The 144,179-nt window shown below is 39.3% G+C and overlaps 1 protein-coding gene across 1 annotated transcript; it reads left to right on the top strand.

The window, feature by feature from the left end:
* The first annotated feature begins 32,351 nt into the window (after positions 1-32,351).
* Positions 32,352-107,525, top strand: TRPC7 (transient receptor potential cation channel subfamily C member 7). The gene is made up of 12 exons (XM_062002493.1): positions 32,352-33,122; positions 55,117-55,299; positions 73,607-73,771; positions 79,507-79,723; positions 85,025-85,258; positions 87,085-87,349; positions 95,196-95,391; positions 98,222-98,443; positions 101,310-101,390; positions 105,186-105,239; positions 106,557-106,632; positions 107,383-107,525. The coding sequence occupies exons 1-12, from the start codon at positions 32,370-32,372 to the stop codon at positions 107,523-107,525; spliced, it is 2,589 nt and encodes an 862-aa protein (XP_061858477.1). The 5' UTR covers positions 32,352-32,369.
* Positions 107,526-144,179: the final 36,654 nt, after the last annotated feature.

A 144,179-nucleotide genomic window follows, 5' to 3' on the forward strand; every position in this document is an offset into this window, starting at 1 on the left:
ATACAGGATCAACTTTTTGCTTGCTACTGTTCTCATTTGAATGCGGTGTACTGCCTTGATGATAAGGAAAATGCATTTCTAGTCACTGTTTTAAAAACAGTTTGTTTTAATTTACAGTAACTGACTTTAATTTGTCTATGTAAAAGGCAAACATACGGATAGCTTTTATTTCCTCATTCTTTCATTCTTCCCTTCTGTTCTGCTTAAATTCCATGGACTTCTCTGTTCTTACTTTTTCTTGTGAAGATTTTGCAAAACTGTTCAATTTATCTGGGACATACGACGCTATGGTTTACATGAAAAGAGAGAAATCATTGGAATGTCTTGTAAACAAATGTGTTTATGTGTCTCCATCCCAAAAAAAAACCCATCAAGATTTGCAGCACGGATCTCATTGTGGGACAGAAGTGGTGAGCAATGCATAGTAACTTAATATCATCTTAATTCTACACAAAATTCTGTGGTGTTCTCAGATTTGTTGTGTAGAGCTGTTCTTCATACATACATACTTATGGAATAGTTTGGATTAGTCAATTTTACATTTATCTCAAAGTACATGGATATTTTTTTATCTGGATAGTTCAGTTCAGCTATATATTTTTATAGTGAGGGTTTCTATTTCTATTTGAAGTCAGTATTAATTTTCTTCTTGGATATATTTAAAGGGAATCTATTACTACAATCCATTTCCCCAGAGTAACTTGATGGATATAACTTTTGTAATATTGCTTAAATTAGAAATATTTTCTCTTTATTACTTTGGGTAGCTGTTCCATATATTAACTTGTGTTGGAGAGGAAAAAAAAGTTTGGATCTGATTCTTTCACTAGCGAGTAATTTACTGTGAGTTGTTTTTCTTCATTGGATTCAGAGTTAGCTTCCAATATGGCAAGGGAGAGAAATAACAATTTAAGGAAAAACATGTATTTTGGCATTTCATAAATATATTTATGTTTTTACTTGGCTCCTAATTTCAGTTTCAGCTCTTGCTGTTGTATGACAACTAGAAGACTTTTCAGAATTTCTGCTGTATTAAAAGTCTTGGCAGGGTTAAATGAATGCTGGTGCATTTCTAAAGTGTATTTCTAAACCAACTCCTTGTTGGGTTGTTGAGTCTCCTTCTCTAGAGATATTCAAAATCTACCTGGATGAGTTCCTGTGTGACCTACTCTAGGTGGTCCTGCTCTGGCAAAGGGGGTTGGACTGGATGATCTTTTGAGGTCCCTTCCGACCGTTAAGACTCTGCAATTCTTACAAAGGATAATAACGCTAGCCTTATCTAATAAAAATACTAGCAGTGCACTTGTAGCATATCTCTGAGGTCATTTGAGATGCCTTGAGAAAACGTGAGAGATTCCCTGTGCTTTTGCTACCTCTGATTCCTAGCACTGTATCAGGAGAACAGAAAACAACACATGTCCCTACGCTTTACATCAGATCAACTGACTTCGCACAGGGGCCAAGTTCTTCTGAAAATAAGAGCAATAATACTGAAGTTGTTTATCTTATTCAAAGGTCTTAAAATATCTGCATGTCTAAGAGATCTTATTTCTCTTTTCTTGCCTGGAGTCTCAGCAGCGGGCTGGCAGAGGTAGCCAGCAAGAGCTCCCTTCTTTCATCACTCTGCCGTTGTTTCCATCAGACCTTGGCTCTTCCAGGCTCCTCCTGCACAATTTGCAGAACATTTTACTGAGTCAAATATTGAGAACAGATACTTGGAACGGGATCTTCTGGATTACCAAGGTCTGAAGTCACAAGACCCTACTTTTCCACAGGCCTAACCAAATACATTGCTTTGGCCAAAGCCCTCCAGCTCCCAAATAGATGTCTCTCTTTCCACATTGCAAGGACCTGGCCCGGTGTGTAGTGCCAACTCTCCAGGGCCTTCATCCCAAAGAACAATAGAGCTCCAGAGTCCTCTGCTCTCTAGTGAAGAACCTTTGGCTTCCTGCATGCTGCTACTTTCCCTGGGCAGCAGATGGTGTTTATGGGAAACACAAATCCTCACTGCCATCTGCTTCTTCAGCTTTCTTGCAATGTTGGACCTTGAAGTGAAATCCAAAGTGAAGCCTGACTTCATTAAATCAAGCAGGGTCTGTTGCTGACTTGACTAGAGCTTGGGCTTAATTTCTTCATATGGAGTTAACAGAAAACTGACTGCACAACACAGGCTAACAACTTGAAGTCTTTTTCTTTTTTGAAAAAACTGTTGCAAGATTGGTTAACTTGCAATTTGAGAACATTAGGTTGCAAAGTCAAGCAACTTGTTTAGTAAATGCCTTAAGGCAGTGCCATATTCTGTAGAAGCCCTATAATCCAGCCTGGTATTGGACAAGGACCTTTGAACAAGGTCATTGTCTCCTTTCATATGCAGGTTGAAGAGTAATTAAAGCAGAATTTTTTATTTAAAAAGAAAACCAAAGTCTTCTCTCAGGGTTTAGTGATTGGGAGTGAAGCCTCAAAAGAGTATTTCTATTGCTGACTGTGTCACTGTGTCTCTCTGATGCCACAAGGAATAAGGAAATGTCTGTGCCTGAGGAGGTTGAAGTGAGATTGCAGCAACAACTTCATTAAACTGCTTTGTAAGTCTGTCTTTAAATATAGTTTTTCTATATGCAAATTCCTATATTAGTTTATAATAAGGAACAGTTTTCATGTCTGCTGCACTATAAACTCCTCCGTCTATCAGTGACTCATCTGGCTGTGCAGCACAAAGAATCAGCCTGGATTTAAAATGCTTTCATATGTGGAGATGACAGAGATTTGTCAATGTTTGAAACTTTCTCATCCTGAAAGATTTGGGATTATCATTCCTAATCTTTAAGACAGAAAAAGATAAAGAAGGAAATGAAAGCTTTTTCTAGCATAGGAGGAATGAAGCAAAGTTTCTTCATGGTCTGTTGCATGGTCTGTTCTTACATGGCTGCTGGTTTTCCCTGCCCTCTGTGAACACCCTGGACTATACTCAGAGTTAGTTTGATTCATTTCCATAGGCTCGTTTGTGACTGTTATCTGTCTCACAAGGAAAAGCCATAAATTCTGACACCATTTAATTTACTTTTATAGGACTACAATAGTAGAAATGGATGCTTATGTGTGGATTTGATTACACAGAAAATTAATCTTTTTTATGCTTTCAATAAATACGAATGATTGCCCAATGCTTCTCATTTTAATGCTGCTTCTTTCAGGCTCAGTCAGACACCCTTTGAAATTAGTTGAATTTTGCTATGTATCTCCAAGTGATAGGTAAGCATGAAAGCCCTTTGATTTTTTTTTGTTCATTTACTTTAGGACAAGTATTTAGCACAGAAACCACAATCCTGCAGATAATTTCTTACACAGGTAAGACCTTATTTCCATGAAAATCAAACCACTGTTGCCAGAACCTTTCACAGTTCACTTTTTAAACTTAAAATAATGTAATTGGGTTGTATGAACTCTTGCTCCTCAAGTGTGATTAAGTTATCTCTTTAAAACTTCTTTCCACTGATGGCGAGGTTAAGACACATATAAATAATAGCAAATGATCAGTAAATAATATTATTAAAGTGGAAAGTAACTGGCCGCTCTGCAACGAACCTTTTAAACTTCCCACTAAGTGACAGTAATTATAGAGCATATCTTGAAGAATATCCCCCACTACACAGAGAACATTAAAAAGTGTCCCATTGTATCATATTTGGACGTTTCTATTTGTGAGAGGATGGCTGCCACTTTGCTCTAGTCTAATGAAAGCATGACCAGAAAATCTAAATTGCTAAGTGGCTAATGTAGTTAAAAGGAAACAAAATATGCTTAGAGGTCATGAACAATTGTTATTTTTATTCTGTAGTTGGTCTGTAAAGGATAAGCCAAGGTTATACAATGACTTTCTGGAAACTTACTCCTAGCACAGGAAATAGCACTCATTTTTGCATTGTAACAGATTTCAGTTATTGTGACACTATGAGGATCCTGTAGTTCCACTGCATGGCAATGTAATTCTGGCAAGATTTAAATGCCACCATTACAGATTCTAAATCCACAGATTGCTTTTCTTGGTATGTTTACCTTCAAGGCTAGACTGACACACGCCAGACACTGTGTTTGGGGCATTCTCCTGCTGTCACTGAACAGCGAAATGAATATTCCTCATATTTTGCAGAAAATGTGTGGGAGGCAAGAACAGCATAGATGACACATCAGGTCTATTAAAGCAGAGGATAATGTCTGCTTTACTTGTAGTTAAATATTGTCAGGGAGAAGCTTTGTAAATTATTATGCCAGATGTTGATCTCTCTTGCCGTGATGAGAAATTCTGTGGATCGTGAATTTTGGGCTAGGATTCAGCTGAAATCAGCGTGCTTGATTTTTAGTATCCTCAGAGAGCCCTCTGGGATTCAAGAGAGCACCATAATGATCACGTAGCCTTGTGATATGAAGGTGTTATCTTCTGTCTGTCATCCAGCTAGAATCTGGATCTTGGCTCTCAGAGCAAAGGGGTCAATAGGGAAGCTGTGAGAAAACCTCTTGCAAACACCCAAGCTTCTTATGGACATACATAATTTTGACATGACTTCCCTTGGAAAGTTACTCAAACACAACTTGGGGATGTATTTGTGTCCTGCTGGACTTCTGGTGCTCAGCCCTCCTCAGCAGCCCACTCAAATACCAGTACCTGACAAAGATCTAACAGGAGATTCATCTCCCCTTTTGTACACCTCAGAAGCTCACTGGGAGTGTGTTTGGGCCTGCTCTATGTATGCAGCAAGGAGCTGCAACAATGGAAAATCAGGCCCAGTCATTTGTGTAACACCAAGGGAAATTCTTGGTCTCAAAAAACTTCCCTTCTGCAAGAAAAGTTTTAATAAGGTAACTTTTTAAGTCTGTGAGAGACACCAGAAATAACACCAGAAAACGTGTAGGATTCAACATTTCCTAAAGCATTAGGTATACTACCTGATATTAACTCAGTAAAACATCATTGTACAAAAAAAACCCAACAAACCCAAAGAATAAAACAAAACAAAACAAAAAATTCTAAACCCACAAAAAACCTTAGTTCAGCAGTTACTACAATCTTTTTTACAAAATATCGTAAAGCTGCAATGGAGAATTCTTTTGAATGTTCCCTGTGCCCTGGTGGCACTCAACATGATGGAGAAATATGTGAAAAGAAATGAAATGCTAATTATACCAAAGAATGGAGGCATCTATTCTGTGTGCATAGCCCAACTTGTATGGCTGTCACTAAAGTATCAAACTTCTAAACAGGCAAGTCTAGTATTTATGAAAATAAATTTGCCTCAAAATTGTAAATAGGGAAAAACTCTCTTATTTCAGAACAATAATTGTATCTTGGAGCAGCTGATCCATTTGTTGGGAACCAGGAGAGCAGTGGGGCAGGCACTCCTTAAATGAGACTGGGAAAGAAAAAATTTTCTTAATCTCTAGGGAGTAGATATTGCACTGGAAACTGTTACAGACTTTTCTAACTTCATCACACATAATGGCTATTGGCAATTATAGAAAATCCATGGTAATTAATTATTGTTTTGCTTATGTATGGCAGCAGGGAAAAAAAAATGTTCCCATGTAGCTGCTCCTGTTCAGTTTATCATTTTAAAAGACAGTCTGTCTTACTAACACTCATTCCATGTTGGTAGGTTAGATGCAACTCCTTGTGCGTCAGCTGTACCTCTTCAGCTGTAAATGTAGGTCAGCTACCTGCCATGGCATGTGTTCCTTATCTGTAAAAGCACAAGCAATTTCAGAGCATATGCATTTGTCTGTCTTGTAAGAAAGTATGCTTTTCTGGAGCAAAGTGTAGTCCGGCTACTCTCGTGATATTAGCACTCGTAGCAGCCTTTTTTAAAACTATTCTGGCCCATTTATATTACTAGTCTCCCAGGGACACAGTCACTGCCAACTTTGTGCCTGGTATGACATAGCCATGACATCACCAGGGCTGGAGCCCATCATTAGTGCTGCATCTTGGATTTGTGGCTGTGATCTTCCACCACTCAACAGAGAAGAAACAATTAAATAATAAGAAGAATTAAAAAAATAACTCCTGAAAGAAAAGACAAAACACAAACAAAAGTAAATCCCACCAACTTGTGCTGAGGAGGGAAATTAAGTGGCTGTGGCAGCAGTTTAAAGAATAGCAGCTAAAGAATAGCAAAGGTTAAAACAGGATTCAAAACTGTAAGTCCTACCCACTGCCCAATTTTAAAGGTGTATGTGAAACTCACTGTTGAGATTTGCAGGTTTGAAGACTAAATTCTGGCAGAAAACTGCTTGTCAAGTTGACTGAAGGTACTATCTCACACCCTTGGAATTAAAGATGTCTCCAATGTCAAAACTTCATCCAGAAGTGACTGGTAATGCATGAGGAAATGCTTTTTCACTCTGAGATTGACAGAGCACTGGCACAGGCTGCCCTGTTGGAGTCTCCGTCTTTGGAAATACTGAAAAACCATCTGAACGTGATCCTGGGCAACTGAGTTCTGGGTACCCCACTTGAGCAGAGGACTTGGACCATATGACCTCCAAAGGTCCCTTTCAACTTCAATCGGTCGGTTTATTCTGTGAATTCAAAATGTGCAACCTAAAATGAATACAGTAATCCTTGTAAAAATTTCTGTCATTAACTGCATAGTTTTTGTGACTAGTCTTATGTTTTTGTGTCTTGCCTCTTGTTCTTATTCAGCCAATGCATTCGTTTACTTTTCATCCAGGCTGTTGTTGAGCTGTTTATGTGAGATTTTTGCCCTATATACCGACTTCTTCTGACTGCTTTCCTCTGTTCCAGTCATTTTAAATAGACAGAAGTTCCCTAGCAGCACCTAAATTCAAAACAAAATAAGCTCTAGAAGGGAACAGTGTTCTTTTTCTTAGGCAACATATAATTATCCACTTTTCCCTTAGTATGAAATTTGTTTCCCCATTAGTCTTACAAGGGGTTGCAGCTGTATCCTTCCTTTTAACCTCACAAAAATATTTCTGGATTGGATTTGCTTTCTGGTCATTTTAGCAAACAAATTTAAAGCAACAAATCACCAAGATGACGTATCTGGAAACTGCATCCATATGTTTATCTACCAACACATGGATGGCTAATCTACTGGCATAGACTCTTATTTTTACTTACTATAGTTGAAAAGCTGGTTTCCATATCCAACACAACAGATACTGAAGTACATTGATTTTGGCCTCAGGAAGTAGCCAGGTTGTAGTAGTGGTGCTTTGGATTTCCCTTGCTGGGTAAGAAGATGAAGTAGTAGACAAGCTGTTAGGGAGGCTGCATGTTTACTCAGAATTTCTCCTTGAAGATAGGAATGGGCTTTACAGCTACCTTTACATTAACAGACTCAAATTTGATATAAAAAAGATTTTGCCAATGCTGCAAAGAACCATTACCATTCAAATCCTGGTTTTGGTTTTGATATACCGAAACAAAATTTCTGCATTTGTATAAGGAAAAATTACTCTTTCGTTATTTCTTTCTGCAGCCTAAACAGAATTATTTGAAAGACTTACTTTGAACAAAACCATTAAATCTTCCTTGTTCAATTCAGTATTCGAAGTGAGCAGAGCCAAAAGATTCTCACTTTCTCAATACTGAAATAAATGTGAAAGTATAAAATGGCCACAGTGACCTCTGTCTGTACAAATTGCTCAGGTTTGGTTTAGTAGAAGTACTTGCTCTTCCTGAAAGAAAACCATTTTGAAAAGGTGGCTTGTTCCCTCAAAGTGAACCTGAGCAGGACCCTCAGTGCTGCCTTCTAAGGCTTTCTGTGTAAGCCTGTTAGCAGAGGAACAATTAGATTCTTTGACAATGGTTAGCCTCTTTCAAATTACAATTGAAAAAGAGAAATGTGCACTGGTCAAAAATGTGAATCAAAATAAATAGATATGTCTCCAGCTATCAACTCAGCATCTTTGCCTAGACATGTTCCTGTGTAACTTGACCAAGGTGAATCTGCTTTAGCAAGGGGGTTGGACTAGATCTCTGGAGGTCCCTTCCAGTCCTCACCATTATTTGATTCTTTGATTCTCTGATTCGTTGATTTATGAGAAGATGGACAGAAAAACTTCAGAGGACCATCATTTACACTGTCTTGAGGTGGTGTGGATAATTGGCCTCGGGGAAAGCCCTGTAAACTCAGTGGTCTTTCTACCTACTGTGTTTAGGTTTATTGTAGACCTTCAATCACGTCCTGGTACTGTGGAGACAGAGATACTACTAAATAGTCCCCAAGGCTTATTATATAGTGTATGTAATGCAGTAGATGGACAAACATTATGTCTTCAGTAATCTCTTAAAATTGTGAACTGGTAGAGGAAATAATGTTAGATTTTCTTTAGAACTTTGAAAAAGAAAAACTTCTCTCCCATTATCACCTTGATAAATCTCTTTAAGATGTACCTTCTTGCCCTTCCAAGTGTCTCAGAACAGTATAAGACAAATGGCTTTCATGAATCATCTCTTATTGACAGGACTGTCTATCCATGTTTTGGGGAGATAAGGCCTTATCTGACTTCCAAAATTGGTTGTGGACTGAATGCATATGGCAAAAATGCTTTAAGATGCACATACACACACAAAACCCCTAAATATGGAAAGATTATTATACTTAATGCTATAGTTCATGAGTCTTGGTCACAGACTTTTTCTTAATACCATGAAACCTCTCCTAAAGACTGGGATGAGTCCCAGTTGTCTCATCCAAATTGCACCACTAATGAAATTAAGTGCTGACTTGCTGACTTGTTTGACATTGTTTTCCAAAGGATGGTTCATTCCTTCAGGTCTATGAAGATGACACCAAAAACAGACAGACAGGTCCACTTTGTTTCCTCCAGGAAGTACTGGCTATTGTTTGCATACCGTTAAAGTGTGCTAAAACCAAAAGCTGTGTTACACCACCAGGTTAATTTGTGCCACCTTCTGTTTATGAGAAGATTAAAACCCCCTAATCTAGTTTCATTTCAAACTTTAGCGATTCTCAGGGACTTTTATCACAAAATTTCTACTGATTCCAGAGAAAGGACAAACAAACCTTGTAAAGACCAGGAAAACCTGACCAACCTGTTTGTTTAAATGATCATTGGAAAGAAGATTCCCATTTAATAATCTTTATTCCAGTCACCATCGTGAAACCATAATAGATAAAACATTAGCAGCCATGTGTTATTCATTAAGCAATGCAGATCCATAGTCTACTGCTAACTGCAAGTGCAGAATCCACAGTGATTAGTTTTTGCATATTTGTTTTCTGGGATTACTTTTGCACAGCAGAGATCTACCAAGGCAGTCACTTTGCAAAATACTGACTTCTAACTGGTTGGAATAAAAAGAGTGTTAGTGTACTAAGGTTTCCTCCTCATACAGTCAGTTGTGTCTCACTTTTCTAGAACTAAGACAGCAATTTTTCTGGCTTGGCTTGAAAAAGAAACTTGATGGGTCATTGTTGGCTATAACAAGAAGGACTGAAAGCAGCAGTTAGAGGTGTAAAAGTCAGTATCAGCAGAAAGAAAGATTTAGGGTGAGACTATGATTACTGAATTTCAAGAAAAGGCTTCTAAACAGATCTAAAATTCTGGAAAAAAAACAAGGCAAAAAGAAGCTGTCAGGCTTGATTCAAGTCAAGAAGACAATAGGATGGGTAGACTGTGACTTACCTGGTGCTTTTCTGGAAATAAACTTGGAAATGATCCAAACACCTTAAATACTGGCTTTTGGAGTTATGGAAGATGAGAGTCGTGTCTACATTTGGTGAATAAATTTATTTCTAATGTAAGGCATTTGTTTACTCTCCACATTCAGGAACATTTTTTCTGGATGGATCCATGCAGAACAGTCATCTTGTGGCAAGTGTTCAGGCTGAGAATCATCTATTAGATAATTTATGAGTAGTAGCTTGAGTCTCTAAAAGTGGGATTTGTCATTTCAGACTCAGATGTCTATAACTATACCTGAAATAATTGTCTACATTAATTTCTTGTGAGGAGGAGAACAAGTATGCTGAGAACAAATTTGAGCAATATAACCACAACGTATCTAACCCCAGGAGTGCTTGCTTCTTTTCTTTGACTGCAAATAGAGACTGTATATCCAATCAAAATGGTCATTATGTCTTCCTCTCTGTAAACCTCTAAACTTAGGTAAAATGAATCCCACCCCTAGATGGCATAGAAAGGAGGTAGAGATTTGCTCCAGTTGAAAGAAGCGGTGGAAAGACAAAGCTCAAGCTTAGTTGTGAGGGATTAATGGAATATCTTTTCATTCACCTTTCACTAGGTGAAAAAGACGGAAGGCTGACCTGCTGTGGGTGAATGAGTGCTGAATAAGTCCTGAAGGATGTCAGTTAATGAGTTGCAGCTTAATTAAACCTCATGATTCATAACTTGTCTTGAAGATTAAATAGAGGAGGGAGGCACATAGTACAGACTCTGACAGGGAAGTGGCCTATTCACATTAGTGAGTGTAAAGTGTGCCGTAAAGCAGTCAGCAGTGGGATCAGACTATGGAAGAAAGAGGGATTCTTACCATGGCTCTTCTCCCCAAGGGATAGTAATACAATGGTCAGGAGATCATTCATTTGTAAGCATAAAGGGCCAAAACCTGCTTAAAATGTGATCTGAAGGTTTTTGGAATAAAACATAGGGCATAAGGATGCTCCCAGGCTATGGCATACTGAGGCAGGTTTGGGTAGAGCACTGTGAGTATGGGGTACTTGTCATGCTGTAAATTTCAGTCTTTGGGCTCATTGCTTTAATGTGGTGAGAAATTAAAACCTGGGATCTACTGAGAAGGCTCACACATAGGCAAAATTAATCAGGTTAGAGGAGCATGAACCTAACTGACTAGGAACCGTAATGGAAATTTTTTAAATCAATGTTTAGAAAGCTTGCACCAGAAAGCCAATGCAGACATTGCGAGACTGGCATCTGCCTGACCTATGAGTAAAAGGAATCTCATTTTTTTTCCCTGCTCTTGCCATGTATGTATCAGTCTGCTAACCTACTTGTGTAATTCTGGAAATGTTTGAAGAACAAATAGTTATTGTATCTCTGAGACAGAGTTAAATGACAGAAGAAAGGAAAATTAGTAGAGACACAAAGAACCTGCTTTTTACCACTGTTTCAATGAATCATAGGATTATAGAATGGTAGGGTCTCCTCTTTTCTAGACTAAACAGCCTCAGTTCCTGCAGCTTTTCCTCATATGAAAGATGTTCCAGTCCCCTGATTATCTTGACGGCCAGTGCTGGACTCTCTCCAGAAGTTCTCTGTCTCAAAAAAAAAAAAAAAGTCTAGTTCAAGAAGAAGCGAGTCTTCTATCTGTGTCCTTTGATTGATACTGTCGCTTCCTGAAGGGCAGGGAAAGCTGTATGTAGCAGAGGTATTAAATAACCATAGATGTGTTTTGGAAAAAAATTCCTGCCTGAGCTCAGTGTATGTTTGATATTGCTTTATACTTGGCATGAAATACACTTTAGTAATGATGTTTGATTTTTTGTGTGTGTCATAGTCAATCCTCTTTTGCTCAGAATATTTGCATTTTGTTAACTTCTCAACAATGGAGACAAAGTCACTCAAAGCTCACTCACCTTATGCAGGATTCTTAAATGTCATAGTTGAGTATTACATAGACTAAAGCTCTGGTATAAGCATGAAGTATTTATCATACCAGTTGGGTTCACAAAGGATGTGACACGAAAAGCCCGAGAGATTTCCAAATCTTATAGTATCATTTGAAATATATGTAATGTTTGTACCATTTTCTTGTGATAATGTAGCATGAACAGTCTGTTTATCTCATTCATGAAATTTTATTTTCTTGTATCTTGCATTGCAAAATAGGAGAATAGGAGCATTCCAAGAGTAACTTCAAGTGAATTACAGTTGTACTTGATATGGTGGAATGAAAGGCCTGTTTTCCCTGACTCTCAAGGGTGACAGTATTGACCTTTTTTTTTTTTCAATCATGAAACAAAGCTTGCAGTTTCCAGGGTACTCAAATGATTTTGTCTTTCAAATAAGATGCATTTCAAATGCTCTAAGGGGGTCATTCAAAAAGCTCATTTTCAGGAATAGTAAACAGCAAGAAATATATGCTCTAGGCACATGAAGACAACAAAGTGCATCAGATGTAGTTTAATGCAATGGATTAGAAACTTATTTGAAGTCAAATGGTATGCATGCTGATTTACTACAAAGCATGCCCTGCTCTAGCAATATTACTTGGATTACATTGGTCCCCTGTGGAACTGATGTTGAAAGAAATTGCACAATATTTAACCCCTTAATCCCCAGGTTGCTAAATAGATGCTAGAAGGCTGTTTTGTCTTTGATTTGATCAGGCACTAAGAAAAAACCCCAGTGATAGTGATCGCGACTTTTTAGAATTGTAAAATGTCACACCCACTATTCCTGAATAAAGATGTGCAGCCTCACAGTTCAGTTTCTGAACTGTTCTATTATGCTAGAGTTAAATATGTCCCTTTGCCAAATTTGATGCTTCTCATCTCACACGGTATCCTGTGTAATATGTGTCCCAAGTTCATCCTGCACATTGCCTATCCTGAATTCATGATGAAGCCATGAATGATGAGAGAGAAATAGAGATGACAGTATCAATACTATAGGGCATAGCACTGATGGGTGCAGTCCTGGACTGCAACGGGTAACCTCTGATTAAGGTTGCAGCTTCTTAATCCAGATATCAGAACTGATTGTGAGCTTAAAACTCCTATCGCTGAACTCACTTCATTTAGCAGGGACTGCACCGAGCGTGATAAGAGACCTTATATAATTTAAGTATTGATGTACAGTACAAAAGGTGAGGTAAAGGAAAAAAAAGCTCTATTCCTTTTTTGAATTTCTCTTATCCAAGACCTAGGAAGCAAAAGCAGTAGCCAAATTAGAAACAGGTGTTTAAGAAAGGCATGTAATTCACTGCCAGCTTTCAAAAAAAGATCTGATGTGAATTTAGTATCTGTAGTGTTTCACTTACAGCATATAATAGAATTTAATGTTGGAGGACAGTTATCATGTATCTAACACTGATAACTATTTAAATTACTCTCCAGATTGATGTTTATGTAATACCTTCATTGTGTGAGTGTTCTTCAAGCAGATTCGAGGTTACTTTACTGGACAAATAAGCTTGTCCTTGGAAGGAAAAGAGACTTTGCTGAATTAGGAAGTACACCCAGAAAGATATCTATTATTGTAAAGTGTCTCTCAGGCTGATTTTTTTTATCACTGAAGGAAGGACTTTATTAGACACATCTGAAGCTCAAAATCTAGCTGTTGTGACGTGGATATTCTTTGTAAAAGTACTTCAGAAGGCCTAGCAATTGTCTATTTTCTGCAAACAATTTCTGACGATTGACAAAAGAAGATACCAGAGCACTCACCCTTTAGAGGATAACTGCTGCATGAAATAAATCCTCAGCCTTTAAGTCACCCCAAATGCATTTCAACATATCTGATTCTTTCCTCACACTGCCACATTTTACTTAAGCATTTCAGATGTTTTGAAACTGCTTTTCAACAGAAGACTGAGATCCTCAGCTCTTCTCTACCCATCCGCTTGATACACTCACAAATGAAGGTTTTCAGAAGGAAACGCTCTGTGCACTTCTTAGTAACACAGATTAATCTGGATTTTCTCAAGTTTTGGAAACTATTTTATTCACTCAGTTTGCCATTGGGTTTGTTTCAGGTTCCACCCTCAGTACCACACAAAGACTATTAGTTCCTTTTTAGTACTAACGTGTGGGCAAGCTGGTACTTTGGGGAACAAAGCAAACTGCCCTCCTTGCAATGAAGATACTTGGAGGACTTGGGGTCTTGCCCAGATTTCCCTTTTGTATTTACCAGAAGCAGCTCTGCTGAGTTTCAACCACAGGCAGGTTCCACTTTGGCATATATGTTTACTATAATTATGTTTGTTTTATTTAAGTGTCAAATTGAGGAACATTTTAAAATACTGGTGAGAGATGGGTTTTTTTTATGGTTTTGATATTCTAGTACACCTGTCACATTTCACAGCACAACAATGATGACATTAATACAAATTTTGTTCGAACGAGCTAAGCCACATGGAAAAAGAGTCTATTTTTTGGTTTTGAGCTAAAAAATCTGGAGAAAGATGTTGTTGAGAAACTCTGTTATAACTTCTGGGGGAAGCTGAAGGAGCTACTGCAGGCTAGTAATGCTTTTCTTGTCTACTGTTCTCATGGTATTCATGTGCGAAGTTGACAAAGCCAACCTGGAAGGTCATTGGCAGAGTCTCACCAGAAGGACTGTGTTGATTCATATTTTCTTTCTTCACATTTTTTCCTGTGCTGAAAATGAGAATAAAACAAGAGATCCACTAACCTAAACTGCATGCTGAATATAACACTTATGTGAAATAGCCCTCCTTTTGTGGGTTTTATATTAAGAAAAAATATTCAAGATTATAATTATTCAGATTAAATAAATACAGTGCCTGAAGCCTGTTGACTTCATTCAACATACTGTGAGCAAGGACTTTACTGGTGATTTTGTGAAATGAGCTGGCATCTTTGCTAATTTTCTCTTTTATTCAATCAATGAGTTGATATATTATGTCAAACACTTTGGAAAATGCATGGGATTTTTCCAGGCTAAATTTGGTGCACTTAATAAATCTTTCTGTCATCAGCTTTCAGTGGTGGGTCTATCTATCCAAGATCTGAATCTTTTAACTCCTCTTGTTGAAGTTAGAGGCTGCTGAAGGGGACTTTAGTCTCCTATATGAAACTGTTAGTCATTTCAGGACTTGTTTATTTCAGATAGAGAGATTGATGTGTGTACAAGTCAACCTTCATCGTTGTCACTGTCTTAAAGCTGAAGAAGGCCATTGTATGGCCTTGCTCTCAAATATTGCTGATCACACCGTGCTATTTCCAGGTTATTAACAGTCCTGGAAAAGTTTCTAACAACTTTATTCTTTCTGAAATATCTTAAATGTCTATTTCTAATTTTTTTTTGAGATTATAAGTTTTTTAAGTATTGCTGAAAAGTTCACCTTCAAGCCAGCTTGCTTCAGTTGATAACTCTGAGAGCACTGGCATCACATCAGCATCCATAAATGGCTGTGCTCTGAACAAGCTTGGTCTGATGATAACACTGTTTACAATAATACTTCAAAGCGGAAGAAAGGCCAAAACCAAGTCAGAATCAGAACAAAATTTTCAGATGTTGTCTTTCAGGTCCAGAACACAAAACAGGATGCTTTAGGAAAGACAGACTGCCAACTACAAAAGTACACAATATTGGTGCTATATTGTACCAATTCAGCTGTCACCAATGCAGTCTGAATCCTCTATGTTTGCAGGTACTGAAGTGAAAAATTAATGGAAACTCTGATTTCAAGGACTAAGCTTTTTATTTTTGTAGCTTGGGATATTACCTAAGGCTCTTTTGAATTAGAATAAAGTTAAATGAAGCAGGTCATCATCTGCCCTACATTGTGGATGGTTTCCAGAGCACCAATGTTTAGGTAGAAAAATCTTCTTTTAGACCAATGCAGTTTGTCATGTTTTTTTGTTTCTTCTCTTCTTCAAATGCTTGAAGAAATTGAAAAGTTATTCCAAGGTACTCTCTAAATTTCTCTGTGAAATGTTATTGGAGTCTCTTGGCTCTTGCGAACTTTTCTCTGTATGAGAGGCTCCTCAGGACCACACTGGTGATAAGGAGGGCTTGTGCTTTGGCCTTCGTGATGGTCCTTGTGGGAGTTCAGAGCTACTCTTAATTACCCTATAGCATTAAGCTTTTCCAAATTACCCCTGAAAAAATCTGAGCAAAGAGAAAACCAGCTTTGATATCATGTCTGTTTAGCCTCTGCTTGTTTCAGATACCTAGTGGATAAGCGTGGCACAACTGAGGGTTTAAATTGTCATTGGTAGAGTTTGTGTTCATCCCCAAAGAGGCACAGTGTTTTGGAAGGGCAAGGAACAGTCCATATTTATGGGGGGGTTGAAAAGTCAAAGAATAGTTTCGTGCTCAAAATTTGAACCAGAAAAGAAAATTTCATTTTGACATAATATTTTCTATAGAGTGGCCATTTCTTTTAAATTTACTTAAATATTTTTTAAGAAAACATGTTATAATGTTGATATTTTGTGTTTTTCACTTAAAAATTATGCCATATTTACAGATTACACTCTAGAATCAGATAGTGAAAGTAGAGATGAAGTACCTTACAGTCACAGAAGAAAAAATGCCTCTTTTGACCTGTGTTCTGATTCTTACATGGAATATTGTGCTGATATCAGTTGGGATAGAATTAATTTTCTGTTGATAGGAAGTGATGAATCAATTCCTTTTTTTAATTTTTTTTTATTTTTGCTTTGCTTGCATACATACCTTTTGCTTTACCTATCAAACTGTCTTTATCTGATCCTCAAAGTTTTCTCACTTTGACCCTTCCCATTCTCTCCCTTATCCCACTGTGAGAGGAGGACGAGTGGTTGAGTGCTGCGTAGTTTCTGACTGGAGTTAAACCTTCATAAATAACTTAGTTTATTGTATGTCTTTTTCGTCCTCTCATATGTTCAGTGTATAAAGAGTTTTTTCTCCAAACAACAAACAAAACTATATTCTTCTTCAGGGCTCCTATTTCAGCTGTTCATCATGTGCAGTGATTTATTAGTCTTACGCTAATTTTTCTGTATGTACAATGTTTTAGAGAAGAGCCTTGTCAACTAACATGCATGGGAATACTCATAAGGAAATAAAAATATGGGAAAACATGATTACTGTGAATTGTCTCTGTAGTAATCACATGGTCGTAGGCAATTTTGTACCCCATGAAATTCTTTTCTCGTAGTAGAGTAGAGGAAGATTTGGCATTAACAGATGTAAAAGTTCTTGACAACGCAATAAGAACAAAATTGTTTTTCCTTGGAATTATGCCAATTTATGGTACTGGGAACAGAGAAATGAAAAAATGAACAGAATGCTATTTTAAAATAAAAAGAGAAGGTCTGAGAGGGAAATAAAGTAATGGAACACATAACTAGCTGTACCTGGACACAAAAGAATAATTATTTTTTAATATTGGAGACAAATATTATCCTAATGCTCCTCTATATTCTCCTTCCTCAGGAAACACTTCACTTGACTACATTGTTCCAGATCTGTCCTGTCACATGATACTTCCAGAGGGAGTAATACTTAATTGACATAGGAGTAATTCAGGATTCATCAGTAGAAGAGTTAAGGTTGGACATCATTGTGAGAGTAACAGATATGCTCTGACTTTTAAATGCAATCAGAGCATGATTGAGAAAGAAAAGGTGTCATGGGGAAAATTTGCCATGGGGTTTGTAACCAAACATATTAGGGAAGTATGCAGCAAGTGTTGCATTAAATCTGATTAGAAAAGACAGCTGAGGGAATGGATTCCAAAGGGAAATAGGAAGAGCTCAAGGCTAAATTAATATATGCCCAAGTGTAAGAGTGGCCATCTGGCAACTCATCCCTAACTTGTACCCTTAGGAGAAAGGAAGCAATGGTTTAGATGCAGAAAAGATGAGCAAAAATAATCAAACAGTTGAAAAGTAGAAATAGGACAAAGAAAATTAGAAAGGCAAGGCTCCAGAAAGCTTTGGAAAAGATTGTGAAGGAGTCGGAGGGGAACAGGATGGAACTCGTAAAGTGTAAGGGTTGATAAAGTGTTTGTAAGCATGTAGCCTTTCACAGGCTATTGTTCAGAAATCTTTAACAAAGCTGGATAACCATCTCTCCAGCTGCTATTGTATGAAAAGAAAATGAAGAAAATTGTGTTGTACACTGTGGCTTCCAGACCTCAATGTGTTCCTGAACTGCAGAATCAGTACGAAGTATAAAGAATTGGTGTGAGTGCAAAGCAAAGCTCTGTTCTTCATATTTCTGATAGACACATGCAGATATCTGTGTGGCTTTGAACATGAGCTCCAAGTAGCACAGAGTATGTATGGGTTTGAGCAGATGCTTGAACTTAAACATTTGTTCAGTTGTGGTATTGAATGAGAATCTAAGCTAACATAGAGAGGTACTGTTTGAGGTCTGCAGAGGTTCAACATCAAACTGTTGGGTGGGAAACAGCAGCAAAACCTCAAATTATGTTCATATGTACTTCTATAAGCAGCAAAGAATATACAGCCAGTATTTCTCACATAGAGAATAAAGGACAGTTGCTGCTGTTAAAATGAGTGTCACAAAATATAGGTACAGATTCTCTGCAGCCATATCTATTGAGATATGTACAGAAATATCACTGTCTGGGTTATAACCTTGACAAAACCTAGTCATAACTTTTAGAAGGAAATGAGTCCTTCTCATACAAGGAATGGCACAGGTTATGTTTATTTGAAAAAAAGAAATATAATTTCTGTATTTCCAGTTTAAATTTTCCTAGGTTTTAAACTTGCAAATATTTTTTTGTAATATTTAGATCTTTGTAATTAGAATGAGATCCTATAAGAAATTTAACATATCTATTTGTATTCCAGAGTTTATTCTGATTAAATTTTTAACTGACCAATTTTTTAACAATAATCTACTATTTTGACATGTAAGGACAATTTATTTTAATGGGGAAAAAAATAGCACCAGATCTGATTATCATATTTATTGTTCTTGAAATAAAATAGGTTAAGAGAAACAGACACTTGTCAGACCAATTCTATTGCTGGTGGCATCCTAAAACAACTTATCACTTTTATTTCCCTGCTGTTCTCTTATCTGAGAGATATAACTTACTTATGGTTAGTTTTATCTTTGTTGAGAGTAGACTGTTGCTAGTATTATGAAGTTATATTGAAGTAGTTAGTTCAGTAAAATAAATGGTTAAAAGAGAAAAAAATATCAATGAAGTGAATAAAACTGTCTTAAAGACAAGAGCTCACAGCTAGACAGAGAGTGAGTAATCAAAATATATTCTGCTTATTATGTTTTCTAATATGAGGACACTTTTGCATTTATTTCACTTTTCTTTCATATGAAAGGATATTAGATGAAATTGTACAGCCAAGGGGGTTACTATTCATAGATACCCTTGCAAGCTGCCACTACCAATAGCTCTGGAGAATGGAAAATTCATGAGACAGTAAACGTAATACAAAGATGTAAAATAGTATTTAGCCTTTTGTCCCTGGCTCAAAAATACCTCAGGTAGGTAATATTTCAGAAATAATTGGTACATACATGTATGCTATATGTGCTGTTGTTATCTTCTTGAATTTTCAAAGATTATACAAAGTAGATACTACTATCTAGTTATAAGCATTAGAACATTGGTACATTTAGTTCTATGCAGGCTTCGTAGAAAATGATATATGCTTTTGGTTGCCCGTGTCTTTCAGTAGCTATAAGTGCTGGCTAGTTTCAGCTCTTCTTCCTTCCCCACCTTTCTTGTGTTGGCTTCTCCAAAAGCATAGCAGAACTCTGCTTCTTATTCCTACTTCTTTTTCCTGATCCTTTGCTTGTCATGTCAGGTTTGGGTACAAAAAGCAGGGAGCAGTGCAAGATGGGCAAAAAAATTTGAGCTCTACCAAGCTTGCTTGTAATGTTAACACCTTTGCTTTATTCTTTGTATTTTAGCTGAGATGGTTAGCTCAAAAAGTTAGTGCTTAACACTACCATGTTTGAAGAAAGGATCAAGTCAAGATTATCAGAGACTAAATTTAGTATAAAGTAGACTCTGCACAAAATGGTTCTGTAATAAAAATATTTATCAATAGAAGCAAAAATTCTTCTGACAAATCATTGCTGAACTTCCACTTGTATTCTGATTTATTCTGGTTGTGGCAGCAGTAAACAGGTTGAACAGTAGAAATGCTGAAGAGTCAGCAGCAAGGACTCTGCTGAGTAACTAGAGGACTACTCTGACAAAGAATTAGAAGTTTATTTGCATGATTTCCAAGTCTTTTTTTTTTGCATTTCATTTAAGCCTTTACCCCAGAAAATCTGTCTTCAGAATTTTTTGATGACATATGGATAACTGTCTGAAACATCAGACCTGAGCAAACAGAAGTAGAATTTTACACTCATTCCAAGGCCTTCTCATCCAATCCTTTTTCCACAGAACGTCTGGGAATAAAATAATATTTGAGGATAAAGGACACTGAGCTCAATAAGAACTCAAAAGATTTCAAAACTACAAACCCAGGAAGGAACTTGAAGTCTCCATATTTCATTCATTCAATGTCAAGAAATAACTATACAATTCCATGACTTCTAAAATTGTTTACTTGTTTCTACATTTTTGTTCCTGCAGAGGAATGTGTGCTTGCTTGGTTTGGTAGGATGCAACATTTACTATGTGTTTGTTTAGTTTTAGAGATACAGATGAGATGAAGTAAATAACTTGATTCTTTTACAGGAGAGTTATTCTTGCCCCCAGTGAGGTCAGGCTGTTTTTGACACGGCATACAACAATGCAAATAGTCAATGATGTGCAGGAAAAATAATCAAGTTTTCTGTAATTCGTTAGTCGATAAAACTTTAGTCAGAAGGGGTTTGTGTAATATTAGAAATAGATTTCTCAGCACACTCTTTTCATGTGAAACTGTTGCAATAGCAAAATGCAAAGCTAATCAAGATGAAAGGCAATTTGTAGGAGTTCAGAACCTTGTGATAAATGCCTTTTAAGAGACACAGGTGTAAGATTTCTTGTTTTTGTAGCTGTTTGTTTCCACTAATTGAGATGTGCCTTACCAGAAACCTACAAGAGGAGTTTGAATATTTTTAATGTGCATTGATCATAACACTTTATAGACTTCCTGAGTCCCCTTTTTTCCACTCTCACTTTTTCACTTTGCATGTGTTAATCTGACATAATTAATTGCAATTGAGAGTGCTGTAAGTATTTTATCAGCTGCAGATTTATGGAGTGGGTAAGTTGTTGATTATTAAGGTTATTAAGTAGGTCCTCCTGATAGCTCTGGATACTAGACATTGCTGGGGTCTGAGTAATTTTTTTAGAAGAAAAAGAGATGTGCATGAAAAGCTAAGTGATGTTAGAACTAAGGATCATAAGACATAACTGCAGCTGTATAAACACAAGGAGCAGTGACAGAGGACTTTGATTCCATATCTGGATTTTTTTCAGCATATATATATATACATAAGAGAAAAATGACTATTACTGGTGTTTAGTCAAATTAAACACATGCTCAACCCTAAGATGAACATTTTTCTGATAGCATAGCTTTACTGTCAATGGATGCAATGAATGAAAGAAAGATCTGTTTTTGTGTAATCTCCAATTCCCATCTACTCAATTAAAAAAAAAAAAAAAGTGAATAAATTGACCTTTTGCCAGTATTCCCAAGCCTGAGAAAGGAAATGTGAATAAACACTTTTAATGCAAGAGCCTGAAAACATATTTGACTCTTAATTAGTTTGTTATGGTGACAGACAAGTATTGAACGACAGAAAATAAAACCCTGATGGGGGAAAGGCCAAACAAATACCAAGACATTTAGAGGGTTATTTTTTTCTTGGATAAAATCTTATCAAAAAGCAAAAGAGAAGGGTTACTCTTACCTCCAAGCTGTGTTAGCTACCTAAAGCATAGATTTGTGTCTATCAGCAGAAGTTTATTTCAACAGTGTGAGTATGTAGCTGTGAAGTTTCTCTTTTTTTTTTTCCCCTCTTCTCTTTTCACAGGCTGTCTTTTCCCACAGAATGCTCTTCTCCCCTAAGCCTAGTAACATCCACATTCTTCTCATATGTTTACCCATATGAGCCCTCGTGACTTTCACAGCCAACTCCAAGAAGCCATAAATGGGGGAAGAACAAGGCAGACAGTGTATTTTAGAAAGAATAAACTATCAGCACAGGAAAGCACTGTAAGCACTGCCAAAACTGAATGCAGTGTGTCCAACAGGTATCGATGTCTTCCACGATAGTTAGAGGTTAATACACTCTTCCTCTTTTTCAAGCTATAGAACTTTTTAGTAGGAAAAGGCTTACTCTCCTCACAAATGTGAATAGAGCTACAGTTAGTGAAGGTAACTTAGCTGCTTGGGGATGTGTGAACAAAAGCCTCACACTAGTTGTCTTCAAGGGTTTCTGAAAGGAATAGTCTGGGATGCTCTTACAGTGCAACTACAGAAGACACACTAAATCCTGTGATCCCTGCTAAAATAATCAGTGCCTGCATCCATAATTTCCCTTAGGCATTTCCATCAAATAATGTCTTCAGACAAGTTTATTACACAGATTTGAGACTGAAAGTTGGTGAAAAATTTTCTTTCAATCAGTGCCCTGCTTTCACTTAGTGCTATAAAGAAGTGGGAGAGGGAGAACTTGGGGGCAAATCAATGTTCTGCTGTCCTCTCATGTGGCAGAGAGAGCCCTTCGCTGTCTCTCAGTCACCTTTCCAAGCAGAGAATTTCCTTCAGGCTTAAACTCCCAGAGATACACCAGGTGAGGCTAGCTTGCATTATTTGGTAATTGCAGTGGGGTGCATGATGAGGTGGGTAACATTGCATCCAGGTTAGGAGGAGTAGGTAGGCAAAGGGTATTACACAGATTGGGAAGGACAGGGAAGGTCAAGGGCTTAGAGAGCCCTGTGTGCTTGAAGCTGTGTGGGATGCATTGGGAGAAACCTGGTGCAGAAAGGTGAAGGGTCCTAGGAAGAACACATACTCTTATTGCTCAGAATGAAGTGCATAAGAGTGTAGCTGGTCTCTAGGGTGCAGTTTGAAATTGTTATTCTGGCAGCTCTCCTCTGCCAAGCAAGAGAGGGGACTGATTGCATTGACTGATTATTTTCCATGCTGGTTTAATTTCCCTCCCTCCACTCCCGTCACACACACATACACACCCCTCCTCGGCCACCCCCTAAGAAACAAGATCTCCCAGGGAGAGCAGAAAAGCATCTCAACCTGTGCACGGCAGACAGGGAGAAGAGACACTTAACCACTCCCAGTGGAGAGGCGGCACAGCCCGCTGAGGCAGACGTGCGGCGCGAGAGGGGAAGAGCCCCCGACGGAGCCCCCCGCCCCGCTGGGCAGCCCGCAGGCAGCCCAATTCTCTCCAGGAAGGCTCTCCCTCGCCACGCCTGCTCTGGGGCAGCCCTTGAGAGGGCGCAGGGATATTCGTCCAGTTTCGGCCGAGAAGAGGGCGTGTGGAAAAAAAAAATCCATCAAATCCACACTCACAGGAGGAGAACGGCGAGGGAAGGAGGCGGGAGGGAATACGGGTAGAACAACGCAACTCACATGCCAACCTCGCAGCAGGTTCTTCCTCCAGGAAGCGAATCCCCGGCGAACCCGGGGAGCTGTGCCCCAGCGCCGCCGCGGGGATAAGGATGAGGCGCCTCCTCGACCGCGCCGGCGGCGGCTGCAGCACCGCGTACAGCGCCCGCCCCGTCCGGCCGCGCTGAGCGGCGGGTCAGAGCAGCGGCCGTTCAGCACCGCGGACAGCGGCAGCGCCATGGGTTTCCGCGCCCGCCGCCCCCGGCACCTCTAGAGCGAAGCGGAGCCGGCTCCGACGCGCACATGTAAGGTGCTGCCCCGGCGGGGAGCTCTGCTTATTCCAGAGCCGGCTTTCGTTTCGGCTCCTCTGAGGAGTGCCCTAGCTCTAACGCCAACCTCTAGTAACGGACTGGGAAGTTTTGTTGGGCATAGAGGCGTCTCGGTGCGACTCGGTCTCCTACAAGCCTGAGTATGAGCTGGCGTGAGTGAGGTGGGTGGCTGCGTGTGAAATTGATTTGACTTTCTACCCTTGGAATTTGTGCAAACATGCCTGGTCTGGGTGTATCTCGAAGCGCTTGTTGTTTATTATGTGCCACATGGTTTGTAGCCACGTTGTTGTCTTCTCTTGTAGCTGGGTTAATTTTTTAAGAGTTTGTCTTTCCTGGAAACAGTGTGGCCAAGGCAAAATGAGAAAAAATTAGAAGTGTAAATAGGGACATTGCATCATGCCTGTTGCAACTTGCTGGATCAAACAATTGTCTGGAGTCCTTTCCACGTCTCTTTTTGTCTTAAAATAACTCTGAAGTAAGCAATGAAAAAGGTGCAGCAATAGGGGAAAAATCAAATATGGTCAAATCTGAGATTGCTAGTTCTTTTCAGAGCTTTTTTCCCCCTCTTTTTAATAGAAGTATTCGTTGAAAATCAGAGTTACACTGCCCTCTGCTTGCACAATTGGAAATATTTTTCGTTGCTCTCATCAGTACTAAAAATTTATGAATGAACAGGTATTCCTCTGGTGTGTTCTTGGTATAATCTGAGCCTGAGTCTGGAAGTGTTTCAGCAGTGAGAGTGAATTATTCCTAGTTTTCAAAGCCAGATTGATTAAAAAAAAAAAAAAAAAAAAAAAAAAAAAAAGAAGGGAAGACTCATTCTTGTGGCTGTTCATGTGGTGACCAAACACGTTAATGAATGAACAATGGGAGAGGAAGTAAAAATAGTCTTGATTTTGGTATAACTCTCTTACATGTGTTCTGTGATACCTTTGTAATAATCAGCCATATTTGCATCCACATATTAAGGCAAAACATGAAAGGAAGGAAGGAAGGAAAAAGACCCAATACATGTAAAAAAAGAAGAAATTGAACACAGGAAGTGAGATGTTTATTTTACAGTCTCATCTGCTGTAAAAGTTTTCTGTTGGTGCATGACATTGCTTTGGAATGGGAAAGAATAACTGAGAAGCAGTCCAGAGAGACAGCTGGTAGAATGCCAGATTCCATATCCTTTTTTCAAACCACAAGGCAGAGCTACCTCCTTTCTAACTGAGATCAGGGAGGACATGGAAATTTAAATGGTGATCTGTGCTCAATGTTTCTAGGTTATTGGTCTCAGACCTTATGCTTCATGACAAGAAGATGATGGGAGCGTTAGCACATATCATTTATCATCATACTTTACTGACAAGAGAGGAATTGTTTGTCTTCCCGAATATGTCCTCATGCTGCCATTTCTTAAAGGGATTTGAAAAGATATGGTTTTGCTGACTGCACCTGTACTTTCATAAGGAGAGAGACCTTTCTTCAAAGTTTGACCTTGAAATATAATTTTCTTTTATATGAATAGTGGGAATGGTGGAGAGGGGATATCACTTCCTGTGACTGCTTTGTGGGACTATTCTGCAAATGAATTAATACTTGCCTGAATAGAGCTAAAATTGCTAGCAACTGTCTCTAGATATGTATGCGACTTTGCATGTAGGAAAATGATTTTGTTGCTAATAGTATTGAATTACTGTTTTTGACATCCCAAGATTAAATCAAATGGCACTTAAGCATTTGAAAGCATAGAAAACTTAGGAATAAGCTGCTGTTAATGAAAGTAATCACCTCAAATGATACTGATCCTGTTTAAATAGTAAGTCAACAATGTGTGAAAATGATGCTTAAAACTTCTGTATTAAAGAATAATATCTTGGCTTAAGATAAGATTTAGAAGTCTATTTCAGATATTGGAGAAAAAGAAGGTATCAGAGAGATCTGGTAATATATGCCTATGCACCATGTGGAAAGTCAGAGTAACTTATTACATACAGGATAATAAATGTGTGCAGTTGTGTTCAGTCTGTGCTCCTGACCTGAGGTCTGGAGTCTTCTTCAAAACATGTTGCAATTTTTTTTTAAATTAAAAGGTGCAACATCCAACTATTTTTGCTCTGAACAATTCAACTTATTCTTTTGAATAGTTTCATTTCTATATCAATTTGTGTCTGCCTGTAGAACTTAATTTCCTTAATTTTTTTTCATTTTCATAACATGTCTTAAATGGTCAGGTTTTCTGTGTGGAAGCAAGAGTTAATAGAGAAAAATGGTTTATTTGATATATGAGAGCTGTGTCAATTCTAAAGAGGCCTCAGGAAGCCTGTAGCCTTTATGTGCCCTGATTCTTTTTTAGAAATATTGATGTAAGTAGAAAGAAAAATAATAAGTAAACTGTCAATCTGACAGTTTCTGAGGCTCTGCGGGAACCAAGGCTAATGCTTTCAAAATGGCTTTCAGAAACTTACGTTTCCTTTTCAACAAGACAGTGTTAATGTCTCATCAAAGACTACTCTGAGGGTTGCTTTACCCAATGTGAGACATAGTAATGGTTACATCTAAGTTTCTTCTGTGGTTTCTGGACAACAGGGGCCATTGAAAAGGCACAAGGAGACTCTCTCCACTAAGTGAAAGCAAACACAAAGTGTAACCAGAGAACATAAGTTCCTAGAGCTGCCTTTGTAAATGCCCTGCTCAATTTTTAGGCTTTAAGATAAGTAAAGATTGACTTCACCTGAGAATGGTAGAATTATCACAGTACCTAATACCCCTTGATTTCAATAGCTATTCAGACTTCAGATGGTTCAACAATTCCAACAGATACTATTCAGGCTGTCCTATATGTTTTCAAAGTTCTGATTCCAAGCCATGGGTAAAAACTTCAATTAAGGTACTTAGGCTTTTGAACATTTTCTCCAAGCCTTAGCTCTAGGTGGTAGCCCTACCTCCTCACAGGTTCTTGTGTGGGACTAGCGAGGCAGCAGCAGAAGGTCCTGTATGGCACAGTCAGGAGCACTGTGGGATGGAGGATCAAGGAGAAAGTACATTTGCTGGAGTAAGCTTAATATGAAGCAGCCCAGCTTTCTTCCTATGTCTACCTTGTCCTACATGTCTGGCACTCAGAGCAGTTAAGAGAATGTGATTGCAGAACATGGAGAGTTTCAGCTTCAACGGTATTTTCAGTGACACCACATTAAGAACAAATCTCATGTTTCAACTTGTTCCCTTTAAAGATGTAGAGTGTCTCAGCACCTAACGTGGTTGCTGCATGTTGCAAGGACCTACTGTTAGCCACTTTAATTAGAAACTGAGATGTTCCCAGAGGAAAATTTGTTAAGAGCTAAACCTTACAGAAACTGCTATTCTTCTCCACTTACCACAGGAATCCAGACATCTTATGGCTCCCTCAGCTGTGCAAAGCTGGATGCACTTTGCTGCAATCAGTACATAAGCCCTAAAATTTTTGGTTTTCTTTTCCTAGACTGTTTTCTTTCCAAGAACACTGCATATATTGGCATTCTTTCCTAGAAAAACATAATATTTAGTTGCAGTTCCTGACGAGTTTGATCACTAGCTGTCTCAATAAAATATGCAAATTTTGAGTTATTTCAATGCAAAGCACCTTTGAACAAAAATGGTAAGATAAAAGCAATCAAGTTACAATTACTTTTTTTTAAGAGGACACATTACACATGCCCAGTAAATAGGATTAGTTCTAAATCTTCCTGCATATGACTGAGAAGCAGACCAGAAACAGATTCTGAGTACAGTCATGATGTTACAGTAGAGTTGAGCTTCCAAGATCTGCACTTACTGCATACATATTGCATGCATTACTCTTTTTACTACCACAGCTCTATCACGATTCAGTGCTCAGGTCAAACATAGTTACAACGTTCTTTTCAGGACAAGATTTGATAGCTGAGCATTTCTCATGAAATTATTGAAAGATTAAAGGATTTTTTTTTTTATTAATCTGTTGTTCTCTATAAAGGTGATAGAGTGAGGTAGCTGATCTCTACTTGTGAGCAAGACTGAGGGTCATAATTCATCTGAGGTCAAGCCCTCTGAGTTACGGTGCACCTGACCTTACCTGTAGGCAGTGGAGATCAACTCCGTGCTGTAGGGACATCCCTGCAGAGCATTTTTTGTAAGATAAATGTTGTATAGTAATTATCTTTCTGAAGGGCAGATATACTTTTCTGTGTCCTTATTTCTGATGCAATTTCTCTTGTTAGAAAGAACATATGAAATCAACGCTCTCTCTGAATTAAAGAAAGTGAAATGAAGGTCCTTTTATTTTGGCACGTTATTACATATACAACAAACTGGTGTGAATTAGCTCTAGGCCAAACTCTAACCTTCTTTCTCAGGCAAAAATCTTAGAACTGGGCCAATGAGTATATTTTGTGTAGCTTTTTTTTTTTATTTTGGGTGTGAGCATAAGGTTATCTTTCTTACCTATCTGGGTTCTCCCTTAGAGATAGTAACATACCAGGAGAGAAAAGGTTTATTTTGGGGTTTTTGTTCATTTTGTTCTGTTTTGGGATTTTTTTTTGTTTGGATTTTGTTGTTTTGAGTTTATTTTTAAAGCATCAAGAATGAGACAAAATGTTTAAAAGATTTCTCACTGCTGGAAATGTTTTGTATTTCTGAGTTGCTTCCAGTATTGGCCATTAAATATAACACCAAATATAAGGTTGCCAAATATCATACCATACGTGGGTTTTGAATGTCATAAAAGCCCAGTATAATTCTTCCAGCTTGATGCAGATATTGCAATTAACTACTCTAACGTATTTAGGCATGTGCAATCCTGCCACACTTATGGATCACCACTGAACTGCTACAGGAGCTGGAATGGTTTCTACTTGATTCTAGCAACAGCTGCTTAAGCCATCACCAGCTCATCCTTTTGAGTTGCTTAACATTTTGAGAAATTTAATTCAACATCCAGGAAATCTTAAGACTGCAAATGTATAAAGTGCTTTCTAGTACTGTAAGTCCCCATTTAACAAAGCCACAATTCCGAATTGTTTTTTTATACGTATAGCTCTCGGTAAGACTTCAGTCCAGGTTTAAAATTTAAATGCTGTTCTGAATACCTAAAGACATGAGCTCCTGTTTAAATAAGCTCTTCTGCATATGGTTCAACACTTAATTTTAAGCACATGTTTTTCCTCTTGACCTCGCTGGGACTGCTTGTGAGATGCAAGCTAATTGCTGAGGACATTGTCAGTCTTTGTGTTTGTGTGTGTGTATGCCTGTGTGTTTGCAAAATTTATACATTTACTGAAATCAACAGAACTTGCATTGTTCACTTTATGGGGGCCTCAATATTACAACAGGCAGTTCGCTGCTTTAAAGAGCTTTGTCTCCCTGTTAGTGTTAGATATGTTAGTGGAGTATTTTTTGCTTTTGTAAGTTTTTGTAAGTTTTTGCTTTCTGATATAGAACACTTCTTGCAGTGTTGAAAATTAGTTTACTCAACCATATCTCCTTCATTATTTTTATGTATGTGTATGTCTTCATCATCACAAAATCTTAAGAGTTGAAAGAGACCTCAAAAAATCATCTAGTCCAACCCCCCTGCCAGAGCAGGACCACGTAGAGTAGGTCACACAGGAACTCGTTATCCGACCAGACTGTAAGGGATTAGTTTTAAGATTCACATAGCACTTTTTCTCACAATGGAGCATGGGATGATATCATAAAATCATAGAATTGCAGGGGTTGGAAGGGACCTCTAGAGATCATGTAGTCACACAGGAACACATCCAGGTGGGTTTTGGAAACCTCCAGAGAAGGATATTCCACACTCTCCCTGGGCAGCCTGTGCCAGTGCTGTCACTAAAATAGTTTTTCCTTATGTTTATGTGGAACAATTTGTGTTCCATCTTTAGTCCATTACCCGTGCAGACAACAGACAAAAGTGTCACCCCATCCTCTTGATATGTACCTTTTAAACACTTGTAAGTGTTAATAAGATCCTCTCTCAATCTTCTCTTCTACAGACTGAACAGTACTAGGTCCTACAGCCTTTTCTCATAAGATACTCCAGTCCCCTGAACATCTTGGTGACTCTGTGCTGAACTCCCTCTGGAAGTTCCCTGTCCCTCTTGAGTTGGAAAGCCCAGAACTAGACACAATATTCCAGATGAGACCTCACCAGGGCAGAATAGAGGGAGAGGAGAACCAATCTTGACCCTCTGGTCACTGTCTTCTTAATGCATCCCAAAAGGCCATTGGCCTTCTTGGTCATGAGGGCACATTGCTGGCTCATGTTCAGTTTGCTCTCTGCAGAGCCACAGGCTTCCAACTCGATTCTGTACCATGGATCACCCCTCTCTGGGCTCTGTATTCAGCCAGTTCTCAATCCACCTCACCATCCAAGTCACACTGCCTGAGCTTTTCTGTGAGGACATTATAGGAGGTGGTGTCAAAAGCCTTGCTAAAGTCAAGATAGATGGCATCCACTGCTCTTCCCTTATGTAGCCAGCCACTTATGCACTCATAGAAAGCTGTCAGGTTGATCAAACAGGATTTCCCCTTGGTGAATCCATGTTGACTTCTGGTAACCATCTTTTCCTTTCTGTATTTTGAGATGGCATCCAGGATGAGCTGTTCCATCACCTTTCCAGGGATGGAAGTGAGGCTGACTGGCCTGTAGTTTCCTGGGTACTCCCTCTTGCCCTTTTTGAAGACTGGAGTGACATTGTCTTTTCTTCTGTACTCAGGCACATCACCTGTCCTCCACAATAATTCAAAAATTATGGAGAGTGGCTTAGCAATAACATCAGCCGACTCTCTCAGCATTCATAGGTGCATCCCATCAGGACTCATGGATGTATGAGTGTCCAGCTTGCCTAGCAGGTGTCAGTGTAGCCTAATCCTCATCCACTAAGGGAAGATCTCTGTTCTCCAGACTGTCTCACTGTCCTCCAGGGATTGGGCTTCCCACTTCAGTTCATTTCTTCCCCCTTTTATGCAGTTATACTGATGCATCAAAGCTTAGGGGGAGAGGTTCTTAATTACGAACCTCTCAACTGTTTATTGTCACAAAATTACTTTCTTGGGATTTCTTTACATTTTAGTGTAGCTGAAAAAAAATGCTGTAAAAATAATTTAAAATTATTCAGTACTAGCTTTCTATTCTAGATCAGTTTTAAAAAGTGATTAATTAAAATGATAGATGCATATGTATATATCAGTTTCATAAGAACAACTACCTTGAGAATTTCTGTGTCCTGGCACTTTAAATATTGTGGATTTCTGATACCCTTTGTTTTATCAGTTTTTTGCTTTATTCCATTACTCTTTTCTCGCATATTATTGAAGGCAATGTAGCTACTCCACTTTGTCTCCTGGCACCTTTCCCTCTTGTCATTCGTGCCAGCACTTTCAAACTCCAGTAGTATTTTTTCAGTGCAACACATGAACTTTTCATTGACTGAAGGTCAAAACTGACTTGGAGAACAGATGGAGTGTGGAAGGATGAACCTTTGCTACCCACTGAGCATTAACACCTGCATACTTGTTACATCTGCTCACTGCAGCTTAGAGGGTCCTGAAAATTTGATACAAGTGATTTAGGATTTACTATTGGACTGAATGCAAACTCCTTTTGTGAAAGAGGTGTTGTTTTTATCATTTTACTCCAGCTGCACAATCTATTGGTTTAGGATGACAATTAACTCCATGTGCTCTAAAAGAGGGACTATGATTTTTTAAGATGTTACTTAAATAAAATGAAAAAGGAAGAGCAACATCAAGATAACGATGAATGCAAAGTGTGAATGTTTTGAAAATTTAGACAGATTTAAGATTTGACTTAATTTCATACAATGATGTGTTTACTCTTCCTTAGTTGTATGTAGCCCAGTTTTCTTTGGTGGTTCCAGAGAAAGTAGAATAAGAACACTTTGTCTCCATCCCACCAACTCCAAGTGAAAACATTTCAGACACATAATCAATGGGGAAACTAATGACCCCTTCTGGTCTGCCCTCCAGTTGTGATCAGATAAATACCTGTATTCTTGCCCTTCTACAGTAGCTCTCTGAAAGGTGCTTACTGGGAAGTGATGTGACACTAAATCTGGACTTATTCCTGTATTTTTCAAGATTGGCCCCTGGCACTGGGTACTTGCATTTAGAGTCACAGCCAAATGTATTTCAGTGAGAAAATTATAGTTATTCAATAAACTGCTCTAGATCAGGATACAGAAAAATGGTATTATGTAGCATGAAAAAGCAGTGAATGAATAGGTGGTTTGCTTGTACCATCTGAATCTTAGCAGAATATGTAATATATTTATCCTTGTAATTGTGTGTTTAAAATTAGAAACATGCTTTTAACTTTCTGTAGTTTATTGGCCTGATCCAAAGTCTATTGATATGGTGAAGTCCTGCTTTCTTTAGGGCTTGAGTCTTCAAGGATAAAACTCAAAAAGAGTAATTTGGAGAAATATTATGCTGTGGATATAATTCCTGAATACTGTGAAGTAAGTTCTAAGCAATAAAAATCGAAGCTGATGTGTTCATACTTTTGGGGGTGTTCTATTTGTCAAGCTGAGAATGTGCTGCTTATCTTCGTTGAAATCCAGAATGGTGTACAAGTCAGAAGAGAACTTGTCTCTTGTTCGGAAAGCTAATCTTCATTCCACACATATCCTAAATGATTTTAAATGACTAACCCAGTTCATAAAAAGCTAGCAAGATCTGATCGTAATGAAACATTTCTAATCTTATTTCAAACCATGTGAAATTAGGATTCTATGAGAATATAGCCAACTTTCCGTTCTGTTTTTCTTGCAGGTTGAGAAACAGTAATTATAAAAACATGCATCGAAGACATACAACCCTTCGGGAGAAGGGCCGGAGGCAGGCCATCCGGGGCCCAGCCTACATGTTCAATGAGAAAGGCACCAGCCTGACTGCAGAAGAGGAACGCTTTCTCGATTCTGCAGAATATGGCAACATTCCTGTCGTGCGAAAAATGCTGGAGGAATCCAAAACCTTGAACTTTAATTGCGTCGATTATATGGGACAAAATGCCCTTCAGCTAGCTGTAGGGAATGAGCATCTGGAAGTGACAGAACTCCTCCTCAAAAAGGAAAATCTTGCTCGAGTTGGAGATGCACTTTTGTTAGCCATCAGTAAAGGATATGTACGCATTGTAGAAGCAATATTGAACCATCCAGCCTTCGCACAAGGACAACGACTCACACTCAGCCCCCTTGAGCAGGAACTGAGAGATGATGATTTTTATGCTTATGATGAAGATGGAACTCGTTTCTCCCATGACATTACCCCTATCATACTTGCTGCCCACTGCCAGGAGTATGAAATTGTTCACATCTTACTTCTAAAAGGCGCACGGATTGAAAGGCCACATGACTATTTTTGCAAATGCAATGAATGTATTGAGAAGCAGAGGAAAGATTCTTTTAGTCACTCTCGATCAAGAATGAATGCCTACAAAGGATTAGCTAGTGCTGCTTATTTGTCTCTTTCCAGTGAAGACCCTGTCCTTACTGCTTTGGAGCTAAGCAATGAATTGGCCAGACTAGCCAACATTGAAACTGAATTTAAGGTAATTTACCACTGTGCCTCTTTCTTTGGGCTGAATGTGTTCAGGGTACTCTATGTTTTACATGTTTGATCAAGTCTTGGTTTGCCATATGGGGGAGGAAACAGAAGCTACAGAAACTGTTAGATATGTTAACTATACATAGATTCAGATCATTATGCATTCTCTAGTTAATAAATATTGGGGACTGAATATTGCATATTATAGCAGAGACTTCCTTACTTAGAGTTTTTATGTTGCACATGATGGTTGCTTAGAATCACTACTTTGCAGCAGGAATAAAAACTACAAATTACTTTAAAAATGGGGACTCATGTTTTATAAGAAAGATCAGTCTTTTTAGTTTAACAATCTATTTTAGATTGGCTCTAGAGGCTGGTTTAATGGCTTAAGAATCCAGTACCTCTAGTTCTTTTGCAATGATAAAAGGTATAAATTAAACAAATTTGGTTCTCTGTAAAATAACTTCAATTACATTGCATCGTAATGGTTTGGTATTGCATCTGGCCATGATGAATTTCATTTAAAAGGAGGAGAGAAATGAGAAAGAGATTGTTTTGTAGTTTATCATCATATTGAACATAACTATGGAACTCTCAGAACTCTTACGAGTGATTCAAGATTGCCATTATCATAATGAGTTTGTAAATGTTCAGCGTCATTTGCATCATTTCTCTAAGTCTTTTGCATGGCATAAATAACATTGTCTCCCTTTACAAAATAAACTAGTCATGAAAAAACATTTCCAGTGGCTCAATCATCAACATAAGACTGTTTTCTTACTTATGACTATTGTTCAGTTACAGTCACAATCAGTGACACTGGGGTAATAAAATCTATGTTGTGAGTAAACTGGGTAGAATGCCTGCCAGGAATCCATTATTTTTAATTTATAAAACTATTCAAGTGTTAAAGCAACCATTTCAGGATTTGTAACTATATGGTCTCCAATTTAAAAGTGAGAAAAAAAGCATGTTCTCAGGCTACCTTTGAAACTCTGTAATAAGTCTCTAACAGGAAAAAATACCCAAACCACTGAGCTCTTTTGGAAATAAAATTAGGGCAAAATCTTGCAAACTCTTTTTACCCAAGTGAATCAGAATTGCAAGGACACAATAATTTAAAAGGGAATTTTTACTTACATGGCATTCAGTCCTCATGAAGAAACCTCCTTGGGTTCAGGGAATCTGTTTGCTTGAGAGAAAGTTACTCCAGTGTGAAAGTACTGTAGTCTCACAACTACAATTAACAACAGTAATATCTCATTAATGTTCAAGTTTCTTTTCAGTCAAAAAACAGATATTTTGTGGATCACGAGCCTCAGTATTGCATGCCTGTCAGTTCTGATAAGTCTCTTACTGAAGAAATATAGTTCTATTTCTACCAGAAACCCTCCTTTTGTTTGTAGAGCTGTCAACAGGATCTAGACGGGCACTGACAGGTATAGAAATCCTCCAGAAGCAAACAAGCAGTCAAATGTTAAATGACTGTTTCATGATGGCTTTGTTTCCCCAGCATTGGCAAAGGGATGCAAGTAAATCAATACTGGAAAAAAAACTTAGAAATCCTTTGACAAATTACTCCATTTTCAGGAAGGCTTTCTAATTTCATTGCTTTATTGGAAAGTTCTACACACATCTATGTACGTTAGTAAAGCACCTCAGAAGTACCCATACCACCAGTTTACTCCAAAGTTGGCACATTCTTTCAGTGAATTACTGCTTCCAGAAGTAGGAAACTTTCCAAGATGATAATGTAGTCTCACTGCAGAAAAAAATCAGATGTATGTATTAATGTAAAAAATGTTACTTTTTTTAACAGTCAGTGTGATGTGGGATAGGATATTAATAAAATAGTGGTATTTTTTTCACAGAACATAACATTTTGAGAATTCATTTTTAAAAAAGAATGCAAGTACTGAAAAAATATTTAAGAAGCCCACAAATGGTGAAAATTTATGAAATTAGACAAGCTCCAGGGGACCTTTTTTTGGTACTGAAAATAATACTGTCCTAGATATTTTAATGCTAAAGTTCTGTAATTACAATTGGTACTCAACAAATTCATAAAATTGCCACTTGGGATTATTTCAGAATAGTTATTTAAATGCAATCTTAGCATTAGAGTTTTAGGAGGTACAAAAAGTCCTTGAAACGGAAGGACATAAGTAAGATTGTAATAATGTAGGTGGACAAATAGTAATTAAGTAACTACTGAAGAAACTCCTAGCATGAGCTAATTAAAATATCAATGCAGTGCCTCTCACCTGCTGCTTACTGCCCTGAATCTCTCAGGCAATAGCATCGTTCAGTATATCAAACTGAGGAGCCAGTACGTGCATTGTGTTCTTAGAGAATATGAATTTTTTCAGATGAATTGCCTCTTCATATAGATATTAAAGGTGAAACAAAACAGCCAATTTAAAGGAGAAAACTTGCATTAACTGTAGTTTGAGAGAGATTTGAATGAAGATTATTAGGTGAATATCATTTTGTCCATTCTTTTTCCTGTAGCAGAAGATAAATATATGGTTCTGACTCCAAATCTCTAAACTTCGGTCATACACTGCAGTTCTTATGAAATGTCTTTGCATAAGCATCGTACATCACAAAGTAGTATGGGAGTGTTATTAAGGTGACAATGGGAATCTGGACATAAGCTAGATCACATTGCTGGCTTCTAGCAGTCTTTCTGTTGACCAAGAATATGTTTTTAGTAGAAATAGTAGACGTTCTGGCTAACAGTCTGGAGCTGATATACCACTCTATTGAACTCCTTTTCCTGATGTGTTAATTTTGGCTCAAAAGCTGAGTTAAGAGATTCAGCTACTCTGTGGCTTCCCACATGCTGAAAGGAATAGTAACAGTGGAGACATGGGTCTGGAAGAAAAGGGCAAGCTTTAAGCACCAACTAATGATGATGACTGCACTGGAGTAAATACTCTATTGGGGTAAATCAGTGTTTTTTTACCAAAGCTTAGATGAGGACATATAAGATGAGGATCAGTCCCAATATTTAGAACAAATATATGGTTTGGACCAATGTTGGTGTGCCATTACTTCAAGAAAATGTCAGCTTCTGCAATGCTTATTTAAGGGAAGAGGGGAAAAAAAGAGGAATAATGTTACATTCACATAGAAGTAATTTTGCTTTTTTGCCTTAAATTCTCTAGTGTTAAAATGTGGCAAAAGTTTTTTCTTATTAATGGGAGAGAGCAAATGACTTTGAAAAATGTAGTCTATGAGTCTTTGCCAATAATAATCTTCCTTGCAAAAATAAGATGAAAAATGTTGAACTGGATGTTTCTACTGAAAATAAAAGCAATGTGATTGCATTAAATGTCCTGACAATTAGTCTAGAAATGGGGTAGTAGGGAACTCATCAGAGGTGTATTTTTGAAATACCAGTAAAAAGAGAAGTATGTCAGAGTCACTGGTATGTTTGCAAGTCTTCATGCAATGATATTCTTCCATAGTGGAGGTAACCCAAGTTGAAAAAACAACATTAATTCAGTGCTTTGTAACTTTTCTAGATCATATTTGAAAGCTCAAAATTAAGAAACAGATGATTATTTTCTTATTCTTTCCAGTTTTCATACTGTGTTCAAAGGAAACCCAAACATCAGCATTGACTGGAGCTAGGGTAATACTGATTAGGGACCTGATTTAGTTCACTAGAATAGGCCCTTGGTCTCTGTTGCCCTTGAAAAGAGGGAGAAAAAGAGAGGGCCTTCCTCCCTGATTGAACTAGAGGATTCATAGGGACAATGCTTCTGTAGACTCTTGGCAGCATTGGGTGGGAAACTGAGGGGTTATTTAAATAAAAAAATCAAAATTAAAATTAAACCATAAATGTATGACAAAGTTAAAGTACTTTGTTGTTTTCCAAGAAGTATATAAAACAGTCATTAGGCTGCTTATTAAAATATGAAATTGTTTTGAGGGAGAAAACATATAATTTCAATATAGCAGAGCTTTAGTCCACTCAGGGAGGAAGGCTCTCCTCTTTTTCTCTCTCTTTTATTCAAATTGAAAACGATCTGTGTACACTCATCATTTCTTTCAAAGTTGGAAGACTCTGGACCTGAGTCATAAAGCAAATAATCCTTCTCTCATCTAACAATGTATTCTGTTTGTTTTGTTTGTGTAAGTAAGCTTGATGTCACCTCCAGTATGAATAACATAGCCAGGATTTTTCCATATGAACAAATCATCACCAGTGGGCCAGGCTGATGAGATTTGCTTTCTTCTTTGGCCCAGAGAAATCAATCTTCCCTATGTCACCTTGGTGGGAAATCATATGCAGATATCTTTACAGTAACCAGCTGTCCATAGCCAGGTGATTCATTTCTTTGACTAGAATATTAAAAACAGAGCAAACAGGATATTTTTTACACATCTATCAAACTCCTTAGGAGATTACATTTCTAGGAAACAGTCTGCAGGAAATGCCCTTGCAACTTTAACAGCAGTATTTGGTTTAATATTACTATCCACGTCCTTATAACTGTGAGTGCAACACAGAGCAGCTCTGCTTAGCTTTTGTAAAGCCCCAACTGCACTCTTGTTTTTGGTGAGATCCCATTCTACACTGGGTCTGGTTTACAACCTTGCATGCCCTCAGACCTCATGCTAGTATATGTCAGGAAATGTCCTTGTGACTAAGTCAATCGGCCAATTCATTCCGTTTAGCAATCCAGACAAGTTGAATTGTAGAATCACAAAGGAGACTATGAAAAGATCTCACCAACTATAAGTGGTAAATAAGATCTCAGCTCCTGTTTATTAAAATGTTATCAAAGACGTGATCAAAACCACCACCTGGAAGACATATGGTATGTGGTCTTTGTTTACCAATCTTACAAACACTGTCAGTTTGTTTACTACAGTGTAACATGTTTTGTTTCGAAATTATATACCTCTTGCTGTCACTTTTCTTTTAACTGTTGTCCTTTCTGTAAAAACCATTGGGATTCAAAACTAGACCCTGGGTGTGAGCCTATTCTTGTGTGCAGGTGTGAGGCTAAGCTGACTGATGAACTGCAACTGGCTGCTATGCTGTTTGTGAAGAGTGATGGCTTATGTAGCAGCAAATCAAGTGTGCCTACACAGATGTGTCTGCAAAGAACTACTTATTGTTTCATTAGGGCTGCAGTAATGTAAACCAGCTGAATCCCAAATCCCTATACTCTCATGATGCTGAAAGAGTGGCAAAGGAGCTCTAGAGTGTCAGGGATGATCTGGTATTCCTGCAGCACAGCTTTTGCTCCAGTAAGTCAACCCTCTTTTATTCTACCTAAATAGAAATAGATAACTTCACAGGATGTGCTTTGCCTATATTTCTTAAGAGAAATGACCTTGTAAATGTTCTCAGAGTTTCTAGCTTTATCCCTGCAAATGAGACATTTGGGACCATATCCTGCACTTTGAGGATAACACTATACTGCCACTCCAAAGTAATAAACCTTGACATATCTGGTTATACCTTGTGAAGAAGTGGCAGCTTTTCAGACTGTGGCTCTGCAGCATTGAAGAAGACATCCTCCTCAATTCTCAGGCCATCTGCAAATTATGGACATTACTTAGGAGATATTGTAAACCCCTACCATTCTATGATTCCTTTCTGCATATTGATTGCTAAACTTGATGAAATTTGACTTAATGACAGAAGCCTATTTCTTCAAATACAAATAAATAGGGAAGTTTATTTTTAAATTTGTAAGAAAATAAAAGGAGATGGTAATATATATAGATAAAATGAGATACAAAAGTTATATGAAGGCCTAAGAAAACTTGGAAAGAATAGTTGACTGTCGTCTCCATTGGGAAATGTTTTAGCATGAAAAATACATGTGGTATAGAATCATAGAATCGTACGGTTGGAAGCGACCTTTAGAGATCATCTAGTCCAACCCCCACGCAGAAGCAAGTCAACCTAGATAGGTCGCATAGGAACATGTCCACATGGGTCTTGAAGACCTCCAAGGAAGGAAACTCCACAACCCCCCTGGGCAGCCTGTGCCAGGGCTCTGTCACCTGAACAGTGAAATAGTTTTTTCTTATATTTAAGTGGAACTTTTTGTGTTCCAGCTTCATCCCATTACCCCTTGTCCTGTTGCTAGCTACAGTAGAAAAAAATTATGCCCCAATCTCCTGATACCCATCCTTCAGATATTTATAAATGTTAATAAGAGACTCCCTCGGTCTTCTCCTAGGGTTAAAGGAATTGTTATTAGACTATTGCTTTTTGAAATGAGTGACAAAAAATAGGAAAGGGTAGAAAACATTGGGAGGCAAAATATCAGGAAGGAGAAATATTTTTATGAGAAAGGAAGATAGTAGTGGTTTTGGAAAGAGAAAAATTCTTTATAAGCCGTCAGGCTGTAAACCAATAGGGCTATACTTAGAAACTTTTTTTTCCTTCCTAAACTGAACAAACTCAGGCTTGTTTTCTCTCAGGATTGACTGATTGGAGACAGTCCCTGAACCTCATCTCCTGTTCAAAAAGAAGATTGTTGTGGGAACCTCCCTAATTAACCTCATGAGTGCTCTTGCAAATAAATCAATTTTTTCCTGCTCTGACCTTATTCTTCCTTGAGTGCTCATTTTATCCCTTCGTAGTCTCACCTCAATGTATTCTCTGGCAGATATTTTGTTTCTGACAGGTTTGAGAACACCTTTTATGACTGATTATTTCAGCAAAATGCTCTTTGATACTTTAGTGGTTTTATCTGTCTCTTTTTTAGTTTTCATTTAATTTTACAGAATTTCTGTTATTTTCTATTTTTATTTCTCTCAGCACTTGTATTTTTTAAAGAGATATCTTTTCACTTGGGCAACTCTTTTTTCCTGTTTTTTCACTTTTCTGGGTTTTAAGAAGAGAAGGAAATCTGGCCTAGTAGGTAGAATATATTTTCTCCATTTTTACAACTGTTTTTATTTTCTCCTGCACAGGTATTGTCAGTCTTACCTAGTTCTTGTTTGGAAGTTTAAGCATCATCATTATAAATAGTTTTGGGTATATTAATGGTCACTTTTCCCAAGTGATTACCTTTCACATCAGATCCTGTACACTGTCATGAAGCAATTATTTCTCCTCCTGAGCGTTTCTTGCCAACCACTCCAAAACTAGATGCTTGGGAGTGAAAACCATCTCTTCTGATTGTATCCCTTTCCTGTGCTACCTCTCCTGACTCTCATTGCTGAATTTCTAGTTAAGAGAACAGGCCACTAGTTTATACAGTTTTATTCCAAATTAATACTTCATGACAATGGGCTTTGATGTGGCTGGGCCAAAACATCTCCTTCAGACCCTTTTTGTAGTAGAGTTTATGTTTTAATTATCTCATTCCCTGCTTCTCCTGTTGGGTCTATACTACTACAGTATCCTCAGCTTCCCTAAGAAAAATCTTTGCTGCCTTTGAAGCTTTCTTGATATTCAAAGTCAAAAGGATGACTTGCTATTTTTTATAACCTAAATATGCATGATACCTGAGAGAGGGAAAAAAAAAAGTATATATTGTTAAATGCATTTACACTGCTAGTGCACAGTCAAAAAAGGAGTGCACTTCTGTAGAAATGACAGCTGCAATTTCTAAAGATAAGGTAGTAATCTGTAGTCCTTTTTAAAAGTTTTTTTAATATGAATTTTTTCAGGGCAGTCTTTAATGAGAAGATTTTTTTTCTTAAAATGGTGTCGGGAATGTGGTTTGGTGTTTTTTTATAACCTTAAAAAGGAATTGCTTGTTTGATTTTTTTTTTTTTTTCTCCGCTGGTCTCACATGAAAGTAATTTTTCTCTACCACCTTTAAAACACACATCTAGAAGCTATGGTTTGGTGGGTTTTTTTCTGCTTTTTCACTTGTGTAAAGCAGATGAATAAGCAGGTACAGTCAATTACCCAAGTTATAATTTTGGAGAAAATCAAGTCCCAGCAAAGCAGGAAAACAAATTTCCTGTTATTAAAATTTTAACTTATTGTTGGAACAAATTAGGTATTAAAAAAAGGAGAGGAAATTAAAAATTATCATGGAAATAGCCTAAGAGAAAGAGAATACATTTAAGCCTTGTAGTGAAATTTGTGTTTGGCTCACCGAGTGGGGAATACATTCTCTATAGTCTTTTTTTTCAGAGAAGAATCCACTAATAATAGATGTTATGTAGAGCTTGTCTCAAGAGCTAAAGTAATTAATTGCAGATATGTTTTGCATTGAATTGAAGCAGAGATGAATGTAGAGAATCTTTCTGACCTTAAAAAAACAACCAAATTTGTGACTCTTGTATTGTTCTCATTAAGTACTTATAAATTAAGAACTATCCTCTACATTGTGAGAGCTGTTACTGTAAGTGCTCTTTTTATGCCTGTTCTGTGATTAAATCATTTTCTGCCTGGCATGTTGCCCAAGCAAAATGATTTTAAAATGTCGCACGAGAAGGAAATCTAGAAAGCTTTTCTGAGTTGTTTGGAATTGATGCCAAAGCTGGGATGCCTGAAGCTGTCTTGAAAAAAAAACCAACTTTGTATCTGCAAATGTGAAGGTATGCCAGTATCTGTCTATATTGACAGTAAAGCACAGTAGTGGACACTGTGATTCATGGTGAAGTGTATAACTCAGCCATCTACAACCAGTATCTGTACTTGGAAAAAAAAAAAAAGACCATTATTTGTGAAAGTTGTAACTCCAGAGATGGTACTAGCCACTGAGCAGTCACATAAAATTGGATTCTGGCCACTGGCTACAAAGTCATTTAACCTACTTTCTGGATGATGAAGGGACGTTGTTGTTAAAATATCCCAGCTAATTTTGGTCCAAAAAGGGAAAATAACATCTCTTTCAAAGTTGACAAAGCAAGAAAATGTTCACTTTGCTTTCCCAGAAGAACAAGCCTGTATCTCTCTTTTGAAAGAGTGGAGAGAAAAAAATATTGTTTCAACACATTAAATCAGAGACAATGTGTCAGCGTCAGAAAATTTTCTATTTTAATTAATGCCTTAAGGGTTTTACTCCCTCAAAAAAGTGTTTGGAGGAAACTTTTGGCATTTGGAGATGGTAGGAGAGAAAGAACCTTTAAAATGATTGAATCTCACAGAAAGTACAGTACAGTACTTTTGTTTTCTATGATGCTACTGCAAGTGAGACTTTAGGAAATGCCAGTTTGTCTACCACCAGTGCAATGCTTATTACCCGGTTACGGCTTCTCGGGAGGTAATTTCTAGCCCTACTCAGTTAAGGATGAACAGCATTGCAACTGCAGCACTTCCAACTTACTGATTCTAGTTTGATTGTACAAAACAGTACTAATAGTAGAGTAAGATTCCAGTTTAAATGAGCAACAGACACGGTTGTTCATAAATCTATAAAATATCATATAAGGAGTTATAAGGAATCTCCTCATAATTGGCAGACATTAATGGGAGACAACAGGTAAATTCACAAGCTGCATGGGAAGACTAGAGCAATGGAAATGGTTCAGAAAACAATGGAGCACTGCAGCTGTCTCAGCTGTCAAGCATTTCAGAAGGATTTTCATGTAGATGGATTTTAAGTCAAACAATGTGACATTTTAGCCAGGTAGAGAGATAAGTGCAAAGTCTGGAAGTGGTTGGAATTTAGCATATTTCAGTTGCATTAATGTTATTTTACTCCTGGTATTTCAGTGTTTCCTTACAAATAAGTAGACATCAAAAGGGCTTTCCTGTGAAGTTGAAAAATCCCTATTAATGGACACATTTTTAAGAGACTCTAAGGGCAAGAGTTGGTAAGGGTGGTGAGCAGAGTTAACTTTCTTAAATTCTGACAATCCTGGGTGGAATCTGTAGTGAAAGGAGAGAAAACCCAGCAATATTAGTATGTTTGTTCCTCCTCTGCCAGAAACATCTGATATGAAATCTCTGAATGTGAGGTAAGTGCATGCAATGTGCCTGTCAGAATGTCTTCTCTCTGCATAAATGGCTGGTGACAGTTTTCTTCCTCTGTAGTCTTCTGTCACGATTTTCCATATAGTTCTTCAACTCTGGATATGATGAGGAATTTAGAATTTCATTTTTGTTATAAAAGGTGACTTATAAATAATTCTGAACTACCAAGGCCTACAGGCAACTAATTTTACTGAGCTGTGATTTTCAGGAAGTATATTTATGTGTGTGACATCTTACATAGAGTAACTTGGAGCATATCGAATATATTAAGTAAGGATTTTAGAGTTAGGAGATCTCTTTTTCATCCTTCTTGAACCTGAACTTTTGATAGCGAACACAAAGGGAGAACTGTTTGCCTTTGATATAGACAATCTCTGCATGTTTTGTAGTCAAGGTGAAGCACAGTAAAGGTTGCAGCCTGTTAATCAGAAACTGACCATGCTTTTAGAAGAAAGAAATCCTAACATTTTGAGATAAATTGTTGTGTATGGAGGGGGTTTGTATGAAGGCAAAGTTAAATACAGAGTTATGTTAAGTTACTGTGATATAGAAACAAATGGAATAAGGTTAAATTAAAGGAATATAGTCCCCATGTGTATAGTGGAGTCACATAAAGCACATATAGTTGAGTAAAGGACAGCAGGCAGCTGGTATGAAGATTTAAGTGGCATTTAACTGGCTTTTGGGATCTCATTCAGTGAAAGTGATGCTGTGATAATCTGTTTCTGCTTCTCAAAGACAAGAAGTTAAGAAAATTGTTTGGGTTTAGAGATGACTTTGATTTAAGGAATGATGCTTTGCCTGCATTGTGTATTTGTGTCTTTTGTGTGCAAGCACTACTCCTCTATAACAGATTTTGAGTATAGATGCTAAGAAGGACGAATCTAACAGATATGACTGTCACAAATCCAGCAGACAGGCAACAGTTTTGAAATACTACAAAATGTAATTAAATATAAAACCTTCAGCTTACCATAATATTAATAATTTAATGGATTTTATTTTATAACAGCTTTAACAAGAGAGAAAAGCCCCAGTGGTTGACAAAATAATGGTTCATTGGACCATCCTATCATCTTTGGATTTGTTGAAAGTAGGTAGGATTTATGTTTTATCACAACCTTTCCCAAATTTACCTTTGCCTCTCCAGCCTCTAAGCTACAAAGTGGAAACAAACTCCACCATGATATCTCTTGCTATTCTGTCATCTGCCCAGCCCTGGTGCCAGGGAACTGCTCGTGCAGGCAGACAGAGGCTGCTGCGGCAGAGCTGAACAGCCCAGCACTGTGCTCAGCCATCGCCCTTCAGCTCTGGAGAGAAGTACCTTCCATTTCTCTGCCAGATTTGATACCAGCTGCTAGTAATACTGTGATAAATAAGGGGAATGATTTGGCCAGTTGGCTGTATTTAGTTAATAGTAACAGTGTTTTCTTTTCTTATCCATTCAGTGTGCAAGACAAAATGAGTCCTGGTAGTCAAAACTTGTGCACCTACACCATGGCAATGCAGAGAGAGCTCCTGCCACCTGCAGCTGGCTTTTTTGAAAGGAAAGACATGTTGGTCCTTTCCATCCTAGTCACTGAATCTTCTGAAAGGACTACAGAGTTTGTAGGACTTTGAGCTTACCCTTACTAGCCAACTCATCATTTATCTTCGTTTTCTCAGAGAACTTATTGATATAAAATTGCATATTAATAAAATTACTCTTCCTTCTCCCCTTGGCAAGAAGTGATAGCGAGAAAGGGTATGCTCTAGAATGCCAAAGATGAACATATTTTTCAGGAAGATGAAATAAAATTGTTGATGAGAAAAACAGATGGAAAAATGATGCTATGACTATTGTAATATGAGTCCAATGCAATATTGGTAAGCTTTGTGTTTAATTAGTAAGACCAAATGCCTGGGCTTTCAGCTAATACCAGCATTGTTTTCCAGGGAATAGTTAAGAGCCGGGTGGTTTATTATGAACAAGATAACCGGTTTCCAAAGACTGATGCTCATTATTCACATTGGGCAAGGATATCTACTGGAGCTACAAATGAGCGTAATTAGGACTATTGCTCTGAACAGAATAATGATACTAGATCAGCAGATGGGAGAATAGAGTCAGGTAGGTTTATCCAAAGCACTGCAGGGAATTAATATTGTATTAATGAATGTAAACGAAGTCACACATTCTGAGGATCTCAAGTCCAGCATTAAAGAGGATGCAGATGGGAAGTGATTTAGTTTATCCCTCATTGTGTTAATTGTTGTTATTGTAGATAATTATAATGAACTCATCCTCACTGTGTCTAGGCAGACTATCCACTGGATTGTGGATAAACAGGAATGGTATACAAACAATTTTACATTGCCACAAAATGGTGCTAGGTACTTCAGTGTCTGGTTTTTGGCATTTACATGATCAAAAAGGACAATTTCCTGGAATATAATTTCCTGGAATCTACTTCAAATATTCATATTTCTGCTGTAGAAAGTACTGCTGCATCACTTCTAAGTCTGCTCTTCTTGGAAAGAAGATCATGTCCATGTGGTCAAGGGTACTCTGTGCCAGGACTCCGCATCTGGGATGACATTTTTCTGAAATGCCCATTTAGTGTTTAGATGCTGTGGGGACTGGAATTTCAGCCACTCTGATGCTAATGACTAGTTTTCTAAGGAGCTGTTGTTACTGGTCTTTGGGGTCTATGATGCTTGACTGCCTGATATCTGGAATACATATAGCTATTTTAGTTATTGGTGTAAGTTGCATCATGGCTCTCAGTTAAGCCAGAATTCACTTGCAGGCTTGATTTAGCAGGAATCTTTCTCCTCATATGCAAGTGCAATTTGTAGCCAAAATTCCCATGAGAGATAAGACTTGTAGCATCTTTGAACATAAGTGTTCCTTAAGCAATCTGAAAGTCTCAAATTTAGCTCAATTTAAAAGGTAAGTGCATCTGTGTTACGCAAACAATTGCTTCACATTTTAATCCCTTATTTTCTCCCTATTTTTCCCATCTGTTTTTCAGGAAACATAGGGGTTTCAAGCAGCTGAGCTGAAAAGAGACACACAATGAAGAAAAGCAGCTAAAGTCTTTAGTGCAAGGGAAAGATCTATTCAGACTAAGTTGTATAAGAAATGTGGACCTTTTCTAGCGGAGTTTGTAACATACAGTTCAGGGATATACTAAACATGGGAAAATGACAGAGAGAAAAGGTATTGATGTCATATGAGATGAAAAACTTGGTCCAGGGGTAACTCTTCAATACATCTATCACATCTGAGATTCACTGCCCATTGTCTTGTCTATAAGGGCTCTGTTGAAAACATACGGAGTGGCAAGAAAAAGAAATTTCCCCCCAACAGTGCATTCAACTTCTGCTCTTGTGAACTGCATCTGGGGGTAGAAGAGAAATCCTTTGTGCTTGAGGATAAAAGGCTGAGATAAAGGTTCCTCTAATGCAGGGAGTATTTGCATTTTCAAAAATAAGAAAAAACATTTCTCAGTGTCACGTTCCCAAGCGAGGAGCAAGAAAATATTTTAAGATAGTTGAGAAGGATCTGGAGTCTTGAGCTGTATCATCATGAGCTTGATTTTACTACCAACATTAACAGATCTATACCAAGAGAATTAGCAGAGTATGATTTTGACATGTATAGTTTGTATTTAATAAAGACAAGCTTTAACAGGACACGGGGAAGGAGACCCTCTCTGTCTCTAAATGTGTGTATTTCCTGAATTTTGCATGCCAAAGCATTCAGTTAATACCCCTGTATAGCCTGTTTGTGTGACATCCTGGGACTAAAGAGTTTATCTTCTGGAAGCAGGTGTTTCAGAATAAACATTCAAATGAGCTTAGGAAAATCTGCAAGAAGGTAAAAACCTCCACCTTTTAATTAGCTAAGGAATCAAAAGTATGTGGCTTATTTGTGACATGGGTTTGAAAACCAGCTGAGATGAAATGAAAGAAAAGTACATCGAGCATCAAATGCCCTCTTATGCTGAAAAGCTGCTATGCCAACCTTGAGATTTTAAATGCTCTAGTTTTAAAAAATTACTTTCAACCAATATAATTTCTGTTCTAAATATATTCAAATATCTTCAGGGACCTGGAGTAGGTTGTTAGCTCCATGCTGAATAGCACTGATGTTTCTACATGCACATATGCTGTGGAGATGCTCAATAGTGGTACTTGTTAGCAAGAAGGTGACATTGTGGTAAAGAAGTAGAGAAGATGGTGTTCTTATGGAAAAATCTTAAATGCATATTAAAAAAAACCATTATACTCTGTTCAGGGTAAGAACTTTAAATAAGATAAGTGATCTACTAATTTCAGTGTAGAGAGAGTTCACATGTAGAGGAAGCCTAAATTTGAAGTTTCAAATAGAAAAAAAAATCAATATAAGTAATAAAAAAATGAGAGTGGACTGATTCTTAAATTTCTTGTGCTAGGGAATCTTAAACTTTGGCTAAAGAATCAGGAATTATGCTCTGTCTCAGTGCTTTTCTTTCTCCTAGGACTGTATGTATGGATTCCTGGATTTACTTCCCAAAATAATCTATCCATAAATTTTATACTTAAAAATAACTTCAAAATATTTTAAAGAATTGCTTCAGGGGGATATCAAAGTGAAGTATTTTGCATTTTCCAAACTTTTTATTGATGAAAAGAGCCTGCAAAGTGTGCTCATTTGTTTTGGTCCCACAGAAGCTGTCTTTATCACAAAAAAAAAAAAAAGAGAACAATATCCCAGAAGCAATTATTGGCAGATACAGAAGAGCTAGAGCACAAAAGGATGGCAAAAACAACAGGGAGGTGTAAACATATTCATTCTGCTGTTTTTAGCAGTTCCAACTTTTAAAGCTTTTGGAATGTCATTGTTGAAGGTTACACATAAGCCAGGACCTGTGAAGGATGCTGTTTAAGCACAGTAACAAGTTTTAGGGAATTTTCTAACTCCAGCACAGAAATCATTAACAGCATCTTGGCTATCTTCTTTAAGGATCTGACATACCTACCAGTCAATAGATATAAGGTGAAATTCAAAGTCAGTAGCTTGATGGATTTCTTACTGCTCTATCCACTCTCTGAAGGGTTATGCTGTTTCAGAGATGAGCTTCTGTGGTGCATACAAAAAGATGAATTGCAGCTAGAAAGCCTAACCTATTGAGGAGAAAAAACAGATACCAAAAAAAAAATCTTGTGGTAAAGCAGACAATGCAACTGTCATTGAAATTCTTGTAATGATACAAGGGAGGTTATTTCATGGCTCATTGGAAACCACACAATTTTTGGTACTCAGTCAAAGTATACTGTTGTTTTCTGGACTTCTTTGGGCAAAAATTATGTCAACAGAGACAGCACTGTCTATTTTGCCCTTGGGCTTTTGATTGGACACATGTCTTGGTGTCTCCAGACTCTCCCTCCCTGGATTTAAAATTGGCCTTTGCCTGGAAGCACTGCCGCTCTGCTCCACCATGCTGCATCCTGGCACTCTGAAGAGCGCACACAGTTGTCATGTTTAGCTTGACTCCCTTTAAAGAGGTCCAAATTGCTTGGAAAGCAAGAGAGAGACACTTCTGAAATGTCAGACTCTTGCCTTTGAACAGATTGCTTATTATATTGTGTTCAATGGAGGTAAAGAAGTCAAGGTCTGGATCATTGAAAAAATGAACCAAAGGCATCTGTTGCTACCTTGAGACACGCTTAGCAACATGCACCCCAGTAGTGAAAGGTTTGAAATGAGCACTTGCCTTATCTTTGGAGACATGCTCATTGAATGTAACACAGTACGCTCAAAGCTCAAAAAAATTACTGATGTGCTGCCACTTAAGGAGCAAGAGAATGTAAACCAACTTGATGTTGTGCTTTCTGGAAAATTAACTGTACGGCCTTGGCAAGTCTATAAATGCAGGCATTTAGTCTGGAAACAATAGAAATGCCCTCAGCTGTACTCAAACGTGTCAGCAGTTATGTGCATAGTCAGCACAGCTCTTTGGAAAGGGTGCTGAGTGCGCTTCAGATGATAACATGGTTACATGAGCAGGATCATTTCAGAGCTCGCTCTTAGCATCTCCTCTCATCTCTTTCCCTCCCACAGAACTTGTGCTTTTTTCATTGCTAAACATATGACCAGTCATAGATAGTATAAATACCCAGAAGAAAATTTGTCCGACAGCTTCTAAACTGGCTTGTGCATATTTCATGTGAAATCTTAATTGCTGAATATTTATAAGCACTTTGAATATTTGACATGATAGTTTCTTTAAAAATTTTGTTTCAAATCTAGCATGTAATATTAGTGGCTTTCCACCCCCCTCCTTTCTCCCACCTTGTTTTCTTCCTACAAGAATTTTTATTTGGGGGAGTCTTCTGTTCATTTTTACAGAATTACTTCTCCATTTTATTTTTTGCTGTTTCTCCTCAAAATGGTAATCTAAGTAATGCAATATTTCTCTCCATGATACGTGCGTGTGTCTGATGCAGATTAGATACAAAAAGCCAAAAACTTCAAGGAAACATAAAGAGAGGTTATGTGCTGTGTGCCTACAGCTTTCATTGCCACAGTAAATGTAACGCTACCCAGAAATGCCAGATTTACTGCTGAGTACACAGCTCCTGCATTGCTCAACAGACAGGAGATTAGCTTCGGCAGATCTGTGCCATGTATCTGTGAACACGCTAAGAGCATGTAGAGCTTTTCTGTTGCTACGATAACCCCTGTCACAGATGCTGAAGATTCATGTCCATTAGTTCCAGAAGTCTTGAATTTGCACAGAAGGCCTCAAATTCCAGTGGAGTAAATGTAAGAGTGACAAAATACAATGAACAAAGCCCTTGAGTAATGGTGGCTTTAACATGTAGTCATCATTCTATGTCTGCTCTGCTTTTCCTTCTCTTATTTGAAAAAAGTGTATTGATAAGCAGCATTCAGTTCTTGGGATGTTTTAGAAAATATTCTGTAGATTAAATCATTCTAAATTATGTGCTATATATTCAAAGGGATACATATCTGTGATGGTAGCTTTTCTGATCAGAAGTCTGACCCTGAAGCTTTAGTATAGGTTAAGAGAACAATTAGTTGTATAGAGAATAGAAGTAAAAACTGTAAAATCTGAAATTATCTCTGCTTATAATATCTATTGATGAGTTGTGGTTCCTGTCTGGCTTTTTATGGATGTTATTCGGAAGCAATTATTACAGTGAATTTGATTAAATGTCCAAAATGATGACAAATGGAATGATTTTCATGAATACTGCACTTGTACAGGTTGTTCTGTATTTGTGTGCCATGCACTGTCCTGTGACTCTGTGGCCAACTTCCAGTAACAACTGTGCAGTGAATAATCTACAATGATTACAACCAGAAAAGCCCTGCAAGCTGATTCACACACTCATTCCACTTCAAAATTCCTCCAGCCCGTGAGGATTGTTCCAGTGCTTCACTGAAACACGTTTGTGAGTATTTCATCATTAGGAGGCCTGAAACATAAACCTGTGTGTTCCTGAATCTGGGACTGGGAAGGTAGGTTGTAACGGCATAGAATGTTGTTTCAGCCTCTTAGTTTCTGGACCATTGGCCTCACTCTAGTTTCTGGTGAAAGCTCATCTGCACTGAGGGGCCCAGCAAATCTCAGATCTGCTCATTGTATGCTGTAGCATTGAGGCCAGACTTCTCCTTGTGCTGCCCAAAATGCACCTGCAATGCTGGCATTTTAGAGGCAGACTCCCATGGATGAAGTTTGTTTTCGATCCTTGACTATGGTTGCTTTTAAACAGTTAGTTTCTTTTTAAAAATTAACTAGCCAAGATAGTTTACTAGTCTTACTTTTTCTCTTTTCACTTAACTTTTTACTCAGATTGCATTCCTCTGACCTGAAACAGCTCTTTTCTGAAGAAATCTGGGTGGTTTTGAACAGATGTGGAGACATGACAGAGTTCATTTAGAACATAATCAACAGATAATAATAGGGTACTCAAAAAAATTGCAGTGAATGACAAGTACCATCAGCCTTTTCCAAACAGCAAAATTAGACATTTTTAACTCCACATGCACAGTGTTAGAAGAAGCAGGAAATGACTAATTTGGAATCATTTTATTATGTTCTGTTTTTTTTAAAAAATGATATTGTAACATTCTCAAACATTATCCTGATCCTTCTCTGCTCACCATCTATATACAAAATAAAATAGTTCCATGTGTTATTTGAAGCAGATTGACTCTTATGTATTTAGTTGTTTCCTTCATCTTCTACCATGAGGCTTGACAGCATTCAGCTTGTCAGGACGAGGCCCCAGCATCCCTCATGTATGATTTGTGATGTGGTAAAGATCTATTTGCTTTATGAAACTCATAAACCTCAGACTTCTATAATGAGGCAGCTAACTGGAACACTCAGGAAGATTTGGGTTATTATCATTGCCTGTGTCTGGTTTTGCAATGCTACTGAGAGGATTGAGATGGGGTTTGTGTCTCCAGCTATGATTTTTTTGTTGTGATGGGAGGGAGGACCTTCACTTGCAGCCAACTGCTTGGTCTGGCTTGCAAACACGATGGTTCACTTCAGAAACACAGTTAAACCAGGAGAGCCATAAAGTGCCTGGTTTGGGGGTCAAATCTGGCTGTAAGAGACAGCAGTGAAGTGGGGACTGGCCCTTTGCACCCTAAGAATCTGTGAATGTCTGCCCTACTGTCTCCTGGCAGAGTCACCAGGAGTCCCCAGAGCTCTGATCTTCAAAAAACCTTAGTGTGACATAAAGCAACTTGAAATGTGTCCTTGTTCCCCTTCAAATCTTCCTCCTAACACTTCCACCCTTTGCTAATCCTTGCTCTGGGGCTGCCAGCCTTCTCTCCTAGGCAAAAGCAAGCCTCACCACTGTCACAGCACAGATACTTCCAAATGTGTGAAATACAGGCAATTCACACAGCTATGTCACATACACCAATATATCTTGCATGCAGCGTGTAAATCTTCTTGGCTTCCTTGGCATTTTTTGTCACGTCATGACTTGCAATTCCATGTTTTATACACAGGTATAAAACATATCTCTGCTTGTGTCACCAATGCTGCACTGTGCAAGCCAGAGTCGGGAGAAGACTGGGTGTCAGTCTCCTGCTAATCTCAGTGTTCAGTGAAGATACTGTCAATAACCTGTGCTTGTAAAACAAAAGACATTGACATGAGGATTGTCACTGAGTGGTTGTGTTCTCACCACCATACAGAACAGAATTTTCCGTGCTGACTGTGAGCATTAAGGAAACCAGAACAAAGGTGACATATGCCTTTGTAACAGGGATCAGCAGAAGACACAGCAGGTTCAGTGATCACTAAGGATTGTCTTAACACGTGGGCAAAGTCTCCTGGGAGCTGTGAGCTGCTCTCCCGCCTGGCTGCAAGTTGACTGGAAGGCACTTCATTAGTTTAGTTTAGAATCATAGAATCATATATTTTATTAACTTTTTAAATTTTATTTTTAATGTTATTTAATGCTTTTATAGTCTGCATTTTGGGTAGATTGTGTTGCTGCTTGTGTGTATGTAAAAACTGGAGTAAATAACTGTGAACAGAGAAGTTATTAATAATCTCTGCAAATGTACCAAACAAGTGAAAACAGTAGGCTTGGAGATTTGAATACAGTTGAGTCGTGAAAGAGGTTGCCAACTGGGAGTCTGCCATTTACAATTGCTTTAGAGCACTTTCCTAGTTGCTAGCTAAATTGCATTCCTCAAAGAAAGGAGGAAAAGTTATCTAAGCTAATACATGCTAGTTGTTTAGATGATGTGGCTAGCTAAGAAATAAGCTTGTGAACTTTGCAAACAGTACATGGAGTTACAGCTTAGCAGAGTTCTCACCCTTGTGTTTTTAAAACCTGCTCAGCTAATTATGCATCTGTTTTACCTATGACAACCAGGCATTTAATTCCCAGCCTAAATCTGGTTTCAGATCTATCTATATTCTATCCTTCACAATTCCTGTAGTTACTTCCAGGCTGATATAATTGTTTGGGTATCTACTCTCTCAGTGAACAGACAAGGTCTCTTTTATTGAAATTTACCTTGGGATGGTGGAGACTAGAGCACAGAATTTATTAGAGAGGAGAGCTTTGAATCCCTAAAGTACAATCTGTCTTTCCTTTTCCTTTGCAGACCTTACTTCACCCCATATTTGATAACACTGACTTTACATACCCTATCTCCATAAGATACTTATGAACTAGATTTAGATGCAACTGTACAATCACTTTCTTCCTGAACCTTGAGGACATCTTAAGTCTTAGAGCTCTAAACTGTCACATTTATAGAAATCTTGGTGCCCCAGTTTCTTCAATGCATGCACCTGCTCTGCCAGAGATAAATATCTCCTGGTGGTTACATCTCATCTCTTTTTAATGAAGATTTGAAGTTCTTTCTGATATCCATTTATGAACTTCCCAATTAGGACACATGGTCTGATTTTAGCACTCAGGGACAAAAAGAGAAACCCAGATTTCAATGTTTTTAATAGGTAAGAGGAAGCAAACATACAAATTGCACCTTGCAGAAGCTCTCAACACTAAAGTACAGGCTATTGCCCAGGTCTTCGCAGCCCCTTCTCCTAAACACCTATCAGAAATGGAACCTTCCTGTTTCTGTGAGAGTGCTCTAATCCTAGCCCTAAAAAACTTTCTGATTCCCTGTGACTTGAATTCTCCTATGCTGAGTGAACCAGATCTTCATAACCTTCTGCACACAGCACAGCATAACAAGCAATGTTGCGACACATATTCACACACACATTAGAAGCACCTTCAAACCTATGACAAAGTCATTAAACCAACTTATTTAAAAATTATTCATTATCAAGAGCATCTCTGTTCTAAAGGGAAAAAAACTGTCCAAAGAAATACAGCCATCTCTAATAACACCATATTTTAAACAGTGCTGTTCTATCTAGTTAATGAACTTTTGCACAGTGCTTTGAGATCTTTGCCTAACAAGGAAGGGTAGTATGTTCCTATGTGTAAATGCTAGAATTAATAATTTAGAAAATGTAAGAGTACAAAGCCAGGTTACTCTTATCATTTCAACAAAGCGAGGTTTAACTGTCTTCTTTTTTTTGGCTGTGGGCTTAATTAGATAAGCTGCTGAATTTAATTAACTCATCAAACATAATTTGAAAAGAGCTCTCAAGTCAGTAAGAACTTGTCTTATGCTTATTATTTCTATTTGTTACATTGAGTCTTTAATATCACCGTTTTGTTAGGATATTAATGGTAGCTGTAATTGTGTTCTAATTTACTACAGTAATTTGTGTTCTAGTTTACATTTACTCAGACAGTGGCATTTTCCTCATTTTTTTTTAAGTGTCAGCATGTGAAAATCAATCACAATTTAATTTAAGACACTGAAATTGCTCTTCTAGACACCTATCAAGTCAGCTATGTACTATCTCTTTTCCCAGAAGTGCAATTTGGGTTTGCAAGGTGAAATTATTTCATAGCAAATCATGTTGTGTTTCTGAAGTCCCATTTCCTAGACAAGAGTTACAACAAAAATGATCCTCTGGATGCTCTTTTGCGACTGTTTAACCAAATTGTTAGGTAATTGTTACAACTATATAATTCATTTGAACACAACTGTGTTTTGCTCCAGCTTCTCATATCAGTGTGAAACTCCTTGAAAGTTACTAAAGAAAGAATTATTAGCAAGGAATCTAATTCTAAAATCTGCCGTAAATTCTAACCTATTAGCAGGACTTTTGTTTGGCCATCTTTTCACATTCCCAGAAGATATGACACACAGGGAGAAGAGATCAAACAATTGCTTAAAATAAAAATTTCCCCATAAACTATTTACTTGTTCTGTGAAGCATGCTTTATTGTCAAGTAAAGCACGTGGCTGAGAGATATATTGCTAATTAAGTCTGGAGGAATTCTTGGGTACTTGTGAAAAGATAGCTACATCTTGGATTTTCTTACTTTTCCAGACAGTAGTTTTGCAGAAGTAAACTGACTCACAATTGCTCTTACTGTTCTTTTTTTTTATCTATTTGTTTATGGCATGCTTTCAAGTGCACAGTTAAATAGCTTGTTTTCCTCTGTTTTTCATTAGAATGACTACCGAAAGCTATCTATGCAATGCAAGGACTTTGTTGTGGGGGTGCTGGACCTGTGCAGAGACACTGAAGAAGTAGAGGCCATTTTGAACGGAGATGTGAACATACATTTGTGCCCCGAGCACCACCGGCCAAGTCTGAGCAGGATTAAACTTGCTATTAAATACGAGGTCAAAAAGGTAAGCATTTTCTTTAGGTTCCTGGTGAATACGTTGTCATATCTAAATTACACTTCCTTGATGTCACTTGAAAAATAAAAAATGAAAAATATATTTAATTGCCTCCAGGATCATCCCTAGAATGTTAGACTTTTATGACTTTATCTGCATTTTCTCACATACTTTAACAAGGAGACTCTTTGTAAAGAGCACATTACAGCAGATACGGTATTTACTTTGAAGTAATAGACATGGTTGCATAGATGGCCCAAGAGATTGCTCATGGAGCATGTTCTTGTGCAGGTCATAACTGTAAACTGCTGAAGACTTCAGCAGGGATCAAAAGTTGTCCAAATGCCAAACTATGAGCCTTCCTTCCTTCACTGGTTTACACGAAGGTAAGGAATGAACCTAGCAGATGCTGTGGCATCGTTGGCCACAGATTACAGAAACAGAGAATTTAATCCAGATCCTCTCCATTCCCAAACCATCTGTCTTTCCTTCAAACTAGATTTTCTGCTTCAACTGAGGAAATAGCTGGGGTCAGCAGCCTGTTTGAAGTCAATAGATCAAGTCTACCATCTCACCTGTCTGCTCTCAAATGCTCCCTGATTGCATCCACATCCCAGACATGTTAGTCTCCAAAGTCACTTTGCAGCCCTCAAAAATGTTCTTTTCTGTAATGCTACAGAAAGAACATTTACAAAATTAAGTAATATTGTCATAGTCTAGACCTTTTACTTTAATGTAAAAGGTAACATTTCCACAGAAAGTGGGATTTATATTTAATTTTAAGGTATAATTTTAGTTCAGAATTAGATCAAAACCTCAAAAATTAATTTCTGATTAACTTGAAATTTTGACTTTTTGAAAGTATGTGACAGTAGATAAATATTGATTAAAAGTGATACATTCCCAGCTTCTACTCTCCTAAATCTCCAGATCCATATTCTAAGAATTCAGATATTCCTAAATCTACAAAATAGAAGGAAGATGTATATTTTAAGGAAAAACATGAAGACTGAATGACTTTTAGAATAATTTTAACCAAATATTCCATTTTATGGAAGTATGTTGTGTGAATGGAAAATTTGATTCTGGCAAATCCTAGGCCTGGGTGGTCCCAATTAATTGCTCCTACAATATGCATTGATGGAAACTGGGCTCCTGCTATGGGACTTAAAAAGCGTTCCAAATTTTCAAGCTAACATCTGCTCTCTCTTTTCCCTCCCAAACCCACCACCTGCTTCAGTCTGCCTCTTGACTGTGCTGCTGTACTGGCTAGAGAAGGTCTTTTCCTGTTATGAAAGCCATTAATTAAAGAGAATCTTAAAACTCTTCTGTGAAATGAATTGCTTTCATGCAAGAGCACGTGGTACGGAGCCAAATATTTCCTCCTAAGATGTTGTGCCTCTGCATCACCAAAACTGAGCACAACATCTCAGTTCACTCTTAGATGGCTTGCAACAAGCTGTGTCAAGCTTAGTTATTGAAGCTGTTACTTTGGTAACAAGAGACCAGACTTACTATGGTTTCCTTTAAGAACATGAATTCACCTGAAAGACAGTCATAGCACCTCATGAAAGAATAATTCCCAGTGACCTGAGGCCCAGTGGTCTGAGAATTATCATGAAGTTGGTCAGAATCTCAAGTTTTTCTTAATGTATTGTCTTTTACATTATTTTATTTATTCTTATAAATGTTTGTGTTGTCCTTTAGATTCATTAACAGGAGCTAAACTGTTGTTATCTATTGTGGTGCTTTGAGCCCTTTCATCCCAGTTGAATTAGTTTCAGAGAGACATTTCCTCCATTTCTTATGTTGTATATGTGTGCACTTTTTCATAATGCATGAACATTGACCTAAAACATCTCTGGTAGGTCATATACAGTTGATCTTTCTGTGTATAAATATCTTCCTACACCTGAGAAAGCTGAGCATCCTTTCTGGATCACAGCAACTTGTTGCTCACTGATAATAACTGTTAATTACAGAACATTAAACATGAACATTCATCAACCTCATGTTGACTCAGGTTAGCACTTTCAAAATATTCTTTTCAGCAGGCCGTATATGTCTATGTGTAAGATGAGCATTTAGCTACTAACTTGAAAGTGTAGTTCTGTTTGTGGGAGTCAGATAAATGGTTTTGGTTATTGACAGTGACTTATGATAATAGACCGATATTTATCACACTTGCTGAGCAAAGAGATTGTGTTATGGTAACACAGTAATGAGTTTCTTAAGAGGCAGTACATTTCATGTACAAGTTTTTTATCCAGTTGAGAGATATTTAGGCTTGTGTATACAGCCCCTGTGTTTTGAAATTCATTTTAAGAAAAATCCTATAACAGAGAGAGGGGAGATGGAGGATGAATTATTACATATATTTAATAAATCAATTCTTGGACAGGTTCTGTAAATTTCAAGTCACTTTTTTAGTGCTAATGCAATGAATCATAGGCATGAGCAAGATCACGTGTGGCCCTCCAAGTGTGAAAAGCACCAAGTGGGCATCCACAGTGCCCAAACCCTCAAGGCCCATCACTTAGTCTGACAGTGCTACCTGCCCAGGCCAAGCCTGAGTGCTGAGAGGTGGGTGGCTGTAACACACCCAGAAACAGTCTTGGGGATGTGGAGACCTTTCCAGTGTTTTAACTGCACTCTGAGTCTCGAACAACATGGAAATAGCTATGTTTGCCATTTTTTTGTTTTATCCTGAAAGTTTAGTCGGAAAGGTAGGGCTAATGAATGGACAACACCCGTGCCTGTCACCTCTGCTCCCTGCCTCTATCATTAGCATCAACATTCAGATTGTTGTTTTGCATCCTCCAGCTCAGAAAACTCTAGATGAGCCAGAAAAATGAAAACATTCTTACTTAAATGAGAACAGAACTCCTGAAGTATTTTATATTTGTTCTTTCCTGTGAACAGCAAGAAGAATCTTAGACAAGACAACTTTAGAGACCTCAGAGTGGTCAGAGAAAATAAAAGAGGTGTTAGTTGTTATGGGTGGGTTTTTGTTAAGTTAGTATCCAGACTCAGTATTTGCATTCGCATCTGAAATTTTAAGAATTTCAGAATTCTAAGAAATATTTGATGTAAAAAATAAAAACCAAACAATTTCTACCATTAGCTTCTTAATTCACATTTCTGTATTAATACTCTAAGTGCCTATAGTAGGCTTTGATGGAAATTTTCAGGCAACAATGTATATTGAAAATTTATACTGAAAAATATTGTTTAGTATCCTTAATTTTATTTTTACAACTGCTGATGCAGTTTGCATTTTACCACACTTTTATTTCCAGAGTCTGGGAAAGATGTCAAGGGCTCCCATCCTCAGATAGGAGACCAATTGCTTCTGTAGAGTCTCATCAGTCCTTTCCACGAGCTTTTACAATCTTCAATGTTCTTTTACATTCTTCAATGTTCTTTTACATTTCTCCGTTACTTCGTCATCCTCATACCGTGTAGTTACTACAGCCACAGTGTCTAAGACTATCTTCTCCCACCCCCTGCACAGCTCACAACCCCTATGGTGTTGTCCTGACCCTCAAAGACCACAGAGGCCAGGAAGAGGCAGAGACAGCACAGTTTTGAAACTGAAAGCCATTACATTGAATTTTATGAATATAAATGGACTCTGACATATTTTGTCTTTTATTTTCTCATGTGCCCATCTGAAAATTTTAGGGATGAAACTGATGCTTCATATACAGTTTAAATTTTAAGTCTTAATTTTTATTCCAACAGTGTCCTCCTGATCTTGAATTCAGCAATTGTTTTTTTCTTTGTGCTTCCCTTTAGAGCTCTCTGTTAACCTGTCTCTTTGCTACTCCAAAAGAGTAGTTCTCTATTCAACCAAAAGGATACATCTTTATTGTTCATTATCTTTTTTTTTTCCAATTTAGAAAATTTAACATGAATCTTGAACAGTCATTCAAGAAAGCATCAAAAGTTCCAGACTTTTCTGTCCTATTTTTTTTTTATTCTTTTTTTCTGCAAAGCATGCTACCAGTACATGTGAGATGCTGGCAAGAAAGCAAGTTTAAGGTTCTGATATAATTAAAGAACTTTACACAAAACATCATTGAAGAATTAAGAACCTCTGTACATATTTCTCAACAAGGATAAAGCTAAAATTACAATAATTTAAAAAGTGATCTTTTAAAACATTGTATTACTCTAATGTCCTGTCCTTCCTGAAAGAACTGAAACACTCTGCCTGCCAGGATTCTTGGAAAATTGCACTCAAATGTCCTCTATTCAAGTTATCCGGAGTTATTTCTCTCTTCAAATTAACTATCTTAAAGATTCATGGTTCCTCAAAAATTGTTACAGTGTGAACAGTTTGTCAAGAGGAAAACAATTTGCAAACATTTCAGCATTTTCTGAGTCCTGAATTCTTTCCAAGAAATGGACTTTTAGCCCATATTATTGGAATGTTGCAAATTTACTATTGTTTTTCCTAATACTATTTAGCTATGCTTTGCACTTGCATACTCCAGTCTAGATGAGATTTCTTTCTTCTTCAGCTGTGCAGGGCCTCAGACAAAGGGAAGAGAAAGGCTGGGTGCAGGAAGAGCAGCAGAGCACCCTGCTGATGCTGTTGCACGGCTGTTCAGGTGGTTTCTTTGGGTATTGTAGGAGAAGGCTGGAGAACTATTGCACTGTGGGAACTCTGTAAACATGGCAAAGTCCCAGAGGAACTCACGGAAATGGCAAAATTAAAAGTGGCATTAAGTTGAAACAGGAATTATTTGGGTTGGGTGTTTCTGGTGGCTTGAGTTGCTAAACTAGAGTTCTGCACCCAAGGAAAGAAAATAAAACCGATGTTGAGCTTCTTGAACCAGTTACTCTCAGCTGTTCTTCATGCAGGCTCACAATCTCTAAGTGAGAGTTTACTTCATGTTCTTGGCCAAAAATTCCAGAATTATGGTTTTTTCTCTTCTTCAAAAAATTGAAGAATTTTATTTTCAGTCTGCTTCTGGAAATATAAGGGTAGCACAGGTTTTCCCTATGTGTGAACTCATTTCTAATTAAGCCAAAGTATAACTTTTACTTGTGAGAGGCATAGGTACAGAGGCTGCAACAACTCTGTCTTGGACTCTTCCCTTGGAGAGCTAACAGTGCAAAAATGCAGTTTTTTATGTATCACAGTAAAACCATTTTAATGTTGTACACCAGCTTTACAGAGCCCTTCATAGAATCATAGAATGGTAGGGGTTGGAAGGGACCTTTAGAGATCATCTAGTCCAACCCCCACGCAGAAGCAAGTCAACCTAGAGGTCCACCTAGATCAGGTCGCATAGGAACATGTCCAGAAGGGTCTTGAAGACCTGTAAGGAAGGAGACTCCACACTCTCCCTGGGCAGCCTGTGCCAGGGCTCTGTCACTCTCACAGTGAAATAGTTTTTTCTTATGTTTAAGTGGAACTTTTTGTGTTCCAGCTTCATCCCATTAACACCTATCCTGTTGCTAGCTACTATAGAAAACGTGATGCCCCAGCCTCCTGACACCCACCATTGAGGTATTTGTAAATATTAATAAGATCTCCCCTCAGTATTCTCTGAACAGCCCCAGTTCCTGCAGCTTTTCCTTGTATGAAAGATGTCCCAGTCCCCTGATCATCTTGTGGCCCTGCGCTGGTCTCTCTCCAGCACTTCCCTGTCCCTCTTGAGCTGAGGAGCCCAGAACTGGACACAGGACTCCAGATGAGGCTTCACCAGGGCAGAGTAGAGAAGGAGAACAACCTCCCTTGACCTGCTGGCCACACTCTTCTTGATGTATCCCAGGATGCCATTGGCCTTCTTGGCCAAGAGGGCACATTGCTGGCTCATATTTATCAAGATGTCTCTCTGCAGAGCTGCTCTTCAGCAGTTCGACCCGCAGCCTGTACTGGTGCATGGGGTTGTTCCTTTCATATTTTCCATTTTTATTTTTGTCTGTACAGCTATGCTCCTTTCTTGAAATCTTTTAATATTGGTAGGAGATTTCTATGTTGATATTTACCTTTAGGTCTAAAACTATTCCTTCTCTGTATGAGGTGATATTCATCCAAAGTCAGAATTATGGTTGCTATATTCTTTTAATTGCAAATATTGAGTGCCCACCTCTATTTTCTCAGCAGCTCAGTTTATAGCCATTACAAAGCCAGAGCACCTTTCTCTTTCATGAGCTTTAATTTAATTAACAGTAAGGCACACAAATTGAGTTTGAAAAAAAAATTAATAAGAATTAAACAGAACACCAGATGGCTCTTTAAATCCTATTTAATAGAGAGCTGGAACAGGAACTTTTCTCATAACTGTATTATTAATAATTAACATATGGAGGATACTCTGAACACAATACTCATGTCTACATCAGACTATAATTTTTCACTGCATTGGTCACATGACTCAAATACTCAAGGGCAAGAAAAGTCCCAGCTATCACCAACTGCTGCAACAACCTGTCCTCCATTCATTTGTTCAGAAGATGTGGTTTTACCCTGCACAGTATCTTATGCATTAAATGCCTTACAAGGTCCCTCTCACCACTGAATGGGGTCCCACCTGTAGCATTTCCAGCCTGCTTAAGAAGGTTAATCCCTGAACAGGCAAAAGAACCAACCCTACTCCTGCCAAGGAGAAAGCTCTGCCCCCTAAAATGTACTGTAATGGACACTGCCCCAAACACAGGCTGGGTCACTGGGTCACAGACAGCATATCCATTGCTAGAAAAGCACAGGAAAATAAGCTGAGGAACAAAGGGCAGAAGAAGTACAGGAGTGACAGGAAGTTCTGAAACTGCTCCCTTTGGAGAACAAGGAGTCTATCTTTGCCATGTGCCATGATGGGTAGCTATGGCTCTGCAAGCTCTGCATACTCTCAAATTGGAGTTATACTGCAAATTCTTGCAATGCCATGCCCTGGGGAGAGGTGGTTGCAGGGAAAAGGCAGAGAGGGCACACCACCCACCATTTCACACACAGGTGCATTAACCTTCATACAAATGGAAAACCACATTTCAGTTGCCCAAATGAAATGTTTCAGCTCAATAGCTTTCAGAGCTGTGCAGGTCACAGAAAATCTCTCTTGCAGTAGATTGCCCTTCTTTCTCAAAAAATTACTTTTAAGAATTTCCTATGGGAAGAACTTTGATTGCAATTTAATATCTATGTAAACAGTAGAAACTCTGTGGTCATCCTGGACTCTTAAGTTTATCCACATAATTTTTCTTTTTATATTTTTAATTGCATATTACAGATATTTTGTCAGAGATTGGAAAGGGAAGGAGCTACTTCCCTTTCCCACGGAAAGTGTTCCTATATCTCTGAGCATTTCATTAGCAAGATTCCTTCCTCCCACTAAAATCTGTGGCTCTGATGATTTCCTTTAGCCCAGATGTTATACTTTTCTTTTCTTTTCCAAGATGAATCTCATTTTGTTATTTCCTGCCCATACATCCATGATCTCAAGGCTTGAGTGAATCATTTCTCCACCCTGAGTGGTATTTGCTACATTTTCAATTTACTGTAATATGCAGAGTTAATTATTTTCATTTGCAAAGTGTCACGGAGTCCTAAATGTTTCTCTAGACCTTGGCAAGAAAGCATTGGAACACATCAAACCCATTGCATGGATGTCCGTCAGGGAAAGAACTTAAAAGTACCTTTTTAACAATTAAACTCTCTTAGAGAAGAGTAATTAAAATGATCTGCTATTAACCTGATCTTACCTGTCCCCAATATTGGCTTCATCTTTCTCCTTGTGGTCAGTAGAATTACTAATGTGCATTTTGAATGGAAAGTCAGATGTGAGTGAATACAATCCCTTAAAAAAAATAACAAGATTCAATATTTCAAGTTACTGAGGGAATTTTCCAAAGTGGTATTCAGTTCAGATATCTCCATGAGTACTAGCCCAGCATATGGCTCTTCTTTGTGAGATTCTTGTCACATACCTGTAGATGTATACATTTGAGTGCCTTTTTGGGACTCTATACCTCATGGTGAGAGGAAGCTCATCCTACGAGTGAGTTTTCCTCTCCATCAGCTCTTCTGGGAGTGAAGCCATCTACGCAGGAGACATCTGAGTTTGAATGTCAGCCCAGCCTTTCTTCACTAGGTAGCTGAAGAAAAATAGTTTAATGACTCCTGAGAGAGGAAGGGGCTGCAGCATTTTAAATTTCACCTTCTGTGCCCACTATGGCTGATTTTTAGAAACCAAGATGAATACTTCAATAAAAAATATTTCCAAGTGGTTTTGATTCTGCACAGATATGAAAACCTAGGAGTATTAGAGGCTGGGACTCCCAGATCATTTGCTTGTTTTCAGATAAATAATTCAATGAAAAGATTTCTTCATACATGTAAAAAGAGGAGAAAACAGAGATTAGCAATAAGCTTCTTGAGAAGACATGCTGCCCACTAGAATATAAACCAGAAGTTTTCTCAAGAACCAACCACCTTTTTCATTATCTTCTAGAAGAAAGATTAGAACAAAAAAAGTGTCTCCATCCTTCTCTCAGGAAAGAGAAATTATAATAAAACTTCAGGCAGAACAAGGTTTAGACTGAATCAATTAAAGAATTTGTGTAAACTCTATATTTTCTCATAATACATCTCAAATATATCAGACTTAATGTTGTATCACATGAATTGAAAATGTAACAGAATGGCAAGAAAAATCCCCTCCATTTCTTCTACTACTAAAAGGATTATTAACTTTGAGTTTTTAGTCAGCACTGGAGAGCATTTCTGTCAATAGGCAAGTTGCATTTGAAATGATCCTAGCAGTTTCATTTACTCCATTATTTTTGTTTTCTCTTAGACTGATTTGCTTTCACCGGCTTTTATTTTACCCTTGTTTAACAATATGGTGCCTGGTCAAATCCTATTTTCGTCCACATTGCTGTAACAAGACCATGTTGTCTCCTTTACAGAGTTGTGCCACATGGGTGGTTTTGGGCAATTACACAAGCATGGGGATGCCTAGATGAACTTCACTGCTTTGTTTCTGACACCTTTGCATAAGGAGATCCTAATTCTGTTAATGTACTTGCTGATTTAGCAGAAAGCAAAATACCTACCCCTAACAACATAGGACAGACTGAATCATAGGAAAGAGTTGTGCTTGTAAATTGTAGCTATGCAAAAGTTTTAATTGTTCAAAATGAGAGTTTTGGATTACATAACCCAAGTCAGCCAGCAAGTAGATCCAGATATTGGACTTCCATAAAACTTAGGAATATGGGCTACGTATTGTTCAGGAAAGACAGACTGACAAGGCATGGAGGTGGAGTTGCTCTCTATGTGAGGGAGCAATTAATGTGTACCGACCTGTGCCTGGGTGGGGATGAGGAGGGGGTAGAGTGCTTACGGGTAAAAAGTAATGAGCAGGGCAAGGCAAGTGATATTGCTGTAGGAGTTTGCTACAGGCCACCCGATCAGGAGGAGGATGTGGATGAGGCCTTCTATGAACAGCTGAGAGCTGCCTCACAATCACAGTCCCTGGTCCTCAAGGGGGACTTCAACCACCCTGATATTTTCTGGGATAGCCACACAGCCAAGCACACGCAGTCCAGGAGGTTCCTACAGATTGTTGACAACAACTTCCTATCGCAGATGATGGAGGAACCAACAAGGAGGGGTGTGCTGCTGGACCTAGTACTGACAAATAAAGAGGGTCTGGTTGGGGATGTGAAGGTTGGAGGCAACCTCGGCTGCAGTGACCATGAGATGGTAGAGCTCAAGATCCTGTGTGAAAGCGGCAGGCCACAAAGCAGGACCGTGACCCTGGATTTCAGGCAAGCCAACTTTGGCCTCTTCAAAGATCTACTTGGACAGATCTCATGGGATATGATTCTAGAAGACAGAAGTGCCAATGAGAGCTGGTCAATCTTCAAGCACCACTTCCTCCAAACCCAGGATCAGTGTGTCCCAATGCGCAAGAAAGGAGGAAAAGGAGGTAGGAGGCCTCCATGGATGAACAAGGATCTGCTGGGACAACTCAGGCAGAAAGCAACCATCTATGAGAGGTGGAAACAGGGGCTGGCTTCTTGGGAAGAGTATAGGAACATTGCCAGGGCATGCAGGGATGCAACTAGGAAGGCTAGAGCCCTTCTAGAATTAAATTTAGCCAGGGATGTTAAGGACAGCAAAGAGGCATTTTTCAAGTACATCAGCAGCAGAAGGATGGTGAGGGGTAATGTGGGCCTGCTGCTAAACACTGAGGGTGGCCTGGTGTCTGAGGATGCAGAGAAAGCCGAAGTAGTGAATGCCTTCTTTGCTTCAGTCTTTATGGCCAAGGTTGACGCTCAGGAACTGAACATATGAAGGATAAGATGGTTATCAGTGGGAGTCAACATGGGTTCACCAAGGGGAAATTCTGTTTGACCAACCTGATAGCCTTCTATGAGTGCCTAACCGGCTGGCTAGATGAGGGGAGAGTAGTGGATGTTATCTACCGTGACTTCAGCAAGGCTTTTGACACTGTCTCCCATAACATCCTCATCAGAAAGCTCAATCAGTGTGGCTTGGATGAGTGGATAGTGAGGTGGATTGAGAGCTGGCTGAATGACAGAGCCCAGAGGATGGTGATCAATGGCACAGAGTCGAGTTGGAGGCCTGTGGCCAGTGGAGTTCCACAGGGACTGGTTCTGGGGCCAGTCTTGTTCGACGTTTTCATCAACAACCTGGATGAGTGGACAGAGTGTACCCTCAGCAAGTTGGCTGATGACACCAAATTGGGAGGACTGGCTGATTCCCCAGAAGGCTGTGCTGCCATTCAGCAGGATCTCGACCAGCTTGAGAGTTGGGCAGAGAGGAACCTCAAGAGGTTCAACAAGGACAAGTGCAGAGTCCTGCACCTGGGAAGGAACAACCCCACACACCAATACAGGCTGGGGATTGACCTGCTGGGGAGCAGCTCTGCAGACAGAGACCTGGGAGTCCTGATTGATAATAAACTAAACATGAGCCAGCAATGTGCCCTCATGTCCAAGAAGGCCAATGGCATCCTGGGATGCATCAAGAAGAATGTGGCCAGCAGGTCAAGGGAGATTCTTCTTCCCCTCTACTCTGCCCTGGTGAGGCCTCATCTGGAGTCCTGTGTCCAGTTCTGGGATCCTCAGCTCAAGAGGGACAGGGAAGTGCTGGAGAGAGTCCAGCACAGGGCCATCAAGATGATCAGGGGACTGGGACATCTTTCATACGAGGAAAGGCTGCTGGAACTGGGGCTGTTTAGTCTGGAGAAGAGGAGATTGAGGGGTGATCTTATTAACATTTATAAATATCTAAATGGTGGGTGTCAGGAGGTTGAGACTCCCTTTTTGATATAGTAGCTAGCAACAGGACAAGGGGTAATGGGATGAAGCTGGAACACAAACAGTTCCACTTAAACATAAGAAAAAACTATTTCACCGTGAGAGTGACAGAGCCCTGGCACAGGCTGCCCAGAGGGGTTGTGGAATCTCCTTCCTTACAGGTCTTCAAGACCCTTTTGGACATGTTCCTATGTGACCTGATCTAGGTGGACCTACTTCTGCTGGGGAGTTGGATTAGATGATCTCTAAAGGTCCCTTCCAACCCCTACCATTCTATGATTCTATGAATATGTGAGTACCTTGGGATTGGACACAAGTAAGCATTTCCCCACTGCCAAATATCTCTAATAAGAGAGATATTTTGGTTCAGAAAGGTGCATGTGAAAGGTTTCATGAAAAGTGTAATATATAAATAAATCCATAATAAATATTTCTGGGTTTATGGCTTAAAAGTAAAGCAGAGGCTGAGGGTGCACAATTTGTTTTATTTTTCCTGAAAATTCCAGCTCATCTGCACTCTACCTACAAATACAAGCCTTTTCCATTTGCTGCCAGGTGAGACTTCAAATGCCAGGTCTGACTATCCACTAAGACTGTTACAAAGCAGGATGAGCAAGTATCTCATGAATATTTGTGTGATGCCATTAGACAGTCAAATGAGCCTCAGGGACAGAGGGAAAGCTGCAGAAATCCTCAGGGCAGAGACATTTCTTTGCTTCATATTCTATATGTGTCTACAGCAACTGCAATATCTCAGAGAAGTATTTCTCACATAGTGTTTATTTTTATGTGATGATCAGATCCCATTGAAAATGAGTCTTGATCAGTTGAATTTTCTTCCATCCAAGTTGAACAGGGCTCCATGAAATTCTTTTTTGCATCTGGTTGAAGGAATTTGAACCTACTGATTTACTCTCCCTTGTAAGGTAACTGGTGCAAAGTGTTTTTTTAAAACTGGGCTTGTGGCCATGGATAGAATTTAACTATAATTAGAGCAGATCTCTTTTGTGAAAAGATCACAGTCTCACAGCATGAGTATTTGGTTTGGAACTTTACTTATTTTTACTTCATAAATAATAGGGCAAGTAGTCTCCTATTCCTTTCTTAAACTTTCTACAGTTTTACTTACACCTCTTATCAGGCACAACAGCAGTGAGCCAAGTTTCAGCTGTATTTACCCTTTGACAACCTCATTTGTCATAGTTTAATAGTACAAGCACTTGCTAAAGGCAGATTTTATTCTGCACTCCAGATCACAAAATAAATATATTCTATTTCATCTGCTTCTGTTAATGCATCTCAGAATAGTTTCTTCAAAACAAAGGGCTCTTTGTTCACTTGGAGGTTCACAGAACAGAGTACAAGATGAAGATAAGGAAAAGCATAAACCTGTGTTGGCCTTTTCTTGTACCATGTATTTCCTAGCAAGCTTCAGTGATTTCCACTGAGCTCTGTCGCCTCCTGCTCTGCATCTGCAGATAGGTGGGTCTTTTACTGGACCAGAAAACTGCCTGACACATTTTCCATTTTCTTTTCAAGTTAGTTTTGGTTTTGAATTTTTTTAGAAAAGGATGTTTCAGTTCAAGAATAGTACTTTATTCAGTATAAATCCAGATTCTTTATTTAGAGTTCAAGTCATAAAATACCAAAGGAATCTTCAAAAGTAAAAGGTAATTTAAAAGCAAAGAAATTATCTTTTATTTTAATATTTTCATTGCCTTCTTCTTCTGTTGTGTGCATGTGAGCAAATGTTTATCCTTTAATTCATCTGATCCTCTTTGGTGAAATGGTAGTATATTTTTTATTAATATACCTTTCCCTGAATTTCTTTCATTCTTACTGATGTTTGCTGATACTCCCACAACATCTCCAGCAACCCACTAGAAAAGTACAATTTCATGTCTCATTGATGAAGATTTCACTGGGAGAGACACAACATTGCCTATGCAGAAGCAAAGATGGCCAAGCCAAACTTTCCATCCCTCCCTTGCTCTAGTTTTTCTCAAGCATAGTACAGCTGCTGAACAAATGCCAGCTCGCCTAGGACTGGCTTTGGTCTTGCTGCGAACACCAGCACACCAAGCTCAGCTCAGGCTGCATTCGTCTGTGAGGTGTGTCTTGAATACTGTCATCTTTTCAGAGCACACTATATGTAGGGTTCAGATCCCACCTGGATTTTTTCAAGCATGTATATCCCTGCTCCTGAGCTCCCTGGTGACATCCCCAGCAAAATGGGAAAAGCCACATATGTAGCTCACTAGATGCTCTCTTCATTTTCCCTTCTAATTCAGAGGCATCAGGTGATGATTGACTCAAATGAGTCATCAAAATGGTTTTGGTATTTTCACTAAGATCTCCGGCATTTGAAGCATTATGCACCCAACCAGAGGCTCCTGTGAGCAGGTGCTGCAGCCTAAAACATGTTCATCAATGTAAGCTTGCAGAAATGATGGACCATACCAAAAGACAAATGTTTAATAATGAACCCAGAAAGGTTGTTTGAAGGACATGAATGCAGTTACGTGACTGAAAGAAAAATGACTCGTCCCTGCCAGTGTCTCTTGACATTACCAATGTTCTCCTGAAATTCTATTTATGCAGCTACTTTTCTAGCTCACTCTCAGTGGTGTGATTAAACACACCACTGCTCCCTTGAACTGCAGCTTTTGTTTGCTGAGGTTTACCAGCGTTTGCTTTAAGGCTTACAGTGAAGGGGCAAGCTGGAGAGGATGTGACAGGAGTATGTCTGTCAAAGCAGCACACTGAAGTCACAAGTTTGTGTTGCTAGTTCCAAGATGATGGTTTTTAAAGTGTTTTCACTGGTTCACTGGTCAGTTTTTAGTTCCTACCTCAGCTACTTACCAGAGGATGCATTAACAAAGCAAGATGATTCTCTCTGAGTAGTTAATTCTTTTGCCTCAATGTAGATTTCTGCACTCTTATGGGATTTCAAATTATTTCAGTAATAAAAAAGATACTGATTTTTTCTACATGAATAATTCCAATAATCTGAGTGTGGCCTTTACATGTCCTGCCATTAGTTTCCTTATTTCTGCTGATAACACTTTTTCTGTCTAAAATAGATATCTTCTTTTCCTTCCTTTATTTTTCCCCTTTTTGCTGTTTGATCTGTGAGCATTGTCTAACACTCTCAGGAATTGCCTGGGTTTTTTTCACCTGGCTGTAGCTTATCTGTTATGTGCCACAACTTAAGAGAGGTGCCGTTCAGGTAGGTACCATGGGATGATTTGGAGAAGAGTTTTAAACAGTTCCTAACCACTGACAACTTTGTCAACTGCAATGCTAATAATACTGAACAGCAGCAGTGACCAGGGTCACTCTTTCTTGGTCCAATATAATAGAAAATAAAAAATTAAAGTCTTTCTATTACAGTGGTTTTTATCAGAAGTAACTTCCTATACAGCTACAGAAATACAAAGGTACTTTATTGTCTGTGAACTGAAACTCACTCATTTTTGAACAAGTATATTAAGGTAAAAATCTCTCACTGTCGTGAATGCTGTAAAATGCTTTCTCAAGATGCATATACATGATAACCCATGGGAAGGAGCTGTCATACAACAAATTAGTTACCAATGTGGAAAAATTATCTTTCAATGTGGTATCCACACTAATCTCTAAAAAATGCTCTCTATTTCTTTGTGTAAAACAGTTCCTTTGGGCCCTTTCAATTCCCACTGAAATATGTGACAGATTTTTTCCATATTCTAAACAAATATTCTTCTCATTTGTTTAATCCTTTGTAGCACAGAGCAGTGGCTTTTGGAGGCAATACTTCCCTTTTTGGTTAATACTTCACTATGTCTTTTGGTGGCTCTCAAATCTGCCACTTTGGTAGCTTTGGTAGCTGCAGTGCAGTCTTCCTCCTAAATCAGACAGTTATTCATGTTATTAGGAAAAACAACCTATATCTACTGATATCCTTGTGTCACAAGACCAGAAAAGCTCCCACTTCAGTTCTGGATGCAGAAGCATTGGAAAACATTTTGCTTCAGGTCCCAGATCCTAATACATTGCCTTTATCAGCTTGGAGGACACTCACTCTCCCCATGAGATAAAGGACTTAGTGTTTTTAAATGCCTTTTTTCAGATCCACATGATTCCCTTCACTGCCAGTGTTTCCATTTCAAACAGCAGTACCTTGTCCTTCTGCACAGCCCCAGCCTCACAGGTCTTGTTGCAATGCTTTCTACCTTTCTCAGCAGCTGCAACTCGCCTCTCAAAGCTTCCTAGCCTCATTTTTCAATACTAAAATAAGCGAAACAGCATTTAACGGGCATTTTTTAAAAGCGTTGTGGCATTTAAGCCTCCAAAATTCAATATACTATATCATCATTATTCATTACACTTTAAATCACTCTGCCTTGAAGCTTTTGTCTCAGACTCTGTTCTTTTCTGTGCCTATGACACTAAACAAAGCCTCAGTGTAATATTAACTTGGTATCAGTGCTCATTCCCAGGGAAGACAGAAAGTTAAATGTCTCTGTAACATCTCCAATAAAATCTAAGATCAATTTCTGAAATTTTGATAGAGAGAGGATTGGCATTGTCCAAGGGTCACCATGTATTTCATTAGTATCTGAAGAAACAAACATAATGAAATACTGTACCGTTTGCTCTAAACAAATAACAAATCAAAACACATTCATGCTCTTTCTTATCCTAATCTTATTTTCCTCTCATTTTTGTAATAATCAAAGTAAGATGAACACCACTGGCATGCTGCTAATCTTTATTGCCTTGTACAAAATAAATTATTCCAATGAACCAGGGTTTATGACAATTCCTTCCTAATTTTCCTATATTTGGGTTTACATTGTAGCTCTTCGCAGACAGAGTGAAAAAATGAACATATTAAAATATCTGATGAATTCTCTGAAATGCCAACCAGCTAAAGTCTTTAGCTGTCTCATTGACAGGCACAAGTGAATTTCTTTCTCACAATGTGTTGAACAATAACAAGAGCTGTTGCTTTGGCCTTTCATCTCAGGAGTCTGAATATCTACCAGTGTAATTTTACTCTCCATGAGTTCCTACAATTGCTGTTGGAGTCATCATGTCTTAAAATAAAATTTACAAAGGAAGCAATTCTCTATCTATCTTTCTTCCATTTTGTCTTTCTGTCCATTTGCCAGAAAGATAAGCCCTAGCAGCATTAGCACAAACATAAACACTGGGCATTAGGAAGTGTCTCCTTGCAATACTGCTGTCATCACCTTAACCTTAAACTTTTAATGCTCAGAAAGACTAGTACTGGTGATTTATACACTATATTTTTTAGAAAGTTTTCTTTTTATTGAAAGCCACTTAGAAGAAATCACATTTAAATGTTAATATTTCCAGGAAACAATTTTAAAGACAGAAGAGGTTAAAAGTGCCTATCAAATTTCTTCACTCTGATTTATTCAGTGGAAGGGGTAAAGTCTTATTTTCTATTTGTTCTTTTTAAGAAATTTTGCCCCCAAAGCCTAATTCATCTGAAGGAGCACATTTTAAATAGCTGGTAATGTACTGTTAAAGAAGAAAATGCATTATTCACAGTAGTCCTAATTACTGTACAACTGTATTTCATTCTGCACCAACTGATGAACCAATCATTTAAAACTCACAGTAACGGTTTTGTTATTATGCAAACACCTAGAAATGAGTCCATTAAATTTCCAATTTTATCATTACTTCACAGACAGTGAAGACAAAAGATTTCCTCTACTAATCCAGTTAGGATTTCCTCTACTTTCCAGTCCCAATAAAACTACAGACTACAGCTGAAATCTCCACAGTTGGCTGCAGCTTAAAGGTCTGAAGCAGGGCAGCGAGGCAGCTGTCAGACATGGTCCAGGTCCCCCATGCCAGGAAGGGGCAACAGTCACCACAAAGCCCCCTAAGAGCCTTTGCTTTCCTCCTCTCTTCCTCTCTCTCCCCTCTTCATCCTCCCCCTCACCTCCAGAACATTCTGCTTTCTGAAATAGTGGAGGGTTTTACATGTTCTTCCTGAGGACATTTGTTGAGCCACAAAACACATAAATGGAACACTTGATTCTGCTAATGCAATCAGATACATTAGCAACTTATTTATTTTTCATCTTTTCTTTCAGTTCTTTTTGCCTTTTAATTATCTTCCTTTGTGATTAAAGATAGTCACATTTTAAATTCAATCACCCTGAAGAACAATACAAAATAAAGAAATTTAATCTTTTATAATAAACCTCTTCTGTGGGTTCCAGTGGTGCAGTAATTTCACCATTAATAATTTGTCCTTTTCAGTTGTCTGCTGTTTGCCTTTTCTTTTTCCTCTGAACAATAAAGGAAGCAGAGTCTCCGTTACAGGGTACAAAACATGTACTTTCTGTACCAGAGCACCACAGCTTTTCTTTCTGCTTTTAAAATCGTCTTTTTGTCCGATCAGTAAAGAATGAGCTGTCATTTTCTGAAAGGTACTCTGAGATAAAGCATTTAAAGGAGCAAAATACCAGCCAGACCTCTTATAGTTTACCAGTGTAGAACTGTTCATTTTGGGGCCATTTGCAGTGAATAGAACAATACAATACTGGTGCTGTGTTGAGCTACTATTTCAATGGCCTGTGTCTTTAGCAAGTTATCAGAGGGGTTTTTTTTTTCAGCTTGGCATCAAAATGCCTCTCTGTTTCTTTTCTGAATCTTAGTGTAGACTCCCTTACCTCAAGAAGTAATTTGCTTGCAGAGATACTTTGTCAGTGCTGACCAGTGATGGATGTAGGGTTTTAGATTAAACATTCTGCTATCTAACAAAGCTTTTATCTAGAGAAAATAAGAAGCAGAAGTGAAACACATCCTGCCACTACCTAGTGATTTGGGATGTCTAGTTTGCAGTTTTCTCTTTGTCACACCATAAGCCACATTGGACAACAAAGATGTGCCCTATCTGCTTCCACTGGCGAGTTCATCAGGTTACTCACCGATATCTTAATCTTCTCAGATAATATTACTGATAATTCTATTTCTGTTCCTCCTGCAGTTTGTTGCTCACCCCAACTGCCAGCAGCAATTACTCACCATGTGGTATGAAAACCTCTCAGGCTTACGGCAGCAGTCTATAGCTGTGAAGTTCTTGGCTGTGTTTGGGGTCTCCATTGGCCTGCCCTTCCTTGCCATAGCCTACTGGATCGCTCCCTGCAGCAAGGTATGAGCTCATTAAGTTGCATGGTTCTTATTTCTGGTCAGGGACTGGAATAAAGTCATACATTTTTCTGTGACATCATTTGGAAGTGATATATGGTATCCTCTTAGATTGTCCGAGATGAGGGCAAGCTTGAGGTGTTGCTTGAAAAACACAAATGGCCATGATTTGAGGCTTATCTTTACAAGGAAAAAAGATGGGGAAATGAGGGAAGAGGATAAGACAGTGGGTGACAAGAAAAAAATAGGAATAAGAAATGAATGGGAGTGAAGAAATAATAGAAGAACCGCTAAAATGAAAAATTATTAAAGGAGTTGTTCTTTCAGTTAACTTTGAGATATAAGCCCTTGTTCTTTTTCTATGCTTTTTGTTACTGGTTCCTCTCTTCTTCAGGGCTCCCTTTCTTCACTTTCCTTCTTCTTTCTGATCTTGTGGTTTTGATTATTGCAGTGTTATTGTGTCACATGTGCGTGAAACTCTTGCAAGCCCCAGGGGGTTGCTTAGTGTTGCATAGAAGACTAGACTTTACTATACAATTTTTATTGTTTTGAGGAAAATGACAAAACTTGGGAAAATGACATGTACCTAAATACCGCTGTGCTATGTCTCACAGCTTCAGATGTGAGACGGCAGGAGAGTTTTGCTGACACCTTGAGATCAAAGGACCAGAGTTCACCGTTAGCTTAGGTAAAAGTCTGAGTTGTCTATGAAATCTGTCAGTAGTTTCCACCGTGAGAGTCTGTTTGAATCAGTGGAGATGAATAGGTGTGAGGCTGAGTGATAAATATCTTTTTTGTTGCTCTTGCCATAGAAGAAAGGGATGGCAGATGAGATGATAATTTCATGTTTAGCAATAGCCAGCAACATCATCCATTACAAGGTAGAGGTCTTCAGCAGAAGGGTTATCAGAGGTACTTAAATTTGATCAAAATGACCCCTGGCACTGGTAAATGTATTCAGTCTTGAAAGTATCTTCTCCCATTTCCTTTAAAATCCAGTGAGAAATTATTTCTAAATTTCTCAAGCCCAAAAAATTACAGATCCATGGATGAGTATTAAAGAAAAACTCTAATTTGAAAATATTTATGTTCGTGCAGTCAGTCATACCTTTTGAATACTGTCTTCCAGAACATCTGAAATAATAAAACATGTTTAAATTTTGATATCCTCTACAATATCTCCAAGAAAAGTACTTTCTCTTAGAGTAATAGAAAGTATAACTTCATTATCTCAAAGTTTGTATTAACACAAAACCCCACAGCTTTTATGAATACTGGACAGGACTTTGAAGTTTCACACAGAGAAGTGCATGTTTTAGCCGGGCTGTGTTGTGGGTAGTTTTGGTTAGGTTGTAGAGGAAATTCATATATGGAATTACCACATTGATTGCATTATGTCAGACCTCAGACTAGTAGGTCTGAAGCTGTTTAATTTCCTTCACCTCCATTAAATATGTTAGGAGTTGGCATACCAGCCAACAGCAACACTTGTGTATTGTCAGAATTGACGAGGTTGTATCTGAATATAGCAGTGAGTAGGGAGAACTAGACTAGAAATAAGTGGAGAATTCAAATTAAAAGCTTAAAAACAAAGAGGGGAAAATAGATAAAAAATCACAATAAATCTGTTTTACAAGAGAAATAGAATGATTGAGAAAGTTATTTGGTTTTAATTTCGTGAGACGAGTATAATTTTTTTTTTAATGGAGGAAGGGGAACTTAACTTTTCATCAACTGTGATTTCATTACACTAAACCTTCTGGGCATTCTCATTTTTCAGTGTTCTTTCCTTTCACTCCACTTTAGACAGTGAAAAATCATATTTAAACTTCTATCATAAAGTCAAATGGAAAGTTCTTTCAGGCAGGAATTGTCTTTTAATGCATAGGTTTGCATTGATCAGAACAATGTGGTGTTGATTTTTGATTGGAGCCTGTGGTAGAAATAACTGAATAATGAGTGCATTTTCCTCCATGAATTTTTACCTCACTCGAAATCATCATTATGAGCTCCGAGGGCTGAAGGTTGATGCATGAGCCTTATGTCCTCTCATATAAGTGTTATTGCAGACATTTTACACAGGCAGAATATCTGCTGAAAGAATGGGCATACTAACAGAAGATTCATATGTGATGCTCTGAGCAGCTCAGTTTTGTCTTGGTCAGTTTTACAAACTCTTTGATTGTAAATCATGGAAACACACTTGACGTTACAGAAATGGATAATGAAATAATTTTTCCATAGTAACAATCAGCCGAGATATTTAACTTAAATCAAATCATGCCTGTCTTAAAAGACACGTGGATGCTCAGGCAGGAGTCAGGAACTCATTTCTGGACTAAGATAGTGAGGAAAATGAAAGAAATCTGTGTAATGTGGAACACTGCTTATAGGAGCTGTCCTGATCAATACTACTGTGTATCACATTCTTAAGATGTATTGGTCAAATTCTGCAGTTTCATGTAGGGTTCTAGAGTAATACATATCTCAGAACAACTCCTTCACCAGTGTGTCTTAGGAAGCAATATATTGACTTCCCATCAGAAAATTTTCTTTAACAAATCTCTGTGGAGTTAGACCATATCATAACAAATAATACCCTTGAAAATTTGGTAAACAGTATTAACTGGAGTTTGCAGCTGAACTCTTAAGTCATCTTTTGCATCCAGTTGCACAGAGCTGCCTTTATTAAAACCAGTTTTAATGTTAGTCGATTCTTCACCTCTGGATGCATAAACTGTTGACAAGACCCACAGAGTGTAAGCCCATCCTATCCTGAAGTATCTGTGTTCACTCATCCATCTCATGGAGCCTATGACTCTGAAACGAATGGTCACTTCATATGTTGGGGTTCAAAACTTGCTTCACTGGTGATCAAAAGAGAAGACAACAGACAGAATGGAAAAACTGTACAGTCTGCTGCCCAAAAATATAGGAAAAGTAGGACTGTTTGGACTGTCTGCAGAACTTCAAGAGTTACAGTACTGAGACCATTTGTACACAGCGCTCATTGTATGAGTTGTTCTCTGGCTTTTAAGTAGCCATGATGAGGATTTACAGACTGTTGCTCCGACTGCAATAGACTCGGCATTGTTTAAGCACTAGAACTTTAATGATTCACTCTACCTATGCTATATCTGTACCTTTTAACTCTGGATATTTTTCTCCTCAGTTAAGCCACATAAAATTCCTACAGTATTCTTCATGCTTCTATTATAAGCATAATAATGGAAATAGTAATAGATTTTTTTCTTTATGACGTTTCTGTCTTTACTTGTTCCTGTCTCTTGGAGTAGAGATTAATTTGCATTTGGGAAACTTTATTGCAAGATCACATTTTATATATTTTCATTTTGACATCTCTGCTTGCTTATTTTCCTATAACACAGGTAGGGTAGTCATGAAATGAGCTGTTCTCTAAAGAATGAACATATTTTTATTAACATACTGTCAGTGTCTCTGTCTTAACAGTGACAGTCAAGCATTTCCCTGCAATTCCAATTTAATGAAAGATGATATTTTGATTTTTAAAAAGTAATTGAGAAATTGGTATATCCAAGTAGTTATACACCTTGAGTTCAACTGTATCACATTGCTTGAAAAACACATCTTGCCATCATAAAACATTAGGCTTACTGGAGGAATTGTCACTTCATTAATTTTTTACAGTATATTCTAGTCAACCTTTCTACCTCCTGTAGCTCTTAGCTAAAAATCAGATTTCTGAGAAGATATCAAAAACATCAGCTGAAGAAAAAAAAAGTAAGATTTCCACAGGAAATAAAGGAGATGAAATGCTGATGCAACACTGACTAAATGCAGACTTTTGTTAAACCAGTAGAGAGCTAAGTGAAATTGCCCACAGAGTTCATTTAGCTCTGTAATACACAGGATTACTTCTCTGATAACTGAGGCTATGACACTTTTATCTGAAGTCTGTGTTTTAAAGTTTCTATAGACAGCAGAAAAAGTCTAATTATTTTGAGGGAATTCATGGTTCAATAGACAGTGCTTTTTTGGTGTAGAAATGAGTTTTCTAGAGGTTCAAGTGCACTTTCTTAGAACTTTGTTGTTAAGGCCCTATATGACCATAGTTGTTGTTCCACTACTCTTGCGATTTGAGCCCTCTCAGATAGATCACATGAAGAAAACGTCTGAGATTATTTCAGTATGGGACATTGTTCAAACATGACTCATCACCCCATTAGCATTTTAATGGAAATATATGTTCTGCTACAAAGTGTAGATCTGCCCATCAGAAGCCATAAAAAAACAGTTCGGAACCACCAAGGTTTACAGCAGAGGAGTTTACAGCATTACAAGTGTTGGGATTAGGTTTAACACTTCACTTACTCTTACATCTGCCATGATATTCCTAGTCAAGGTTAAAGAAACTTCATGTTTGATTCAGTGCAATATCTACTCAGATCCTTACTGACTTCAGAAAAAAAAAAGCAGACATGTTAATAAGGGCTCGGGCACAGAGCAGATATTTTTCTTTTTCTTTATTGGAAAGTCTTTCTGATATTTAGAAACATGCAAAGTTTCCAATAGGATTTATTATTCTGATAACTTCATAAAGGATCTGTTTGCCATTGTAAAAATCCAGATAAGAAAAAGAAATAACGAGAATCATAAAGATTCTTTCAAATCTCTGCCAAACTTCAAAAAACTCTGCTTTTAAAATATTTCCTGCTCTGCAATGACCAGAGACCTGGGCTCCTTTGAGGAAAAGTGCTATTAAAGTAAGAAAACAAGGAATTTTCTTTTTCATTCCTCTTTCATATTTCATATGATCAATTTAGTAGATATTAACAATTTTTGAGGATACTTCATTATCAATGCAAAAGAATCAACAATTAATGTATTGCAAAAGAAAATATTCCCATTTCCTTTGAGAGGTTTTTGTAAAGAGCACATAAAGATGACACTTGCAATGCCATCTATTATATCTCACAGCACAGGCACTCCTAAACATGCTTCTACCTCGACATCTTTCTGGAGTAGTGTTTTCTTAGATCACAGAAAATGTAAAATAAAAAGAGTGTTATTTAAATTATTAACAAAAAAAGCTTTTCAAGAAGAACGGAACAAATATTAGATACAGTGAAGAGATCTGCTGCTCTGCTTCTTGGCTTAATGTCTTGAAATAACTCCTGGTGTTCTGGGGAGTGAATCTCCAGCTTTTTTAGTAATTATTAAAGAAGACTATCATACTAAAGCATATTAAAAACATTACTTAAAATTTTTTAAACAGAAGGCTATTCCCTACATATCATTAATGAACCAAGAATTCAACATTAATAAAAAAGTCTGATGTATAACAATGAGGTGGGGAGAAGTGGGTCCATCTTTCGGATTTATATCGACACACACGAGTACGTTCATATAACACATATACACAAAAACATGTCTCATATAAATGTTCTCTCTTTTCATTTTCCACTTGCCATATGGCCAGGACAATTAGATGTTGTATGTGGATATAAAGGAGCAATATAAGATATTGCCATGCATAGAAAATTATCCAAAGGGGCATAATTTGAACTGCAATGCATAATGTCTGGTAATAGCAAAGAACAACTTGAACAAATCTAAGACCCATTTAGTTCATGATGTAGAATTCATTTATGAATCTTCTTCACCTTGGGCAAAGGTTTAAACTTTTATGGGAAAAAAAATTGCCAACAGGTGGATAAAGGAAATAAAACCTTATATCTTGTGTATGTTTCATTGCAGTTGGGACGGACCCTCCGAAGTCCTTTCATGAAGTTTGTGGCGCATGCAGTTTCTTTCACAATCTTCCTTGGACTGTTAGTAGTGAATGCCTCAGATCGCTTTGAAGGAGTAAAAAATCTCCCCAATGAGACCATCACGGATCATCCAAAACAAATCTTTAGAGTCAAAACAACTCAGTTCTCATGGACAGAATTGTTGATCATGAAGTGGGTATTGGGTAAGAAAAAGTAAAATGTCTATAAGTCCTCCAGGGAAACTCAACATGGCTAGCAATAACAATGTAGGCAGTGCCAAAACAAGGGAGGAAAAGCACAAACCAAAGGAAAAAAAAACCTAATAAACTCTCCCTCAAAAAAAACCCCTTCCAACTCCTAATATAAGGCTAATTTAAATGCTGATGGCAGCATTTTGATTAAAATAGGATCAAAGAAGACTTTGATCTTGGTCAGTGCTTTGAAAATATTGAATGATACTTAGAAAATACTTATGAAATTCTTGCTTCCTGGTTTTCTGTTTTACATAGTGGATGCTACAAATGTCTATTTGCCTCTCTTAGCTCAATCATTACATCTTAACAAAAGTAATATAGTCACAGAAATGTATAGCTTCATTATAGGACATTGCTCTATCTAAAGTGAACAGAAGGAAGTGTGTCTGCTGGGTGACTACCAGCCTGTTTTATTACTCTACCATAAGATCCTACTATAATTCACTGACCCTCAGTTTCATCTGCAAAATGGGTATATTGTTACTTACTTTTTTTTTGGATTTGCCTCTGAGATCTAGTGATGAAAACTGCTAGGTAAATAAGTTTTGGACTTTATGAAATTGACAGTATGTCATTTTTACTGGTAAGAGGAACGCACAGCACTGATTTACCCAAAAATTAGAAAGTAGGAATTCATATGTGTGAAAGTGTGTGACATGCCCAAGTTAAACTTCCAGGGAGCTTTAGGCTAATTCGTATGTATTACTTTTCCTACAGGCATAATTTATTCCTGGCAGGTCAGCTACCTTGAACCAGCAGTCTAAACAAGCTCAGAAGGATCTATTGGGAAATTGAGCTTATCAACTCTGCAGATTTTTTGTCTACCTCTTCTGTACCTATTTTTACTTACCACCATGATTTTGATTCTTTTCTTGCAGCAAATTCCACTGTTCCATAAGTACTGATGACATTAAACCCTCCTGAAAAATAGGATAGGGCTGCTCTATCTGATGACTTCCTGGCCACCATTTCTTTGTTCCCTGTCCTAGCAATAATCAGAATCCCATACAGGATATTAGGCTAGAAAATACTGAATAGATGCCAGGCTAGATAGAGTAAGTCTGTAAGATATATTTTTAAAATGATATTAAAGCAGTTGGACAAGATGATTAGATTTTAGACTAGGTATTCTTTTCTTATAGGCAGTAGATATCTGTCTGCCTGGTGAGTTCCTGAGAGATGAAGAAGAAAACATTTCATTTAAAGCAAAGATTTTCACTTTTCTGGGAGAAGAAAGGTGATTCATTGTACAGACTTCTGAATATAATGAGATTTTCTAATGACTGCCTACATCAGCATTGACAATCTTCTTTGGCCATTTTACCTGTCTGCCTACATAAAGCTTCAAATAATGTTCCAGAAATACTAAGGTGAAAGTTTGGTGCATGTGGCCTGCAGACAGCTGGCACAGGGGCTTGAGCACTTGTTGAGCCTTATGTATGAACCTGAACTTTAAGGACTGTAAAAGCACTAAGGGTAGTAGATTGCCCAGCCTTTTTTTTTGGTGCAAAAGACTTATAGGCATTATAAATATCTGTAAGTGTAACTATAATTAAAGTATTATAGATAAACAGAACAGATAAAGTTTCCAAGACATGCTTTTCCAAACAAACAAATGTAAGGAGACAGTATATTTATAGTAAATCTAACCGTTATGTACTAAATAATACACATCTATATTTAATCCTACTTGGCAATATCTGCAGTTGCTGTCTTCAGACTCAACAGGGTAGGTGTCTTACCTACATTTCAGTTTGTAGTACAATCAAAAAAGTGTAGTTTTATTTATTCTCAGCTTCATTCTGTTTCTGATCTTTCTCTTTTCCCCTTCATAGTGTGGCAGTAATGATGAATATGGATTACATATTACTTTTTCCAACCACTGCAGATCATTTTTGAGAAATTAGTTTACAGGTCCCTGATCTTGTTTCTTTTTGAGGGAGAAAATTGGCTGTCAACTACAAAATTATGACACATGTTCAGAATAGTGTTATGAGGGGATAATGTGATACATTAGCATAGCATACTGTGGCCACAAGCAAGCATAACCTGTGACAGCAGTCGCTGATACTCATCTTGCTGGAAAACTGATCAACATGTATATCTTTTCAGAAAACTACCAGTTGGAGAATTTCAGACTCCAATAAGATAAAAACATATGATTGCCATCTGTTGCTCCCAACTATTTGTAATGCGGGCAAGTAACAGGGTAAACCAAGCAGAGACAATGATTTTTAAACATGCAAACACTTCTTTCCACTCCAAAAATCCATATCAAAGACTTTACTTTCCAAAATGACTGAAGACCGTTGTTGGATCATCCAGGTAGTGTTAATAGCCTGTTTAATGTCTGTTCATTGTCCCCATGAACAGACAGTATTTTAAGTGTGAGAACACTCTTTTTGTCTCACAGAATCACAGAGTCTGAAGGATTGGAAGGGACCTCGAAAGATCTTATTTCTCTTTGTTATGAATGAGCATCCAAAACCTGCAGATTTATAAACCTGTTAGCACAGAGAAATACAACTGTGCTTTGAGAGGTGAACAGGGTATGGCAATTTCAGCTCAGGCATCTCTGGCTCACTGTAAGACTTGGCTACCTCTCTCCCTGTGGCCAAGTCTTTCTATCTCTTGCCTTTAAGTGAGGAAGATTGGGATTTTCCTCATGAGCAATATGGACAAAAGTGTGCATTGGAAGAAGGGAGGTTTCCTTTAGAGAGACAAAATCCTCACTGCAAAAGCAGCCAAAGTAGCGGTTAAACTCTGGGTAGACACAATCTGAGGAAAACTGTTTCTCTTAATCCAACAGCTTTTGGCAGATCCAGGAAGGCTCAAAGGCAGCTTAGCATCTTCAGCTGCCTGTGATTTATGTACCAGACCAGTGGATATAAAAAACTGATAAACTGTTCCTTTTTTTGCACAGGTGCTGAGAAGCCTTTCTTGCACACTTCCAGTTTTCTTCCAAATGACTGGAGCTTGACTCTCCTTCCTCTGCTGAAACCAGAAATGCCCATCAGGGTGACATTTCTAATCATCCCTGCTGTGGGATAACAGGTCCAAGAGACATTTAGAGGCTGGAGAGTGAGACTGCTCACATCCCACCTCTCTGTGAGTCAAAATCAGAGAATTAACCTTTCCCAGAGTCATTGAGGGCATCAGTAGCACTATGTTGAAGTGTAATCCTGGCATCCTGACAAATGTGTTTAGTCTAGTTGCCTTCACTTTGTTCTTGCATCCCGTCTTATGTCTAATCCCCTGAATTTTAGCTGCTTTTTCTCTTCTCAGTATTTTTACTCAAGGAGAAGCTTTGAATTACTCTCTCACAATATGCATACCCAGCAGTCAGTACCCAGCAGTACTGACTGAATAATTACTGTAGAATTTCTACTTGTCCTGAACAGACATTTTTCCACATGTATGGATAAAAAAAGTGATTGTCACACAGTTTGCAAAATGAATGATGCAAATTACAGGTTAATAGTGTGACACCTTCAAGGAGTTATTCTAATTTTAGCCAGTCTACTCAGTTTTTAGACATTTCTTCCTTCATTAATCTGTGACTTAGGTATGTTAAGTGACCAAGATTAGAAATAAATTTGGATGAGAGAATTAATATTTAATCCAGAAGAGATATTTCAAGGCATCAGTGAACAAGTGCTTTGGTGAGGAATGTTACCCCATCTGTGATATTTCCTGAAGTGCTTCAATACCCTTATACGACATATACACAAAATATGTAGGGATAATATCTCCTGTCTAACACTTCTGGAATACTTTTTTTTTTTTTTTAAGTAGAAATATTTCATTAATCTTTCATCCTCACTCTGGGACAGTTCTTGAGAAACCAATTCTTTCACCTTCTCCATTAGGCTACTTATTGTTAAATCTTGGGATAATGTTCCTGCTTTTATTTTGCCAAGCACCTGTGGGTTTGATAAGAGCTGGGAGACTCCTCTCCTACAATCTCTCTGGCCCTACTTGACGCTAAACAGACCCCAGGCTCTCTCCCAAGTCACATCTAAAACCTATACCAGGTTACAGCTCCAAGATTCAGGGCTATGGAGGTCACAGGCTAGCTGTGCCTCAGCCAACAGTGGTATCAACAGCTTAGCTCTCCTTTTTCTCCCAAATCCTTCCCCATGTACAAGGACTGACACCAGCAGCTCTTTGTTCCTTCACTCTCTGGCTTGATTCACACAGGCTTGTTTTATTGCTCGTAACCCAGCCATCGACTGAGCCTCTTGGGACACCATGTGCTTTCAGAAGTCTGAAGTAGCCAAGCAAGAACATTTACATGCCACACCATGAGATCTTCCAGTAAATAGGATGAGGAAGTGTTCACAAAAAGAACAAGATTGCAGGAGGTCACATGGAAATTGGCAGGCACTGCTCCTGCTTGGTTAAACATAGTTTTACTGCTGCTATGGAAACAGGATTGGGTAGACTGCAGAAAATATTTATCAGCAGGTTAAATATTCTGATATTTTAGCTATTCAGAAGCAAGATTTTGGTCCTGGAGTTCTGCTGTGATTGAAAGTTGGGCAAGTTATCGAACTTGACCTGAGCGTTTGGTTCCACTTTGCCCATTGAATTCATCTGTCTGCTCCAGCACTCCCCAGTAGAACATGAATGTCAAAACAGTTGAGCTTTCTGGGTTTGCCATTTAGGTTTATCCAGAAGTCAGAAAGATCCTACATTCAGGCTAAACTGAGTGTTTTCAGAGTGGTAGATCAGACTTTAATGTATGGAATTCTTTGTTATTTAATATATAAAATCTTATGAAAAGGGCGGAATCACACTGCACTTACTCCTGGATCAGATTTTCTCTCACAAAGATCTGTTCCCATTCTCAAATGGGAATCACCCCTTATTTTAAGGGACAGAGGAAAATATCAGCAGAGCAAGCAATACCATCTTCAGTGGCAGAATTTAGCAAGGAGATTTTGGGGACAAGAGAAGTCTACACTTTTTCTTCCAGAAAGCAGGATTTCATAATGTCTTCAGTTTTTCTGAACTGTGCTTTCTCTGATATCACCAGAAAGCTAACGTTGATTCTTAGAGTGAAATTTTGAGATTTCTATCTCATTTTTTTTACAAAAGATGACATTAACCACTCTTGAAAAAATCAGTTTGCTTGAAGAGTTACTTGCTTCTACCTTAGAAGCCACTGATATTCAGGAAACAGATCTCTCTGAATACAAAACTCAGCTTCCGCGTTTGCCAGTTAAACATGCTGTGTCCTTTCCACAGGTATGATATGGTCAGAGTGTAAAGAGATCTGGGAAGAAGGTCCACGTGAATATGTGGTGCATCTCTGGAACCTGCTGGACTTCGGGATGCTGTCCATCTTCGTGGCATCCTTCACCGCCAGATTCATGGCTTTTCTCAAAGCAGCTGAAGCACAACAGTACGTAGATCAGTACGTTCAAGATGATGACCTCAGTAATGTCACCCTTCCCCCTGAAGTTGCTTACTTTACTTATGGTAAGATGCTTTTTGCTATCTAATGTTTCCTGTTCTTGTAGGCTAATGTGTGGCAGTGCTGAAAGCAACTTTCTTTTTGTGATGTTTATGTAGGGTTTTTTCCTAATGAAAGCAAACGACTCTTCTCAGGTCTACCCATTCCAGCCATCTTCGTAAAGAGTCAGAAAGGAATTGAGATTTGAGCCTCATTCATTCTCTGATCTTGTGCTAAGACTACATACAGGTCAAACACATCCTGCAAAATAGCTTGAGCAACAAATATCCAGGAACTGGGAGCAAGCAGAATATAATTTAAATTATGGATGAAACCTACTCAGTTTTCCAAATGTGAGGAGAGACATGTGTGAACAAATACAGGATGTGGAGTTGCATTTCTGACATGTTGGTGTACTCAGCACCTCTCTTGCATCCAACATCTGTGTAATGAAATACAAACACCAATTACACTTGTAAACTGCTGCTCCTCCAAGAAGAAAAGTTTATTTTGGAGAGCCTATAGCATCTGTAAGTGCTAATATTCAGAAATGTAAACAGTAGCATAGCCTTGATACCGTTGCTTTTGATGGCTGAAATGTTTTTTCCTTGATATTCGCAAATGAGTAGAGTTTTACACCCCAGAGTGGGGACTGGATCCATCTCATGCCTCTGCAAGATTCAGATGTAACCCTAAGCAAAATCCATGGGAATTTTTGGACGTGAAGGGGGCTGCAGGAGCTAGAGTGCCATTTGCTCCCTTGGGTTCTAAGGTAGCTATTGTAGGAATGTGCTTGGGCTGGAGAGGAAGATCTGGGGCAACAGACTTCCTCCACTGTAGATATGCACTGGGGTGCATTCAGGGTGCACAGCCACTGGCTCGCTGACCAGTCACACCAGCTCAGCCTCTTGCTTGGTGTGTCCCCTCTGAAGATAAGCTTCCATCTTTCTGCTCAGGCAAGCAAGAGGCCTCCAAGGTGATGTGTTTTTTTCCTCTTTCTGGTTTGCTGCTGAACCATTTAAAGTGAGCTCATGGTACAAAGGGTCCAGAACAGAATGTCACAAACAGATTCTGCGAACTCCTCCATCTGCTGCTTTTTCTTTGGTTCAGATTACTGCAGATGATGCATGTTTGCTTCTGTGTCCTTAAAGATGTTACATGTTTTATCTCTGGGTCACAATCTTTTCATCAAGGTGCTCAGTGCAAGGACACTTATTATCTACATTAATATGAATGTTCAGATTTTCAGTAGATCACATAAATTATGTATATCTGGTATCAACGTGAAGCTTTTTAAAGTAAAAATATTAGAATCACTAGACTGCAAGGACTGGTTTTAGTTTAAAGATAACACAAAAATTTTACACTTGGTGGTTATATGTACTTTATCCAAACAAATCCTAACTTTCTTATCTAACAGTAGAGATAGAGATCTCAGTCTCCCTAATGCTTCCTTTCCAAACATCGACACAGTGCCATGTATTCAAATATATAGCCAAACTCCACTGTGTGGTGGTTTTTGATTTTCCATCTCGAGATCTTAAGATTGAAATGGCACAGCACACTTGATGTTCAACAAGGAAACAGAAAATATCATTTTTTTTAAAAGCCATGCCATTTATTTGTTGTGTGACTTTGGTAAATCCCAGTGTCTTGCTCATTTCTCATCTTTACATCTCACCCACATTTGTACAGCATGTTGAGGGCTTTGGTAACCAATTGTTCCAAAACATTTTCTTTCTTTAACTCCTGGACAGAACCAATATTCAGTCTTGAAAAGGGGTCGTTTGTCATCATAGTTTCCATCTAACACTTTTTGTTACTAATACTCAGTGTACATGTATTGTTTTAGCCAGGAACAAGTGGCTTCCCTCGGATCCTCAGATCATTTCAGAAGGACTGTATGCAATAGCTGTGGTACTCAGCTTCTCCCGCATTGCTTACATTCTTCCAGCCAACGAAAGCTTCGGCCCTCTGCAGATCTCTTTGGGAAGGACTGTGAAGGATATCTTCAAGTTCATGGTCATCTTTATCATGGTGTTCCTGGCCTTCATGATTGGAATGTTCAACCTTTACTCTTACTACCTTGGTGCAAAGTACAACCCTGCATTTACGACGTGAGTACCTGTGGAAAAATGGCTGTTCTTAAGAGGCTCAATCCATTCTGGCCTATTGCTGCTACAAGGTCTGCTTAGATATTTTCTACTCCAGATACATGGGGAAATTAAATCCAAATTTAGCAAGAAAACTTGAAACATAGCCTCCAGTCCTGTCAGATAACTTAAAGCCTGAGTGAGGGAAAACACAGCTATTTCTGGAAATCAAAATAACAGATCAGTACAATATTTTGTGAGATGTTCAAATTAATGAGTCCAGAGACTCATTAAGTGGTGGTTAGACCTAAGGTTATTATTCTTAAAACTGCAAGTCAGGATGTATGTAAAATATAGGAGGATTTTGCATACATGAGGTCTGTTGTAGGAGAGTGCAGCTGTGATTAGGTGCATGTCTGCAGAGTTGTTAGTTGTGATGCTCAAAATACCAAAACCAACCAGGATGCCTAGGCTGTGTTTCTTAAATCCTGAATGAGTGCTTTTCATCAGAGGCCATGTGAAAACTGCACAGAGCATCATTCAGGTGACTGGGTACACAGGGCAGCAGGTCTCCCTGGTCATGTTCATGCAACAGCATTCACTGCATGGTTGAATGGCCCTGCAGAGATGGCTGTGCCTCCACCTTGTCAAGGAAATCAGGAAGAGAAAGAGACTGTCAAATGTCTCTGCAATGAGGTTCAGATTAAGGTTTCTTTTGAAAGGGGAAAGCCTACAACCCTTTGGAGGCAGGTCAAAATATGATCCAGTTTCTCCAGGACCCAAGCCCCCACCCTATGGGGGACAACTAAGGTCCTGAAGGAGCTTACAGAGGAGACAGCTTGGTGCTCTGCCATGTTTCTGGGACATGTCTTGTGCATCCACAGGAAAGCTTCCTTCCTTGCACTGCAATGTGGTACCAATATAGCACCATGGTGGTCAGCTTTGTGTCTGACAAAATCACTGTGACATCCTTCAGTGCCACAGCGGGGACTTTCCTTCTCACACACCCATCTGTGAGGGAAGAGGAAATCTTCACTTGATGTTTTCCCCTTGCTGTGATCTGACTTCCAGACAGCCATATCACATTTGTAATGTCTGGGCCCATGGCCTGTATCAGATGCAGAGCAGACAGCATCTGGCATTTGAAGATCTTTTCCAGCCATAATGATTCTTTGATTCTATGATGTGTCATTCCTCCAACATGTTACATGGTGAGGCAGGAGCTTAGCTTATATCTCCTCTATAAGAAATGACCTTTTTAGCATCATTTCTGTCCTGTGAGTGGGTATTTCCCTTCAGATGCACAGGAGCCAGTTTTACCACACCACCCTCTTGTGCAACATATCTTGTAACATAATGCTTACTTTTGCTAGCTGAGCCAAATATGCCTTCTATACCTCTCCTATAACCTCAGGATACATTTTAAGAGAATGATGTATGAGGCCAGATGCAATTGTATATTTATCTGTGCTCAGTAGTAAAGTAAGAGAAAATTGAGTATGTGGGATGTGAGTTGCTTCTTATTTGAAGAGCAGATGATGCCCTTGAAGCCAAAACTTAAATGAGAAGTTGAGTCAATATCATCCTCAATTGTCTGGTGGCACAGGAATTCTCAGCTGTGGTATTCCCCAGGCCTAGAGTCACTAGAGCAAATCACTGACAAATTCCAATGTTGGATGGTAACTCTTTCATTAGCACTTATTACCCAAGTGTATCTTCCAGGAGTTTCTATCTTTTGATGGAAAGAGAGCAAACATTGACTAACGTGATGACTGCTTACTGGAGTAAAGATTGCTTAAATGCCCAAGAATGTTTGGATTGGGGAGAGTCAAAAGGCAGTGCTCTTCCTCCTTAACTTCAGCCTAGAGGCTACTTATCCTACAGGGACTTCATGTCATTGCAAAGCAAATTTTCCATGTGTATAAATTTTCCTTTTAAGAATTTGGAAAAGTTTTTAAATAGACTGACTTCCTTCTGATTGTTTAAACACATGGGAGTGTCAAATGATGATCAGTGAAACTGAGCCTTTTCATCATATGAAACAAAGAGAATAGATTAAAATTCATCCTGAAAATCCTTCTCAGACCTCTTATTCATTAAGCTAGAAACCCTGAGGTACACAGTCTCAAACAATTTTAATAAGCTAATGACAAGTTTATATTGGCAGACAGGTAGCTACCAATTCTAGCAACATTTCCTTCTCTATTTTTTGTGATGTGCCTGAGGGCCTTGCTGAAGGTGGTAGGGTCCAGCTGCCGTTGACTTATTCAGTAAAAGAAGTAATATTTCAGTATTAAAATGAATGAGGAACTCACCTGTTCATTCACTGAAAATTCAGTGGATAAAGAACAACAATGCTTGCTTTGGTATCCTCATAACCATCCTGTGACTTCAGAAACATCACCAAATGCATTTCATGGTGGATACGTTTGCGAATTCTAATGAAGATGGGTGCAATTTTTCAGAAAGCAAGTTTTATACTCAGAAATGTGACTATTCAGAGATCAGCTGACTAGTCATGGCAAGAAAAGACTCATTGGATTTTGTGTGTTACTTTATTGTGGTCAGTTTCAAAGGACATTAAATTGTCACTTCAGTGAGAATCCTGAGACATACAACTACACACTAAAATAGCTTCAAATGACTCATTTAAGAAAACCACAGCTTCTCAGGACAGTATCTAGGTAGAAAAAGAGCATGTACATTTGTCCAGATAAAACTCAGAGATAGTTTCTTGCTTAGTTCTGATGATAATATTAGTGAATGTTTGGTGTATCTTAGCCTTTTGAAATTATGTGCTTCATTTTGCTTGTGTTGTCATCTATAGAGTGAGCATGTAGCACCCCAGTGGCCTCTGAACTGAGTTATCATGCAAAGCTTCTGCAGTTTCTTCCACCTTACTGTTCTAGGTGCAAACAAAGCAAAGACGCAGCAAGCTTTACTTCACACAGCTAAGTACAGAGATTATTTAACTTTAAAAAAAAATTCTAAGTTCCTCAATGCTGCAAAGTAGACCATTCCCACGACAGTTGCAACTGACCTCAGATATGTTTATCTGTTTATTGTATGCTGTGTACAGAACACAGCTCTTGAAACAGTCTGTAATTAAGAAATCACTATGCAAACAAAATAGAAATGGAGGCAAGACTGATTGAGTTCATCTTGCTTTCTGCATCACAAATCAGGCTGAAGGCTAAAATGTGAGGTTTTTGGCTTCCCTTTCCCCAAAGGGAAATGTGACTCACTGTTCTGTGCCAATGTTACTTCAAGGCTTGAAGGCTTTTTCCTTCTCATTTTACTTTGTCAAATTGTGATATTTTTGTAGATTATATTGACTGCATTGCTTTTTTGACAGGGTTAAACCTCAACAAATCAATTTAAGGAAATAAGTCTGAAAGGATGCCTTAAGCTTTCTTACAGAAGAGAACACAAGATTGATATGAAACCATAGCATTGTTGTGATCTTTTTTGATGAATGGCACACTGTTGTTTAAAAAACCAAGAAAAATGTCTGTGGTCTGTTTTCTCTCTTTATGCAAGAGGTTTGTTTAGCTTTTACTATGCATACAGAAAAAAACAAAAAAAAAAACCAAAAAAACCCCCTTCTCTGCTCTCTCCCTACTGCAAAAATTGGCTCTACCACAGTAGAGAGAGAAATTGCAATGTAGCCGTTTCCAGAAGGTGCGTCAGTCAACCCACCACTGCCAGACCCTCCTGCTGCCAGGAGCTCTCAGTCTGGGCAGGACTCCTGACTTCTTCCATTCCTTCATTTGTCTGCCTTTGAGAAGGATAAAACACCTGCTGACCTTGCAGAAGGGGGTAAATTGCTTAGCTGGCAATGACGAGACATGTCAGCATCTTGGAATCTTTGAGAACTTGCCTCCCAACATCCTCGTCTCCTATTTTAGTGAGACATTCTCAAAAAAACTGATATTCCCTGTGGCTTGTGCTGAATCTCGTGCAATTCATCAGTAATCTAATAGGAAGAAGGAAAGAGCCATCCATACTTTTTGGTCTGGCTAGAACAAGGTCCTTTGAAATATTTCTCTGTGAAAGGGAGACCTGTCTTTGCCTGGAGGCATTGTCAATGGCTAAGCAATGCCATTTCAGGGTGCTACAGGTCAGGTCCACCTCTCACATCACCATTGGTACTGGTTCCTCCCCTGACCCTGGGAATAAGGATTATGGACCATTGCACTGTCTCGCAGTGGATTAAAAATTATAGATCATTCCATTTGGCCCTTGCCTATCTCCTCTGCAGTGTTCACAGAACCACAAAATGGTAACGTTTGTAAGGGACTTTTACAGATCATCTAGTCCAAACCCTCTGCTAAAGCAGGTCCACCTAGATCAGGTCACACAGGAAAATGTCCAGGTGGGTTTTGAAAACCTCCAGACAAGGAGACTCCACACCCTCCCTGGGAAGCCTATCCCAGTGCTCCCTCATCCTCACAGTAAAATAGTTTTTTCCTTATATTTAAATGGAACATTTTGTGTTCCAGCTTTCCATTACACCTTGTCCTGTCACTAGATACGACAGAAAAAAGTGATGCCCCAACCTCCTGACATCCACCATTCAGATATTTAGAAGTACTAATGAGATCCCCTCTCAGTCTCCTCTTCTCTAGACTAAAACAGCCCCAGTTCCCGCAGCCTTTCCTCATATGGAAGATGATCCAGTCCCCTGATCATCTTGGTGGACCTGTGCTGGACTCTCTCCAGAAGTTCTCTGTCCCTCTTGAGCTGAGGAGCCCCGAACTGGACACAGGACTCCAGATGAGACCTCAGCAGGGAAGAGTAGAGGGGGAGAAGAACCTCCCTCTACCTGCTGTCCACACTCTTCTTGATGCATCCCAGGATGTCTTCTTGGCCACGAGGGCACATTGCTGGCTCATGGTTAGTTTATTATCAATCAAGACTCCCAGCTCTGCAGAGCTGCTCTTCAGCAGTTCAACCCCCAGCCTGTACTGGTGTATGGGGTTGTTCCTTCCCAGATACAGGACTCTGCACTTGTCCAGCTCTCAAGCTGGTTGAGATCCCACTGAATGGCAGCACAGCCTCTGGGGAATCAGCCAGTCCTCCCAGTTTGGTGTCATCAGTGAACTTGCTGAGGATACACTCTGTCCCTTCATCCAGGTTGTTGATGAAGATGTTGAACAAGACTGGCCCCAGAATAGATCCCTGTGGAACTCCACTGGCCACAGGCCTCCAACTTGACTCTGTGCCATTGATCACCACACTCTGGGCTCTGTCATTCAGCCAGGTCTTGATCCACCTCACTATCCACTCATCTAAGCCACACTGCCTGAGCTTTCTGATGAGGATGTAATGGGAGACAGTGTCAAAAACTTTGCTGAAGTGTTGTCGCCACCAGCAACACCACCTGGCCGCCCGCATGTCCTGTGGCACTGGCTGTTACATAACGTGTCTGCCCAGCACATGTGCTAGCTGAGCCAATTGCAGGAAGATATGAACAGGTGCTAGTCGTGTTCCACTTCATTATTCAGTATCGCCAATAGTTGAGTGATTCCATCTTGATCTGCGTCACAGCGAGCACTCTGAGAAACACGTCACTGAAGTCAAGGTAGATGACATCCGCTGCTCTCCCCTCATCCAGCCAGCCAGTTACACCTTCATAGAAGGCTATCAGGTTGGTCAAACAGGATTTCCCCTATGTTCCATCACCTTTCCAGGGATGGAGGCAAGGCTGACTGGCCTGTAGTTTCCTGGGTTGTCCTTCCTGCCCTTTTTGAAGACTGGAGTGACCTTGGCCTTTCTCCTCAGGTACCTCACCTCCATGTTTGTTCAAAAATGATGGAGACTGGCTTAGCAATCACACCAGCCAGCTCCCTCAGCACTCTTGGACACATCCCATCAGGTCCCATTGACTTACAAGTATTAATCTTGGCCAACAAGTCTTTAACCTCTTCCTCATCCACCAAGGGAAAGCCTTCTATTGTGCAGGCCATCCTGTTATCTTGGACTGGGCTCCTGAGGTCCAGCCTTGGCTGTAAAGATTGAAGCAAAGAAGGCATTCAGTAGTTTGGCCTTCTCTGCATCCTCTGTCACCAGGGCACCCTTTGTGTTTAGTAGTGATCAAGTAGCTAAAGACATTTTGGTGTCACATGTGTTCTTTAACTGGAAAGTGCAACATTTCTAGAATAAGCACTGGTCAGAATAAGCTACCATAAAAGTGTAAGGTATCTGACATTAATGCCAGCTACTCTTTGCTGCAAGTGAGGACAGGAGACAAGAGCAGAGCGTTACAGAAAAGGGACTGTCTAGCAAGTAGAAAGGTGATAGCATTTGTTTGAAGTGTGGTCATATCTCATCCGACAAGTGTACTTTTGCATGATGTCTCAGTCTCATGCAAAGCATCAAGAAGATGTGAACATACTATCAGTGACTCTGAGTATCATGGAGACTCAATAGAAAGCCACATTCTAAATGAATTTGTGCAACATGTATATGAAACACCAGTTAGGATTGCTCTTCACAAGTCAATGCAGTTACACTAGCTGACAATAAACCCTAAAAAATACCTGCAGTCTTACTGGTAAATGGAATATGGAATACCATAAATTACGATGGGAGATAAATACCCATTTGCTTTGGCAGAAAGGAACTGCTCAGTGCTCTATACTAGCTTTTCAAAGGGTTGAAATTAATTTCTTTTGCTTTTTATGCATGGTGTTATTGATACAGGAGTCAATGCAAAGCTTAGTGTTCCCGTAGGATATGTTGTAGTTTGTACCTATAATCTGTTTTTATGAACAGATTCAGAAGAATTAGGTTGTCACTCTAGTAAAAAACATTTCATCAAAATAAGTTGTAAATGGCATTGTTTTCTTAGAAGGTATTTACCTCCTTGCAGGCAGGGGAAAAAGGGAAGTATTTAACTGTTAACATGGTAAAGATTGTTCAATGAAGGCAAAATAGTTTCTAAATTAAAAATTAAGCTAAATGCTTCCAGTGCTTTTCCTCCTCCTCCTTCCTTCCTTCCTTTGCAGCTGTGGCTACTTCTCTTTTGCCTATTATTAACTTGATTTCTCTATACCATCTTCTTTTGACCTGTCAATTCATCTGCACCGTTTCCAGCCTCATTTCTCTTTGTCATTGATTTATTTCTTTCTTTTTTTTTTTTTCCCTAGCTTTCAACCATTTTATTTTCCTCTGTTTCTTTTCTACTTTCAAGCAAGTGTAATAATCAAATCAAAATGTCTCTCTGCAATGTCTTTTACCACTCTTAATTTCAAATTTCTGCTACAAATGTTTGGGTGTTTGACTTATATGCAGTACCGAAGCATGACGGGAGGAAAATTAGATCAGGAAAAAAGATTATGGTCTGCTTATATTTGCACTCTGTGCTCTTCATATTAATGCCAGAAATCAGAACTTTTCAGTCACTTCATCTGGGTGAAAAACAATAGTTTTCTTATGCCCAGGAAACTGCATATAGGGAAGTCAAACTAGATACCTTTTTCCCTTTCCCAGATAATTACTGCCTGTCTTCTCTGGACGAGAAAAAGGAGAGTCAATAGAATTAAAAAAGCCTGCACAGAAAGTTTCAAACTACAAGTTGTCAGTGGAGAAGTCGCCTTTAATAGAGGCATAAAATCCAAGTGACAAATAATGCACCTGAGAGGAACAGATGGAGCAAATAAGGGGACATTGTAACTTTATAATTAACTGTAATTCTTTATCAAATCAGGAAATATGATTTGACACATCCCTGGGTGATGGATAATGGCTGACAACAACTGTGCCAAAGCATCATATTTATACTGGTGAATTGCTGCTTTTGTTAGTAGTATTTGGCTTGGCTAACCTGGTGTCAACTCCATAAAGTAATTGTTTGCTTTCTTTTTAGGGTAGAAGAAAGTTTTAAAACTTTATTCTGGTCAATATTTGGCTTATCTGAAGTGATATCTGTGGTGCTGAAGTATGATCACAAATTCATTGAGAATATTGGATATGTACTCTATGGAGTATATAACGTGACTATGGTGGTGGTGCTGCTTAATATGCTAATAGCCATGATCAACAACTCCTATCAGGAAATAGAGGTAAGATAAAAAATTAAATTCCCAATTCAATGTAATTAGTTATCACTGATAATGAAAATGTTTAAAAAAAACCAAAACAAGGAAGCTGTAGCTTATTCCACATGCAAGATTAGAGTGCCATTGAAACATAGATCTGCACTTTGTAAGAGTTAAGGTTGTATCTGCCCTCTCTAAAACAGCACTGAATTTGTAATTAACAATGAATCATTTCTAGAACAACTTCAGCTTCCTCATTTTTAATGCTTGCCTGTGAGTAAACTCAATTTCCTTTACATTTATTGATTGAAATGTTTGTGATTTTTTTTATGCCCTGTGTTGGTTATGATAATTCATCCACATGTGCTACGTTCACTGCATTGTTTGCTTATGACAGATTGAGTAATATTTCATCTGGCTTTTTGCCCAGTTCTCTACTAGTTAAAAGCTCAAGCCCATCTAGACCTGAAACTCACTTATGCATGTTTTATAAATCCATATTTTCCAAATATAAGACATACAAACTTGATAAAGGTGGTGTTTTTTTGAGGAATGTCTAATCTGCAAAATATAGCCACATGGACATTCACAAAAACCTAAAGGATATGAACACAGCCCTCAGGAATACAAATAGGTTCCTACAGAAAGTTGTTTGCAGGGTTTACCCAATTTTGTTCAGTAGCACTTCTATTAGCAGACTGAATTTGTTAAATGTTTTGGATGTAAACAAATCCCTGCTAATGTAAATAAAGGTAGAAAAAAATATTTGGATAATGTTAATGCTGAGTCACCTCTTTTTTGTGATTTGCTAAATGTCAAGTTTCTGTAGTTGTATTAATTATTTGTTCTAATCTCCCCTCAGAAGCTGACACTGCAAAAGGCCAATGCTGAAAATATTTTCTCACTGCAATATCTGATTCATTTGTGTACTGTAGTGAGAATATAAATCTATCTTGTGAATATTGTAACTAAGTCTAAATGTCAGAAGGATCTTACCTATGTTCTCTGCTCCAGAAGTTTTCCTCCAGGCAGAAAGTAGAGTAATTTCCCAAAAGTTTTCCAATCACTTAAGATCAAGGATCTTCTTGATTTATCTTCTACTGAAACAAGATTTACTTCTGAATGTGTCTCAGGCTCTTACTGCATTTTCTAGCTTATTGTAGTAGTTAAAGATGCTCCTGAAAAGTTTCCAAAGAAACGTTTCTATAAATACCTGAATAGGTGGCCTATATTAACTTTCTAGTCTAAACTTTGTGATGACTGTTTTACTAGAGACACTCTTTATCATCCTTCTTGATTGCCTGGAAATACTCAAAACTTTATTAAAAACTACTTGTAACTATCAGCAAACAAAACAAGTGTGAGGTATTTGGCCCAGATCCTCCTACCTGAACAGTGGTAAAACTAGTAAATCTCATACTAATTCCTTCCAACCATCAGTAGCAGGGAAATTGAAGACAATCATCCTACTAATTGCAGAGAAAGTCTCTTTTGCCAATGTTTGTCTGACTACAGCAATGTCAATAACAATAGGGGATGGTCATTACTTAGGAATTAAATTCCATTATGGTCACTGGGGACATGTTTTGCTGTTAGCTGGAGTGACCAGATCACATTCTCATGCTTTCCATTGAACATCTCCTTTAAGCTACTTCTATTTTTCTTCTATCTATACCTCAAGTATTAGTGCTCCCTGTCAACTTAGCATTTATGGAAAGAAAAAATCGTTTGGCCAGACAGAAACCATAACTACTTCCATCAGTGGCTTCCTAACTGCTTAACAAAAAACATTAAAACTTCACAAGTGATTTCTACTGTCATTCAGCTTAAAGTTTCTGTGAGACGCAACCCCAAACAATGAGGAAACCAAACAGCAGAAGTGAATGCTGCTCCATGCACAAAGACATTTCTATAACTGTGACACAATTTATCTCTGTTGTGTTATGCCAGTTTTTGGCTGGTTTTCAGAGGTAGCAGGTAATCTGAGGTTATTAATTTCATCAGATGTACATGAGGACAGGGTGTTGGCAGATCCACACTTCTATTGATTCTGCTCTATATAAACCAGAATGAAAACAGCTGTAGAGTAGCTGTAGCTTGTCTTTCTTTTGCCTGATAAATGATCCTGATACATGGCCCTGACCATCCTCCTATACAAATGCCAAGCAGGTCCATAATATGTATGCTAACCTTGCCCTTGTACTTGGAAGTGATCCTGTCCTTCCTTGACAAGATGCTCACAGACAATGAGTGATGGACTTTTTCTCCACCTTCATCCACTAAGATGAATAGTAAGAGAATGAATGTGTATTGATTTAGGGATATGTAATAGTGAACATAAACAGGATTCTTGAGGAAATCAGCTTATGATAGAATAAATCAGTAACATATACTCTTCTCTGCCAAGATTCCTGGCAAATGCACTGAAAACAGTTAGCTAGAAGTTAGATAGCATTGCAATTATTGGAGACAGTCTTTGCTGTTGTGTACATAATTTCTCCTACTTTCCATGAACTTATATCTGTTATGACATTCTTTTATCAGCATAGCACAAGCAGCAGATAGTTTCTGAAAGACAGTCCCTTTGATGTCCAAGTAAACAGGAATAGTCTGGTATTTGGAGGACTTACACTCTCTGTTTATTAATTGCTTTGCTAAAATTTTGCCTATTTTGAGATTATCAGAGAGAAGACTACAAAGACATATTTTGTGCAGGAGCCTTGGTTTGACAAGCAGAAGTCTGACTCTAGTTAAAGCCTATCTGTATTTTTGTCCTCAGAGCTAAATTCCTTCCTATTTACTAATTATGCATTTGGGCATTGGTTTTGTGTTTTTTTTCTCTTCCCTTCCCAAGGAGGATGCAGATGTGGAGTGGAAGTTTGCACGGGCCAAGCTCTGGCTATCCTACTTTGACGAAGGAAGGACTTTACCTGCTCCTTTTAATCTAGTGCCAAGCCCTAAATCATTTTATTATCTCATACTGAGAATAAAAATGTGCCTCATAAAACTCTGCAAATCTAAGGCCAAAAACTGTGAAAATGATCTTGAGATGGGGATGCTGAATTCCAAACAACGGGTATGTTATATCTTCAGTTTTCACCTCCCTTGTAGAAAGGATTCATGACAGGAACCTTCTGGAGGGGATTGTATGGCACACAGGAAGACCAGAGACGGCACAGCCTCTTACTCAGTCTCATGACTGGATATTGCCTGCATTACATTGAAACTAAAGGGTTCTCCCAGACTCATGGCCTCATTATACTAGGCACAAGGAAAAGAACAACTTTTAGAAAAGCAGGCACTTTTATAAGGGAATTTTCCAAGGACAAATAAGCAAGGTCAAAGGGAAGAAGCAGAGGCACAAATAGGATCTCCCAGTTTGTCTGACACTTCATCTATCCAGCAGGCCTTTATACTATTTAAAAACATCTACTTTCCTTTTGGTACTTTCTAAATTAATTTTACTACCATTACAATATTTACTGCCACTGCAGGTTTGGGAACAAGTTTCCAAGCAGTGCTTAATAACACCTCCTATGTACCTAAAGCTGTAATTAACAACCTCTCTTCTTTCATTTGCCTAGTGATGCATAGACACTAATGGGTAGATCCTGCCTCAGCCACTATCCCTCTGGTCATTTGAAACAGAAATTTGCTTTGGAAATACTGGCTACACAGCAGCAGGCTTTCCTCAGCTTTCCTCAGTGCTAGTGAGCATGACAAAGCAGGAGATATGCAAGAATACGGTTAGCATCCAGACCCTTCCCACAGAATGCTGCCCCATGGGAGAAATAAGAGAAATAAGAGAAAGTTATGTTGTCCGTGGAAATTATTATCACTGGGATGAAGCATTTCTAGCACATAGATGTATAACAAACACAATCCCACTCAAGGCAAGGCAAACTGCTTTACGTTGGAGAAGAAAACACCCAAAACATTCCCAGGGACTCACCCACAGCTGGTTGGCTGCTGTCATCAGATTCAGTGGATGCAAAAGTATGATGAGGCAGCTTTGCTTAAAAGTGTCCTGGCCTTTCTTTAATTTTTATTTAATTTTCTCAGCTTAGGCTGGGTTTGAAACAAGAGAACAACAATGGGAATCCATTACCGGGGGAAAGAAAAGCCCCCTAAAATGTGTTCTCTCTTATTTCTTACAGCAACTGTATGTGAGAGGCCAGCGTGGCTCCTTGACAGGCTGGCCAATCTTTCTAGCACATGTTGGTATTTCCTCTGCCTGCTCTCAGATCCATCCATCCATCCAGGCTTTAAAACCCCAGCTGTGTGGCACTGCACAGGAGAGGGAAGAAGTGGGTGACATTGGGACTCTCTAACTGAGATGTGGGAAGCCAGATTACAGTTTTAAGCTTGTAAAAGGGAAGAGGTGTAATGAGAGAGATAGAGAAGATGAAAATGAAGGTTGGAGGAGGCTTTGCAGAGTTTGCCTTTGTAACCTGCAACCTGCTCTTGGGCTCTGTCTGAATCTCTTGGCTTTCCTTGAAGGAGCAAACAGCTCCAGGCAAAGCCCACAACCTTGGAGGAGATAATGCTACATGAATTTAAAGTAACTACACAGATCTGATGTTTATTTAGTCTCTGACAGAACCTAAATTGAAAGGAGAGATATATCCATGGGTCTATTCCATGTTAGCAAATCATTTATCTGCCCAATATGGTGAACATTGCCAAGATAGACAGGCATTTGAGGACTTTTTACTCTATAAATTCACGTAATACTACTATTGATTATTCAAAGACCCACTAGAACAGTGGAGTCTTGAAATGAAGGCTTTTTCCTTTAACTATCTGAAAAAATGATTGAAAAAAGATAATCTAACCACATAAACCAAAGTAATAGAATTTTCTCTAAGCCCCTCCTTCCACATGAGTGGAAGTGTCTGGTTTGCCATTTTTCATGGAACTCATGCAAAATTCACTGTTTCCATGGCTTTAACATAAGAGATTAAGAATATCAGTCATTTCTTGCCTGCTTGTTGATTTTGCTCACGGATTGCCTTCCAAACAATCTCTGTATGACCATGGCACACCCGATGAGTGAGAAATAACAAAAATAATTCCATCATTACTTCAGAATTTTAGTCCAATCGTTATCAACATCCTGATTTAAACAAAAAAACAAAAAAAAACCCCAAAAAAACCCACACCAAACCCCAAAAACAAACAAAATAACCTGTTTCTCAGGAATTATAGTCCAGTCAGGGAAGGAAAACCTTTAACTAAGGTTTTCTCTGTACATACACTTTCAGAAGCCTCTGAAAAGTAATGGCTCCTTTGGGACTATGATGTAAATTAATTCCTTTGAAAAAGTGCTGATTTTTTTTTTTAATTAACACTTGAGACAAAATATTCAGAGCTGGATAACAGAGACAAATAATTCTGTTACAAATACTGTGTGTAGTCTTCAGAAATATCGCCTTGGAAGCTTCTAGATTATAAAATTTGTAGCTATGACATCTTCTGTCTGAAAAAAAAAAAAAGTATATTTTTATTAAAAAAGTAGTAAATAATACTGCTGGTTTAAAAGGACCAGTGAAAATAAATTCTGTTGCAGAATTTTTGTATCACACCAATTTGTTCTGTTTAAGCATAAATATTTCTTTTTCCTCCATTCTTAGATTATGTTCTAAACTGATTGTCATTCTATTTTAGATTAACATATTTTGTGCCTCTTAACACCTTCTTGTCTAAAACTTCTGTGAAAATACTATTTTTGTCTACACGATTTAAACCCATTTTTTTAGTAATTTGATCCTTTTCCCTCTTTAAAGAGCTTACTTTTTTAGACCTGAATGTGGTTATTTTTACACTACTCATACACTGCACTGTTTCCTACTCGTTTTATAAAGCTCTGTGTAGTTTAGGGCTGCCTGGGTATGAGAAGCTGTCATTGATTTAACTATATCCTGATTTTTTTGCAATTTCAGAAAGCTCGTTTTCACTCTAGCACTCGAAATACAGAAAATTTTTCTGGGAAGAACACTTATAACAAGCCCACAAGATATCAGGTAATCACAGCATGAAAGCAAGAGCCAGGGAAGAGATCTGTCACTGAACAGCTCTTACCTGCAAGGGTCATGTTTTCTGTGTTCCAGTCAATGCCATCCTGTGACATGTCAAGGTGTGGCTTAGCAGGTGAAGGGACTGGGTTGGGGCACTTCAGAGACAAACGCATCTTGTCACCCATGGAAATATACAGGGTGTCAGCATTTGTCATGCCAATTAATTCCACTCAAGGGTATTTAATTTAATTTATTACAATAAATATAATTCAAGCTCTAATCCTCCAGTCTTGCATTGACAGCATTTCATTTCTCATGACATAGAGTCACCTCCCCAGCCTTTACATTTACATTTTCATGTGCTTTCTCTGACAGTGACTTGTCCTACCAAGCTAAACCTGCAATGTGGTACTGTTCAAAAATACCTGTGGCTGCAGCAGTGGCAAGGGGCAACCCCACCATTGCAGGAACTAACAAAACTGTCTGTCTCAGCTGGAGTGCTCCTGCCAGCAGATATATTATTTCTTGTGCATCGTGTAATAGAGTAACACAACAAGCAAGAGGTGCCCCACAGGATATTTCTTCTTATTTTTTAATATAAAATGAAAAGGAATCTGACAGCAGGTGATAAATATAAAGGAACCAACATTAAAAAGAGTTGAGGAAAGCAATAGTTGAGTTGGATGAGATGTGCAATGCAATTCTGAAAGTGCTTCATCTTGTGTTGGTACAGCACCCAGCACAATGGGCTCCTAGGCTGTAAAGCACACTAGGAATACATTTGCACTGGTTCTAAAAATTGTTCAGGCTTTTGTGCCAAGATAGAAGGAGTATATAAAAATACAAGGTAGAGATGGGATATGTTCACTCTGGCATATGAAGTTAGTTGGCTTGATACTATCAAAGGCAATGGAAAGAAATTATTTTTGTGCCACTCAAATTGGAGTTTCAGCAATAAACTGAACATGAGGCAGCAATGTGCCCTCGTGGCCAAGAAGGCCAACAGTATCCTGGGATGCATTAACAAGAGTATAGTCAGCAGGTCAAGGGAGGTTCTTCTCCCCCTCTACTCTTCCCTGGTGAGGCCTCATCTGGAGTCCTGTGTCCAGTTCTGGGCTCCTCAGCTCAAGAGGGACAGAGGATTTCTGGAGAGAATCCAGCACAGGGCCACCAAGATGATCAGGGGACTAATCTTCTTTCGTATGAGGAACATCTTTCATATGAGGAAAGGCTGCTGGAACTGGGGCTGTTTAGTCTAGATAAGAGGAGATTGAGAAGGGATCTTATTAACATTTACAAATATCTAAATGATGGGTACCAGGAGGTTGGGACATCCCTTTTTGGTATAGTAGCTAGCAACAGGACAAGGGGTAATTGGATGAAGCTGGGACACAAAAAGTTCCACTTAAATGTAAGAAAACACTGTTTTACTGTTCAGGTGAGGGAGCCCTGACACAGGCTGCCCAGAGCGGCTGTGGAGTCTCCTTCCTTGGAGGTCTTCAAGACCCGCCTGGACATGTTCCTATGTGACCTGATCTAGGTGACGCTGCTTCTGCAGGGGGGTTGGACTAGATCTGTAAAGGTCCCTTCCAACCCCTACCATTCTATGATTTCTGCCACTTTCCCATCCATTCAAACCCACAGGTAATGGAAACATGCGTCAGTCTCTCCTGGACTTGTTCTTTTCCTGTAGCTATTATTTCTAAATAAGACTGGCTAATATTTGCAGGAAATTAGACCCTTATTTACAAGGCTGATAAAGCCAAGGGCAGATGTGAAAAACAGAAAAAGATAACTACCTGTTATTTTGCTTTAATAATGCTCCTACTAGGTTTATCTTCAAGTGATCTTAGAAAGTTTCAGTTGCTGTAGGAAGAAACTGCTCAAATAATATGAGTGTAATAGTCTTGATTATCTGAATATAAAGAAGAACAGTTTGATAATCTGTCCAGCAAGCTTTCTTCTACAACTGGGAAAATCTTTGCAGCAAAATCTTCTAGCTGAACTGTTTTCTTTAGTGGTATTTATCAAGTGATGTATCTGCAGTTTATGTACTTGGGCTACATACAGGCAGTGCCCTTGAGGGATAACAAAAATAAACAGAGTGAGTCTAAACATGCAAAAATTTGCAAAGTAGGAAGAACAGGTCAACACACAGCTGATGTGATCTGGGAATAAACTAGCCCAGGCAAAATGAAACCTTTATCAAACCTCCTTGAGCTGAGATTTTAAGATGGAGCATTGCTAAAATGGTGTGCTAAGCTCACAACTTCTTTTCACTTCCAACACTGCAGTCTGTCATGTTTTCAAGAACATCTTCATCTACGAAACTCAGGAAATACTTTGTCGGAAAAATAATAGAGGGAATAGTTCGTACTTTCAAAATTCCAAAAGTATCTGCTGTTGGAGGGAGAAAATAGCAAAGAAGTGAGAAATGAGCAAATTCCTTTGCTCACTTTACACTTGAGCTCTTCTACTGCCTAATTGACAACAAGCATTTGAGATCACTAGGTTTGAGATATGAAGCCCCAGTGAGTAGTTGTCCCTTCTGATCACTGCTGACTTGCATCTGGTTTTTGCCTAGTGACATGAAGGTGCAAAGCATTCCCTTCCATTAGTGCTGCCCTGGGACCTCCCACACTCAAGCTAAATGACCTCTGCAGTGTCCGCAAATACAGCATCAAAAAGAAATCTGTGAATTAAATAGTGGTATTAAGGCTCTGTAACAATGTGACCTTCAAATGTGCATGTAAGTTTGGAATAAAACAATATAAACAGTGAAGTACAAGGACATCATGGCCTCCGCATTAAAAGCAAGGAACTGAGGTCCAGCAGGACTTCTCAGACTCAAAATCCTATTGTTGAACCAAAAATTGAGCCCCAGATCTCATGAGTCCAATTCTGGTGCCTTGGCTACAACTCTGTCCTTTTCTTCTCATTTCCCTCTGTGCTAGAAGGTACAGAAGGTGTTCAGACTGCTAATGAAAAATGCAAAGCTTGAAGGTTGTGCCAATAAATACATTAAAGAGATTTAATTCAGTGCAGTTATAATTTACAAACGCCTGACTTGTTCCTAGAACCTATTCTCTTAAGACCATTTTAAGACCAACACTCAGTAGTTCAGTGTTGTGTTGTATAAAAGATTTCTAAGGCCTGGAGAATTTCAATTAACTTCTAGAGAAGAGTGGAACAGTACTTCATAGAAATCAGACACTATTTAATTGTTTCAAGTTTAGCATTCATTATCAAGAGGTTATCTGTAAGTTTTGTTCAGCATTTCCCTGCAGTAATCAGAATTATTTTGTCAAAAGGTGATTTCATTTGTTGTAGCTAAAAGGAGGAACACTGGGCAGAAGGGGTTGAAGCAAGGCCTATAAACCACAGTGCAATATTGGGACAAACATCAGTTACTTTCCTAAAGCTATTGGCAGAAATACGTACCAAGTGGCTAAGTAGATTCTTGTTTAAAAGCAGTCATGTTTTTAAAATTTAGTTTCTGAGGATAAATCTGACTACATGTATTTGATAGACCAGGCAGCCTTAAGCTTCGGACTTTTATCACACATAGTGGTTAATATGGGATAACATTTGAGTAGCATCCATCAAAAATACAAACTATATGTGGACTGAAGTAGGTAGATGTTGTTACTATATTTTTCCAGATAATAAGAGCATTCACTATGTGCTGATTACTTGCTTTAGTCAAAATTTCATGTCATCTGTTCTGAAAAAAAATAATTTCTTTTTGGGTCCAGAATTTTCCTGCTTTCCCCAAACATTACTTCATTTATGTTTTCTCAGGTGACAGCCCTACCTCCCTCTGGATTCTACTACTTTGGCCATCTTCAACACACCGTACGTGCACTGTGCCTGATCTCTATTGCCTTAATAATTCACCTGGTTAGCCAGATGACTCTTTGATAGAAGAACAGTCTTAGACATCCCATATTCCATGACTGCATGACATATACAAATGACTGGATCCTTATTTGATGTTCACATGCCTTTTGCATTGCTGTAATCTATATTTTGCTCCTAAACAAAAAGAGCAGGTGTACTGATTTCTTAATTCCTATTTCACACTCTTTGCAGTATTTTTCAGTGACGTTCAAAGCAGAGACATGTGTTTGCTCTGTGAATTGGTGAGGCCATACTGGGAGACACTTTTCGCTTAACAGCAACCATCTGGTGAATGAAAGGGATTTGTGTATCTGTTCTTGTACGCTCACTGAGCTCTCCTCTTTAGGTGCAGAGGATGCATCTAAATCATTGTCTCTGGTAGAACAATAAAAAATTACTGTTTATCATAGTTGAGATTTTTTTCCCCATTGATGAGTTTTCTGTAGTGAAGAAGTGGCAGTGTCACAGCCCTTTGGTTGTAACCCACTGCGTAATCCAAGACTGTCAAAGTTACCTTCCTTCTAGATAAATGTAACTAATGCATTTTTGGAACAATATCACATTGCAAGCTTGTATCCAAAGCCACCTTCCACTATTTCCATATATGCTGTTCCTTACTAACAATCATCTCTCATTTTATAAGTCTACATGGCTTTATTTTTTTTTTCCCTGTGCATGTCCCTTAAAATCGGCTATTTCCCCAAGAAACTTTTTGTTCTCCACTTCTATTCAATCTGTCTTTTCTCTGTCCTTCACTAAATTTATTTTCTCTTCAAAGATCCCAATTGCAAGGCAAACAGAGTCTTTCTGTTAACCTCAGGCCAGATGTTTAGTTCATCATGATGACTGAATTTGCTAATATCTATAATTAACCACTTACTTCTAGCTGTAAAGTATTTTTTTATTATATATTAAATAGCAACAAGCTAAAGAAAGTCTCTGGATCCCATTTCTTACCTTCCTGATGTATCGCCTGTGTTTTCTTTCTGTCTCTGGGGCATACTCTACATTCACGTGCATTCCACAAAATACTCCAAAGTCCCTTGTATGTGGGCTCATTATGACATGGCTGTCAATCAACTACTGTAGTACAAAGTTAATAACACAAAGTAGAAAATAAATGGGAAGTCAATAAAAAAATTCTCTTCGCATCCTCTGAAGCCAGGTTTTATCCACAGTGAATTCAGGTGTTTGAATTGCTCATTATAAGTCTAGAATTAAGGCAAGGTGGATAAGCTCACATTAAGACAAGTGTTTTTCTTCTCTTTTCAGAAAATAATGAAACGTCTGATTAAGCGCTATGTACTGAAGGCTCAGGTTGACAGAGAAAATGATGAGGTCAATGAAGGCAAGTGGCTTTTTTGTAATTGACACAGATTAGAGCATGCAACATTATTGCTACCAATATGGCCAGTAAAGGGGTTGAGCTTAAGGACTGAGGTTGAACACCCTTGTCTAGTGAGACAGCGTGCTCATGCTTACACTAGGATGAGCAGTGGGACTCTGAGCCACCTTTATGATCTTGAAATTCTGGATCCTTAATTTTCCTGAGCCAAACACATATCTCATGGGATCTTTACATAGTCCTGCTCTGCCCCATAGCTCTACCTCTCCTTGCTTTACAACACCTAATCTATTACCAACACCCAACCTTATCTCAGTGTGTAAGTGAAGCAATTTCTGACTGTAATTCCCACACTTGCCCCAAGGACATATTTTTTAATTGGATAAGGATCCATAATGCTATGGTATTACAAAGGATTTGTATGGAGATGGAAAAGAACCTCCCTCTAACACCTCTTAACTGCTACCCTCCTGCAAATGCCATACACAGCTGGAGATCAATATGTGGAGAGAGAAAGTACTTGAGAAAGAGATTAACTTTCCACAGATACTTACTATTACTGTCAGTACCTCTACTTGAAGTACAGGTTGTTTCTTAGAAGTACAAACATTAAGTGCGTAAATACAGAGACGTTGTATGGAACTCCACATCCATTCACTACCAAACACACAGAAATTACTGCTCTCGGGTCTTAAAACCTGATAATTACTTATTTGGTTCAATATTGCTAACAGAACTTTTTCCTCATTTTAGGAGAACTTAAAGAGATTAAACAAGATATTTCTAGTCTCCGCTATGAACTCTTAGAGGAAAAGTCACAAGCTACTGGTGAGCTGGCAAGACTAATACAGCAGCTGAGCGACAAATTTGGGAAGAGCTTAAATAAAGACATTTGATGGTGAACACAGAAAAAAGCAACTAGTTTTCTAAATATTATTCCATCTCAACCAGCATCTCAGGAGGGCAAAACTGTGTAAAAGATGGGTACCACACACTCGGCGTTGGCCAACTAGCAAGTATTAGTAGGAGCACTTTGCATCACTCCTGTGCTTGATAAGACATCAGTTCAACCTTTTATAATTTGAAAGTGACTTACTGGTGAAAATATATGCCCTTCGACATAAAAAAATAGATTCATCATGGGGAAGGTACCTCTAGCTAAAGGCAAACAAAAAGACAGATCTTCACTCATCTGACTCACTCTAGTGAAGACAATGCAACTGTGCTCATTTATACTAGTTGAGGCTGTACCGATCAGAATTGGGTGAAGTCTGAAGAAAATATGTGCCAAGCATATTCCTTGAAAAAGTTTAAAAATTCCTACCCTTGGGTGTGTACTCTCCCTTTATGTTTACACGGGAGTCCATGAAGACAACTTTGAAAGGCACTGTGGTTAATGAAACGCAAATGACAACTCATCTGTTGAAATGGCTAAGGCAACGTATGGCAAGTAGAGCCATCTACTTTTGAAACTGGATGACAACATCAGAAAAAATGGGTCAGGCTCATTGGGTAAAGCATCCTTTCACTCCTGTGCTAGAACCTGGTAAAAGGATTCCCAGCCAAAACCTCTTCTCCACCTTTTCCAGCAGTATTAGCTAGTGCACTGATGGATATGGTCTCTTTGTACACACGTAGCCTCTCTTTTGTTCTTAGATGATCCCAGATTCAACAACAGTGTACTGAAATGTTCATAATTATGTGAAATTCGCTTAGCAGGAATAACATATATTGTGTTAATGTGTTCAGTTCAAGGAACAACATTAATCCAGTGACAGTAATGCAATTGAGCTCAGCTTTCAGATTCCAGAGGTCAAACAGCAAGCCATAGGGTGAGATAAATCACAAAGAACATAGACCAGTAGTTTTAAAACTTTGAAATCAATACAAAAAGGCTTCAATTCCACTGAGAACATTCTGGAAAAAAAAAACAAAAACGATCAAATAAAGGAAAAAAAATTGTAGAAATTACACTCTTATGTGCTTCACTCTTGCAGAGGGTGAGGAAGGGATTAAAATTGCTTTAAAGGCTGCAGTACCTGCAGTACTTGGATGGCATTTTTGCAGTGGGGAAGAGATGAGTCTGCACAAAACAACTGCAAACTTGGATTGCTTGGATTTTTACATTTAGCTACATGAATTCAGCTACTTAAAGCACACCTTACTACTTGGCAACTACCGAACTTTACTGTTTGTTTACAAGAGACACCTATAAGATGAACATTACATTTAGGAATCAGTTGAGAAAAACAAGCAGAACCAGAAGGTGACCTGTGATCAGTTCTTAAGTGCCAGATGAGAATACAGATAACCTAATAGAACAATAGTTATATTTGTAAAAAAAACATACACAAAAAAGGAAAAAAATAAGTGTACTATAAGTAGATCTGTTTAGAGAAAAAGCAAAATACTGTATTTTTACCTTTAATAAGACTATCTTGTATACTGTAATATTTTTACCTAAAAATGGGAAAAAATAAAATTACCTCATAATATTTTGTTGTACACTGAGTGAACTATTTGCCTGATCTTTTGACTCTCCAATACATGGACATTTCTTGCTCTTCTGCAATGAGAGAAGAATGAAATCATTATATGAAGCAATTTTGCCAGAGCAATTCTGAAGTCTAGGAGAGTCATAAAGGAAAACTAAAACTAAAATACCTTTTAAAAGAATAAAAATAAGAATAAAGCTGCTGTGACCAACTAAGAAATGGCTTCATATTTGTGATGCTCAATTTGAAATTATTGCACCCTTATTAACGTGTTTGTAAAATGACCTTTCTAAGAATGGAAATGCAGCTCAGCTGGTTTCAGACCAGCATAGTGCTGGTACTGAGTGTGCCATCAAAAGTCAAATGAGTAATATCATTGATGTGTACAGGCTTTAGTTCGTAAGAGAACTGAATGAGCATTTTCCCCTGCCTCATCTATCTGGGTAACGGGCATTTTATAGCACTCCAGGACATGGTGGCATTTCCCAGAGCTGGTGTCTTCAAATATGGAAAATCTGTTGTTTTGCATGGTAAGATCTTGCGGTGTAGTTCTTGATGAAACACACAAATGTCAGCACTCAGCTGAGAGTACCAAATGCCAGTGCAAGCAGATACACTGCAGGTAACAATACTTGCAAGAATGGTAACTCATTGCCTTTAGTTTTCTTCCACTATTTAAAAGAGAGAATGCTGCTGGTTCAAAGTATTGTTTTCCTCATAAGAAGATATAGATCTTTCATGGTAACATTGGCTCCTCTACCCCACTTTTCAAGTGTAAAACTTTTTTCAGTTTGGAAAACCAGCTTTATTGCCACAGCACTGTCTTAAAAAATTACTTCATTGCAGTTCTATAGCAGGCTGTTGATCCAAGCATTGCTTTATCCTTCCCATTCAATGTTGTAGCATCCCCTCAGAATTTAAGAAGAATTATTCTAAGTAGAACATAAATTAACCACCATAATCTCCATTTCTCATTATATTGCACACCAAGTCACACAAGAAAGTTAAGTGAAAATACTATGGTGCACTTACATTTTGTACATTGAAACACAGCTCAACAAAAGACCTATCCTGAAGTCCAGGATTGGTAACAGGAATGTTCTCCTACTGCTGAATATTGCAGTCAGTGAATATTCTGGTCAGCACAGATAACACTGTACTGTGTAGGGCTTTGCTGAATTCTTTGGGCCCAGGCAGATGCCCCAGCTGCTGCTGCTGCCTGCTATCTTTAAAGTATCTGGAGAAGTGAAGCAGTGCAGTCCTCCCACAGCTAGTTAACATGCTGCTCTGCATTCAGGAATTTGCTATGAAAAAGCATAATATTTTCTAGAACTTCAGAACTAGACTAAAATATGTATAAAAATACTGTTGAAAAAATCTACTTCCTCCCTTTTTGCATTTACATTCCAGGAACCATCCAGGCACAGAGACTTGTATAAATATTCATGACAAGCAAAATCCCAATTCATCAGAGTACTGTTCTCATTTGGTCCCAAGAATACACCCAAGGTAGCTGCACGCTATGTGTTAATATGTTATCACCAAAAATGATGTTAAATTCATGGTTTATTTTCCAGTATCTCTTTATAAGAAATTAAGAAGTCTTACTAAAAGATTCCTGAGAGAACTTAGAGAACTTGAAGTGGAAAAATCAAAGCAGGTAGGTCACAGATTGGATTAGACATTTAAGTTCCCTGTCTCGTCTCCCATCACTGGTAGGACCTCATGGGAAGCCAATGTAACAGCAACACATCTGTTGAATTAGATTTGATCCAGTCTGAAACAGCTCTTAATTTTAATTTGAAATACAAAACTTCACAGAACAACAGAATGGCAGGGGTTGGAAGGGACCTCTAGTTCAACCCCTCTGCTAAAGCAAGTCCACCTAAATCATGTCACACAGTAATGCATCCAAGTGGGTTTGAAAACCTCCAGACAAGGAGACTCCACACCCTCTCTGTTCAGCCTGTTCCAGGGCTCCATCACTCTCACAGTAAAATAGTTTTTTTCCTTATATTTAAGGAGAGCTTTTTGTGTTCCAGCTTCATCCCATCACCCCTTGTCCTATCACTAGTTACAACAGACAAAAAAAAAAAAAAGATGCCCCAACCTCCTGACACCCACCATTTAGATATTTGTAAATATTAATGAGATCCCCTGTCAGTTTCCTCTTCTCTAGACTAAACAGCCCCAAGTCCCATAGCCTTTCCTCATAAGGAAGATGCTCCAGTTCCTTGATCATCTCAGTGGCTTTGCGCTGGACTGTCTCCACTCTTGAGCTGGGGAGCCCCGAACTGGACACAGGACTCCAGATGAGGCCTCACCAGGGCAGAGTAGAGAGGGAGAACAACCTCCCTTGACCTGCTGGCCACACCCTTCTTGATGCATCCCAGGATGCCATTGGCCTTCCTGGCCACGAGGGCACATTGCTGGCTCATGTTTAGTTTATTATCAATCAGGACTCCCAGGTCTCTCTCTGCAGAGCTGCTCTGCAGCCGGTCAATCCATTCTTTGGCTAAATTCATACATTGAAGGAATTATAACTTTTTAATAGGAAATATGTTAGAGAGGGGTCTGACAAAGATTAAACTAACCTGAAGTCATCCACACAAGGGTGAATATTCTCCAAGAGATCATCTGCAAATCCTGCAAGCCAATCAAATCAGAACTTAAATAGACACACTGAGGAAGATCAGAACAACAGCATTAACTAGCCAATATTGATTTATTGATTGTCTGAGTTTTCAGACAATTCTTTCACGCCTTGCAAAGACCAAACCAGTCAGCTACTGCTAACAGAAAGAGAGAAAACAGCTAAAACCCATTAACACAACTTGAAATAGCTAAACTGCCAGATTTTAAGCCAGGAACCCCTACCGACCAGAGGTGCAAATCCTGAAACAAGGAAGCAGCCGGACGGCATCTGACATCATGCCAGGGCTTTCAGCAGCATGGAATGGGCTTTGGAGCCAGCAGGGTAAAGGTGATGTTTTGTGCAGAGCTTTGCCCTCACAGCTGGACTAATTCTGTCTATAACTTTACAGAGATTGACTAACAACCACTGACCTCAGTTCCCACAAAATGTGGTTTAAAAGTAAATAGAAAGCAAAAACTGTGACATGAATAACAGTTTAGAGGGCTGCATGCATCCTGACCAGAGATCAAGGCCCATTAATTTTGCAGAGCTAGGGTTTATTTTTAATTAATCTACATGGGAAAAGCATTTCCAACAGGCCAAAAGAAATTTCCCTAATTAAAAGATGTAAGAGATTAAGGATCACTCAGCAAGGACAAGCTGGGACACAGTCCATCACCACAAACACAGGAGACTTGAGCAGCATGGGCAGGGTTTCAAACACATCTCCAACTGACAGAAATCTCTGACTGCACTACAGCTGGGTTGGTGCTGCAGTCCTGGGCTACAGGTGGAGCAGGAGAAGGTGACGACATTCCTGTGTCATGGGCAGCACCATGCCACAGAGCACTTCCTTTGCCTCTCACATCCCAAACAGGAACTTGGCAAACAGGTCTTCTCAGTCCTGATTTGGCTTACATTTGTTTCCCTGAGTAACCAACAGGTAGGGAAATAAAAGCTGTGACCTCATAACCAAGGCAACCAGGACTGTCCTGAAAGGTGGTGTTCAGGCGTTTCATCTAGCCAGACATCATTAATGTGTTCCTTGTGACCCAGGACCTCTAAAAGGAGATCTGCCCCTTGCAGATCTCTGCACTACAGAGTTAGATGTTATGGTCAGCAAGTCCCATTGCTCTCTTCTTCACTCACTTGGTTCATTCCCATCATTTTACCTTGACAGTAACTGGGCTGTAAAACACGCAGGTGGGACATCTCATGCTGGACATGCACCTTCACAAACTACACTCTTAAGGAACCAAAATTTTTGGTAAAAAAAGCACAGGATAAAAGCCCCAGCTTCCAGGAAGAGAAGGGAGGTACAGAGACATTCAAGGATTTACCTTAATGAGTTGGAAATCAGGGACCAAAAATGGATCTGTGTCGCTGAATATTACTTGTGGTTATACTTACCCATTAGCTTTGCCCTCTCTTGCTCCCTATCCTGCATCTTTACAGGGCATGTACTCTAGTGCAAGGGATAAGATCTGCCAATGTCTGGTGGAAGCAGCACAACAGCAACATTAGGAAAAAAGAATCATTTCATCAGTTGTCATACATCATTTTGATAAGTGCTTCCTTCAGTATCTGGGAAGTTTTAATAGTTCCATATCAATAATGAAATGTCTTCACTATAGTTGAATTTAAATGAAGCCAAATAGAAAAGGAGATAATAACCCAAGCGGCAAAATAACTAAACTGGTTCTGAGATTTGTAATGCCTTTCATAGCAAGCAAAATGGCACTCATTTAAGGTCATTTGGGATACATATCTAAGACAAACCTGCAGTGTGATGAAAGGAATTTGGAAGAGCTTAAAAAGTTAATTAATAGCTAATGAGCTTGCTAATATATAACTAGTGTTTACTGTAATACAGACTGATATTTAATTCCCTTACTAACGGATTCTGTTGCAAGAGTTTAATCAGGGTTTACACAAGAGGGGATGCAGTACTGACGTTACTTTCCACATAGCAGTTGCTGGCCCTGACTCAGGGCTCTCCTCCAGCAGCTACCCTTGTGCTGGGCACAGCTTCAGGTCTCATAGCATGGCCACAATCCTTCAACAAGTTACTCATAAGACCACAATCATCTTCCCACCTCTACATTTCTAGCCAGTCAAGTAAGCTCACAGCTTAGTGACTTACTTTTGTATTTTTTTTCCCCCAAGTCCACAGTGGTGCCATATCTATGTCACAGCTTTCAGGGCCATCAAACCTGAAGCCTGTTGAAGCAACTCTTAGGCAGTCATTAGGCACATATAAGAGAGTACTCTAGCTCATGGCTTTCTGGTAGTATTTGATTCCTTAATTACAAAGCAATGTTACTGAGATTAAAGCACACCAGTGAAGGAGCAACAGATGTCTTTACCAAAGAGTAAAAAGACTTGAGGGACACTTTTGTGCTCTACTAAACACTCTTAACAATGTGTTGTGGACCTGACTTGGTCCATACCGTCATCTAACCATTACACCAGAACCGATTTTTCATGATGCTCCATGGTGCCCATTTCTGCTGTAATAGATTTCATTGTGGAACATCCAGTGTAGGCCCATGACACAGAGGTAGCCCATCACAGACACATGAGTTACAGGGATGAATGGAGTGCTAGAGCAAACCAACCATTGCTCTCCTAAACCAGAGAGTGGAAGAGATGATCTTAAAGACCTGAACCACAGACCTCTGACAAGTTTTGCCTTCAGAGCAGAAGAAGGTGGGAGCAGGCATCAGCAGACAGAAAAGGCAGGTGAATGAGGGCAGGAGACTTGCACCCTTGGCAGCAGAGCTGTAGCATGGAAATGGAGGTGTACATCACCTGTTCTACCTGATCACCCTTTTGCACATATTGTAGCATGTACACTCTGGGGTTTATTTTTTTTAACTTAAAAAACAAAAAAATGTGGAGTTAATGCTCTGCAGCCTTCTTAATGGAAAATGAGGAAGGAAAGGTGCAAAGGTACAATGAAATGGGAGGACAAAGTGTTACAGATGGATATCAGCAGGCATAAATTAAAATAATATCCCTTCCTCAACTGGAGTTAGAGGCACACAGCATGAACTGCTGTCTCTGAATGCCTTTCCCCCAAGCAGACACACTAGCTAGATCAGAGATAACTCAGAGGTTCAAACATGGCATCCAGCCCTAAACCTAGGTACTCAGAGAACATCATAAAGGAATAGGAATAATTGTGCCTGGTAACCATAATTGATGCCTCACAATCTCTAAGAACTCCAAGTATTCTGGCAGTTTGAGGGGAGGAAAGCTATTTCTCTTCCATTGTTTCAGGAGGTTTTTTCAGGCTTTTCACTTAGAAGTTCAAACCTCTTGTCCTTGCAAAGAACTGCAAGGTGTTTTCGCCTGATGTTCTCCATGTTTTGGAGTAAAGGATGTAGATATAGGGACTTCCAAAGGCAAAAACAACCCAAAGAATTCCCCAACTTAAACACCAAATCCTGTGGGTGCTGGAGGAGGGAGAGCTCGGGCCCATCGCTGCTAGTTGCAGTCCAGGCCGGCAGGCTGTGCTCATGAACAAGGAATCCGTGGCTCTGCCTCCAAAGCTACAGGAGAAAAGAAAAAAATCCTCTTTCTGCAGGATTTTTCTTCAGCTCATTGTAGCAACCTGCCTAGATGCTTTAACAATGCATAAAGCCACAAGAATCTGTGTCTTATTAAACTGTCTTATTAAACCAAAGAAATTATGAACTGCTGCTTTCTTTTTAGAAGGAAGACAATATTACTTCAGCTGATTTTGATACACTCAGATAGGTTTTCTTCATTGTATTATCTTACAATAAGGTAAATGTCTACCTTGTTCCCAGGGGATCATATGTTTCAGTATCTCACACATTCACTTCTGCTCAAAATAAAGATAGAAGGCTCTATAAGCAAAATAATCCCTTTAGCTGAATTTTGTATTTAAGACCTACTGTAGCCGAAGGACCACCTGCAGCTTTCCCAAAGGGGAGATTAGGCCATTTATACTTATTTTTAAAGAATGACAATTAGGTTCTCATCTGTACCCACCTAAGTCAACATTAAGCTGCATTACACTTGAAAACGAGATCATGTTTCTGCTATTATCTCACACTACAAGCAGTGTTTTCTTCAAATTTTGGTACTATTATTATTAGAAAAATGTAGAGGATTCCTAGATCTGAGCTATCAAGGCATTTATGATGGTAGAGTGACAGGTCTTTTCAAATTCTAATAGGGAATCCCTCCAGCACACATCCCTCTTGGAGCCAGAACATAACCTTTATCCTTTACTCTTTCTAGGCACAAAGACTGTCCTTGATTAAAGACAACACTTCAGTCATAACCTAAGCTTCAAGAAGTATGGAAGTTTGTTTTTTTACTATTCTTCTGGCATTGGTGAGTCAGCAATCTTTGTGTTTTGACAGCTTAAACCAATGAACTCAATGGTCCCAGATGCAATTAAGAGACAAGCAAAAGCCTAAGAGTCAAGTGCACCCTTCCTGTGCCACAGCCAGTGCAGCCTCATCCTGACATTTAGGTCTCCCTCGGTACCAAGATGCACTGTCAGTACTAAGAGAGTCATCTGAGGGCTGAGTGAAAGATGGGAGCAATACAGAATCATAGGGATGACACATCCACCACACTCTTCAATTTTAATTGGGGTTTCACAGTTAAGGAAAAGTTGAGTTGTCCCACATAAGGAAGTTCAACTTGAAAAAAAGAATATAGCAAAGACTCTTAAAAAAACATGTCATTGTTGAACTGGGGAATATCAGAAATATCCAAACTAGTCCATCAGCAGCACTGTGTGTCAGTCCCACTGCTTCACATACTCCCCACAGCCCTTCTGCTCTCCAGCACTAGAAGTGGGGGGACCTGGAGCCACTCACATGCCACAGGCACAACTATGTATCAGTGACTGTACAGCATAAACCACAGCCTGCACCTTGTTCAACCCAAGGACTGCAGTTCAGAAACCTATTGTTATCATCTAAGTCAATCCTCTAAGCCAACCAGTTCCAGCAACTCACTTTGAACATATCGCCCACGTTCCATAAAAATTCAGATTTGAGATGCAGCCCACAGAGATTAATGAGGGTTTGAATTTATGCCTCAAGAGCTTCTAATGGTGTTATTTTTTTTCTGCTGTACCACTATAATCTTCCTATACATGAAGGCTGCTCACATACTTCCAGCTAGGGAAAGGACTTGATTTCACAGCTAATAAAAATTGCATTCAGGAAATAATAAATAAATAAAGCAATTGCTATTACCCAGACTGTATTTTAGTACAAAGTTTAGTAATGTAAATTGATGTGTAGAGGACAAGCTGAGTTTTGGGTGGTATTTTTCTCAGTGGAAACTTTGGCAGTGTGTCAGTGGCCCCCCTTCAAGGGCACGGCAGGACAGCTCAGATGCACAGCCCTCTTCTCTGCCCTGGCACTCTGCAGCAGCCTCAGTAATGCTATGGGGGTTGTTCCCTACAGAAAGCTTTTTACTGGAGGCTTGAGGAGTGAAGTCAGGAAACACAAAGCAGGGGTTGGTGGCCAGTAAGACCCTTCCAGCTTTCCTCAGCTAGACGAATGTGATGAAGCCTCAGGCAGTAAATGGTGCTGAGAGCCATCCCACTGAGTGTGCCCATTAAAAACAATCAAACACACCTTCTGTGCTTTGTCAGGCATTTCAGTATAAATACTAAGCAAGTGTGTTAGTTTGGGCAGAGCAGGCTGGAAAACATGTCTTTGAATTTATATTTTACTGAGTTACACTCCAGTCATCAGCAGCCCTGGCAGGCCACCTGGCTTTTGCCTTCTTCTGATAGTATCACTTTTCAGATTTCATTTTTTCCAAGTTTGATCTGGACATATTAGGGAAAAGACCCCAGTCTTGCCTGAAACACCAAATAACCTTGTTCTCACAGACTATAAGCAAACATCTTCATCCTCTCCGCCTCCTCTCAAACAGAAAAGAGAGAATATTTCCATTTGAGTATCTCCTGTTATACATTTCTGAGTGATTCCAGTATCTATAAAGCTGTAGGAGAGAAAAGACATCCTCTCTCTCCACACTTTATGTGTTAGACACCCTTAAATAGCCCTGAGGGCTGTACCGTAGACCAGGACCATCTTGCAGACCTGAACCAGAATGACGTGTGTGAACCACCACTGTCTGACACCTGTGATATTCCTCCTTCTGCATAAGCATCTATTTGAGTTGCATTGTGCACATTTCAGCACAATTGTACATATTTCTTGGTTAACGTACCCAAAATAAGCATTACTCAGCTTGATGACTAGGTCTTCGTTTACAGCCATCTGGATGGTTTATTTTAGAAAGTGACTTGGAAGAGCAATGCTTTATTCATAATTATTATGAGGGCTCCATAAGAACACAAGGGCTGCAGGGATCCAGCTCCTGAGCGTGTCTTGCCTTTCCTTCATTAGCCTCTGGCTTCAGGTTTCCCTTAGTAGTTGCCACGTTTTTCAAAGGAGGAAGTTAACATTTATCATTAACCACAACATGCTCTTATCATCAAACTTTGAACAGCAACACCATAAAGGCCACCTGGCTCCCGAGATGACTCAACCATAAACCCACTGACTGAGAGTCACTGCTTACACACCACCAGCACGTGTCAACCTGCACTGGGCTGCAGCCAGATAACAGAACTATACTTAACATTAATGTCAATTAATGTTCAAATGACTCACTCAGACCTTTCCTGGAAGTGTTACATTTCAGTGTACCTTTTCCTGCACCTGAAGCCGAGCCTAGCAGTGGGAGGCTTAGGATGCCACTGACACAGGTCTGAGGGGATGCAGGTCTCCTGCAATGCAAAAATGGGTGGACAGGCACTGTAAGTTTAGAAGGGGTTCTTATGTATCTCAGACAAGTCTTATGGTACCTAAATCATTTACTGTGTGCTTGCTGCATTATTCATTGTCTCCCTTTTGCCCACACATGCAAGGAACATGAGCAGTGACCTCACCACAGATTTCATACATTATCCAAGCTCAAATGGTTTCTTCCAATTTTACTCCAAAGGTCAGATTACCATGCTATTTTCAAGGTAAATATATTTTCTCTTGGGTGCAGAGGGCCCCTTGGGTGAAAAGGTCCCAGCCAGCCTCCAGAGAGGCAGGAACATGACCAGCAGCCATTGCAGAACGGGCTGAATTTAGCACAAAGGTCACTGAAAGAGGTTTTATTATAAACATTTTTCTGGCCACCGTGAATAAGCAGCTGTCTTGCTAAACATGTGGTATTTACAAGCCCAGAGGGTAACCACAGGGTACTGACATGTCCCAGAGAGTACTGCTGGACCCTCCTGCAGTGGTTTTCTCCTTGGAAGAGTCCATTACGACTGTGGAGCATTTTCCCACCTCTGATCCACAGAAGGCTTCAGGGACTGTCTTTGCTTTGCTACTCTGGCTTCTAACATGTAGGGCAAAGCCTTTGCACTGCTCTCAAGCCAACATGTGGGGTAAAGCCTCTGCACTGTTCCTGAGCCAATGTGAGGGGCAAAGCCTCTGCACTGCTTTCGAGCCAATGCTGCCTGCTTAGGAAACCTTCCCATCTGTAATTACTGCACAACAGGATGAAGCGAGGCTGCTTTGATCCCGCATTCATTATATCTCCCCTGCTTTGAAGATAACTCTGTGGAGTGACAGCATCTGTTTTAGTCCCCAGGTGGTGTCAATAAATAGAGGAACTGGTAGTTTAATGCAATGCAATCTGTGGACTCATATTCCTTTAATAGCTAATAATAGAACAAAACTACAAAATATAGCAATGATCCCACAGCTGCAAACTACCCATTAAGCCAATACAAGACATGTAAAGGATGGCTGTTAGCACCCTCAAAGCCAGTGAATCATCTAATGCCCTCCCATTTGCACAAAGGATTGTAGATTTCATTTGTTTCTCCAATACCTGTCAGGGCAGGAAAAGAAATGCATTTTAAAAGGGCATCAAAAATCATCACAGTCAAGACCAGAATGGAACCCCTTAAATTGTCAGTTTTCACAGCAGAGACTGCATGAGACTCCTGCAGGTCTTTCATAATCCTGTCGTGTCAGAAAGTTATAGGGCTGCTTGCAATTTGATCTGTAAAGGAATTACTGGTTAGGGGAAAAAAGCAAGGCTACCTACGATATTTCACAAGAAACAAAACAAACCAAAAAATAACAAAACAGAGGACAGATTTAACCTGCTGAAACAGACGGATATTCCCCCAGCTACATTGCAAGTGTCAGGAAGATACAGCAGCATCTTTTCCACTGTGGATCTTTAATAAAAGGAACAGAAGCAAAGGGAGAAGGCTGATAGAATGAGCCTGCAAAGGTGTCTGAAATCTCAAGCAAGGCAATTTTGCCTATAGTGCTCACTGTGTGGTCTCCAGGGATGTATTCTTAGCTGGCATTAATTGGCATGGAAAATCAATGCAGCCATGTGTATAAGCCGAGGTTGTTGCCTGGGTCTTTCTTTTCCTTCCCCACTGCTTGCATAGAGGGGTTATATACTGACAAATTGCTTCTTGGGACGATATGTGCTAACTCCACAGTCCCTCCAGTAAACTCATTTTTCTTTAATCGCCTCTGGTACAGAGGCTTATGAAAGCAGTTACTGGATCTCTGCCTTTGGCTACACCTGTGATTAATACCATTCCCCAAGTCTTGCAGCTTGAGGATTTTAAGAATATGGTGGGAGAAAACTTGAATTTTAAAGGCCCCAGGGGTCTAAAGTATTTTCAGTGTCACATCTTTCCTGTGTGGCATTAGGTTGTCCTCATTGATACATTATTTTATTCAGACTTTGCATTTTAAATAACAATCCTTTAGGGGTCCTTTGTATCATTTTCCTGTTAAACATGGAGAAATACACTCACCTTTTTTTGCTGCTCCTTGCCTTGACACTCCATCCTTTTTTATCTGTAATCATCTTGTTTTTTCTTCTCTTATTTAAATAGGAATACTTTACTTTTTTACTTCCAGTCATTTTTTCATTTATCTCTTCCTGACTTTTTCAGTTCTCTAGTGCTGGTGTGAATGTCTCAGAGAGCATAGGACAGAGGTCACGTCTCCAGCTGAGTGATTTCTTCTTACAGGGCCTGCAGGCTTGAGTACTATTATTTGCTCTTTACTGGATGTCTGTTGAAGGCTGAAATAGCAAATGTGACCCTCAAACATGCTGATGTGTAACACACATACACTCAAAAAACAGCTGGAGAAGTGAAGATGGTAGGAGATGTGGGCAGAGGAATATCAAGTCAGCAGGTCCCAGCGTATCTCAGCTAAGGGCCAGACACCCATCAGCTCACCCTGTCCCAGCCATGCGTTCTACAGCAGCAAGTATCACACCTTTCTCCAGAAACCAGAGGAATTCAGTGAGCACAGGGCTAGAATTCCTTGCACCTCTGTTTTTGCTGGTTGTACTCTGCAGGACTGGGTGCTGAGAACTGACAGTTACCATTGCAGGATAAAAGGGAAGAAAGACAACTTCCAAGAACAAAAGAACATTCAGCAGCAGGCTTCAGGTAAATCTCCTGGAAGACGTTACATGCATCCAAGTAAATCTGCAGCATAAGTCAAAATTGTAACCATCCTGTATGTGCTTAGGAGGGAGCTAAGCTTACCTCTGTCTTCCCTTCCAGTGAGTTCTTCTCCAGTCCAGCATTAGATGGGTTTGCTTGACAGTAGCAGAAGCAGACAGGAGTTTATTGCTTCAGGGAAACAATAAAACCAATACATGGATTGCATCTATAGGGGAATGAGAGCAATTACAATGGTGTGGCCAGGATGGTGTAACTCTACAAAAAAGACTTTGTAAAGGGCCTTTCTTCTCAAAACCTTGTGTTTTCCCAGAATTATCACCTGATATAGAAAAGAACTCTGCCTTTCCCTACAGATTTGGTGTTGATGCTGGTTTAAATGAGTGTTAATCTCCAACTCTCACTCTGTGAAGAGGTGTCCTTGTTGGACACCACTGCAGGCATGGAGCAGAGGAGGAACATGTCCAGTCTGGCTCTCTGATACTGCTGAACAAAGGACAAAATGAATCTGACTTAATGACACCATCCAAAAAGGAAATGCTCATATCTCTGAGGATTTAAATTATTCTATCAGACATTGCTCTTGGCATGAACTGTTGGCATGGAGACTGACTGATGTGAAATGTAATACAACATAAATAAAATATTAATGACTTACAGAGAAATCAGTAGTGATTTAAAGAGATAGTGAGCTGCCAACCAAGCTACAGTTTGGAGTTCCTCATAGGGAAAACTATGATTGAAGTTATGAAGGGCAATGAGGAATAGTCCTATTCTGCCAAAGTCTTTTGGCCATCAGAAACACTCAGATAAGCCTGATTTGGAAGAGAGATGACACAAAGAACTTCCTAAAAGTGTTCTTTCTTCAGAAAAAAGTGGACAGCCTCTGTGTCAGAAGCACCAGGCCCAGGCCAACAGGATGTAGGACAAGGCTTAGAAGTGAAACAGATCCATCACATCACTCATCAAGATGAGAAAAACACTGTCACAGCTCTTGCCTCCCAGTCTTGACTTGTCTTTGCAAGAAAATCAATACCCAGAAGGGAGAAGAAAGGACATTTCTGAGGTGGGATGCCAAGAGACAGGAGATGGGAAACATTGCTGATTTTATTAGCATGAATGTAGACAGAGAGAGATTCAGGTTCAAGTCACTGTTTCAGTAAGAAAATTGTTTCAACTGACTGAGGAACTAACCTCAGCTTAGCAAAAACGATGTTAGGGTGTTCACTAGAGGGAGGAAAAGGCAGCATGAAAATGCAACCCAGTCTCCCATATCCTGAGCAATCACTTTTCCCAACAGAAATGCTGTGTTCACTGGTACACTCTCAGTTTGAGAAAATTTTTCTTCTGCAAAGATATTTTGTTGAAAAATTCCCAATAATCCTTATTTCTGAATTCTCACAATAAATTACATTTGAAGTCACACTCTTAAAAAACATGTGAAGTCGATGAGCATCTAGTATAACCTAGAGCATGATGGAGAATATTAAGTGCAATCTGATTCTTGGATGAGCTTTTTGCAAGCTCAGATAATTGCAAAGATGTTGACAGACCATGAAAGAGTGTCAGCAGAGGAGCAGAAATGATCAGAACAGTTCCTAAGCTGCTTCAGCCAACATAGAGCTCAAAATCAGACCAACTTTATTGAAATATCTGGCCTCAGCAGATTTACTTCATTGGACATGAAGGCATCTTCATCCCAAAACTGCATATTTCTTATTTATTAATGTATAAAAGTCCTCTCTACTAATGTCCCTTTTCTCCTCCAAAGACTTTGTGATCCACATCCATTGCTCCAGATCCTCATACTGATTGTGTGTAAAAAAACATTTAAAAATAAATACATTTTCTGAAGCATGATAATTTTGCCTTTATGTAAATCATAAAAATTTCTCTTGCATGAATTGGAAGAGAAAGATTGAGTGGTTTGGGAATAATGTAAGTCTATCTGGACCACATATCTGAGAGAGAGCTGGAGATGAAAGACTCCCAGATATGATGCAAAGTATTAGTCATAATTTAAAAGCCCTGTCTCCAGGAGAGAAAATTGTCCCAAGTAACTACTATAAATGCTGAATTTCTGATACAGAATTGGAGAGCAAGAGAGCAACATTACAAGATGCTGCTGCAGGAGGATGTTATGTTGGGTGACAATGGAAATCGAAGCATAATCACTGGCAATTTGTGTACTGTCATTAACTTGCTGTTCAAAATGAACCAGAGGCAATTGAGAGACACGTTCTCTAGAGCCAAAGGGCAACACATTCAAGGGCCTTTTCTTCTTGAAGGTGCAGATAAATCAACTATGCATTTGTACATACCTAAAACTTATCACCGTGCCTTTTGCACAAACTTGTGTAAATGTGTCTAAAATATTTTGAGCATAATTTCACTGTAGAAAGCTTACATAGGCAAAGAAATTACTAGGAATATTAATATTGAGACAACAAAATCGGAACAAAGTCTGTTCACATTACTGTAAGTGATTCAGTGAGTGAGAGCTAGTATTTGGACTAGTCACTTTATTACCCACGATCTAGAAAGCTGCATGAGGTGCTTATTGACTCATGGGCATGTGGGGAAATACAGGAGAATGGTGTGGAAGTGCTCATTAAAGTGTTTAGCACATGCACCTATTGTGCTTGTTTTCCTTCTATTGTCTCCTGGGCAAGCCAGGAGGCTGGGCCAGTCTCCCAGAGAGGATGTCTGAAGTCAACATCAAAAATGTTTTCCTGGGAAGTGGATGCTGCATTTATAAACAAAAGTACTCTCAACCAGAGACCAAATGTCCTCATTGCCTGGTCACCTCTGCACCCACCACCTTCCCTCTGAGTTCTTCCTGCAGAGTACAAGCCTCCTGCCCTGCCTGCTGTAGATGGGCATCTGGAAAAGGCTTTGCTTTGCAATTGTGATGTTGAATACCTATTCTTAAACTTCTCCATATAACTCTCTTCTATGGACTCTGTATTCTAGGCTGAAACTGGCTTTATTCAGATACAACTACTTTGCAATTCTCACATCATCATGGAAGAAAAAGACAAAACCAGAATATCTTCTTCAGAGCACCTGTCACTGTAACAAAACAAACCAAAACACACAAAAAAAACCCCCAGGAATATAGAAAACCTGTCCAGCTCTCTGTGCTGTAAACTCCTAACTATCTTAACTGCCCACCTACAGTTGGGATCTTAAAACACAAATCCTACTCTGAGCAGTCTTTTTGGTGATGTTATTCCATTATATTCTCTTTACTATAGCTTCAGATATTACTTGAGTCTCATTAAGTAAAATCATTTGTGAAGGCACTTGCAATTAGGTAAATAAACACATTTGTAATAGTTCACTTAGAATGCAGGCTCCTCAGGAAAAGCTCATTTCCAGGTAGGTAGGTTTCAACAATAGTGCCTTCTCACTGCAGAAAGTGAGAGTGATTAGATGGATACGTGGGAGGAACAATCCCAATTGTACTTCCAGCCTGTCCCATTTTCTGCCAAACTCACTGAACGTTGAAGACAGCCAGCACAGAGGGCAGCCCCTCCACTACCAGCCCTGGGGACTCCTACAGCCTCACAATGTATTTTTCTGGAGCAGAGCCCCACAGGAGTGTGTTTTCCTAGCTACCATCTGCTGAATTGGGCAGTGTATCAATGGCATCAATTAGAGTGGCTGCTGATAAAAATCATGCACATAACATCACTAAGGCATAACATTAGCACTGGAAGAGAAAACCAGTAAATATTCTGTTTTGAACAGGAATAGCAAGTCAGGAGTGTGTGAGAAGTGCAATGAACAATCTCAGCAGAATTTCTTATTTTTCTCAACTGCTTTGTAACATCATGCAAAAGTAAGATCTCTTAGCAATCATATCAGAAACTATTCTCTAAGCTGCCTGCTGAGCAAACCCGAGAGACACCCCGGTACCAGGAAACCCGTAGGAATCAGCTGCCATCTGGGTACTGCTCTCTTCAGGCATTTCGGTGGTGTGTCATTTTTAAAGGATGGCTCAAACACGTTAAAAGTACTCATGTTTTGTTAGACTTCTTTACTGGAGGCTTGGGTGGAGGAATTTTAAACGTTATTTTCATCATCTTCTACCATACCAGCCCTAGGGCTGTTTGCTCTCACCTGGAGATGCAGAGGCCAGCAACTCATCCTCCCATCTAGCTCACAGGATGACAGTCATTAATTGTACCAATGAAAGCTGTTATAATAAACCAGCTGATTTTGTGCAAAAATAGTAGCCCTTAAGCAGTTTTTGTCAACTTCGGCTTTGACAGTGGTTGTCATCAGACTTGTAGCAAGCATCAAGATGGTTTCTGCAGCTGTTTCAGTAAGAACATAGCAAACCTCCCAGCTATGCCCCTTAAATGCCTCTCTCATTGAGCATTCAAAAGCTGAAGGACTCAGACACATTCTTTGCCCCTCATTTCATCCCAGCTGACCCAATAGCATACAAAGGGAGTTGATTTGCTTTTGGAATGCCACATTTTGCAACCATGGCAATACGCAAATGTGTTTCCTTTCCTCTTCTCAGGGAAACAAAATGAAATACAAAAACATAAGAAGGAAAGTTTGCATGCTCAGTGAACCTGATTGTGAGCAAGCACTGTCAGCTGGGAAACACTCACCAGAAGTGGCCAAAACTGCCTAATCCTAATTCTCTGGAAGGGACTGACAGCTTCGAAGACTCATACATGTTAATCTACTTAGCTGAATTGCTATAAGCTTGGCTCAGCTTTTAAGACTTGCTATAAGCTACCAAGCAACTCTGATTAGCAAAGCTTGATTAGTTTTAGTCATTGCAGCATAACTTTTTGAGTCAGGAGAATTCAGCTTTTCTAGTGCAGAAAATGATAGTTCCACTTTGTAGGAGTAACACTTGTACTCAAGGAAAAGCCAGAACCTCAATGTATTTTCACCTCATACACCCTCTGAGCTACAGGGGTTTGTATTCTTTAATGAGAAAACACTGATGCTTTATAGATAAAACTTTATCACAGCATAACAAAGTGTTCACATCTTTAATTCAACATGCACATGTGGTCCGTGGATCACTTTGGATGTTCATCTCACTGCTGATTGCCACCCTAGTCTTTTCACACACCATTTCTCTGGGTGATTGCAGCCTATTTTCCACAGAAAATGTAAAAGACTCCTTGAGACATGCAATAAAAGTCCTCCAGGTAAATAGGAAAAAACTTCCATAACCACTTTGTGGCTGCTTTCCAGTGAAAACTGTGCCTTTTGTTTCCGCTGCTCTGTTTGCATTGTGAACAAAAGCACAGCCCTCTCTTCGCTGAAGCTGCTCTCTCTTTGCAGCGTTCCCCCCTCCCAGCCTCTCTCTGGTCCATATTTCCCTTCCTCAGATGCCGGGTGGCAGACCGCAGACACCCAGGAAGGCAGAGCCCCCGGCTCATGATGCACAGGAGCCTCTCGGCCTGGATCCAGCTCCAGCTCACCTGCAGACTTGGGGCCTGGCACTTTTGACAGGGAAAGGTAAAGATGACGGCTCTTCATGCACTGTTTTAGTTATCACAGCAGAGATCATTTCCATCTCCGTGTACCTACCAGGAATAGCTACAGGAAGGTGCTGGCAGCATCCTGTTGTTTCCGAAAGAGAACTGCCCCACAAGAGCTTTCCCATGTTACCTCACACTTTTGGTATCCAAAGTGTTGTCATGGTTCCAGCACAGACAGCCATGAACCCCCATGCAGCCACTCACCCTCCCCACTCTCTAATAGGATGGGGAAGGGAATCAGAAAAGAAAAGTGAAACTCATGGGTTAAGAACAAGTGGAACTAAACTAAACTAAAATGTGATAACAGTAAGGAGAATAAAGTACATACATGTTCCCTCTCAGCTTCTTGTCCATCCCCACCCCCTGCCCCAGTCTACTCACTGATGGGTCAAGGTGAGGAGCAGAAGTGGCCTTGATGCTTCCAAGCACTGCTCAGCAATAACCAAAACACCCCTGTATTATCAACGTTCTCTTCAGCCTAAATCCAAAACATAGCCCTGTAGCAGCTACTAGGAAGAAAATTAACTCTATTCCAGCTGAAACTAGGACAAGTATCCATCGTCCTTGTTGGCTGGGATAAGCTTTCTGGACATACAGAGGGCCCCAGGCTTTCCTGGTGGCTGCGGGGCACAGGGCTCAGCTACACTGACTTCTGCTCCTGCAGACCACCAGCACATCTCTGACCTTTAATGCACCATGTTTTATAGGAAGTATATGTGCGACTTCAGAGAGGATGCCTAGCTCTTACATGGATGAATTTAGGAATCATGCTCTCCCCTCTCCTGCCTCCCCCATATCTGTCCCACCTGGTCTCCTGTGGCAACTCCTTTCTCACTGTGCAGCCTTCAATCTTGCAAAAGCCCACAAACAAGTTCAATTCAATAATAAGGAGCTTAAATGCACTAACAGACACCTAAATGTAGAAGCTGCTGTTGCTAATAGAAACAGATGCTTCATTTCTAAACAGGCCGTTTCCTCAGTAACTGATGCCAACACAGGGTCTCATCCTGAATGGTGCTGGCTGCTCAATGGGAACAGAGAATCAGGTAAGAGGTAGTGAGCGTCTTTCTATAAATGCTTTATTGAAAAGAGGCAGTATCTGTAGCTGTTTCAAAAGTGGATTTTGATTTCCTTAAAGTGTGAAATGGTTACAGGAGGGAGAAAACATTTCCCCATCAATACAGCATTTGGGCAAATGCTCTGATAATAGTCACCAGTTTGTCCCACACAAGCAATATCCTGCCTTTATTCTCATATTTCAATATACAAAGCTGATTCGTTGCTACTGTTGGCCATTAGCTCAACATCAAAGACCATAAACCCCAAGGGAGTTAAGTACTAAAAAGGAATTTATCTAAGCATTTATCAAACTGCACGTGGGCCACACAGCTCAGGCTCTCCCTGTGTCTGTACTCATTGGGACGTCCAAATGACCCTGAGGGCTCTTCTGCAGAAGAGGAAAGTTTTGAAAACTTATCCAGTTGTGACTTGGGTGCATTCACAGCATGGAATTCCCTAGGCACAAAGGTCCCAAGGGTTACAGGAACAATAATAAGCAGGTGGAAGTTGGAATGCATGAAATATCCTGCAGTTTCAGGTTTGTGAGTCCCAAACCCAAATCTGTACCTGGTTACAGGATCTCCAGCCACCTGAGTCAAGCTCTTAACAACTGTTCTCAACTCTCATTTAGTTTTGAAGGCTGTTGTTCCTATTTGCAAGCACTTGGATGGTGCAAAAACCTCACCTAATTTTCCAGCAATGCCAGATCATCTGAAAAACAATCTAACAAAAGCCAGATTTTATGTCTGTCTACAGACCTTGCACCGCCTGAATACGGTCTAATCTCAGTGACACTTGACAGGCTATCAGACAAAATCTGAAATTATGATATCAGCACTTAATCTGGTTTGAGTGGTAGATTCTCCTCTGATTTCTACAGGTGTAGCATCAAACAATAACAAAAACTGTGTTTTTACTGGGTTGTCTTTTTTTCCCTCTCTCACTCCAGAGATAGTGTATGATTTTCCTCCCTTTGCCCTCAGATGTGCCTGACACTTGCCATAAAAAAGCAGCCATTCTTTATTCTGCTGGAAACTAAAACGAATGCAGAATCTATGGCTAAATGCAGGCTTGCCTCTCCTGCAGCCATGGGAGAAGGCTTTAGATCCCTGCAAGGGCAAGCAGCCACCACAAAAGTTCATCCTTGGGATGAAGGCAATGGGGGTCATGGCCTGCATGACCACAACCAGAACTGGAGGAGACCTCCAGGGATCATCTTGTACACCTCTACCCCAAGGAGCAACAACCCCACCAACATTACTTCTGGCAATTGCTTCTCTGTCCTCCATTTACAGATTCCAGTGACTTTATCTCCAGACCCATTCTCCCAGGTTCACATCTATGCTGTTACCCTCATCAGTCACTCAGCTGTCTTTTGCCATCCTCCCTCCCAATCAATCATGTTTCGTCTGTCTTTTTTTGGCTTTGTTCTGCTTCTTTTTCTGTTCTCTCCCTGCCTGCTCTTTCTCTAATTCCTGACATTGATTTGTTTCTTTTCCAGCTTTGAGATTCATCTGAGCTTTTGTTTCTCCTCATCCCTTTCTTCCATTGCCCCTCCCCAAACCCTCCTTGTGTCAGTCTCAGGCATAGACCAGGCTGTGGAAGGCAATTGGTTCTGAAAGCTTTTCCAAACTATATTTTCTTTCTTGGAAAGAGTCCCAAAACCTAATAATACATGTTTATTTTAATTAGTGAGAGACCACTGGCCTAGTATTAAAATTACCTTCTGCTGACAAGATGTACTTAACTGAGTTCTGTTTTGCTCACCAGTGTGGCTGCTGGATTCTTTCATTAACTCCAGTCAAGAAAAAAAGTCCCACAACAGTGTCGGCTCAGCACATAAACAGCACCCGTCATTATGGCAGTACATCTGTAGTTAAGGTTAAACCAATCTGCTTCTACAACCTGTGATTTTCTAGGCTTCTAAGCTGGCAATAATGGGATCTGCTGCACTTTGCTCCTTGGTGAGTCTCTCTCATCTGCAGCAGCACTCCAGAGAAGCAGAAATGCACTTTTAAGCCAAATGAATTGGCAATTAAGGTAACTTCCCATCCCTCATGTTAGTCTTCCCATTAAATAACTGCCATGAGTCAGGAAGCTTGACCTCCCAGTCCTGTGTGCAGATACATTGATGGGACTGATGGAAGTCCTTCTCCTATCTCTGGGTGTCATGTTTATGGCAGGGTCCTTGAAAACCAGCTATGAACCATCCTGAAGTTTCTCTGATTCCCTAGGATCGGACAACTCACTTTTTCTAGCCTTTGCAAGCATCTATGAAGGTTGTTAGATTGTTTGGATGTGGATTTTTTTTTCTGGCTAAACATGGAAGCAGTCTCTTACACTAAGAACACAGTTAACCCCTGTAAACAGCAAACTACATTTCCTCACTGCCTGAACAAATACACCATCATAATTTCCCAGTGGTTGATAAGGAGTTAGGGTGCTTCACTTTTACCACCACCATGTAGGACACCCATTGGTGACCCTTGTCTTGTCATAGTACCTGCATCTGTGTCCTCCAAACAGTGGGTAGGCTCCAGGAGAAGTGCTGAATGATTATCAATGCAAGTTCCTCATGTTCATCAGCAGGTATCCATCCATCCCTGCAGTGCTTCTGTCTTTGAGGAGATGAGGAAACAGGATTCATTGACTGAATCTGATCCAAGAGGAGACAGCCCTGAGGCAGAGAAAGCAGATAGACTTGCTTTGCTGCAAGGTACCACCACGGGCTGCAGCAACTAAAATGCCCCAGAGGACATGACCCTATGAGACCCAGACTTAAATCTGGGGAGGTGTGGGGGGTGAGTGCTGAAAATGAGGCCAAACCCACCCCAGGCAGCAGGGGCTCATCTGTTCCTTGCAGTCATCCCTGGGATAAACTCAACAAACGAGACGAGTTCCTTTGTGGTTTGTTGTTCATCCTGCACTGCATTACCCCGGGAGTTATCCTGCCCAAGACATCTCCAAATAATACCCCTCAGAATAGTTTCTCCAGACAGTGTTTGCAATATGCCCACTCATAAAACAAGTGATGCTGCATTTGGTGGGATTACTGCAAGCTCACATCATGCTTTAGCAAATTCACTCAAAGGCAGGAAAATTTCTAACCCATCTACTAATTTCCTAAAGGCACTATTAAACAAATACTACTTTTTTTTCCTTTCTAAGTTTCTTTCAAGTGACAAACTCCTTACCTGATAATTCAAAGTTAAAATTCCTCCTTGTTTAAGAGAAGGAGCTTGGATCCAAGACATCAGTCAGCCTTTTGCTGGCTAATACATCCCTATGGACTGAGACAGGCTCAATTGCTAAAGTTCTACTGCTATATGATAGCAGAAATGTTTTGTTCATATTCAGAAAGTACACACATTCGAAAGAAAGTCACTATTCATCATTCTCAAACATCAACAGAGAAGTTTATAGCCACTCTGCTATACACCTCCAGAATAAGGAGGAGGATTCCAATAAGGAAGAGGATTTCCAAGGGCTGTATTTGTAGCTTGCCTTTCTCCCAGCCGGTGACCAGGTAACATTTTGGAGCCAGCAACTATCAAACTGAAACTTCTGCTTCTGACAAGCTGCTTGGTAAAGGTCAGTCATTTAGCAATGAAGCCATATACATCACTAGCACAAAGAGAATACAAATGACAGGCAGTTCTGGGAAATAGCAGCCCCTGTGCTGCACATACCACAGTATCTGTCAGAAATGGTCCTTAATTTTAATTTGCCCAATGCCCCCAGTGAAGAGAATCAGAATAAATCAGGGAGTCAAGACGGGAAGTCATCTGTCCGTATTTCTTCTGCTTCATATCAGATTGAAACCATGTTTGAGGCTTTCTAAGAAAAGGTTCAGACAGGAATTCACTTGTTTCAGTGTCACATCAAATGCTGAGCACGCAGCCTGGCAACACTGTTAAGGCCACGCTGACACTGCATGGGCTTAATCTCCACCTGACGCTGCAAACATGTACACATAGCCAGGGCTCTCCCCTTTCCTCACACGCTGCTGCCTCTGACGTCCCGTTTCAGCCACTGTTTGTCTGTCACATGTCAGAAAGGAAGCATCTCTTCATTTCTTACGGGCCAGATGAAATCCTCGTAGAAGCAAGTGCTGTGATGACAAGTTCCTGATGCCACACACTGTCCTATGGGGACAGTGCCAGGTGTCACTTTCAGTTGTGATGGCTGTCCTTGGCTTGGATGCACCCATGAAGACCTCAGCTGGATCAAGCAGCATTCCATGAATTATCTTTGTTCTGATAAACACATACATAATATGTATACACATAGACACATGTGTGTGTATATGCATATATATGTGTGTATGTATACCCATAAATATACACATACATATGATATATGTATATATACACACATATGTATGCACATTATACAAAAATACAGATATATAATATAAAACAAATTACAGCATTGACCTGAGGATGTGTTACTGATTACCTGGAATAATGAAAGCAGGTGGCTTTTTTTTTTCCTACAGGAGAATGGTATTTAACAAAATTACAATTTAACATTATTTACAGGGTAACCTTGTCTCCAAATCCTCTTACAGCAGAAATAAATTAGGGCTCATCCATCATGAGCAAATGCTGCTGTTCCAGTCTCCTCTGGCAAGGTTTCATACCAGACTAGGCAATTTCCCAGGATTTCACCAAGCACCTGGAGCTGATCCGATCTTGACTGCCTTCGGCTATGCTCGGCTGCATGGCTAATGCACCCAGCCTGCACGAGTGGTCCAGAGGAAGTCAGCCCTACATTAAGGTAATCTGGAGCTGCCTGGTTCAGATAATCAAAGTCAGATCCCCAGGGCTCGTCTCCACTGAGAAATCAGTGCAAAACATCCAGGATGTGAATTGGCAGTACCACAAGTGGTTGCATTAAGTCCTCCTGCTCCCCACTAAAATTAATTTATCCCAGTTCAGCCTGACCCAGATCCCAAACTGAACTGAGCTCAGTGACACAAAGGTAATTTCAGAGAGGAATGAAGGTGCTGTGGTGGAAATCAGGGCAAAAAGCTGCAACCTCAGCAGTATTGGCTCTGCCTGCTCTTTCAGACATTCCAGATGGGTCTTTGGACATATTTTTGTTTGAAGGTAGGAGAGTCATCTTCCCTCACTTCCTACCCACTATCTTATTTTAAGTGATGAATCACATGTTTTACTTTTTCTTCTTTTTCCCTTATGAAACTGAAAACGCAGATCAACCTTTTCTAGCCTTCCAAGCTCTAGACCTCTGTAACATCAGCAGCAAATAACCTCTGCTGTTAGAGGAATGACATTTTCCTTATCCCTTAAAATATTCTCCATGGTGATAGACCTTGTTTTTTCCCTAATTAGCAAATTCATTTCTGATTATCACAAATAAGGGAAATATTCTACTCTGAAGTGTCAGAGTTAACTGGAAGTCACGTGGAGGACATTTGTGAACCTTCTGAACCATGGAGGAGGTGAAAAGACCATCCAGCCTGTTGTGTCTTTATTTTTTTTATCAGAGAAATGCAATTTTGTATATTTTATTACAGACCATGAGAGCTTTTTCAGTGAGAAAAATGGTAGGGAAAAGCAAAGCAGCCAACAAAACTGCCCCAGAGCTGATGGCATGTCACCAGTGCAGCGTGCACAATGTCCTTCAGCTGACAGCACTTTCATTACTAGCCGAGCATGCTACATTTGCTCCAAGGTGCCTAAAACATATCAGACTGACAGCTCTTTGGTTGCTTTATTGGGCCTTTATTGTTAGAGGTAATAGCAGGGAATCAATTAGCAGTCAGAATATGTAAGTTGTATGCTATTGAGTGAACAAATACCACAAAGTGACTCTCAGCCCGCTGCAAATGTTTTACGTGAAGAGTCAGAGATAACAATAAACAAGGACAATTTGGGCAAATTGTTCAAGAAGTTGCTCCATCACACAGATACAGCCATTAAACCTGGTCTGTCCTGCAGAGGAAGAATTTGCTGTGAGGCAGCTCAACCTTCACCCAGCTGCCAGGACCCACATTACCCTCCCCTGCCAAATCTCACAATTTTTTCAGTTCTTCCCTGTTGTGCAAAATCTTTCTAGATGTGAGAGGAGAGAGTTTTCTGGGTCGATTTTGGCAGTGAAGTGTCTTTTACAGGCATTATATTGATTTCCAACATAAAAGCAGAAAAATATGAAAATTCAAGAGGAAGTAGAAGGTAGGAAATCTAGGAAAAATAGTTGCCCACTTGGCTGGAATGAAAGCAGCAGATTGCTTTTCAAGCTCACTCAGATCGTATGCAAATATCTAAGACTTTTTTTTCTTGTAACTGGTAAAATTATCAATACCTACCCACTTGAGAAGATTAGTGAAAATAATGAACAGGCGAATATTTATAGCAAAAGCCATGGCACATTAGGTATTCCAAAGGACTTATGTAAGCACCACTTTCTTTAATACAGCTTTAGAAGAAACGCCTTAAGAAGCTTTATCAGCATAAAACATATTTGGAAATTCATGAAAATTAATAATTGGCATAGCAAAGTCAGAGCCATCTAAGTGGAATGACTTATCCCTGCTGGACAGTATTTTCCACTAACTATAATGGTTAATCTGCCAGTTGAGAGAGGAAAATTCACTTCTAGTGTCAAAAGCCACCGAACAAAGGAGGAAATTTCTCCAGCTGATAGGGACTTTATGGCAACAAATGGAATATGCCAAGTTCTATAGAATAAAGCCCATTCTGCAAGATAAAACAAACTAACCCTGACTAAATTGGAGAAACTGAGTCAGGGCAATTTCCTTGAGACTGAACTAAGTGCTGGGTTTTAGTCTGGCCTCAGCCTCTGTCTCCTGAGTGGGTATTTTAATTGGACCAGGTCCTATGAGGATGGCATGAATTTCCTATCAAAGTCCTTTACTCTGAAATATTTGCACTGTTTTTGCATATGTTTAGTGACTGACTCCAGCTTATATTTTGGTATGCAAATATCAGAGCCTAAGGCTTGGATTTTCCTCCAGGAAGTTGTAGCAGGGAATCCCTCTGAGGGCCAACACAACATAGTCTTGCACTGCTACACAGTAATGAATTCACTCGTTTAAACGCACCAATAGAACATACAGTTATGTATGAAGAGGTGTGACACAGCTTTGTGCACTTTGATTTACACCCTGAAATTTGTTAAGCTTTATCTCTCACCCTGTTATTCCTGCAAAGAGTACTCAAACCCCATTTACTACAATAGGTAAATTCAGAGGAAGCTTCCTCTCTTGGAGCACAGGATAGTTCTGTGCTTAACAAAGTTGTTTGAGGCAGTCATGGGCAGTCAGGCTTGGGATGCATCCTTCTGTAGCTACAAGCCAGCTCCTCGTAGCAATCGTTCCTTCATGGAGAATTGTTTTTCCTGCTATCATCAAATACATCCTTATTAACATATGCAAACAATGCTCTCTGTCAGCCAAACCAAACAATTTTTGTTTAAACCAACAACATATCTTCAAGCTTCCTCCTACCAAGGGCTGCAAATAAAAGTCTCTTGTTTAACCTCAACGTAGTTTACCACTCTGTGGTTAGTTTCTTCCACATTATCTGTCCTTTGCTGAGACCAGGGACGTTGGCTGTTTACCCTTGTTACATGAAGTGGGTCCTGCTCAGTTCCCTATTTAGACGAATCCACAAATGGCACTAGTGGATATCCCTGGGCTGGGCTAACCACAGCCTCCTTCTGGCCATTGTTGACTTCTGCTTCCCTCTCAGTCTCCCGCTGCCATTGTGTTATACAGACTTCCTGGAGCTTTTTAAATAGAGATCATTTTGGATTACAAGACTTTACCTGGATCCTCCTCTTCTCAGGCATTTATCACCCAATGTATATTTAGGTCCTTCCTTGGAAGAAGCCATTATGTCAAAGAAAAAGCAATTACCAAGGCTCACCAAGTTTCAAACAAAGCTACAAATATCACCACACCACACAGGATTTATCTCTGAGTTAGAATGGGTGAAGATTTGCAGCCTACTAAAATCTGAGATCGAATGAAATCTCCAGCATCTCTATACCACTAAAATGAATCATTTCCCCCTCAACAAACTGAACCTGTTATACCTCCTGAGGTTCTCTTTATAATCTAGTCAGGCAAGTAATTTCTATTTTATATAGATGATTTGCTTTACTTACAAAACTGTGAACTCCAAGAGACATGTTGTCCACCTGTCACTATCTTCCACAGCCTCCAACACAGAACTAATGATGCAATTTTTCATAGAAATCCTCCTTACTCTCCATCATGAACTCCTTGGGGCAAGGAACGATTTTTTTTCAGCTTTTGTGTGTTGTGCCTGACACAGCAGGGGCCAGATTTGCGTTAAGAAGCATATAATAGGATCTACAGCATAATGCAATATGAGTGATAACAAGCAGAGTGGTTAATGATGTCATTTAGTGTGTACTATCCCTGTGGTTCCCTACCAGCAGCTTTTTATTGAACAGGTTTGTCTTCACAGTTTCTTACTGTTCTAAAAGTTTGTCTCTATCATTATGCCTGTCTGGGTGTCTATTTAATGCTTCTCTGCTTTAGCTCCTCTTTTCCTGTCCCTCTTTCTCAGCCTGTTCCATGGAGTTAGGGACCACATTCCTCTTTATCCCTGTTTCTTGGTTTTGGGGTGGTTTTTGGGTTTTTTTGCAGCTTCATTTCCCAATTTTGTAAGCAACATGGACAGTCACATGTTTCTGAAGGCTTGACATGCAACTACAGAGAGGCAGATTGTCCACAAAACCAGAGATGATCCTTGCAACATCCCTTCCCCACTGTTTAGGAAACTAAACCTAAACACTTTTCAAAGCACATAGCTGGCAACTCTTCTTCAGCTCTCATTAGCGTCTGCTCAGACTCCATTTGTAATCCTCCTTCCAGACTGAAACACACAAAATGAGAAGGTAGCCTTGCTCTGACCTGCACCCTTGGAACAGATTGGCCTCCACCAGACCCAACAGCAAAGAGGCAGATGACTTTCACATCCTGAGATCATCGTCTCAGGTTTTAGATTGCATTGCTCTCAGTCCTCTTCCTATCTGCACCATCTCCTGCTACTTCCATCTTCAGTCTGTGCACCTCAAAGCACGCACCAGGAACTAACACAAGGCTGCTTGCTTATATTTCTATTAATCATCTCATCTGCCACCTCTCTTTTTCAGTTTGGCTCACCCAGCTCCCGAATTTATACCACTCACAAGGCAGAAGAGCTAATTGAATCCAATCCCTCAACAAAATCTCCAGCATCTGCTGTTCCATATTTAGTTTCCAGCACGGGTTGCTCAGTCTCAGCCTCATCTCCCTTGTTTGTACCACAGTTCCCATTAGACCAAATGAAAAGCATAATTAATTAATTGGTACCCAAACTTGAGAGTTCCACATGCATCTTTAGAAATAATCAGAATAGCTCAGCTGTATGTGTAAATATATTTTGACTATGTCTTATCATTTATTATTTGCAAGGTAGCAGTAGCTAGAAGCCCCAGCTCACCCTAGGATCTCATCTCTGCAGGTCAAAAGTAGGTGAAAGCTGCAGACAAATAAATGGAGAGAAGGGTGAGCAAAACAGGGAAACACAGGCAAAACCTCTTCATGGTCTGTACCATGTGTTCACTTGAATAACACTGATATGAGTGTGACTTTCTAAGAATAGCTATTGATTTCTAAAAATAATCAAAAGCAGCATGTTCACCTCTATGAGGCTTAACTATGTTTTTAAACAGATTTTCTCAACAGTTAGTAGATGTCAAAAAAGAGATTTTTAAAATCATCCACACAGTGTTTGATTTATCATAAATACCAGGGCTAGAGTGTTCTCTGGTACAGTAACAAACACTGTTGGAGGCCAGGGCAGCTGAAGGCGAGGCCAGGGCAGGTGAAGGCAGGACCAGGCAGCTCTGAGCAGCAACAGATGCAGAGGAAGAAGCCCAAACAGCCTAAAACTGTCCTTTTAAATCAGACCCAGTTGTGTTTCCTGAGTTTCTTCCATGTGTCTCACCTTGGAAAATACCTGTGTGGCCTCTGCATTTGCCATTCATGTATGTCAGCAGATGTTGGTGCATGGCACATCTCTCAAGGAAACATGAGCCCTTTTTGTACCAACATCATTGGTCTTCCAACATCAGCTCAGTAAAATGGTGGGCTTGGGTATTCTCTGTTGGAATACCTATTATCCATCAGCCCAACCCCACTTCTACTTTCTTTTGGAGGATGGTACTTCAGGCATTCACTTATTTGACAGTCATTATATTTTTTTCTGGAGCCCAGATGTTTTACCTCTGCCCCTCATTTCTTTTCTCTGCAGTGAAAATCATGTTGATGCATACATACCTGTGAAATAACACAAAGCCTGGTGCCTCTGATGAAGGTAATTCATGTGCCCACTGTTCTCAGCAGTGGTGATGTAAAGGGAGCGAGTTGGGGTATGTTTAACAGAAATATAACTTACACTGTTTACTGACTGAAGAGCTGTTCAACAGATGCTCCCTCCTCAGCTATGTTTAAATTATTCCCTAAGCAAACAAAACAAACTGCACACTTCATCTTATCCAATGCAAAAATAAACAGGACATGCAAAATATATGGTCCTGGTATAACATCCCATACAAAGAACACTGATTTCTCCTTTGCTTAAATATTTTCTTCACAATGTTGCTCAGTAATTTATCCTTCCTCTGGCTACAACAAATTAAATGTCAAAATCTGTTTATCTTATGAATTTTCAAGACGAATAGTGAGTCCCTTATTTCAGCTTAAATAATGCTGGTGGTGAGATACCTCCCGATGGATTTGTACAAATAAAGCCAGATACAGAGATTTTCTTTTTTAAAAAAACTCAGAGCTGGGTTTTTTCTCCATTTTTCTTAGTTTACCAAAGAGTAATGTGAATACTGTGATCATTTTCTCTAAAACTTTTGAAGTGTTTGGGTCTTTTACACACAGAGGTAAAGATCGCTACCTGAAATGCATTAAAGAGCCATTTTGTTGCTTTCAGGCCCTCCTACCACATCACCTGTACAACTGAGAGGGAGGAGGGGATGGAGTAAGGCTAGGAGCCATCCCCCAAGGAACCCAGCATGGACTTTAAAATCCAGGGCTATGTCAGAGATACGAGACATCAGATTAGGGAGTAACAGTGAAGGTATGTGAGGAAGGATCTGATTTATCACTCACGGTAGCCCTTCATCCCATATCAGCCCAAGCTGAGCTCTCCAGGGCTGCCACTGAGCCTGGAATAAGGTCCCAGCTAACACTCTACACATGCACTTAGTATAAATGTTTCCCACTAATTAAATTATTTGCTCACAAATTGTAAGTGGAATAAGCCTGTCAAAGGCTTTGCATATCTCTATAGCCACCTTATGTTAATTAACAAATTATACAAACTCATTTCTCACAAGTCTTAAAAGGCAGAGTCAAGTTAGAAACATCCTGGTACTGCTGCCTGGAGCTTCTTACCATTTTCACTTGCAAAAGCAGAAGCTGGGCTGTTCTCTTGCTTTCTTGATGCTCAGAAACAAAGCAACATGTAATGTAGCTCTGCAAAACCCAAGTTGCCATCTACCTGCTGCTAGCAGTTTCTGCTCATTACCACATGCTTGCAGCCCACCCAGGACAAACCCATGCATTTTTGGATTGAGACTTTTTTTAACAGGGTCAGAGACAGGGTCCTGCCTTGCTTTCACACCTGGCAGACTTAAAACTGTCAGCAGCAGGGAGTGGAGGGGCAGACGGGAGCCTGTTCCTAGTGTGTATGTAACCCATATGCTGCATCAGGGCTTTAACTGGGGAAGTTTCAGTATCACTTTTTGGATCTGTCTCACTGTGTCACTTCCCACCAAATATATTTAAAGAGAAGTGGAACAAAAGAATAAAACATCAGGGAGTTAATAGCTCTGATTCATGGTGGTATTTCTCCAAATTTAGGTAATTCCTCTCAAAACTTTGCTTCAGAAATGCAGAAAAACTGAATGCAGAGATCAGCAGTAGGAGCAGAGCAATTCCTGTGACTAGTGCTGCAGGAACACTGATGCAATCCTCGAGGGAAAGAAGGGGTGCAGGTAGAAAGGGAAGAAAGAAGAATTCAACAGTAAAATTAGTAGTGAGGGGCCCAGAACTGGACACAGTATTCCAGGTGTGGCCTCACCAGTGTTCAGTACAGGGGGTATAATCACTGCCTGGTCCTGCTGGCCACACTATTTGTTACAGGCCAGGATGCCATGGGCCTTCTTGGCCACCTGGGCACACTGCTGGCTCACATTCTGCCAGCTGTCGATAGTTCTTTTCCTGTCATCTGCAGGGAGCCTAGCCAGTTGTAGTGAAGACCTGAATACACCTGTAGGACTGGAATACTATTGGAGGGGTGGGTACAGCCCTCGAGAAGGAGATGGGCAGAGCTGGGGTCCAACTTCCCCCATCTGACCGGCTGAGTCTGCCATGCCTGCCCTGACACTACGCTCAGTTAGCAGTCTAAGAAAATAGTGTGTACTTGCAGTGATGCTCTACTAAATATCTCGGCTACTACAAGGGGAAAGTTGAATACAAATGCTGGTCGGTGAACTCACTTTTTGGTTCCCATGCATCGATCACATGAGAAGGAAATGTTGTGAATCTGCTTTCCACTGATCTACAGCAGCTATGTGATTCCAACTGCCAAATGCTGCTGGGGAGTTAGGAGAGTCTATAGTCAAGAAAATATGATCCTTGAGGTCCCTGCTAACCTCCTATTCTATGATTCTATAAAACAAGCATATACCAGGATGATTCATTAGGACTCACAAGCTGGAATATGCTTTCAAATTAAACTGATTAGAAATACAGTTAAAGAGAAAAAATACAACTTAAAATGCCTCTTTGAACACTGCTGTCAATAAACCCAGTAGGACAAATACTTTTATGGTATGGTTGCTTGTGAAAGAGACTCTGAAAGTCATTATTCCAAAAGTAATGGTATATTTTTCATTTGTAAGATGGTACTGCACAGAGATATCAATAGAGGTCCCAGAGCAGGATCAACCCAAATCATCTTAAATACCACAAAGTACAACCATGCATTGCCTGTAAAGGAAATAAGGATAACTTGGTATTGCATAACTATAGCATCATTATCATCATGACTCACTTATTATTTTTACTGCATAGCTTTTCCCAGTGTCAGACCCACAGTTATCTCTAAACAAGAGGTTTAAATTCCCCTTCTTGTAAATCAAACTCAGAACAAAGAAAATTTTACAAAATATACTTTGCTGACCTTTTGCTGTTGCCTTCACGTTAGTCTGTCCTAGCCAAATCCCTGTGGGTTCTCTTGGACAAACAGTTAAACTCCCTACTCCAAAATCACGCACTGATTTTACAGACCCCTTGTTTTTCACTATTCCATGAGAGAGTAGAAACAACAGCATAAGGCTTATCTAAACAGTGATCCCAAAACATGAGAAACTTGCAACCTCTGCACAGAGTCTATGAACTGAATGAAAAAGGGCTCAATTACTTGGCTAGCAGAAATATTTACCCAGCTCTAGGGAAAATACTCAGGCACAGATTTTTATCTAACAGCTTCTCTGATGACAGTTTAATATGGAATTTGGACTCAAAATGGTAATTGAATTTCAACAAGCATTTCCTACAAAGAACACTGAAAATGGTACTTTTTTCTGGCCAATGGATACTTTCATTGGTTATGGTATAATATATTCTCTTAGCATATATGGGATTACTCATATTTTACACATTCACAGACACAGGTCCAAACATATACATTGTGTGCACTGCTGAGATGTTACAAAGAAAAAATGCTGAGATTTTCACATCTTGGGAGAGGTTTTAACCAGCTCCCAAATGTCACATGGCGGTTAAAAGGGAACTATACTCATATTTTTATTCAAATAACTACTCTAAAATTACAAAAGATAAGTACCACCTTTCAACATGAATAAACTTGAATACATACTAAAAATAAACCCACATTAACTCCTGAAGTTACTGCCTTCTGGAAGGTATAAAGGGATAGAGCTTTCTATTAGATGCTTTACATAACCATATGTCAAAAAATTCTATAGAATGAAAATTACGTCTCTGAAAAGTAAATCTGCAGCCCTTTGAGAGGTGGTTTCATAATTTATTTTTTGTTAAAACCCCAAAAGAACAAACCCTCAAGTCTTTTAGCTGAGCCCAAGATTTTTGATACAATTTATTTTTTTCCTTCTGATTAGATGGCATAAAAATTTTAGACATAGTTCAGAGATTAGGGTACAAGTCTTTCACACTTACAACAGTTTGGACTTAAGAGTGTGCTTAGCCCTGATGAAATCAATGAACTCAACTGCAGACTAAGGAACAACTCCAAATGAGGAAGGCAAGCAGCATGTGACCCACTATTGATAAACGAGCTCCAGTTGTAGATTGTGGTTTGAGCTATAACCCAGTGTCCTCCCCTTTGTATTTTTTTACATATCATGCCAGAATTTGTAACCCAACCAACGGGGTGTTGGATGAGCTATTTTTCTTGAAAGTCAAAGATGGTCTTCAGTGGTGCTAGGAAGAAGTTGCTCATTTACCACACAGCCTCCTCCTCTTGCACCCTCACTCATTCCTTACAGCTGACCCAGAAAAGCCCATAGCACTGGAACCAAGAGGGATTTGATTATTTTCCCTCGATCACAGTGGTGCAGATTTACCTCCTGATCTTGGATCTCCATATTACTCTTTGGTGAGAACAGCACAGGATGTCACCCCTTGGCTGTGCAAGCACAGAAGATACTGAGGCTCCTGCAAGCTCAAAGAGGAATTATTTGTTACATGTCACTTATTTCTTACAAATAAACTTCTCACACTAAAATATATATCAATGGGTAGAAGTATAACACAGAGAGAGATAAAATGCAGGAACATTTGGGGATTTCTTGAGGCAAGGCAGTCCTGGGTTGTTTCCTTCTCATAACTTAGAGGACAGTTTTTATCCTTGAATCAGACATTGTTTCCAGAGAGTAAAGCCGCTGACGTTCACCAGGAGAATATTTGAAACTGTGAATAGTAAAATATTTATTACTGCAAGTACATCAGATTACAGCCTTTTATTCCTAGAAGCTACAAGGCAGACAGCTTCTTTCTATATGCAAGGGCAAGTTCTGTAAATCCAAGTAAAGCAATATTATAAGCAGACAAAGCATACCACACAATGAATTTGTAAGTACTAAGTAAAGAGTTTGAGAATTATTGCAAAGGGTGACTACTTCTGGTCATTTAAAACCCAGAAGGCTATACCTTACTGTGACAGATTCCTCCAGGACTGATTATTTGGGCTGTGTTGTTAAATGCAAGGTTTGTAAATGCCTTGACCTTCGCTCTGCCACTTTTATATACATCTTCTTCAATCACAAAGACACATTTTAAAAGATAATAGTATCTATAATGATATCATAGTTCTACTTCCCAACAATATATCGATGTCCAAATTTCAAGCTGATGAATGTGCAATAAGATTCATTAAAGAGTCTCAACTCTTTTAAGCTTATTCTTGTAACTCAGAGTTCCAGCTTCAGGGAGGAAATTACACCTTCCCAGAGGATCATCTCCCAGAGGGAATTTGTAAATTAATTCAGGGTCCTTAAATCACCACTCATGCAAGCTGGTTTTTTTCCAATGCATTACTAGGTTCAACAACATTAAGTAATTTGTGGGAAAAATAATTCCCCGTAGAAATCTCCAGAGGGGATAGTCTTTCCCTGGCTTCAGCCAATTCCCCCAGCACCAAGGCATGCACTGAGACTCCCTGAATAACCAGGGAAGAGATTCCTTCCTGCTCTGCTGAGCTGTCCTCTTGAGGAGCCTCATTTCCTTTGCAGGTGGGAGGACTGTGATCGGTATCTTTGGTTGCAAATGTACATGATGGACAAACCCAAGTCCTTACATGTGCTTGCTGTAATATCCAGCTAAGACAAGAATTTGACCATGTGCTTGAGGGCTTGTCATATATATGTGTGGAGACAGTTTGTGCTTGGTAACAGGGGGAGGGAGCTGCAGTTCTGGTCCTAGCAAGCAGCTCTTGAAACATTCTCTGGTTCTGAGGTGGACCTACCTCCAGTCCAGCAGGGCAAATCTGGCACCTCTGTGGTCATTATTTAAGAAAGGAAATCTGAGCCAGAAGTGGAGGTGGAAGAGTGGTAGAAGATGGAGGTGACCATGTGGACCTCACAGTCAGAGGAGGAAGGAAGGAGGAATGACAGACTGGAGGCTCCTCTGCAACCCATGTCAAGAACACAGGCTGCGCCTCTGCAACCTGTGGAGGGCAATGGCAGGACTGAGAGCCACT

Source organism: Colius striatus, chromosome 9 (genome assembly GCF_028858725.1).
Source record: "Colius striatus isolate bColStr4 chromosome 9, bColStr4.1.hap1, whole genome shotgun sequence".
Classification (NCBI taxonomy): Eukaryota; Metazoa; Chordata; class Aves; order Coliiformes; family Coliidae; genus Colius; species Colius striatus.

Bases quoted from the DNA above. Each gene is read 5' to 3' on its own strand.
- TRPC7 (XM_062002493.1), top strand. From the start codon at position 32,370: ATGCATCGAAGACATACAACCCTTCGGGAGAAGGGCCGGAGGCAGGCC. The intron at 95,392-98,221 runs GTAAGATAAAAA...TCCCTTCCCAAG, and splicing joins ACTCCTATCAGGAAATAGAG to GAGGATGCAGATGTGGAGTG. The intron at 101,391-105,185 runs GTAATCACAGCA...ATGTTTTCTCAG, and splicing joins ACAAGCCCACAAGATATCAG to GTGACAGCCCTACCTCCCTC.